The 123,130-nt window shown below is 40.8% G+C and overlaps 7 protein-coding genes across 8 annotated transcripts; 5 read left to right on the top strand and 2 right to left on the bottom strand.

Moving 5' to 3' along the window:
• The first annotated feature begins 12,770 nt into the window (after positions 1–12,770).
• gpn1 (GPN-loop GTPase 1) lies at positions 12,771–24,217 on the top strand. Its single transcript, XM_035432521.1, has 15 exons — positions 12,771–12,820; positions 13,649–13,859; positions 14,499–14,592; positions 14,702–14,741; positions 15,121–15,187; positions 15,537–15,574; positions 16,195–16,273; positions 16,882–16,976; positions 17,498–17,543; positions 18,375–18,521; positions 19,327–19,409; positions 21,627–21,666; positions 22,108–22,198; positions 22,370–22,477; positions 23,675–24,217. Exons 1-15 carry the CDS (start codon positions 12,786–12,788, stop codon positions 23,764–23,766), a joined length of 1,266 nt encoding a protein of 421 aa, XP_035288412.1. The 5' UTR covers positions 12,771–12,785; the 3' UTR covers positions 23,767–24,217.
• An 8,060-nt stretch (positions 24,218–32,277) lies between these two features.
• On the top strand, positions 32,278–40,015 carry stmn4l (stathmin-like 4, like). The gene is made up of 7 exons (XM_035405611.1): positions 32,278–32,401; positions 36,098–36,172; positions 36,524–36,619; positions 36,820–37,025; positions 38,256–38,447; positions 38,900–38,917; positions 39,418–40,015. The coding sequence occupies exons 2-7, from the start codon at positions 36,160–36,162 to the stop codon at positions 39,424–39,426; spliced, it is 534 nt and encodes a 177-aa protein (XP_035261502.1). The 5' UTR covers positions 32,278–32,401; positions 36,098–36,159; the 3' UTR covers positions 39,427–40,015.
• Positions 40,016–40,716: 701 nt separating this feature from the next.
• Positions 40,717–41,967, bottom strand: il17a/f1 (interleukin 17a/f1). The gene is made up of 3 exons (XM_035405626.1): positions 41,879–41,967; positions 41,326–41,540; positions 40,717–41,126 (listed from the first exon to the last, which is right to left on the bottom strand). Exons 1-3 carry the CDS (start codon positions 41,906–41,908, stop codon positions 40,886–40,888), a joined length of 486 nt encoding a protein of 161 aa, XP_035261517.1. The 5' UTR covers positions 41,909–41,967; the 3' UTR covers positions 40,717–40,885.
• A 19,056-nt stretch (positions 41,968–61,023) lies between these two features.
• il17a/f2 (interleukin 17a/f2) lies at positions 61,024–63,265 on the top strand. Its single transcript, XM_035386409.1, has 3 exons — positions 61,024–61,075; positions 62,330–62,499; positions 62,983–63,265. Exons 1-3 carry the CDS (start codon positions 61,049–61,051, stop codon positions 63,218–63,220), a joined length of 435 nt encoding a protein of 144 aa, XP_035242300.1. The 5' UTR covers positions 61,024–61,048; the 3' UTR covers positions 63,221–63,265.
• A 2,780-nt stretch (positions 63,266–66,045) lies between these two features.
• Positions 66,046–75,122, top strand: LOC118210230. Its single transcript, XM_035386283.1, has 6 exons — positions 66,046–66,380; positions 67,824–67,974; positions 70,039–70,102; positions 70,625–70,694; positions 71,105–71,209; positions 71,661–75,122. The coding sequence occupies exons 2-6, from the start codon at positions 67,844–67,846 to the stop codon at positions 72,293–72,295; spliced, it is 1,005 nt and encodes a 334-aa protein (XP_035242174.1). The 5' UTR covers positions 66,046–66,380; positions 67,824–67,843; the 3' UTR covers positions 72,296–75,122.
• Positions 75,123–79,089: 3,967 nt separating this feature from the next.
• Positions 79,090–94,296, top strand: LOC118209476 (zinc finger protein 395-like). The gene is made up of 10 exons (XM_035384796.1): positions 79,090–79,429; positions 86,497–86,603; positions 88,325–88,404; positions 88,547–88,659; positions 89,212–89,420; positions 89,603–89,703; positions 90,008–90,311; positions 90,614–90,694; positions 91,595–91,713; positions 92,086–94,296. Exons 2-10 carry the CDS (start codon positions 86,520–86,522, stop codon positions 92,195–92,197), a joined length of 1,203 nt encoding a protein of 400 aa, XP_035240687.1. The 5' UTR covers positions 79,090–79,429; positions 86,497–86,519; the 3' UTR covers positions 92,198–94,296.
• A 1,793-nt stretch (positions 94,297–96,089) lies between these two features.
• On the bottom strand, positions 96,090–117,384 carry LOC118222255 (proenkephalin-A-like). Of its 2 annotated transcripts, none has more exons than XM_035407689.1 (3): positions 117,278–117,384; positions 100,272–100,432; positions 96,090–97,788 (listed from the first exon to the last, which is right to left on the bottom strand). In XM_035407689.1, exons 2-3 carry the CDS (start codon positions 100,395–100,397, stop codon positions 97,180–97,182), a joined length of 735 nt encoding a protein of 244 aa, XP_035263580.1. In that variant the 5' UTR covers positions 100,398–100,432; positions 117,278–117,384; the 3' UTR covers positions 96,090–97,179. The 2 variants fall into 2 exon arrangements, with proteins under 2 accessions (XP_035263580.1, XP_035263589.1); XM_035407698.1 differs by having other exon boundaries at positions 100,272–100,429; positions 117,278–117,354.
• Positions 117,385–123,130: the final 5,746 nt, after the last annotated feature.

Here is a 123,130-nt window from a genome sequence, read left to right as displayed (position 1 = left end):
TTGCCTGCACATTAGAAAATGAAGTGCTAGGCATGACTCATCTTAAGGAAGCGGCTGGGCTGAAGGGAAGCTTCTGCAAGTATACACTGGCCAAAATGGAACCCAAATGACCTGCCATTGTAAGTCTGTCACCACACCCACCAGGCTAAGACTTGCACCTGGATTCAGTCAATAAGCGTGCTTAATTTTAAGTGTCCTCAAATGCAAGGATTTATTTTTTCTTCACCAACCCAGTTCGGCAATCACCAAAATTTACTTTCCAAACTTTATTTTTGAATAAGAAAAACAAATGCTTGCACTTTTTTTCTGAAAATCAAAGGACACACATTTATTGAATCCAGGCCTTGGGCCCCTTTAATACAACTCAGTAGCTATAAAATATCTATTAGGCTATTATAAGCCAATGAACCCCATGACGATTCCACTAATGTTCTAAAACTATGCCAAAGTCAAGTAATGGATGCTGGGAACACCAGAGATGTGTTCCAAGCATATGGTTCTGTTCATAACATTCCTGATGCAGTCTCAAATGTGACTCTTTTATGACAGTTTGTCCTGTGCTAATTAGCACAAGAATCCTATTCCATTAGTTGCTTACAGCTTTCCTACATAAGAGGTAACAATTCAGAATATGACACCATTATAGATTTTTCATATATGATGCAATATGCATCACAAAATGAAGTACATTGCCAGTGGCTGGATGACACATTAATATGTGTTATATATGTTATGACCAAAGAATGCAATGGGCATACATACTGGTTACGACCATGTGTGTAATTTCTCCAGAATTGATTAAAGATGCCTGCATGATGAGAAGGCCCGGTAATATATAAATGGACACTGAAAATTGGGATTAATGTTTTTTTTTAATCACCAAATGACCATAATATTACATTATTATTGTGCTGGTCTCTTTGAAAGTGCCTCGATAGTTACATTACATTACATTACATTACAGGCATTTGGCAGACGCTCTTATCCAGAGCGTCGATAGTATTACTGGATGTTCTGAAGACATATCCAATGTCTCTCTTGTGGATGGAAGAATCTGCTACATTGTATTCAACAAATTTAACCATCATATTTTAACAGACAGCACAGTGTAAAATATATAGATGAGCCATAAAACCCTCACTATATTTGAACCAACTGTTCGTTTCATGAAAGTTGCGTCAAGCAAGCTGAGTTCTGCTTTATTTTTTATACTATCAGGCAACTGAATTGGTCTGGTCGTTTGAAAGTTTAGCTTGACCTTTCATAATAGTGAATACCCTAAGTGACATCTGATTCCCAATATATCTGACTGTATGTTAGCACCAGCTGCAGAGGACATAGACTTTAAACCTGATCTGTGATTTCAACCTGTTTTTGTTTGTTTTGTTTTTCTTTTGCTTTATTAACAAAATTGTATATTAGTTGAGCAGCTCATGTGCACAGGCAATCAGTGTTACTTTAATCATCAACAGCAACAAAAACAACCTAAAATAATAATAATAAGCTCAAATAATTTTACTGGGTAATGCACAGTAGCCATATTTCACTAGAAAGCTCACAATTGAACACCTAAGAGAAGGATTATTTAGGCATTTTTATTGAATTTTATATAATAGTTCCACCTTTTTTCAATATGAAATCAGAGTTAGTAGCCATACTATAAGATGCCATCTATGGAGAGCAAAGAGTTTTGCCTGCCTACTGATATGGAAAAACAATCTTTGAGTATGAGCACAGTTGCTCATTTCTCCATTGGAGATGTCTTTATAATGTTTGCACAGTAACAGCAGGACCCAGAACTCTCCATGGCTACAAATACATAAACGATGAGGTCAGTGGCTGAAAATTCCCAGGTCTTTGTGCCTCCTCTTATAAATCCTTGAGCCACTGGCTTTCATGAGTAAGCAGTGTGCATTAAATGGGATGAAGGGATGAATCTACGGAGCTGGAAGAAGTATGTAAAGTATATTTCCCTCCATTGCATTAACAGGGCCACTGTTTTCCACCCAGGAATGCGCCCATTGCATATTACAGAAACACAGCCGTGTCTATTTCTCAGACTACTCTAGTTTAGTTATGGGTGGCTTCAAACATCTGCTTCAAAGGTCAAAAAACTTCCATTAATCTCCAAATATGGTTTAATATGTGAGACATCAGATAGAAAATATTTCATATAATACATTTTCAGAAAGAGGTGGTTTTCACCCTGCGTTTCCCAAAGTTAACTGATTGCCCTCTCCTCTGCTGTTTAACCCCATGTTTTTCATAACTTTTTCCAACACTGATCCATTTAGAATATTTCATGGTCTTTTTGGTAATTTCGTATTCAAACTGTTTACAGGAGCTCATGGAAGGTCATGTCCTTAAAATTAATCATCTAAATTCATTGCAACAAACATAGATATACAAGGTGACCCTTGTTTGTGCCTGATTGTGTGTATAGTTATGACTTATCTGCCTGCTCAACGAGGAAGTATTTTAAATGTACTCTTATCCACATTATCCATGTACATTTCATTGTAATGTTCTTGCGAGTATGAGACGAGGCACAATAACTAAGCTAAAATCATCATGTGTTCCAGCCGAGAAGTTGTACTTTCTTTGACATTTGGAAAGTGAATATTGTGTTTCCTCAATTATTTTCCACACTGCCTGAAAGTACTTGTATCAAATTTCTGGTAAAACTCCCATGTGGCTTGATTGGTTGAGGGGCCTTTCTCACCTACGCTTTGATTTGCATTCAAACTCCATTCAGTGTGTTTGTAGCTGTATGCAAAACAAAAACAGTGACATAAACACACTAGGGCATGGATCCCACTAAATGAACTGAAACCTCTGAGGAGAAAGGGTCCATTTGCAAGAAAACTCTAGTGTGTTAGCAATTTGCGCTAAATCTAAGACATTGCATGACCACTTGAATGTAAATGTATAAAGTTGGTGTTTGTGTGCATAGAGTGTGCACGTGCCTGAGTTTGTGCGTGTGAGTGTAAATGTATATGTTGTGTGTGTGTGTGTGGGTGGGTGTGTGGGTGGGTGTGTATGCCTGTCTGTATGTGGACTGGAGTGCGTTCCTCCATTTGACCCTGACCCCCCTCTGTGCCCCCCTATAGAGGATTCTTCAAGCATGGCCAGGACTCCTGGATAAACAGAGCTGCTGCTGCTGGGATTGCTTGTTATAATGGAGCTCAGTCTCTCAAGAGGACTTCTGCAACCGCTGTCTCTTTACTTTTCCCCTCGACAAATAATCACTGCAGTGACCTCAATGTTTTTCAGGTCTAGCATCTCGCAAGGAAGAGACAGATATGCCAAGAAATGGTTATTTTGCAATCGGAACCTTTTGGTGTTGTGGGGGGCATTTTTGACTCTCCACAGAGGTCTTCCGTCCGAGAGGAGATCTTGCCTCCGTATGCCCCACCCTGCCCTGCCCCTTTTATATTCAAGGGCCTGAGGTGGAACATCTGCTCCTTATTATGTTGTCTGTTGTCTGAAGAGGGCAATTTCTCAGCAGTACAGGGTCTTCATCCATCACCTCTGACAAAAGTAATTGGACCTAATATTGTGCATGTCTGCACTTATTGTCCAACATGACTTTGTTTTGGCAGTAAGATAGGGTCACGATTAGACTTCTCAGTATCTGTGGAGACTTCCAGAAAAGCATGGCACCATAAACTCCAAGAAAAACTTTACATGAAGTCTTCTTAGGGGGTGTGAATGCCAAAAATAATCAGTACAGCAATAAAACATAGGCAAAAATAAGACACTCCATGTCTGAAGTTGCCCAAAACTGTAATATTGCTTATATTGAAAATACTATTCATTCAGCTTTCAACTTTCCGAACTTTTTCATTTTAAGAATACAAGTCAGACCATCTGGTTAGTATTAACAGTGAAAGGGACTATATCCAGTTTCCCACACCTTGACCTTTCATGAATATTCATAAAATGCATTATAGTGGGATGTTTCTGCTTCAACAGCCAGAACATTCAATGTTATGAATATGAAGCTGACCATCTGTTTAGTCTGTCAGGCTACCTGGCTCTCCATAAAGTTGTACCTGACTACTCAGATATGGTGAACAACTGGATGTCACTTTCAGAAAATAATCTCACTTTAAGCCATAGCCATCCATTAACCCCTGGCCAATCTATCCCCTAGCCCATTTATCATCAAACCAAGGATGGACAATGACCACTGTTTCCACCTCTCCCCAAGCCTGCCCCAGCCTGGTCTGCCCAAATTCTATCCACATGTGGCCATACTCATCCGTTTTCACATTCTAACCAAATTCTCCTCAAATTTTAGGGCCTAAGATGCAGTTGTGTCGGCCAACATTAGCCAAAATTGAGGTTGTCAGTTTTATTTTCAACTCTGTTTTAGTGCTGCTGTTTATGTGCTAATATAGGATGTCTTTTCTCCATCTTGACATTAATTGACTTGATAAATGTTGTTCAGTCAAAATTATTACATCAATTTATTGCTTGTTTTTTTTTAAAATAATGTGCTGAGATGAGTTGTGTCATTTTCAATCTGCAACAGGAACTCCCTGAAACAGCCATGAGGCAAAAAAAACAGCACGACCAATAAAAAGGGTATTTTGTGTGAAGCTGCAGGCTGCCTCCAGACCTCAATGTCTCCCATTTGTTTGGATAGTGTCAAGTGCTTCCTGCCAGGGGAGCTGGAGAGAGAAGGAGTCATGGTGACAGAGGAGTGGGGAGAAAGAGAATGGGTTTCAGTTTCGATGAATGTGTGTCCAAGAGGATGGGTGGAGGGTCCTCTGCTGATCCACAATTCACCTACCTGATAAGGCCTCAAAATGAGAAAGGGATTACCTTGACCCTATAAGGTGCACGATGACCCCACCATCATATTGGAATGCTAAATCTTTAAAGATCTCAAGATTTTTATTTTTTTAGGGGGTGGGGGATGGGGGTGGTAACCTGATGTGCAGTTTCACTGGCCAGGCAGATGGAAGGAAGGAATGGAAGTGTAGGGAGGTGAATGTTTATTTAGATGGAGTGATGGAGTTGGTGGGGGTTTGGTTGACAGGCATAATCACAAACATAAATTAGAAGAGAAAAAAATTTCATTTTAAAATGCATTGAAATTCCTAGATATCAGAGTCAAGCATCAAAATCCATTTGTTTCACTCATGTACAATACTGTACAACATAATCAAGATGGACATGTAATATGATAGCCACTTCCTCTCAATTCGCATATAGATATTATAAAATTAATTATCCTTAAAATATACATTTAAATTATCTTCAAAGAAGTTGTGACTTAGCTATTAACCAGCAGCCACAGCCATGTCGCTATTCGAATTTAAAAGAACGGTGCATACATTTTTCTGTTGAGGGATATACTCCCAGCTTGGGCCCATTGACTGCTGTTGCTGAATGCCAGTTCTGCCTGCAGAAACAGCCAGACAGGATGTGCACCGGCAGCGTCACGGGGCTCCCTTCCAAACACCAAGGTCAAACAACCTCCAAGTGCCTGGTATATAAAGACAGTGGGCCTGTCATCGGCAGAGCTACGCCATTGTTTGGCTTGGCTTCACTCTGACATTTCCCCTGTCTGCAGACTGCTGGTTACAGACCCAGCCACTCAGCACTTATAGAAAAAATACTATCTGTTCTTAGGCCAGCGTACTTGAAACATGAGTGATGCCAGATTTGTGTTACAGTAGATCGGTTACATGGACAAGGAAGAGGCAATTGTGTCTTATCCTCACACTTATCCTACCGACAACCAGCATCATCTTCTGCTATCAGGATGTAGACTACATTACCCATCTTTTAAGCCAAGAAAGCCCTTAACATTTTTTTGGTGCTGACAGCAAGAAATCTTTCGTAATCAGACAAGGCCTGGGACACATGTCTCACATGCATGTCTTACGTAGGAATGTAACTTTTTTTTTTTTAATCCACCGTACAATTTTATCCACAGTATAATGTCCGAACAACTGTTTGTTTGCATTTGGAATGTGACAGTATCATTTTTGCCAACTAAAAAAATTAAGATATTTTAACCTAATTAAAAAAATAGCCAAATGCAAAATCAACAAAGACATCTTAATCCTCATCAGTCTGCATTAATTCAAACTGTTTGTCATTTTTTTAATTGCAAGCAAATAGAAGTGTTTTAACTGATGGCTAAAGGGAATGTTGGACTAGACTTAAGTCTACATTACGTTAAGAAAAGCAGGGGTTTGTTTTATTAGTTATGGCCTTCTGAGAATCCTCCTACTCTGATACAGATTAATGTCTTTCCAGACAATCTGCATGATGCTATGCAAATATCCACAGGTTTTCTAGTTAAAGAGATTTATGTGAGGGTGCTTTTGCACTGTGAGGAAGGGAGGTTAATGAGGTATCAGAGGTCATTGATTGACCCCATGACTGCTTTCCTATAAAGTGCATTTGTTGTCTCAGCTGTGACATGCCGATTCTGTACTGTGACCTGTGGATACAAGAACGGAACCGGTCTGCAGGACATGCATACATGTTTCGGAAGAAATGGCCTGTGGGGAGGGGGGTCACATTGTGCCCTTGAGGAAGCCCACACCCTAGGGTTTCTGGGATATGGTGCCAACCTATCTGTAGGTCAAGGAGAATTGGTCATTGTTGGAATGAAAGACCTGCAGTATTACAGGAAGTTCTACATCCACATCCAATCACCATTTGTTTGCAGACTTGGGAGTGTGTGGGGGGTGCGCGGGGGAGGGATAGGTCATTATGAATTTTATACTGCCTGTAACTAATCTTTTTCATACAATAATATTCATTTAATCAGAATAAAGTGAACAAAAAGATCTATTTAACTAATTTGTAAAATGGGATTCAACATTTGGCCTTCTTGGCCTGAACTTCAAATCATGTTGTATGAATTTCATTGAAGAGTATGGTGAGCACAGAATTTTTTTTAAAAATTGTGCTTATTAAAAATATATCCCTTGCATTTGTTTAAAGGTCAACGTTAAGAGAAAAAGATGGTTGTATTACTGCACTGCCTAAGGCATACACTGCACTGCCTAATGCAGACATCACCTTTTAAAAATAGTGTTAGTAATGCTTTTGTAATAATTAATTGATACCAGTGTACAATATATGATTTCCTAGGTGAAAGTGCTGTTCATTGGTTCAAAAAACCCTCAGTGCAAATGTACATAGGAAATGGAGACAAAATGTGGCCATTATAACAGTGCATCTCTTGACTCTCCAGAGTACATCATCAGTGCCTGGGATTTTTGTAATCATTTTAATAAGCTAATTAGTTACAGTGGCTGAAGCAAATGACACAGCTACTGAAACTATAGAAACTTTTCTCCCCTAAAAAGTAGCAAACAGGCAGCAAACAAGTACCCACAGTTTAAAAAGCCTTTGCTTCAGCATGAAAAAAAAAAACTGAAAGCCACCACAGAACTGCAGTTTTTCTTTATTTTTAGAACCGGTGTTTATTTCAGCTTTGAAAGCCTGTGTTTTAGGACGACTGCTATCAGTGTCACGCTCTCTGTCAATTTGGGAGACTGTCACTGCCCTCCGAAGCACATGCTGCCAGCCTCAGCTTCTCTTCCCTCTGAGGCCCTCCTGCTAAGCTACACAGCCACTGCTCCTACACCGAGGACTACACTTCCTCTGAAGCCGGCGGAAGCAGGCTGCAAGCACCCGACTGACCAGAGGTGTCGCCATTGCACAGTTAGAAAAACCCTGCCATCTGAAACCTGGGCATCGCCCTGTGGGATCCCCTGGAACAGCTGGCATAGGCACAATGAGGATTTGATTCTGTACCACAGGGCCTGTCACTAGAGGCTAGTGCTTCAACCGGACCGGCTCGGAAGGCCAAAATACGTTTTACCAGGATTAGGAGATTAAACAGATGTGACTTGGTGAAGTTTAAGCCTCAGAAGAAATTCCTTAAGAAATGTCTGCAAAAGTCATTAAAAGGAGAGATTTAGTATTGGCTAAATTTGAAGTGAGGTCAATTTACAGTAAAAGAGGCTTTTACGTAGCAAAACTCACATGACAAACCTCCAATGATGCTTCGGTGTGGAGAATCAATCCATCACTTGAACCACAAAAAAACATTAGAAATGTTAATTCTCAGAGCAAGTAAGGCAACTTTAAAAAAAGCTACTTTAAACATTGGTGCGGCCAAAAACCATTGTCCCAGATATAAAAACTAGCATCAGCAAAGAGTAAGATCAACAGATGCATCCTGTTAGAAAAAACTTCAAAAAGGCTAAACTATTTAATCACCATCCTGTGACATCCACTGTCCAGACCTTCATGACAGACCTGCAAGGGCTTAAATTTGTCATCAAACTCAACCCACACAGCCCAGTCATCTAATTCAAATGGGTTTTGGGTTATTACACCCTAGGATTAGGCCACAAACGAATAACAAAATAACGAGCGCATGCATTCCCACATGCACAAGCTCATTTTACACCACACAACCCACATATTGCTACATAACCTGAGGAACACTGGCTGACCCACACTAACCCTGGTGGGGCAAAGCCAATTGTTTCCTGCTGCTTTGGACTTCCAGCCATAGATAGATAGCAAAATGGACTTGGCTTAAATCTGCGAAATCTAGGCTGTAGGGTCCTGCCTGTAACAAAACAGTCTGCCACCCCCCCCCCCCCCCCCCCCCCAGTTGCACTCAAACCTTAATAACACCAAGATGGATATCTTTGAAGCCACTATATAAAGACCACAGCCTGCTTTTATGTAACCTGAGTTCAATGTAGCCAGAGCTGATGAATCTTGAGACCAGTTAGCAAGTTTCTTTACAATATAGCAATAAGTTAAACAACCAGTTTTGTAAGTCATGTCATCATAATACACTATTTAAAATTCATACGCAATGTCCCAGCTGTACTTCATGATGCTTCAAGTAAGGCTACTCAGCTCCAACTGAAAGAAACACAACTCAGCAGAACTGCTGACACTCAAAATTTGGGGTTGGGAAGCAAAATCTGGGGTTAAAAAGTCAAAAATAGTATGCAATGCTCAATGTGTTTTCAATCTGACTGTGAATCAGAAACATGAGGTTCTACAATTGAATCTAGTTGCTTATTTTTGGCTTCCATTGATTTAAGCATTTTTAATGCACTAGTAGGTTTGGAATCCATATTCTGTCTCTGAAGTTTAGCAGTAGAGGCTGTAAAGTTTGCAGATGTGCTTACGGTCAACTCACTGGGCCTATTCTTTCGGAAAGGTGTTACTGACAGGCTTTTTGGGTTTATGTGCATCTGAATGTGTGAGAATTAAAAAATATAGCTTTAGTAAATATTTTTATGATATTAAAAAACTTCCCTGGCTTGCCTGCCTCCCATGGGGGTTTACTCCACGGGTGCTTGAAAAATATGTGATCTGAAGTTCTGATATTTTAAATATGTATTGTTATTTTTACCACCCTATGACCCTTATGTTATAAATAAGGACATGTGTACAAACTGAACATTTTTCCAAAAAAAATAAAAACTGTTAAAAGACTTAATATATTACAGAAGCTTGGTATTTGCGATTTCTACTGTTACCATTTTGTTTTGCTATCAAAATATTCTGCCTTTGGTTTGCACTCTTTCATACACAGGGAAATGTTCAGTGTTAAATCAACTTTTACAAGTACATGTTTTAAAAATTAAAGGAAATTTGTGCTCAAAATTCACATGAAAATTACAAGAAAAACACTGACTTTCAGTAAGCATAAATCCTTTACTCAGTACAGGCTTCATAACGATGTCAACCCAAAACCTGCAGTCATAATAATAATAATAATAATAATAATAATAATAATAATAATAGTGGCAGGACGATGTGTTTTCGCCCCTGTTTGCCCTGCGGATTGTAACAGGACCCTTTCTGTGTGGTGGGTGGCAATGGTGCAGCGCTGATCAAAACCATATGTCAAGTATGAATAAGTGAGTCCAAAGCAAACATTAGCAATTATTGTTTTCATCCTCCCAGCCATGTTTTACAAAGGCTAAACCACAACAAAAAGAACACAAAGAAATAATTCATGAGAGGAACATGGGGGAAAATATGAGTGTTAAAATCAAACATTAGGACATTAATTTCACCCCACAACCACCCGCCCCCCCCCCCCCCCCCCCCCCCCCACCACCCCAAACTCTTATTCATTACTGTGTCACTATATGTCTCTGCAGAAGATCCAAACAGTCGGCAGAGGCTTTATGATCCCACCTCTCTCGTGTGAGTCATTATTCCAGTTCCTCTTCGATCTGTGATGTCATGCACTGTGTCAGCTTCCCGCTCTGTTGCCCCTCCGCTCATCCTTGGCAATGTGAAATACCCCTGTCCCCGCTGCGGAACCCTAATTCAATTATATCCATACACAGTTTTCTGCACTGTGCAGTGTTTCTGAATGCAGGGTGTTCCTAGCAAACCTCTTTGTTAAGGTGATAAATAGCACAAATAAACAAAGCGCTATGTAAGGTTCAGAGTGAAATTTGAGCACAGGCCACTTTTCCCCACTCTCTCTCCATCGAAAATGCATGACTTGGCAAGAATAGAGGGACTGCCATGTTTAGCACTAACTCAGGGTGACTACTCAAACACAAAATGCTGTACCATTATGTCCCACTCACATGTCCTAATTTACGATAAGAGAGAGCTCTTTCTGGGGAAAAAAAAGACGATGGGGAAAGCCTTGAGCAACAGTTATTCCTTATTGCAGTTATTTATTCATTAGTTGTTAAGATTTAGGAAATGTCAGAGCATACGTGAGGACTAAAGTTTGTCTCTCTGTGCCTTCAGAGTTGTGTTTCTGAAAAAGGTGTGTGTCTGTCACTGCGTCATCTCTCACCACGTCTGTTGTGTTTCTGAGGAAGCAGCTGCGGCTCATGGCAGTGGGTGTATCAGTCAGTGAAGTCATTAAGCAAAAGTGATCATTGTCCAACACAATACAAATGAAAGAAACTTCCTAAAAATTCATAGTTGTACTTTTTCATGGCTCCTTTCTTGTTCACATAAGATTTACTGCCTTCTTCTAAACGTATTTGTGCAAATACATTTCAAACATAGTTTTGCTGATCACCTTAAAGTTGTCTTCAGTAAAATATCAATAAAACCTGTATTGCTAGATTATTCATCTGTTTGTCCAACTAATATATTAATCCTATAAATAGAAATGTAAACATTTAATTGTTCATGTCACTCTTTACAAATTATAAGGCTTCTTATGGTGTAATGAAGTGTTGTCAAGTGGGGTCTAACAAGTAATATGTCTACCTGAAAAGAGAACAGTTGAATGAAGGTACCAAAAATCGTTATGTCATAAAGTTATACAGAAGTTATGCATGCTTATCTGTGGCATTTATTTATTTATTCAATTATTTATTTATTTAATTAAGTTATTTTGTTCTCTTGGATTACAGTCCTGTGAGGAAACAAGGAGTGAACTTAGTGAGGGGTTCAATGTTGGCTCCTACTTGGTAGTTAGTTTTAAGGTTGTATTTACTGTAGTTACAGCTTTGGTTCTGTAGCAGTTCAGAGATGTGAGTAGGCATGTGCACATCAACTACACAAGATGATGTTAAACGCCAGAGCTTCAAAAGGTGTGAGATTAGTTTCCTTGACTTTACCCTTGGTCTTTATCTCAGCAAGCTATATCTTGCTGTGTTGTGAGGATGGCGAGGGCAGAACCTCCTGAAGACCTAAGTTACAACAAACAATATTGGCTATCATAGCTCACACAAATGAAACAAGCTCTATTCCAACACAATGCTACCCAATATTGCCTAAATTATTTAATGTAACTTGGCCCTTACTAAGCTGTAACAAGCTGTTGCCATCCCAATGATTCGCCAACCTGAAATGTGTAAATTTTAGCCCACTCATGGAGCCAATCATGAGAGCAGGGTGTAAAACATATATTTTGTAAACATATATTACTCATGAATGAATTCCCAGCAAGCTTGGTTTTCAAATGCAGGCCCTCGCAATGCTGTTTGCAAAAGGGTTGCCATTTTTGTAAACTCATTAAAAGACATGCTCATGATACATGGACCTGACACTCCTGAAATGGGGTCCAGTGTTGTTGTGGAATGTTGTATGTAAACTCTCTCAGGACATTGAGGTTTGCAGTCTCATATGTCGAACCATGCTTTGCTTTATCCAGTACGAAAAACCCTAAACTGAACGAAAAACAGAAGCTTCTGAAATTTAAACGAAACAATAAATAAGATAATTGTGTTTTGTTTAAAAAAAAGAACACCATCTAAACAAGTTTGATCAACAGTTGTGTGGGTTTCCCCCCTTCAATCTGAGAGGGAAAAAAGCAACCAATGCATCATTGTATGATGATAAAATCAATGTTTCCTTTTTGCAGAGACCCCTCCCTGTGTGTCCGATGTTTTAACTAAAATAAAACACTGAAAGCCTGGAACACTTAGCCAGACATATCCCCTGGGCTCCACCTGGATGGCACAGAGGGTTGGCTGCTGTTGCCAGTGTTTGGTCTGACTGCTTTTAAAACAAATAATGAAAATGGACTTCAGCTTCTGTTGGGGAGCAATAAAATAAAATAACTCCCCTTTAAAAACTGAAAATTTAAATGTGTGCAGCTGAGTTGTAATTCTAACTTTGCTCATTGCTGATAGAGAACAGCTGCTGACTGTGTGAATGTGCAGTAGCTCAATTTGAGGTACACCCGGAGCATATCCCCGCTTAGTCACAAAAGGCAGAATTCCCCAAAGCTGAGTCTGGATAACAGGGAGAATATTCTTGTATTGCTAACCCCCAAGAATGAAGCAATGAAACCAGACCAGGATGAATTTGCTGCTTTGTGGTAAGAGTTGATATTGGGTGTACTCTCTGTTCAGTGGTTTTGGCAGTTTTGCTAAAATGAGGAAAGTATTTTCATAAATTTTTTAGGTCTGTGACCTCACTAGAAGGGTCAAAATGAGAATGAGTTTGAGTTTAAAGCGCAAGGCTTGGCTGGTGTGCGCATGCATGTGTTTTGTTTCCACAAAACATCCAATTGTACAATGCTGCCCAATTATGGAATTACTTAAAATGCTAATAATAAACGTTACAATTTGTTATTTCAATTCTGAAACTCATTGGAAAGTGTTAATGCTTTGTAGCTCTTGAACTAACAGAGCTTTACTAAGGCCAAGTCTAGATCTACATATTTTTTAAACGTGTCGCTTATAAGTGTAGCCTGCCCTCTACTGACAAGCCCCATTGTTGAATGACTGTACTTGGCTCGGAATGCGTCCTTCAAGTGTGATCTGAATTGCAACTACCCATATAAAGTCGCTTTTATAGCTTTCGGATCGGCTGCTCAAGGGCTCAATGAGCTTTGCAGGTTGATCGAAGGGCTGGTAAACGGTGCACATTAAGTTTACGCCATGTCATTAAAATGTCGCCATGTTCACAGAAATCATGACACATTATCTTCAATTGCACTGTGTTGCTCAAAAAGAGCCGATTCTCGCCTTTGTGTTTCCCAGAGCCATTTGAAATCATTCAATAATTAATTTTTCCACATATCGAGCGTTAGGTTTGCTGCCACATGGGTTCGATTCAATGAACTGTATTTCCGTAGCTTTATTAGCTGAATCTGAGCTTGCGGCTAGGGTTAACTTTACGACATCACTTTCCTTTTCGGCAGTGGCTCTAGTTGCAACAAAACAAGCATGGCGGCCGCGCCGGGTAGCTCAAGAGAAGCAGATGTTTTGGGGGGTAATTCTCAAGGCAAGGATGGCGGAGGGGGTGATACGAGTGTAGCGCCAGAGTCCTCGGTGGGAACGAGTTCTGACCAGAAGCCTGTGTGCCTTATCGTCCTTGGTATGGCAGGATCTGGAAAAACGACTTTTGTACAGGTGAGCAACATTAGCTAGCCAGACTTAGCCTGCTGCTGTTTGGTACAAAGCCTATTAGTCTTTTCAATAATCAAGCCGAATTGTCTCACCGGATATGTGTACCTTCATAATAACTACACTGAGAGACCATTTACAGTGTTGAGGTTACCGTCTGATCTTTCGCTCTATGCCAGTCTGCTAGCTGGCTAGCTGAGTTGTCTGTCACTGGACACACTTGACTGTCTAGCTGGCTAAGGTAAGGATAGCTGTTATCCTACCTATCGTACAATAACAGGTGTCAAGTAACGAATACGACTGGCGATGGGCTAGCTTCTTACATCCATTTCGAATAAAATGTGTATTGATGTCAAGTAGACCTAGTTAAAGTATGAAAGTTAATCTATCTTGCTTGTTCTACGTACAACGTGAGTTTTCTGGCGGACCTTTTCCGGTTTAAATGCCAGGTAGTCATTTGATACCAGCAGTATTATTACAGTCAGTTATGTACAACTACGCTCATTTTATGTTTTTTTTAATGTAACTTTTTTGTCCTCTGAGTGGGTAGTTGGCACGCGTCTTTTCCTCCTGTCGACCTGACGTTGTCACTGATGCTGGTACTGATGATAATATGATCTAGTTTAATGTTATGGTTACTTTCAGCGTCTCACGGCTCACCTACACGCAAAGAAAAACCCCCCATATGTGATAAATCTAGATCCTGCAGTTCATGAGGTCCCCTTTCCAGCTAACATCGGTAAGCAAGTATTTGAATGCGACCTTTGCACATTTTATAACTGTTCCCTAAGCTGAATGTATAACAAGTTTTGATTTGACGCGTGATGTTTTCTCTCATTACCTTACAGATATCCGTGACACTGTTAACTACAAAGAAGTAATGAAACAATATCCTTTTGTCACCGAAGTCAATGAACAACAGTTTCAAAACACAAACGTGGTTTTAAAAACGCCAATTTGTTTCCCCTCTTCAGTGTTCCTTTGGAGTAGTTAATTTAGTATAATGACTCCCCATGAGCAATTTCACTACCTTATATCTATTACAGTTAGTAGAACAGATCACTTTTGCTACTGTTAAGGGGCTTTTATTGGAAGCTTTGCCTCAAGCAAATCTATAGGCGATGCTTTAAAATATTGTATGCATTGTAATGTTAAATTATCTTTGATTTAGTTTATCCAAATATGCCATCTTATTTAGAACAACTTGGGGGTGGGGGGTATGTAAATTATATAATGTTCACTGAAACTCTCCTTAACGCAAACTCAGGTATGGCCTCGGTCCAAATGGCGGCATTGTCACCTCACTGAATCTCTTTGCAACCCGGTTTGATCAGGTACAGCCCTTTTCCTGTTAACCAGAAATGACTTGAATGGAGCAATGTATCAAAGTACTTTCCTGCAAGGATATAGTAGTACAATCTCCCTAGTAAATTGTAGGTAATTTTTGCGAACATAGGCTATTATTCTTATATTTAATTGTTTTGAATGTAACCCACTTTCACTTTAAAGGTTTGTATATGTGTGTTTTAGAATAAAAAAAAGCTTTATTTTAGCATTTAATGAACGTGCTGTACATTCTGAATTTACTCATCTTGTCCAACAGATGGCATTGTTGTGAAATGTAGTCTTAGCCATCTACAAATATGTTTGTGGTAGTTAATGTTTTGTTAACCTCTTTTTCAGGTTATGAAGTTTATTGAGAAAAAACAGAATTATCACCAGTAAGTCTATATATATTTGTTGACATAAGATACACCAATATGACTGAAAGTATCTGGCCATCCTTTGGTCTGGGCCTGTTTCTCATGCTTTGCTTTTTAGTTCCAGTGAGGGGCAGAACTTAATGCTACAGCGTACGATCACATTCTAGACAATTCTGTGCTTCCTCAACAGTTTGGGGAAGGCACTTTCCTGTTTCGGCACACAACAAAGTCCATATAGAAATGTTTTTTTCGAAAACGGTGTGGAAGATCTTCATGGAGCCTTGACCTCAAACCCATTCAACACCTTTGGCATCAGTTGGAAAGCCAACTGTGAACCAGGCCTAACTGCCTAATCGGTGCCTGACCTCACTAATGTTCTTCTGGATGAATGGAAGCAAATCCCAGCAGCAATGCTACAACATCTAGTATAAAGCCTTCCACAAAGAGTGGAGGTCGTAATAGCTGCAATGGGTGTACCTGCTCCATATTAATGGCCAAAATATTAGATGAGTTGTTAGATGTCAGGTGTCCACATACTTTTGGCCAAGTGGTGTATGCCAGCTCTTATGTAGCCTATATAACATTGGGTCTTTTTGGGAATCTTCTGGAGTTTTCTCATCCGCAATCTCTGCCAATAGGTATGTTCTCATAGACACTCCAGGACAGATTGAAGTCTTCACTTGGTCGGCTTCTGGAACCATCATCACAGAAGCTCTGGTATGTTGCCGAAATCATGCTGAATTTCATACTCTTTTCTATCACAAATAATTGAAAGGAATCGCAAAAGTACGTATGATCAGTATGAACCCTGCAGTAGGAACCCTCAGTATGTGGCAGGGCTGGAGCATGACGAGGCTTAGTTGTGCTAAATTAGCACAGTTATACTGCATCAGGCTGGTGCAGAATGATAACCGTGTTAATGCAGAGAGGCATCCTGCTGTTACCACAAAGCTTTATGGTGCCAGGCGCCTTGAAGCGATGTTGCACCATTTAAACACGGAGTGATATAATGTGTTATTACAGTCACTTGGTCCCAAGTTTCACAAAAGTAAAAGTAGTACTGTACAATATAATTTTATATTGCACAAAGTGATACAGTTTGATAACTTGTAATGTGAGTACAGAGTGTTGTTATTATAGATTGAGATTGGTAAGTTTAGCTAATACAAAGTGATGTGCTGAGTTAGTATAAATTGACATTTAGAGAAGCTTATATAGAGCCATAGATATATAAAGAGCCATAGAGTGTAACATACTGAATGACTGCATTGCTGTATTGTACTGAGATAGTACTGAGTGACACATGCAGTGTGTTCTCTGCACAGGCCTCCTCTTTCCCCTGTGTGGTGGTGTACGTGATGGATACATCCCGCAGCGTCAACCCCGTGACGTTCATGTCCAACATGCTCTACGCCTGCAGGTTAGCCTCACGTCAATCCCACCGTGCCCTGCTGTCGACCTGCTGGATCCCTCAGTATGTGTGAGGGAGGTGGAGAGGGCTTGGCTAGGGTTTGAAAGCTCTGCGAAAATGAGAATTAATTAGTTACTTTCACTTACTGTAGCTGTCAGCGGTTGACCCCTAAGATTTTGTGCAACAGGTGCTTTTGTTGAGCATTTGTTGAAAGCAGTTCAAGACCTGCAGAGAACAGAAAACTTTTTTAAAGCGCTTAATGTGTGGTCATTGCAAAATTGTACTAATAGAGGAGTTCAGAAGGTTAGCCACATTTTAATTGGTAAATGCAGCTAGCAAAGCTAGGGCTAAGAATTGGGTTCAAAGGAGCCTAGTAGAAACCCCTCTCTTTACATACACGTGAGTACATGTACAGCACTGTAATGTTGTAAGGGTTAAAGCAGTTAACAGGAATACTTGCCTGTAATGATTGACTGAGAAGTTGTTTCAGGTGATAGTGTCAATGCCACTCTCTCCTGTTTTCTCTGCAGCATTCTGTATAAGACCAAGTTGCCCTTCATCGTGGTCATGAATAAGGTACCGTACAGCCGCTGTCCTCACTTGACCCTGTAACCACGGTAACTGGTCCATTGCCACGGCGAGTCATTTCTTAGCGAGCCTCGAAACTGGCTCTGAGTTTTATGGGTTTTGATTCCCCTTGTATAATACAATTTGTCTGGCACCTCCTGCTACATTGTAAAAAAAAATGCACAATAAAGCATTTGATTGATCAGTTAGGCCCTTCTGGCCATTGTCGATTAAAGGTGTGTTATGGGGGAAGTTTATTTCACACTGACCGGCGTCGCTCTTTGGAGACTTCTTTCTCTCTGATGTTTGACCGTGGACTTTCCCTGAAATGTATTTTTTTAATATTCTCACTCATTTCTTGGTAACATTGAACCAAATACATTTTTGAGGGAATTAAAGTTGAATTTTATCCAGTTTTCACCTGAACGTATGTACACTTTGTAGACTTTTTTGTAATGAGATGTTCTAGTATTTTGAAAATGCCACATGAGCTGTATGGCTTTTTAGTAAGATTTGTGATAAGTGCCAGAATTTCACTAAGCCACAGGAAACCAAGCCTTTAATGTTAATGGAGTGTGCACGAAATACTCATTGTAAGGGTGTGAATGCATTTGACCATATATGGTTGTTAATATTTTTTTCATTAGTTAAACAAATTATTTGTAAAATTGTTTATTCCTGTGTGGAAAATGAAGCTATTGAAAGTAGTGTAGTATTTTTTTTAAAGGTGACCTAGGTGAATGGTAAGTTAATCAGGAAGAGAACCCAGGTAGAAATCATTCCAGATTTGATAAAGATACCTGTAAAGGTTTCTCTCCGTCTACTCTTTCTGCACTCCAGACAGACATAATCGATCACAGCTTTGCGGTGGAGTGGATGCAGGACTTTGAGTCTTTCCAGGATGCGCTGAACCAGGAGACCTCCTACGTCAGCAACCTGACCCGGTCCATGAGCCTGGTTCTAGATGAATTCTACAATAACCTGCGGGTAAGATGAATGGAGTCCCACCCCTAGAATAGCATCCCAGCATAGAGCATAGTCCCACCCCCAACCAAATGGCATAGTATTATTGACTGTAACTGCCAACCCATTAATGAATGAATTTGGAAGTGATAAGTATTATCAGAATTCAGGGGCTCTTGTGTGGCTCATCCAGCTAAGACGTTGTCGCAGTGTGCGGACGCACCCTGGTTTGTTGTATTGGATCCTGTCTGTGCCAATGCCCACACTGGCTGGCAGTCCCCTGGGGGGGTATGTATGTAATTGGCTGTAATGCCCCCCAGGGCGGGGGTGTTTTCAATTGATCGAGCACCTGACCTCTGCCTACATCAGCTGCACTTGAAATGCACTCCTCAGACAAGCTGACTACTGCGGAGAGAAGAGAAGCAGCAGCAGCTGTTATCACTCGCTTCAGGCCATGCGTGCTGTTCTCTCACAAACCGGTGGAGAATGCTGGAGCGATGAGAACGGGCAGCAAATTCAATCCTACATTTCACACTGGGAGCAATTTGAAAGAATCCGAGTTGCTACATTTGTTATAAAAAGGAAATGAGCATTGATGCAGCTGATTAGATTTGTGTGTGTTGTTTACTTGTAGTATCTGCAAAAGTGTAAGTGTAAAAAGAGGGTTTTTTAAAAAAATGAAGCGACCAGTCGTTGCATCTGCGTGCAGAGTCGTTCAGTGTGTCGGAGTCGCTCGGTGTGTCAGTGTGTCGGAGTGTCGGTCCACGCTCGGCTGTGCCCCCCTCACAGCGGGCGTTCGGTCACGCGCACCTCGTCTTCTCCCCCGCAGGTAGTGGGCGTGTCTGCGGTCACAGGAACTGGGCTAGATGAGCTGTTTCATCAGGTGTCTGAAGCCGCGAAGGAGTACGAGACGTGAGTGGCCTTTTCACTTTAAAGCCCTTTGAAATGACTACTTTAGCTGAGCCCCCCCTCCCCCCGCATAATGTTAAGTGCCAGGTAGAATTAGGGAAGGTCTCTGCTGTCTGTAGTTGACAGCAGAGATTGAGTGTTTCTCCCAGATTGTTATTATTTTTGGCTGGACTGCGAACAGCGGGGCCAGCCCTACAAACGCGAATGTCTGTGACTGAGTGACTGAGTGACTGAGTGACTGAGTGACTGAGTGACTGAGTGACTGAGTGACTGAGTGACTGAGTGACTGAGTGACTGAGTGATGAAGTTACACCATTGGTCGGCAGAGTTATGAAGTTACACCATAGGTCGGCTGGATCACGTGTGTTAGGTCCAGCCATATACTAGGTTTTAACCTGGTCTTGTTTAAATGTAAGGTCTGTTGTATAAAGCTGCACTCTTAACATTTATCATGGAACTTCAGTGAAAAATCTCAAAACAAAGCATGAAGATTATTTTAAAATGCTAAGGATTGTTTTCTATGAATTGCTTATTTTGTGGTTATGTTTCTCGTAGATTCAGCAGAAATTCCCTGCAAAACGTTTTGCCATTCTTTTTATTTATAAGAAAAAATAACATAATTGTAGTTTAAAAAAAAAAAAAAAAACGGTTATTTACGCATCTGTCCAGAAAGAGGTTTTTTTTTAACAATATCTAAGCAAATATACATTTTCTAAGACAAATGTTATGAGATAAATAAATCAGAATTGCAGGTGGGAACTTACCATAGGTAGTATAGGACAGTGACAGGCTGTACTCTTGATTCCCCTACCACTCTGAATCCCAAATAGATTTTAAATGTTTCCTTTTAGAGGACATGTTTTTGAAACAAGGTGGCCCTTGGAGATCAATGTCTCCAGTGCTAACAGTTGAGTGTGTCGATTTTACCTTACCTGCCTACCTATGAAAGAGAACTTGCCTTATGATGCACGCAAACATCTTCAAACTTATCAGTTTCCGCACTGTTAGCGCTTTAGCTAAGTTGCAAGCTAGTATTACCAGTGACTGGTGATTTAATTAAAGTTGTGGCAATAACACAATAACAGGCTAAATTGTGGAGGTTTGATTTTGTATATAGGTTATTAATAGAGACACACACAGCTACATTTTATCTGTTAAATTATCGTTAATTGCGATGTTGTACTCTAATGACAGGTGAAATTTAGAAAGTTATATTTCCATGATAAAATTGTATTTAAGTGTTGATGGAGTTGCTAACATTTCTGTATTTTGATGTTGTTTCAGAGAACTGTCATTGCTTTCCTGTTGCACTTGTACTTGTTTCAGAGAACAGTCATTGCTTTTCTGTTGTATGGAGTGTGCTCTACAATTATGTGCTGCAGTACTAAAACCCCTCTTATTTTTTTTCTTCTTTTCTTTCACTCCTGAGGAATGATCGTTTATCCCCTGGTCTGGTGTGCCAGTAGTCAAGACTGAGTTTTTTGTGTGTAGTTGCAGTAGTGAGGCCCAGCACCACTTTTCTTGATCAGTAACGTTGTTATATAGATATCAAGAAAAGCAGTTAAAATGAGCTTTCTCCCCCAGGAACAATATCCTCAGTATTACCCAGTTAGAGGCACCAAGAGATTCTGTGAAAACGTTATATTGGGGTGGTTTATGTTGATGTTCCACGAGCAGAGGAAGTGGAGACAGACGTATCGGTACAATGTTTCAAGGAACTCTTCAGAATTTATTTCTTCTCTCTCGCTCTCACATACACACGGACTTACTCAGCAAGCAGAAAGTCTCTATTTTGGCTCTAGAACGTTTCATGGAACTCTTCAAACTTAATGGCTCGAAAATTGATTTAACTTTATTTTTACTGTCTCTCTCCTTTTATTTCTTTCTCTGTTATGCCCCGTAGCAGTATTTATAAAGACTGGTGTAGAGGATCAGATCTCTTGAACTTCCCCTGAACTCCTCTTTTACTCTGGCAAGCATAACGGTCCCTGGTTTCCAAATAAAAAGCTTTATGCATGGAAGCGTTTGAACTCCAGCAATGGGTTTCCTTGTCAGCCAAACTTCTGGAGTTTGGTGTGCCTCGAGACATTTGGGCAGACATGATGCATTTCAGGATCCATATTTTACATTATTAAAAGCTTGGTCATTGTCTCTGCATGCATGCCTGAAATTTGATGTTTGAGCTTCCAGAGAAACCATAACATTATTTTCCCCTTTTAGAGAATACCGGCCAGAATATGAGAGACTTCACAGAGAACTGGTAATTGTTATAATTGTCTTACAGTTGTGATAAAGTTGTGAGTCTGTTTATTGATTTACTAAGCTTTTGCTGTGAGCTTTTGGAGAAAATTAAAGACTTAATTGCTTGCTTGTGCAGTGAACCATCCCACAGTTGTAACCTAATTCACATTAATATCCACATCAGGGCTCCTGTCATAGTGCCCAATAAAAATGCAGTGTTGATGTAGAGCTCAAAATAAGAGTTGATATAGGGCTTTTAAAATTCGGAGATTGAAGCCTTGGTGCAGTGTTCAGCCCTTCTGTTTTGAACATACGTATGTGCCCTATTTAAATCCATACAATGAGCCCCTAATGCACTGAACTATGATCACAAATTTTGTTATATGAACGCATGCCTGTGTGTCTGGTACAGCCTTGAGAGTGTACATAATAGCCTGTCCACCCCTCCCACCCCCCATAGAGTGAAGCTCAGAGCAAGAAACAGAAGGAACAGCTGGATCGCTTACGGAAAGACATGGGCGAGGTTTCCATGGAAACCCCTGCACCCGTAGGTGAGCATGCCCCTGCCCATCGGCAGCAGTCGTTGGGACGGCCAGCTTACGGCTGCCGGGCAACAGCCGTTCACCTCCATTGCGGCTCAGTGTTTTTGGGGCCCGCGTCACCGTTTCCATTTGGTCTCACTGTTTTTGGGTTGACTGTACCGTACTGGTGGCCTTTCGCAGAAGCCTCGGACCTCGCGGGCCCCAGCGACCTCATTTTCACGCGGGGGAACCCCGACGAGGAGGAAGAGGAGACGGTCGACAGCGACACGGACGACATCGACCACAGCGGTGAGCGCAGTCCCCAGCGCTTTACGGCAACCCCGCGGTCGTTACGGGCGTGCCTTTCCGATGCGGTGACATTTTAATGTTCTTCAGCTCCGGAGGAGGTTTTTTTTTTTTCTTTCTTTCATTCAAAAGCCTACAGTTTTTAATTTCCTGGCGCTGCATGAAACTCCGGATCTTTCTGTGTAAATAATGACTCACCGCAGAGACATCTGTGCTCACACTGTCAATGCCTCTCTGGAAAAAGAATTGTATCAATGAATTATTTGAGTGTGTGCAGGGTTCTCAGGCTCTCCTTCAGGAGCTCAAAAATTTTTTTTATTCAAGTGTTGTCAAATACTGGTCCACCGGTCTGATTGCATTGACGGTGCTGGCACAAGTAGCATGTTCCATGTGGTTGTAAATGGCACCCGTATTGCATAGCAGTTTCCTTTACGGAGGTGAGTATATGGGTAGGAGGATTCCATCCAGTGCTCTTGTAGTAAAACCTGGAATGATAAGATATAAGATAAGATAATATAAGATATACTTATATTGAACCCCATGGGGTAATTTTGAATGGCTTGAACTGCTAGGCATTTAGAGTGCTGTTTGCACCCCTGGTGTCTTGTTTCACATTGGGCATCCTCTTCCTGGCTGCTGAATCATCGGTTGGAAATTTCGAAAGCTTTTAGGCAAAACCACCTGCTAATTGATTCCCAAAAGTCTGGACTTGCAGGTCGTTAGATGTCATCCAGAGTTCTCACAGTTCATTAGGTCCTACAGTTAAAGTTGGAGGATGGCTTTGTCCCTGGTTCCTCTTCCTGATTGTTTCTCAGAAGGTTTCCAGAGCTTCAGAACCAGCTGTTTGGCCTGTTGAAACATGTTAAAGTTTTTTGTGCGGCGATGGACTGTGTTCGGGTTGAGACTTCACCAGTATGAAATGGGAATTGCAGAGTGAAAAAGTAGGGGTTTGCCAGTTTCATTTCAGATGATGCGTGTGTTGGTGTGCAGCTCTTGCGAATTAAAAGCGGAAAATGTAGCATGGTGACACGATTTACTGTTGCATTGGGGCCTTCCAACAGTTGGCTTATTTTTCATGCAGGTGGTCATCCATCTGCCTTATATTCGTGAGACTGTGTTGTTGGTATTTCAGGCTACTCTTCTAACTTAGCTCTCTCTCTCTCTCTCTCTCTCTCTCTCTCTCTCTCTCTCTCTCTCCAGTCACGGAGGAGAGCAAGGAGGCAACCGCGTTTGGGAACTTTCTGAAAGAGAGGAAGACGGTGATGGAGGTGCGCAGTAGGAAACAGCAGTGACACCCTGACCCCTGACCCTGGATCGGAGATCGTCAGTCGCGACCCTCTCTGCCTGCACCAGCGGTCCCTGCGGTGGGACGCTGGTCGGCGAAATGAAAGAGGGGCTGGCTGTAAAAGGGGCGTGGTTTCATGTATAGGCCCCTCCCCTTCTCTGTGCATGTTTCACTGATATGACCTCCTGCACACGGACACTGTGACGATAGGGAAACAGCCGTTTTTGTATAATAGTGAGCAACTGAGCTCCTGTGCGTATGGTGATTAGAGGGGAAATGTCACTGTTTCTCTTGATTTGAAGGAGCAATCCTGTTGCTTTTCCGTCAACTTAAATTTCACAAATGTACTGCTCATTGAAAAATAAATAAATAAATAACTTTTTTTAGCAGCATTCCTGGCAAAAATTCATTGCTTGTAGCCAATGCACGTCTCTCTATTCATAAAGACATAATTTTTCCATGGTATTGTTTTCTTTTGAAAAGCATACACATTGTGCTATTGTAACTGTGTACTCGCTTGTGGGAGCCTGTATGTTCACGAGAAAGGAGATTTCATTCTTCCTCGCCTGTCTTCATGATGATTTATATAAAAGCTGTGGTCATGCACAGAAGCCCTGGTTCAGTGTCTCTCTGTGAGCGACTGCGTGGGTGAGAGCAGTGGGCTGCCAGAACTGTTGTGTGCCATATGTCCGTGGCGCGGTCTGGAAATACCAGGTTCTGTGCCCGGCTCCATCTGCCACGCAAGTGCCGCTTCGCTCCCACACATCCAGAACATTCTAAACGGCGATACCGCTGGACCAAGTCCATGTCACGTCTCCTCTTCTCAATGAACGCCCACGCGGTACCTGTGTGCTTCAGTCACAGTGCTGCCGGATAGGCTGCCCTCAGCACCGTACGGTTATCGATGTTCCAGTACTTACGCAGCATGGCCTACAGATCCATTATGCAGCTGGATGTCTGTGGAAGTCGTTGTGATGACATAAGTTTTCTCAGAACTGAATCGCATTTCATTTTGTTGCTAGGGTAGATCTGGTGGTAGCCTGCTACCACATAAAAAAAAAAAAAATTGCATTGTGTCATTGTGGAATGCAAGAGGCTGACCTGTGTTTGTTCTGTGTGTGTGTGTGTGTGCACGTGCGCGTGCATATGTGGGCGTGCGTGTCATTGGGTGCAGTTAGCTGGAGATGTAGTTGTGCATCTGTCAATGCGGGGAAGAATAAGAAAGCATTTGACCGCAATATGAAAAAAAAAGTGTGTAACCCATTTTCAGTGGATACTATACAGAACATTTTTTCTGCTAAACTAATTTCATCTTGGGGGGGGGGGGTGGGGGGATTTTATTCATTAATTTAGACAAATGCCAGCCTAAATATCAGAGTCGTGCTGGCTTTGCCTCCTCATCGCTGAAAGAATTACAACGGCAGTGTAACAGAAACCTGTGAATGATGGGGCTAAACAAAAAAAATGTGCACGCTGTGTCAGCTGGCAGGTCCTTAGGAAGAGCGGCCCAACAGCCGGCGTGCAGCGCTTAGCGCGGGCGAAGCGCCGGAGCAGCCGCGCGAGTGAGTCACGCCGCGGTGGCATTTAACGCCGCGGCGCTCCGCACGCCTTCCCGTGGGCCGCCGACCGCGCCGGCGCCGCGCACACTCATCATCCGAGACAGGGAAATGTCAGAGACGGGGCTGGCGCGGGGAAATGGGCACATTCGCAGCCGAAAATGTCAAAACCGCCCTCGTCAGTTCGCATGTGGTTAAATCGCACTTTCTTAGCTCTTATTTGTGGGTATTTTTGATATATTTAGCTTTCACCTTGTAGAAATTACAACACTTTTTATGCATAGTCCCCTCCATTTCAGGACAACTTAATGTTTAGGACAAATGGCTTTTAAAGGTGTTTCTGATCTGTCTGGTGTGCACAATTGCTTCCTTAGTGCAGGTATGAGAGGGCTTACAGTATCTAAGATAAGATATACTTTTATGGAACCCCGTGGGGTAATTTGCTCTCTGCATTTGACCCATACTAGTTACTTAGGAGCAGTGGGCAGCCACAGTGCAGCGCCCAGGGACCAACTCCAGTTCTGAGGCCAGTGTCGTGATCAAGGGCAACTGCAGGAGCGCACCTAACATGCATGTCTTTGAGTGTGGGAGGAAACCGGAGTACCCGGATTAAACCCAACGAACACAGGAAGAACATGCAAACTCCACGCAGACAGGATCCAGTCGGACCTGGATTCGAACCCAGAACCTCCTTCTTGCGAGTGCTGACCACTATGCCACCGTGCTCGCCCATCTTGATTCTATGCTTTTAATCGCCTTTGGAGTCTGCTATTGGCATTTGTCTACATGAGGACCAGGTTATGCAAGCAAAAGTCAAGGAAGCCATTATGATGCTCAGAAATAAGAAAGAGACTGTTTGAGGCATTAGCCGAACCTTAGGATTACCAAAATGAACTGTTTGGAACATCATTAAGAAGACAGAAAGCACCTGTGAGCTCAGTAACCACTAAGGGCCTGGTAGGCTGAAGAAGACCAGTAAATAACTGAAGAATTCTCTCCATGATGCAGAAAAACCCGTAAACACCTGTCCTATGGATCAGAAACACTCTTCAGGAAGCAGGTGAGATTGTTTCAGTGACCACTGTTCATAGAAGACTTCACTAACAGAACTACAGAAGCTACACTGCAAGATTCCACTGAAAAAGCAGGATGGCCAGGTAACAGTTAGCTAAAAGGTACCTAAAAAATCCTGCAGAGTTCTGGAAAAAGCCTTTTGGACAGATGTGGCCAAGATTGACTTGTATCAGAGTGATTGCAATAAAAACGTGGAGGCCAAAAGGAATTGTCCAAGAAAGCACCCCGTCCTCATCTGGGGTGATGGGGGTGTTATGGTTTGGGGCATGTATGGCTGCCATAGATGTTGTCTTGATTAATGATACAACTGCTGATAGTTTCCCCAGTATGCATTTTTAAGTGTACAGAAGCATCTTGTCTGCTCATGTTCAATCAAATGCCTAGCTAGCTAGTTCATTCTGTCTGTGCGAAATGTGAAGTTGTGCAGAGGAAGTACCTTTCTGTTTCAAATGAAAATCTGTTGGATTTGGAACTAGCTTTGAGCTTGATTCCAAAGATCAATGTTTAACATGCTTGTGCTGCTTGAATATTCATTTAACAAATAATATATTAAGTCGATGGACTACAATCTGGCTACAAATCTGGCAGATTTTCATTTCTATCTTGTCATTTTCTCCACTGTTTCTTGTATGCCTTTTGTCAAATGAGCATCTCTGACCAGATAGCCTCCATTGAAAACCCTTATTTCCAGTGTGCTTTGCTGCTCGTGGAAATCTCCGTAGGGTCCCCTAAAGCAATCAGGATTCATGAGACGCATCTTAATGAGTACACAGCTAACACAATGGCTGCTAAAATAGCATATATAAGGCACCACGTCGGCAATCTCACTGAGCTCAATCTCAATCTCACCCATGTAGGATGGATGTTCAGGAACTGAGCTCATAATGCGGAGATAACCTAATGGGAAGTGAATATTTTGAGCTATGCTGGCCAGAGTCTACAAAGGAAATGAATAATGCAGTATTTACTGCGCATAGCCTGCGATGAGGTAGCCTGTTCTCCTGCACGGAATTCGCTCAGATGCTACTCCCCTTCACGAGGGACAAAACAAATTAAAGTGGCAGACGCTCAGTCTTTTTCAGAAAATGTGGAATTGTTTCATTTGTATTAAAGTGTTGTTCCAATAGTTGTAGTGGATATTTTTTTATCTGAAAATTTTTCTGCATAAAATTGATCCTTAAGACTTATTACACGGGTTCACACACCCCAATGAATTATTCATTGCGCTGTGCTGTTCTGGTGAGTGATCGATTGCTGCTAGGAGTGAGATCACCGTGGTATACAGAGAATTTACGCTGTGCTCCTGCGTTGCGGGTGTGCGACAGAAAGGGTCGCGCTTTGTGATGTTTATGGTCTTGTTTTTCGACTCCTGGTCACACCTCATCAGCGGGGTCATCGTGACCCTGTGCTGCAGTCCGAGCTCAATAATGACCGCTGCGGTGCTTTTGGTCCTCCCCCTAGCTAAGCAACACGCTCCATCAGTGGAGCGAAGCACATGACACCCTGCTAATGACTGGTCACATGGGCCTCGTTATGGAAGCGTTGTTTATCTTTTCACAAACAAAAAGGACTCCATTCCCCTTAGATGTCTATATATCCATTACTTTCACAAATACGGTTATGCTGATGATTATGATGCTGATGATGGTGATGGTATTGAAGATTATTATTATTATTATTATTATTATTATTATTATTATTATTATTATTAATAGAAGCACTTAATAATGCTAGTATTAGTAGAAATGCCTGGTAATTGGAACCTTTCTAGTTTTTGTCATTTGTTTCCCTTTTTAAATGGCCTTATATTCCACCTGATATGATGCGCATTGCACAGTATTTGCTTTGTGTCGCTGTTGCTGGTGCTTTCCCTGCGGATGCAAGGAAGGCAAAAGAAAACCACACTGCTGTATTCGTGCAGCAGCATCTGCAGAGCACGACTAGGCCAGGATAGAGCCGAGGGGGCTGTCCTGATTGGCCAGAAATGACATCATTGGAGTGCTGCTTGGGTGATGAGGCTTACCTTGCAAGCACATTGTTTCCCTGCTCTCTGTCTCCCCCTCTCTCTCCCTCCCTCCGTCTCTTCCTCCCTCCTCCCCTCCCAGGACGGTTTAGGTCATTGTGTTTTGGCAGTTCATCGTGTAGCGGGTCTCCGCGCCACTCCCGCAGGGGCCAGTGCGGCCCCGGAGGTTTCGGGGAGGCCAGAGGAGGCAGCAACCCGGGGGCAGGGGAAGGAGGGGAGGGGCAATCTCTCGACATTACCCTTCTCCCTCTTTCTTTTATCCCCCTCTTGCAGCAATCCTCCCCTCCCTCCTGCCCGTGTTCCACCTCTTTCTCTCGTTCTCTGGAGGCGCGGCGTAGGAGGCTGGCCGGTCTCACGACTCTCCCTCTAGCAGACAGCTGGATGACATCATCTGGGCTGTGTGATCAGAATAGCAGATGAGGAAGGTCATGTGTGCATGAGGGGTGCCCTCCCTCCCTCCCTCCCTCCCTCCCTCCCTCCCTCTGCAGCTCATCTCCAGTGCGGAGCCGATGCTAAAGCGACTGTCCCTGTTCTCTCCTTGGTCTGTCTCCTGTCCCGTTGCCCATGGCGACACCGGCTCTTCCTCCCGCTCTCTCCCAGGCCCGCGCTTTCTGCATTGCGACATCACGATATTTAAGAGCCGGATGAGCAGCGCTTATTTTGACCAGCACTCTCCGTCGCCGCAGCAGTGGCAGCAGGAAAACCTTGATTGTGATCCTTAATCTTAATCTTAGTGTCATTATTGCTTCTCTATATTGATCATGCTGCTCTCATCATTCTGCATCTGGCCGCATTATTAGATTTCCGCTTGTCCACATGTATTTTGACTTATTTATGGACAGTTAGCGCAAACATCGGATTAGTGCTTCATGAGTCACTTTTGCATGATGTCATCCCAGAAGTGCTGGAAGTCATGAGTCCTTGCAGAAATGCTGTATGCTCTTTGGGGGCCAGAAAGAGCACTCAATGTTTCATTCCCGCCAAATGGGTTACTGTTCCGAGTATTGTACCGTGTAATTTTCTGCTCTCGGCTTCTCGCTCGTTTCCCAGCGACAGAATGGGTTTCTGAGTTCACGGATGCCATTGGTTCCTTTTGTAGTCTCACTTGGTAAAGAGACCTTGGAGCTAAAGCAGCAAAGGAACAGACAGAGTTCACCCCCACAAAAGTATTTCACACACACACAAAAAAAATAAAATCAAAAAGGAAAATATTTGTAAGGTAAACCTCAGTGTCAAAGAATTTCCTCAACTATGCCTGCCTTTAGGCAGTGCCTGTTTGTGTGTGGCACATTTGCTCGACAGATTCATCCCCCACAGTGAGTCACCACTGAATGTGACACATACAGAAGATTAATGTGTGGTGACATATCCACCTCTTTCAGTGCATGATGTTCCCCCGTCCCTTCACCTGCAGACTGCAGACCTCCGGAGAGCTTCCCCCAGTCTTCCAGCTTCCAGCTTCCAGCTTAAATTGACGTTATTTATTTTTCAATCATTTTGATCCTTGTAGGAATTATATCCCTTTTCATACGTAGTCCCCCACTTTAGAGGAGCATACAGTGAGTAATAGAACAAATTAACATAATCTGAAATAAAGTAATCATATTTAGTACTTGGTTGCAAATCCTTTGCGTTCGATGATTGCCTGAAGTCTGTGGCCCATTAATATCACTAGGTGCTGGATAGGTTTCCTGTTGATGTTCCGCTCAGCCTGTACTGCAGCCATCTTCAGTTTCTGTTTGTTTCTAGGGTGTTTTGCCTTCGGGCTTATCTTCAGCCAGTGAAACGCGTATTCAGGACAGATGATTGACTTGGCTAGTCAAGAACATTCCACATTTTGGCTCTAAAAAATTCCTTTGTTGCCATACTGTAGCAGTATGTTTGGGTCTTTGATCTGCTGCAAGGTGAAGTGCCTTCCAATGAGTTTTGGGACATTGGTTGGATCAGAGTCGATGTTTATGCACACTTCAGAATTAATCCTGCTGCTGCCCTCTGTAGTTACATCATTAGTGAATACGAGTGAGCCAGTTCCAATGCAGCCGTACATGCTCTAGCCATAACACTACCTCCACCATGTTGCAAAAATGGGGGGGGGGGGGGCATTGATTAGGATCATAAACAGTTCAATTTTTTCTCTAATCTCCATACTTTCCTCATTCCATCACTAAGATATAGGTTAATATTCATTTTAAAAAAGTGCTTAAGACGTTGCTTCAGAACTAATTTTATGTACGTTTTCGCTCTGTATGGCAGTCTTTGACACATCTATGCCAACATCCTGGTGATCTTTATCTGTTTGACAGTTGAGAAAGGGGTTTTCTTCACAACTGAAAGTATTTTTCAGTCATCCACTACAGTGATCTAACTGGTTGTTTGCTATTTCTAGAGCTCACCAGTGCATTCTTGCTTCCACAAAAAAATGTTAACAGTTATTTTTGACATACACATGCATGTTTTAGCTATGTCTCTGATCAATTTATTCAAATTTTTCAGTTTCATGATGGCCTGCTTTACTGGCATTGACACTGTGTACTATAACATGACAGCAAAGGGTTTGTTAACTAGCACAGAGTTTTATTGAGAATTATTGCACATTTCAAGCATTTGTTGCTTTCGTTAATGCATACAACTTGAATTTGGAGTCCTTACACTATTATTACCTGAGCCCGTTAATAGCTGTTTCTGCTATTAGTAGCCTACCATAACTTTCTAAAACAAAAATCACAGCCAATTCAAGTATCTTTCCACTTCTCTGACTCCCCCCCACCCATGCAGAGAAGTGGAAAGATACTTGAAATGTCAGTGATTTGTTTTAGCAAGTTATGGTAATAATAGTAGAAGGAGCCATCTGTGGACTCAGGTAATAATAGCGTAAGGAGCTTTCTGGATATTTCTCTTCAGAATCTTGGAACAGAAATAACTTCTGTTTAAGGCTCCAAATAGTTATTAATGGATGGTGCTCATAATGGATCTGTGTAAATGAGTGAATCCATTGGGGAAAACTGGAAAACTACCAGCGAAACAGATGGGGGAGCTTTGAAGAGCTGTTGACAGACTGTTCAAACATTTCCCGGCTTTGTCGGCTAGACGAGCACACGGGCTGGAGCGAATGTTCCACCCTTATCTTGGCTTCGGTGGGACAGGCCAAGCTGCGAGGATAACAGACAGATCCTTGCATTTTAGATGTTGCTCCAAAAAAAAATTCGAAATTTTAAAAAAATCAGCAGAAAAAAGCTTAATCTGCTTCTGCTTGCTTAATCTGCTTCCACTTGTGCAAAAATAATATTTCACATTGAACGGCTTACTGAGCAAAATTCAGTTCTTCGGTGGTTACATTTTTCCTTGTTTTGAGAAGACATAAAAGCGTATTTGCATAATTGTGCCAGGGTTCTGCTAACGTGAACGGATGAACTTTTACTGTGATAAACCGAAACAATATGTAGGTCAATGTGGATTTCCTGTTCTTTAGTGTCTGACAAAAAGCTATTATTTAACCCTAACCTTTTTTGAAGTACAGCCGATAAATAAACAACACATAGTGCAAGATTACAAGACAATACATCACTAAAATATTTATGCACACACGTTCGTACTGTGAATCTGCACATTCTTACTGAGAGCTCTGAACCAACATTTTCAAATTCTAAAACAACTATAACACTGATATGCTAGGAGAGGAGAGAGTGCATTACCAACACATGTTGGCCCACATTGTCAATCTCCTCCCTTTAGTCTTTACAGTTTTCCCTATTCATCCCTGCAGCTTAAAACAAAGAGTTAACAGGCAACCCTCTCCCCCTCCTCCCACCCATCTCATCAGTGTTCCAAAGCATGCTAGCCCATGAGGAGCCAGCATCCCCCTCGTCCAATGGCAGGGCTTGGAGGTGATGTCATGCTGTAAGGCTGGCAGTGGTGCTGATGCTGCTGAGCAGTGTGTGGAAACAGAAGCACATCGAGAGAAGAGCCCTAACGACGAGCATCAGAGGGGGGTAAGTCAGAGGGATAAAATGTCTGGGGCTTTATTTGCTTTATTTCCTGTTATTCCTGTTTTATGAGTGGTTCCCTCTCCCGTGATTGCAATTCAGCTCTCGTTTGCATGTTGCTGGGTGCTTGCAGCACAAAAAAAGAACACAAATTCTTGTTTTTGCAGACTTTTGCTGAAGTTCTATTGAATGTTTTGGGTACAGCTGTTCTGCTGTTGACTGCTAGTTATTGATGCATGCTCTGCAGACGCAGACGCATTCTCCTTGGGATTCAGGATAGTATTGTTTCAAAAATGGGCTAAAGCACAGTGTGGCATTGTTTCAGAGCCGAGCCGTGTGCACTTAGAACGCATTGTGCTGAAACAGCGCACCTTACAAAATGGTTGCATATTTTTGAGAAGATGCATAGCTTCAGACTGTAGGTTTTCTTCAGGTTGTGAGAAAGTTCACTAAATCAAGTCGCTTGGTGCTCATGGTCAGGTGATGGTAAACACCGCTGAGACAAGGGGGACGCAGCTGTGGAACATGACGACACGCTTGCATTGAGAAGGACAGCACAAAAATAATTCTAATTATATTATCGTATTTATACTGTTATTCTATGAATGTATGCATATTACGTAACGTACATCAAGAGTAAAAAGAGAGCAAAATTTTAAGAGCAGATGAGAGATTATCGATCTGCAAATTTCTGCATGATATGAGTTTATTTGGGGTCTGGGTGTCAGTAGAATTTTATTGGGGTGCAGAGGATGCAACACTGTTTCAGAGAATTGTCCTCTCTCTCTCTCTCTCTCTCTCTCTCTCCCTCTCTCTCTCTCTATCTCTCTCGCTCTCTCTCTCTCTCTATGCACATGCTGTGCTGGGCCAGACTGCCCGAACACTTGTGATTACCCAGTGAGACAGGTGCAGTGAAGACACTGTGTACTTCCATCACGCTGCTCCGCTTCACGGCTGAACTGGCTGTAAATGAGCTTGTCTCCCTGAAGCTGAAGGACGTCCAACCTGCTCGGTGGTCTGTAACCAGGCCTAATTATGGACAGGTCCAATCTTTTTGGGAAAGGTCCAGTCGCATTCCTAGAGTTCACAAACCTTAACCATTTGATCACAGTGGACTATCGAGACCAAAGGCGCTGATGGCGTTTATGAATCTCTCTCACAACCATGGATTTGGCGAGGGGAGATATCTGAATCATTTTGAGACACCTTGGAGGTATCTAAAACGCTGGTGGTCCTGATCCATAGTTGGAGCAGGAATCGATGCAGCAGGCAAGGTGCGCTTTTCAGGAGCGGCCCAGTTGCCTATCTTCCTGCTCGGCCATAGGCAATAAACTCAAACAAAGACACTCACCTATCCCTACCTTCCCAGCTGCTCAATCTCTGCTCTTGGTGGAAACCTGCCTCCCCCTGTGTAGGCCATAGGTCATACTGGGTTATTTTTCCCAGAATTTAAGTTAAGATTTCCCTTGCTAACAAGCAAATCAGTGCTAATTCAAAATATGATATTTTTCAGGACAAGGTTAGCAAAATACTAGCTTTATTGTTTGGCTTCACTAGTAATATGCAGAGAAGTTATCGTGAAAAATAAGAAGCAGTAATCAGACTCTTGCTTCAAAAAATTTACGTGATATGGAACAATATGATATGGATAATGAAACATGTTTTGACCTGTGGTGCTCAGGACCATTCTTATTCTTATTCTTATTCTTATTTATGATAAATTTTGTTCTAGCCTATATTCAGTTCAGTTGCATGTTTCATCATTAATTTCAAATGAAATATTTGAATAGGTGTTTACTTTTTCTGGTTCAAATGCTGGATGAAATATTCAGAATAAAAAAACAGAATATATGCACAAGGTCATTATTGAAATTTAAAGAGAAGACTAATTGTACATTACTTGGACAGGAATATTCATGGACTTTTCAGTCAAAGTACTGACTCATTGTTTTCTGAAAGGAAAGTAAGCCCACTACAGTATGCCAAAACCTGGAACAAACAGTCATTTCAGCATTATGAAATGAGAGCAATGTGAGAGGAAATAAGAGAGACAGAGCATTGATTAGGATTTTTCTTTGTTCTAAAAATACCATCAAAGGCAAACTGAAACCAGCATTTCAGGGAAAAATTGTGATCTTCTGAAAATGATTTCTGTTTTATTCTGTATTTCATTTTCATCTTACAATGTAAAAGCCTACTATAAAATCCTAAAGAGTCCCTACCAAATTTCTTTATTCAAAGAAAATGTTGATTTCACGACCGGTACCAAAATAAGGCCTTGTCTCTTCATTATTTTTTCACTGCCTATGGTATGGTGTAACCTTCACATAATCACCATTTCTTAAGAGAATGGGGACCAGTTTATCTGGTGATCTCATATTGTGGCGCTGTGTGCTTTTCTGCTGGGTCTAATGGGAATGGTTCACTATGAAGTCATTGCTCTGTTGCATTGTTCAGGAGAGACCATCATTACAGACATAGTCTAATTTTATTGCAGAAGACTCCTTCGGGCCCTCCAGGCCCAGAATGTTCTGCATGGGAGGGCCACGGTGAACACAACATGGGTCTTGTCCCACATGCGGGGCAGTGTATGCGGGCGTAACATGCATAGGACAAATGTGGGGGATGTAGGAATGGAAGCTCTTTGTGGGGGCACTGGAATAGGCACTGTCTGTGGAGGTGTGTGCTGCTCGAGGTGTGAGGGTATTGTAAAGGGCGTTATGTATCAGCATGCGTACAGATGTTTTATGTGTGGGTGTTATAAGGGCTGCTAGGTGTCAGTGTGAGGACCAGAGTGCTGTGTGTGGGTATTATTAGCAATATTATGTGCCGTTGTCAGGGCTGTGTGTGGGGGTGGGACGGAGATGGTTCAGAACGTGGGTGGAATCATTTCCATTCACAAGGACTGTGAGTCTCACCAATTCATTTCCCAGTTCTTTAAATGATTTTCGGTATCAATCAAAGCAATAACAACTGTCGATATAAATAATGCTATCAATAGATTACCACATCATGTGCCACCATGCAATGGCCACAGGTGTGAGGATCAAAGTTGCTGACATAGAAGATAATTCAATGTTGCACGACTATGATCAAAGCACTTTTCCCACTGTTCCTTTCCTCCTGAAATTATCACCACCCTGAACATTCATTATTATTCTCATGAGCAGCTGCACAAATAACATTAACAGGAACAAGCTAGCAAATTAGCAGTTGTGCCTGGTTCAAACAGGGCTGCTCCTGAAAGCTTTTCCCCTGTTAACGTCTAGCTCCCTTTCTGTTCTCGCCAGCAGATATTTATGGAACCATTTCTGGCCAGATGGCGGTGGAGAATAATTTATCAAAAGCCCCCAAATCCCGCATCCTAAAATAAACTGAAAGTGCCCTGGGACGATGGATTTCTCATTGAAAAGTCATTTCAGAGGGGTCAAAAGCAATGGCACTTTCTAGAATGTCTTTTCAGTGCCATTTAAGCAACAAAAACTTGCAGTGTGCAGGTTTTAAAAGCAGTAGACTTGAAACACAGTTTAATGTGTCACAAATACTTTCAAAAATTGTGCTTGAAAGATGTGATTGGGCAAGGTGGCTAGGTTAAGTAAGAATATGGCTGATAAACAGTTTAGAGAATTTTCTGGATCTTATAGAGGGCTGGTCAGGGGATTCTAACATCCCTGTGTCTGTCTGTCTCCCTGTTCCCTGCAGGACCAGCACTGTTACAGTCTCTGCAGATTCCCTGGTGTTTGAACTGAAACGCGTGTGGCAGAATGACTCTGGCAGGTAATTGGGTGCCGTTTTACCATTGAATATGCTTATGTGTGCACTTGTGTATGACTGTGTGTGCTTACCCATGTTGTGAGTGTGTGCATTTGCCCACATGTCTGTATATGCATGTGTGTGTGCTTCTGTGTGCATGTTGGTCATAGTGTGTGTGTGTGCATATGTGTGAGTATGTGTATGCACGGGCATGTAGGTCTGTGTGCATGTGCCTGTGATCATATGTGTGTGACCACTTGTGTTTAATTTCACAATGAGTGAAACAGAGATGTGCTGTGAACATGTGGGAATGCAGCTACACAGTGATGAACTGCAAGTTGTTAGCTCAACGGCACCCTCTGCGGTCTCCCACAGCATACAAGGAGAAGATGAAAGAGCTCCCCCTAGTGTCCTTATTCTGTTCCTGCTTGCTGCCTGAGCCTCAGGAAAAACCCACGTACAAAGCAGAAGGTAAAAAAAAATATATAATAAATAAATACTCTCAAAGGATAAAACTGTTTATTCATAAATGACCAATGAATGGGCACAAGGCTCTATGTTTGATTACAGTGTAGCTGTTATGTTTTCTAGAAATGACCAAGCTGCCTTTGTGTGAGAAAGCTTCACACAGAAGATTCATGCACTTGCCTGTTGAACTCCCCTCCACGCAGATGCAGTTGACCTGAATTGGTGCCGTATGAAAGACATGGAGGTGATCGAGCTGAACAAACGGGCGTCGGGCCAGGCGTTCGAGGTGATCCTTCGGCCGCCCTCCTTCGACAGCATGCCCGAGCTGAGCACCGCCATGCCTCGACGCCGGGACCCGTCTCTGGAGGACATCCAGAAGAAGCTGGAGGCGGCAGAGGAACGAAGAAAGGTGAGGAGGATGAGGGTGAAGAAGGTCCACAGCTCGGACTCAACGTGCTGTTATACCCTACTAAAAAATATCATGGATCATGGATGAAAAAAATCAATGGACATTGGTTCTGACTTACATTCAGGCATGTGGGTAGTCACCTGTGGACAAAGGGGTTGGTTTCCTTCCATCTTTAGTCACTGTCACTCTCAAAATTTATTTCAGAATAAACTGAAGAATTCCCATTTTTATTTAAAATGTTACCACAAAAACAAATACACTTACAGTACTACACTGAACATGAATGTACAGTGCACATGCTCATATACTTTATGTCTACATGTAAAAACTCAACAATAAGAATCACTATAGTAATTTAATGTTACAAAGGGCAATGTAAAATGAACAGTTCAAAAACTGAATTACAACAGAATATTATTTCTCTCTCTTTTTCTTTCTCTCTCTCTGTCGTTCTCTGTCTCTCTCTCACACACACGCACTCCCCCTCATTCTCTCTCTTTCTCTCTCTCTGACACTCACAAGTGAATGAGTCATAATTGCTCTTCCCACACAGACACTTTGATCCACCGATTATTCTCCTAACGGCCCTTTCATTTATCACAGTTCAAGGCCTGGTTTCTGCCCACCTTTTAAACAGAAGCACTAATCATTGGCACCTTTCTCAGATATTCAGACAAAAAAATTACATAATATAAAAGGATCTACATTTTTAAATGGCCCTTTTTGCTATTACCTGAAATTATGTCATTACATATTTAATGTGTAGTATATCTTCCATCATTTATCCAAGAAAGAGGACAGGTTGTTCTGTATTCAGTGTGTTCCAAGAGCACCACTTCCCTGTGTGATCTAAGATTTCCTAGCAACACTGCCTGTAGCTGCACACTAGTGATAAATGATTTAGAGGCAAAAGTCAGGCTGACTTAAAAAAAAAACTATTTTCTCGTTGAGCTCTATTTCAGAATTCACCTATAACACCTTTTTGTGCTCAATGGGTGTTGCGCAATATCTTAGCAGCCAATCCAAATCACTACTTGCTCCCGCAGAAATGTAGGACCTGCCATCTTCAGTAACTATTGCAATGGTAACCAGAAACAATCAGGACCTAAAGTGGGTTGAAATTTTCAAATAGTTTGGATCTGAAATATAAGCTAACATAGTGACAGAAGCACTTTCCTTGTGTGTAAGCAGTCAGTATTTCAACTCGGTGCACTCTGTGTCTCTCCATAGTGTCAGGAGGCTGAACTGCTGAAACACCTGGCGGAGAAGAGGGAACACGAGCGTGAGGTCATCCAAAAGGCCATCGAGGAGAACAACAACTTCATCAAGGCGGCGAAGGAGAGGCTACAGCAGAAGCTGCAGGCCAACAAGGAGAACCGGGAGGCGCACATCGCCGCCATGTTGGGGCGCCTGCAAGAGAAGGTACCCTCACCTCCTCTCATCTTTTTCCCTCCATTTCCTCTGCCTCCTCTCATTCCCTCATTTCCTGTCTTTTTTCCATGTGTCTCCTTCCCCTTTCATTTTAAATAACAATGCATTTAGCTTTTATTTTGGCCATTTTGGTAAAAAAAAACAACAAAAAAAAACAACTGTGTAGATCAAAATATTGAATAAAAGATAATCTACACATTAACATTTTTCAGTTAAGATAAGGCGAACATTTCAAAGGTATTGGCGTTCTGCATTATATGCACTACTCATTTCCCTTTTCTGACTATCTTTCTCTCACCCCTTTAATCCATTTCTTTCATGTCGTATGCATATTTGCTAGCACAGTAGCAGAAGAGCCCATTTCATTTTCACTTTTTGGCATTAGCTACTGAAATGAACCTGCATGAATATAACGGATTTCTGTTGTTGTTTTTGTCTTTCAGGACAAGCACACACATGAGGTAAGCAAATCCGGGGGCTGAGAGAGAACGTTCGGAGGGAGGGCATGGAAAGACCAGCCGTTTTTCTTCTGGTTTGGAAACAGAAAGCAAGGCCCAACCAGCCAGGCCAATCCAGGCAGTCACCAAAAAGGTTTCTCAGCCAGTGGTGATGTTTTTTATATTATTCAGACCAACCAAAGTAAGGACTCTGTGTTAAAACAGTGGACTTTATTCAAAAGCTTTGTGGAATTTAATCAAGTATATTTGTTTTGTTTAATTTTTTCGTTTAGTTCTTGTACAACATTATGACTTCAGCAAACACTGAAACTAACAAAGAGTGTTGTGGCTATTTATAGATATATAGATATTTTGTCTCTTCCTGTCTTCTGAAACATCATAAAATGTGTTTCAGTGTTTCAGTGATCCAGCACCCCACTCCTCCCCAACAAGACACATACTGTTATAGCCTGCTATGTAAATGTGTAAATAATGGTTGATCATTTGATCTGTCTCTGTTCCAGGTCTCTTGAGGACTATTCAGAAGACATACTGAATGGACAAGACTCAACAAACGACTGACCATAGAGCTCAGTTTCTTTGTGGGGGAAAAAAGAGAAGACAATGACAATAATTAATATTATTGGAGAGAAAGACATGCTGGGATATACAGTGGCTGGTCATCCTGAGAGTGCCACTTACTGTATCGTCCAATGGGACGTCTGCAACGGGGACAAAAAAAACACACTACTAATTCCAAAAGAAGCTCTCTGTGTGTATTGCTCAAGTGCCAATAGTGCCCATAGTGTGACTGTTTGCATCTTCAGCGGAAGAAGGAAAATTTGACTTTCGGAGTGATTGAATGGGTGTTACGTGGAGTGGGTTTTGCGTACGTGTGCGTTTGAGCTCAGAAAAAGAATGCAGTCATTGCTTCGTTTTGATATCTTCTCTGGCTTTTTTATTTTTATTAAATAAATCAAAGTGCGAATGAGGCAAAGCCATTGTAAATAGTCTCCTGAGATTAATGGTGAGTGTAATCTAGTGCGCCTGTACAGAAATTGTAATATATATTTTAGATGCAAATCAAATAAAAAAAAAAGAGTGCTGTATCACACTGCCACATGCGCTCGGGTCCATTCCATTTTTCACAGAATGTGGGGGGTAAAGGAAATGAGGCCCAATGCGTTAGCCGTGGTCTCATTGCACAGAAATGGTCAGCTTTTCAGCAAAGCCACGTGCTCAACAAGACCACAAACGCAAGCTTCAAAAACATCTGCGGGGCATTTTTAAACCACACACTAGCCCTCCTTGGTGAAGCAATGTGGGACAGTCAAGTTAGCAGTTTGTGAATTGTGGTTCTTCAACCTTTGCTATACAATGAACTATATAGCCTTTTAAATCATTTCTCATTCGGTAATTATATTCTTTGTCTATTTTAGCTTTATTCAGATTTTTTCAAATGTATAAAGCAATTATTTATTGCCCATTTTACACTTGTTGGTTTGGTTTCCAGGAAACCTAGCCTTAAACCTAGCTTATTGTCATCACTGCCATCTTCTGGTTGTCTTTATTTCTGCTTCAAGATTCCACACACAGGAGTACTGGTGTTGCTCCAGTCTATTGGTATAAGTCTAGAAAATGGATGCAAAGAATGTCCTTACCCTGACCACTAGCTCAGTAAAAGCCTGGAGCACTAAAATTGCACCTGCAAGTTCATAGCTTAATTAGTAGAATTGAATAGAAGCACATAATCAGTAGGCACCTTCCTCCATTGGTGTTTTTATTAATCATTCAATAAATACACACAGAGCCAGAACAAATACTTTTTAAATAATTTTTTTAATAAATAGTGCAATAAATAGGTTAATAAATTAGTACAAAATTCTAGAATGAACAAACAAATAATTGAATTTAAAATATCATCAAAAAATCAACCCAAAAGATTATACAACCGCACAACAGACTGAAATGCAGGCAACGCTCCACGTCCGTCTACTTCTGCTGCATTACATTTGGGCGGACGCAAGTGCAGCCCACTGAGATGGTCTCCGTCTCCAGTTTATAGGCGTAGCTCCTCCGGTCTACTTCTACCCTCCTCAGCACCAGGATCTGATGGAAGATGGGCTTGGACTCAAAATCCATGACCTCTCGGCCGCCAGCGTTGAGGCACCCTTTCAACAGGCACGTCACCTTGGCAATGTAAGGAGGGACGCGGTTTCTGTCATGGGTGTAGCTGGATGGAGGGAGAAAAAGTTAATCTATATATACTATTATCTATATGCAATAACAATGCCTCTCCATATTTTAAACCCAGCCCATCAACTTTCAAACAACAAAGGAACTTTCAAGCCTAAGATGACATAATAATTTTCATTGAAATCACGGGTGCCTTTATTGCAAGCTTTAATCCATGAGACTGAGGAGAAGCTTACCTGACCGTCCAGGGAGACAGGGAGTTATTCCCGACCTGATGCAGAGGGACAGAGCTGGCCATGGAGTTGGGATCCAAGATCAGGTCCACCGTGTTCGTCTTGGCTTCTTTCACTCGGGACTGACCGTTAGATCGCCTCTGGATCTTTCTTCCTCGGTTCACTGACGTCCCCTCAGCACCCATCAGCAGGACCACGGCTCCCAGCATGCATAGGACCTGCCGAACAGGAGTGAACCATTACTACCAGTTTCGAAGATCAAACGGATTGAAAGTGTCTGTACGGTACCGAACACACTCAAAAGCAAACAGTCCCGACACCGTTCAAGGTCCGACAGTGTTTTAAGAGAGAATCCTACCACTTTGCTTTTGAATCACAAAACTCAATTGAATCAGTGCTCAGAAGAACACGTGCTCTCCAAATTCTACTTGCATTGTAAAAAAACCATGCATGTCTTCTAGAGAACTAAACTTCACACTTTTCTCTTGACCCAGTTTAGCTGGCAATACCTGACTGAACAGCTCATTCTTCAAAGCGGATGGCAAACAGTACTTACCATCAAAGTCTCAGTGTTGCGCATTGTCATATTTTCTGTGCTCTCCCTTTAGTGGCTAGTGTCTTTGCAACCGAGGTTTTGTGTTTGTGAGTGATTGTTGCACATTTATATAGAGATCGATGGATGCTTGTGGAGGGGGGGACTACTTCCTCTGAAGTTGCATCTCTCTTTGATGACGTGATAACAAAATGGCCTGCTCACAGATACGTAGAGGAAAGCGGGGGTTGCAAATCTTTGCCATTGCTCCGGCATCAATTTATTTGCAATGTTGTTGGCCGATTAGCACAAGCAAGGATAGCAGACTTCCGGTTTATCTTGTTTATTCGCACAAATACAAAGAACTGTCTGGTTTGATAAAATTATAAATAACAATGAAATCACTGCACAAAGATGCCATTCAATAGCTGGGACAAGTTCATCAAACTACCATTTATGACATAAGGACATCATATTTGGGACTGATGTCTCAAAACGACAAATCAAACCTCTTTTCTTTTGTACCTGCATCGACTTTCATGCTTATAATCTTAGAATCACTGAGGAGAGTATAATAAAGAAATAGGCAATTATTTATGAATTATACTATCATAAAAATGGCAGTAAACTCCATGAAGCGTTGTATGGCTTCTGATAATTAATAATGTTTTTGCTTTTACTGTTATCTAGCTTTTTGCATTTGAATAGATACACAGTGCACACCTATTGCATCAGCTCACTGTACCCAGACCAGAGGTGTATTTTTATCATCATCAATTTAAGGCATGCAGCATACCTGCTGATAATAAACCACAAATAGGACCTTTTTATTGTAGTTTCAGTGTTCATTAAGCCACCAGATCAAGATGTATACTTACTTTTTTCAAATTTTGTAAATAAGAAAACAATAAAACTGTGCAAGGTATGTCATTACTAAACAGGGGAGCTGGAGGTCTGACATGGCATGTATATTCTCTGATAAACATTCACTTTAAGTTCACTTCAGATTGTCAGCCCACTGGAAGTTGCATTGATTGCTAGAAATGTAATTTTCTACTTTTAAATAAGCAACATCCTTCTGTATTGACAATAAAAAGGGCTTTGCTGCTTTTGGGATAGAAAGCTCATTCAAAATATCATAGTATTTCTTTTATTTAATTTTTTGAAAATATGTATGCTAATACTATTAAGTCGGTCATTTTATTTACACAGCATCTTTAATCTAGACTTGATTGATTATTATGTCCATACTAAAAGAAACTAATGGACATCACAATTCTATAGATTAAACAGAAACTCAGTTCCAGAACCTTGGCAATGAATGTTTTAGTTCATGATAGCACATAACATGTTTTTGGTTTTATGAAGAACTGTAATTTATCTAGGTGGACTCCAGGGAGAGTAGCTACTGTAGCTACATGAATAGCATGCAGATCCTCAGCCAAGGACAATGAGAATGGCATTCTATGTGAATGATAATTAGATAACTCTTATATAGCAACAGAAACTCCAGTCATCAAATAAAATGCCTAAAATAAGAATGTAGGAAAGATGTAAGGAACGGTGAAGCTGACCATTGGGTAACTATAGAGAATCTATGACTAACAGTAATCATTAATTAAACCAGCAGGCGGGCAGTTCAAACACATCTCATATCCTTTAATTTTTCTTTTGGAAATTTCAAGTCAAGTCAAGTCAAGTCGAACTTTATTTGTCCCCAGTGGGGCAATTGGTTGTGCAGCAGTGAAAACAGTACCAAGGCAATTAAATACAACATATAATAAAATTTCATGCAACAGCCAAACCAAAGACAGAGAGAGTTCAGTTAAATATTACTGGTAATATTGCAGTGATTACATACAACAGTTCAGTAAAGAGGAGTTCAGAGAATTAAACACAATTGGTAGGCCAGGAGATTCAGTCAAGTGGGTCACTCCTTGATCAAGGTTCAATAAACCTTTCATGTTCATGGATATGTCAAATGTCAGCTAAACAACTGATCTTGAGACAGGTTAAGCAAAAAAGGAATAGTAAAATAAAGAAAGTAAAAGAGCATTTCAGCTTCGCATTATAGCAAAATGTAATATGTAAATGGGACAGACAACCTCCCTCGCGTCGGCAAGTTCAAACAGGAGTCACGTAATTGTGGATGAGCAGAGTCTGATTCCATTACAGTTTGAGGGGCTTTAGTGTTTTTTCTGGGGAATCTAAAAAATCCATTCCATCCCGCAATGTGTCATTCCAAGATGTGATTCACTTTCGCAAACAATTTCCCCCATTGGCGGGTTTCTCCGTTTAGACGATGGAACAACGTCAATCGCACTTTTTTAAAGGTGTGGCAAATTTGAAAGCCTCTGACATAATGCACCACCTACATTGTCTTTTCATGTAAATTATGTGTCTCTCATCTGTGTTTTCCCCCCAGGACCTCCCACCCTAACCCCCCCCCCAAAAGTCTTCAAGCATGAGATTTTGCCACAGGTGAGCAAGACAAGCCATGGGAGGGAGTCTCAGAGCATGAGTTCAAGCATTTGTACGCTTTTGAATCCTGTGGAAAGGAGGTCACAAAAATGCTGATGTGTTTCCTGAGCACACAGGCTTGTGGGCATGCAGCCTTCGAGTCATAAACATACCGCAAGAGACCAAGAGTGAAAGAGGCTTCGCAGGACCACATGAAAAGATCAGCAGCGGTGTCTTCAGCCACATTATAGTCAAAAATACTCATTCTATAAAAAAAAGGGTTTCTAACAGCTAGGTTAAAGGAATACCTTGTCACCTTGCTGATTATTATTAAGGTCAAAGACAACTGATCGAGGAAATTCTATAGGTCCACCTGAAGGGAAGTCTGTAAAATGATGACAACGGAAACTTTTGCAAGTGTACCTGCACGCTACGACTAGCAAAAAAGAGCTAATCAGTGCAGTACCGTATATGAGTTTTTATTTATCGGGCAAAGTCTTGTAAAATGAAAAATTCACCACATTCCAATTAATTCCATACACTGTTATTTATTTTTTATTATGGTTGTCATCTAACAAAACATTATTTTCCACTGTTATAAACAGTGATATTTCTGTCATGTATGGCAAACTATTGATTTGGCACTGTTTCATCAACATCTCACAGGTTGTTTAGTGCATGATGGGCAGTGTACAAAAAATATCCTCCACACTATTTTTCAGACACACGTGGACGAGTTGTAAGACGTTCCGCCATGGCGTGGCCATGCCCACGTGTAGCTGCTGTTGTTGTTCTTCAAAGAAAATGTCAGCGAAGCTCTGCCTGTTTTTTAAGAGAAGCTGTGCGTTGTATTTATGGGACCGAAATGCTGAAAAATACGCTCTGAAATATACTGAGCAAAACCCTGTAAATAAGGATATCATCCTCGGATATTAAGTACAATACACTCAGAGAATTTTTTTACAGTGCCATGAAAAAGTATTTGCCCCCTTCTGGATTTCCCCTTTTTCATATTTGTTACACTGAATGTTTTCTGATCTTTATACAGAGTCAACAAGAAACACATTTTTTAAATTATTACTTCATTTATTTCTTGAAACAAGTTATCAAACACCATGTCACCCATGTGAAAAAATAATAAGTTACTCAATCGACCAATTAACCACATTTAATTGAAAATTTGAGTCATCTAATTGAACACAGCCATAGTTTGCAGCCTGTTGAAGCTGAACCTCACCCATATTGAACCTTGCCATCAGAGTGAAGTAGTCACCACATTTGTACAAGCACACTATGCCACGATAAAAGGAAATTGCAGAAGAGATCTGAAAAAAGTTGTTGAAATATATCAGTTTGTGAAGGGTTACAAAGCCTTCTAAGGCTCTGGGACTCCACCAAACCACAGTGAGAGTCATTATCTCCAAATGGAGAACAATTGGAACAGGTGAATCTTCCCAGGGGTGGCCAGCCTGCAAAAATTTCTCCAAGGGCACAGCAACAACTCATCAAGGAAGAAACAAAAGATTCCAAAAGAACATTGAAAGAGCTGCATGCCTCTCTATCCTCAGCTAAGGTCAGTGTTCAAGACTCCACAATAAGAAAGAGACTGGACAAAAATGGGATACATGGGAGAGTAGCAAGGTGGTAACCACTGCTAAACAAATGAAACATCAATGTTCGTCTCAGATTGTCAAAAACCTGAATGCTCCAGGATGTTCCAAACCTTTTGGGATAATGTTCTATGGACAGATGAGTCAAAAGTGGAACTCTTTGGACTGCACAGGTCTCACAAGTCTGGCGTAAAGCAAATACAACATTTCACAGTAAGAACATCACACCAACAGTCAAACATGGTTGCGGCATTGGGATGGTGTGGGGATGCTTTTCTGCCACGAGACCTGGACAACTTTCCATTATTGAAGGAAAAATGAATTCTGTTCCTTCTCTTAAGGAGAATGTCCAGTCATCTGCCTGTGAACTGATGATGAGGTGAAACTGGGTTATGCAGCAAGACAATGATCCCAAACACAAAAGGAGGAAAATACTTTTTCACAGCACTGTAACAACTTTCTCATCCAGTGTACTCAACAAGTATTCTCAAAGGTAGGCAAGTGCACTCATTCCAGCACAGACCTAGACATCAGAGACAAATACTGCAATGAACAATGGGAATTTGAGACAAGGGAATCATGGAAATTGCTGTATTCATTCACTTTCAAGATTGCAGCGCCATTGCTCCATTGGCAGAGGACAGGCACCTGTAAGTGTATAGATAGGTCTGACCATTTCATGGAAATTGGTCCCAAAAAATGTATTGCATCATTGTTGAAGGATTGGATGTTTGATTAATGTTCTTGGCTGGGGGAATGTGCTCAGACGCCAAAACAGCTTAATAGCATGTATTCTAGAGTAAGCGATGATAAATCACAAGACATACAATTTAAATACACATAAATACATTTTCTTACATTTCCACCATACAGCTGACCAGATTCCTGAAAACACACTTTTTGGTACCCATTAACTAATTTCAAAGTTAGTTGAAGAGTAACAATAGTATCCAAGTGGAGCAAAATCCCCGGCACCAATGCTTGATACCAATGCCAAAAGACATGTTTTGGTGTCGTAAATTTTATCCATTCTAAAAATGACTAATTGGACTTTTAACTTTCTCAACAAAATAATTCAGTATAACACATAGTGATTAATGTATGTACTGTAGTCAGTAAGACCCCACTATTCCAAAATATTACCTAATCAAAATTGGTCTGTTTATCAGATTTTCAATTTTTTCCATTGCTTTTCACTGCCCTTTGTTCTTCATTTACAGACAGGATGACCTACAAGCAAGAGGTCTGGCCCTGTTCTCCCTTTATCCTCTGTACATCCTTATTTTGGAAGGACTGTAAGTAACAGGAGCCTCTGTCTCTGTCCGTGCTTTTGCTGGCTGTGATTGCTTGGTCTTCAACCACACCTATCATTCTATTCATAAGGATTCAGTGAATCAGAGCACCTTGCGCCTCAGCAAGAATTGAAACACAATTTTAAATCCTGGGAATACAGACCTTGTTAGTGTAGATATGGCAGACACTCCTACTCAAGGTCATATACATACTGTACCGAGTGAACCCTGTTGAAAATAGGGCATTTGGTAAGGCCCATAAAAAGAAACTTGCAATACAGTAAAAAATACAGAAAAGGGTATATCAGAAGACAAAATCTCCAGAGTTCATGAGACTGCTTTGTAATTTCTTTACAGTGATAAGGAGATAAGGAGAATTCAGGCGCATGGCAGCAGCGAATGTGGGTCGATCTGCATCTCGCAGGCGACAGTGATTCACTGGGTCCGAACAGGTTTAAGGCTGATGCATTGCACTCCCGCCATCAGCGGCAGATCTTTTAAGATTGATTGGCGAGATATGGTTGTACTTACAGTTTCTGATGAATCAAACCTGGCTGGTTGTGCTTAAACCAATTTGGTACGTGCTGTCTCTTTGGTGTTCCACTTCTTCAACGTGTCGCTTCATTGTTGCGTTCACACACAACTTTGCCTGACCTTTCTGGAAATGAGGAGAGATTTCTTGTAAAAATACATATCTCCAGTCTACTTTTGCTCTGCTGTTTTTTATTTGCTCACATTGGGACTACATGCTAATCTATAGGAACTCATTGAAAGTTTGTCTGTGTGTGACAGTAAAAATCGATCACAAGAGAGATAGCATTATTAGGCCTTTAATTTATGTGATTTTTGGTCCTGAACCTAATTTGAACGTGCATATGAATAACTCACTTATTCTTGGTGGGTGTAGGAGGGGGGTACCTGGAGCCTATCCCAGCAGTCATTGGACAAGATGCAGGAATACACCCTGGTCAGGTCGCCAAACCATCACAGGGCACGCACCATTCGCTCACACACTCATACCTACGAGAAATTTAGAGCCTCCAATTAGCCTAACCTGCATATCTTTTCCAGCTGGGATTTAAACTTGAGGCCTTCCTTTGAGGTGACAGTGTTATCAACTGCACCACTGTGCTGCCCCTTGTGCATATGAATGTTGGAGTTGTTGCACTTTCACTCACAGTACACGGGGGAATAGAAGTTATTGAGACATGCTTTATTATTTTTGTATTATTATGAATGTAACAATGCCTGAATTACATTACATTTATTTAATAGATGCTGTTATACAGAGTGACTTGCAAGTTAGGAGAACACAAGCACATTTAACTGGTTTGTATGAGTAGTAGTACCAGACCCAGCTAGCAACTTTCCCAGACCGACTAGTCTATTGGTAACATCACTGAAGCACTTGTGACGGCCCCGGCCGTCTGCCCTCCCTGTTTGTCTAGAACTTCCTGTTTGTAACTCCCTGTTCTGTCTCTTTAAGGTCCTGTGCCGTAGGAGCCAGTTTGAGTGACTGGCTCCGCCCTTGATTGGCTGTACCTATGGGGGAGAAGGCATAAAAGGCCTGCTTATAGCTGATTAGGCCCTCTCCCGATTCTCTGGCCAGCTGGTGCCTGGGCACCTCCATTTTGTTTGGTTTTTCTTTGTTTGTTGCACCCTTCAACACCTACACACACCATACTGTTTTCATTGCATCCACACATGCATACGCTTCCTGATTACTGATTCCACACTCCATTTCTTGATTTTTCATTTAGTTTAATACATTTTGTTAAGAAAACTGTTGCTACCGTGTGGACCTCCCCTTCTTTGTTACGGCCTAACCGAGCTGGGCATAACACACTACTGCAAATAAAGACTGGTAACCAAAGGCTGTCTAGGTAGTGTAGAGGTATACCACCGCAGAGACCCGGGTTCAGTCCCCAGCAGCGGTACTTCCGGCTTGGTCAGACGTTCCTACGAACACAATTGGCAGTGTTCGCGGGTGGGAAGTCGGTGAGGGTATGAGTCCTGATCGTTGCCTTAGCGACTCCTACTGGTTGGTCGGGGCGGGGAGGGGATCTGGGGGAGATAGCGTGAACCTCCGCAGGCATTACGCTCTCCCAGTGAAACTCCTCGTTGTCAGGTGAAAAGAAGCGGCTGGTGTCTCCACATGTATCAGAGAAGGCATGTGGTAGTCTACACCCTCCCCAGACTAACAGAGGATAGTGCATCGACCAGGACTGTGTGATACACATGGGGAATTGGTATAACGACTAAATTGGGGAGACAATGGCAAAAAAAAAAAAAAGATTGGTAACCAAGAACCAAAATTAAAATACAGATTATTTGTATACCTGAATACACACAAAGTATCTCCATACCAGCTCTAATACGAAAAACCTAAAAATCACAAAACATACCACAGCACATGGGGTGGGGATCAGTCTGATGCAATTGGTCTTCACTAGATGCCTCTGAAAAGTGAATGAACATAAAAAAGTGTGGTACCTAGGAAAAGGGGCAAGGCACTCTGTCTCCGGGTGTTTGATTGCAGTGGGTCCTCGGCTTTTGCCTGAAGATGGTCAATGATTATGCTATAACAAGTGGGGGCTCGTCCATTTTTTTAAATCTATTAGTGAGGTTGGTAAAGTTGAATTGGATTGCTTAAATTCCCTAGTCTGTCTGTGGTTTGAATGGTGCACTTGGTTTGTGCAAGCCACAGATGTTGGGAGGTCCATAGTAACTGGTTTTCTTTCTTTTGGTTAGGGTTGCTTTGTATTTGTATTAATTTTGTTGTGTTGCCAACAGGTTGGGGAGTGGAGCACCTAGGCTCTAAGGTTTTCCAGCTATACCAGAGTGTTTTGCCCAGGCTGGCTGGACTGAGGTACAGCAATGAGAGCAGTGAGTGATGGTAATGTGGTGTACAGCTGTAGGGAGGAGTGTAGCTGAATAGCTCTGCAAAATCTGTCTGGCTGGAGCATGAACTGTTTTCCCCATTTAGGCTGTAGCAACAGTTTCTCATAAGGAGGAGTTGTTGAGTTTTTGTTTTGAGGGATTGTTTGTTATTTTTGTGTGTTGTCCGTGCGGGTAGTAGCGGTTGTCTCGTGGGCACCTCCGTAGCACTGGTTGAGGCAGTCAGCCTTCCCCATTGCAATCGGTTTATGGGTGCGTAAGTACCCCCCGCCAGTACGTACACAAAGACTAGGGTGAGTTATCTTAGATTTGGGTTAGGAAGTTTAGGGGGCAGCTCCTTGGTGGCCCATCCTCCCTGGGGTTGTGCATTATGTGATTGGCGCTACCCTTTTTTATGTTCTTGTTGTCTGTTCTGTTTAGTACAGTCCATTTTCAGCGGTTATGGGCACAGAACACAAAAATCCTTTAGTTGCTGAATTTCTAAGCCAGCCTTCTCATAAAACATTGGATAAATTGAAAAATACAGATTTGGTAGAATTAGCAGTTCATTTGGGCTGGACTAGGACTAAACATCTGCCTAGGAAAGATGAAATAAGAGAAACAGTTGAGAGTCTAGCAGAATTAGGTGAACTTTTGGAGGCAGACCAGGGTAAGAGTTCTCCTGTATCCTTTTCCAAGGGTTATGGTGGCAATTTGTCCTTTCAGCAATGTATGGAATTGGAGAAAGAGAGGGCAAAGATTGAAAGGAAGAAGCTACAGTTTGAGGCAGCACGTGAAAAGGAAAGGTTGCAGTTTCAACTGGAGAATGAGAAATTAAAGGCTGAGCAGGCACAGAGTCAGAGAGAAGCTGAGATTGCTTTGGAAAAGGAGACATTAAGAATTCAACATCTTAAATTAGAGCTGATATGAGAAGGAAGGGCTAGTGAGAGTCTCCTTGATTTGGGTACAGTTGGTCAATATGCTGGAGGCAATACCAGTTTTGATGTTGCAGGTAATTTGAGGTTGTTGCCAAAGTACAATGACAGGAACCCAGATACTTTTTTTGCCCTGTTTGAGCGTGTTGCAGAGGCTAGACGGTGGTCTGATGCAGACAGAATATTGATGTTACAGTGTGTTTTCACAGGCAAGGCACAGGAAGCTTACTCTGCCCTTAGTCCTGCTGAAAGTAAGGACTATGCTAAGGTTAAAGCAGCGGTATTAAAGGCATATGAACTAGTTCCTGAGGCATACAGGCAGAGGTTTAGGAACTGGAAGAAAGGGGAGAAACAGAGTCATGTTGAGTTTGCACGAGAGATTTCAGCTCATTTTTCACGTTGGTGTTCTGCTTCTGGGGTGGACACCTATGAGGATCTATGTGATCTTATTGTCCTGGAGCAGTTTAAATATTCAGTGCCTAATCACATAGCTACTTGTGTTTATGAAAGCAAAGTAAAGACAGCATCTGCAGCAGCAGTTTTGGCAGATGAGTATGTGTTAACTCATTCTGGTGGCCCAGCAGTGCGTCGTCATTATAGTGAGGATGTTCAGAGAGGCAACTTAAGGTCTCGCTTTGGAAGGCAGGCCAGTGAGAGGGAGTCAACTCAGGATACTGTGAGGAATGTTCCAGGGACATACGGGAAGTTTGATCCAGCCAGAGTCTGTTATACATGTTGAAACAAGGGTCATTGGAAGGGAGAGTGTCCAATTGGTAAAGCAGGCCAGAAGTTTACCACCTCAACTGTATATGTGAAGTCTGTTGGTTTGGTGGCCCCTGCACCACTGGTACCTAGCCCGTTGGTTACCTCCCCATCAAAGACATTTTTACCTTGTGAGGTTGATAAGAGTTATGCTCCTTTTATCACAGAGGGGTTTGTCTCTCTGGCTGATAATGTAAGGAAACCTGTCAGGATTTTGCGAGATACAGGGGCTTCTCAGAGTTTCATCTTGCTGGTACTTTGCCTTTTTCAGCACATTCAGATATTGGTGAGGAAACTCCAATTGTTGGCATAGGATTGTGGGTTTCCTTACATCGTTTTAACCTGTTCTCTGAAGTGGTCATGGGGGTCCGTACTTCTTTGCCTATGGAGGGGGTAGACATTATCCTTGGTAATGACTTAGCTGGGGGTAAAGTTTGGAAGGAGGTTCCACCACCTTTGTATGTTATCTCGTCTCCACAGTACTCTGAGGAGCCAGACGAGTGTGCCAGGAAACACCCTAAGATTTTCTCTGCCTGTGTGGTGACTCGTTCGAGGAGCAGGGCCTACTTGGAGGGTGGAGAGGAGTCTGCACAATCTGTGTCAGCCCAGCCCTCATCTTCTCAGGTGAGTTATGTGAATATTGTGAGTTATGTGAATGACTTCCGCTGCCGCTTGCATCATGCCTGTGCTGCAGCTCAGAAAACACTTGGCAATGCACAAGGCAAAATGAAGAGTCTTTTTTGATCGCAAGGCCCAGAGCCACCAGTTTGAGCCTGGGGATCAGGTTTTGGTTTTGCTGCCCATTGTAGGTTCCCCTTTTCAAGCAAAGTTCACTGGGCCCTATGTTGTAAAAAGCCGCATGTCTGAGCGTGACTACTTGATTCACATACCTAATAGAAGGAAGAAGGTGCAGTGGTGTCATGTGAACCTGTTAAAGCCTTATCACTCTGTTCAGTTTCAGAGGTCAGAGGTGAGGGGTGAGGGTGGTTCTTCAGGTGAAATATCTAAGCCAAAAGCAGTGATGTCTGCAGTAATATCAGATGTGCCACTGCCTTCTGGAGACTTTGAGGTCCCATCACAAGCCATTCTTACAGGTCGGTTAAAGAACTCTGCGTATCTGAACAGTTTGGAAACCAAGCTAGGTCACCTCCAAGTTGCTCAACGTGCAGATTTGATAAGGTTGATTAACTCTCATCTTTCTCTGTTTTCAGACACACCATCACGTACCCATCTTATTGAACACGACATAGATGTGGGAGGTGTTAAGCCAATTAGACAGCGCTTCTACCATGCCTCAATGGAGAAGTGTGAGCGGATGGAAAAGGAAGTTCAGTACATGTTAGAAAATGGCATCGCTGAGCCAACGTCCTCTGATTGGGCTTCGCCATGTCTACTGGCAGATAAATCAGATGGCACAGATAGATTTTGCACAGACTACAGGAAAGTTAATGCTACCACAAAGGCTGACTGTTGTCCACTACCTCGTATGGAGGACTGTATAGATCAGGTAGGGAGTGCAAAGTTCGTGACAAAATTGGATCTGTTGGAAGGTTATTAGCAGGTACCATTGACACAAAGAGCTAGGGCGATCTCTGCGTTTATTACACCAGGCGGACTGTTCTCTTACTCTGTCATGCCCTTTGGGTTGCGTAACGCTCCTGCAACTTTTCAACGACTAATGAACAAAGTCCTGTCTGGTCTACCGTGATGCGCAACCTATTTAGATGATGTGGTTCCGTACAGTGACACCTGGAAGTCTCATGCCCAGCGTCTTGAGGCCCTATTGGACAGGTTGGTTGAGGCTAGATTGACTGTCAACTTGGCAAAATGCGAGTTTGCCAAGGCGGCAGTGACATACCTTGGCAGAGTTGTAGGTCAGGGGAAAATTTGGCTGGTAAGTGCCAAGGTTCAGTCCGTTGAAAAGTACCCTGCGCTCACGACAAAGAAAGAGCTTAAGCGTTTTTTAGATTTGGTAGGCTATTACCGCAGTTTTTGTCGTAATTTTTCCACCGTGGTTAATCCACTAACAAACCTATTAAGCAAGAAAGCAGTCTTTGTCTGGTCCTCGAGGTGTCAAGCTTCTTTTGATGCTGTAAAATACTTGCTTTGTTATGCTCCTGTCTTGGCAGCTCCTAATTTTGAAAAACCTTTTGAGATCCAGGTGGATGCCAGTGGAGTGGGTGCAGGAGCTGTTTTGCTGCAGGAGGGGGAAGAGGGTATAAACCATCCGGTGTGCTTCTTCTCACATAAGTTCAATCGTCATCAGTTGAACTATTCAGTCTTGGAAAAGGAGACACTGGCGTTGATCTGGGCCCTACAATTTTTGAAGTATATGTGGAGGCAGGGTCAACACCAGTCTGCCGTCTGCCCTCCCTGTTTGTCTAGAACTTCCTGTTTGTAACTCCCTGTTCTGTCTCTTTAAGGTCCTGTGCCATAGGATCCAGTTTGAGTGACTGGCTCTGCCCTTGATTAGCTGTACCTATGGGGGAGAAGGCATAAAAGGCCTTCTTGTAGCTGACTAGGCCCTCTCCCGATTCTCTGGCCAGCTGATACCTGGGCACCTCCATTTTGTTTGGTTTTTCTTTGTTTGTTGCACCCTTCAACACCTACACACACCATACTGTTTTTATTGCATCCACACATGCATATGCTTCCTGATTACTGATTCCACACTCTATTTTCTTGATTTAGTTTAATACACTTTTGTTAAGAAAACTGTTGCTACCATGTGGACCTCCCTTTCTTTGTTATGGCCTAACCGAGCTGGGCATAACACACTACTGCAAATAAAGATTTGTAACCAAAGGCCGTCTAGGTATTGTAGAGGTATACCACTGCAGAGACCCGGGTAGTGGCAGTGGCAGTGTTCGTGGGTGGGAAGCCGATGAGGGTATGAGTCCTGATCGTTGCCTTAGCGACTCCTACTGGTTGGTCGGGGCGGGGAGGGGATCTGGGGGTGATAGCGTGAACCTTATTTGAATGTTGTTTTGGATGTTGTTTACAAAGAATCTGCACACCCAATTCATCACCGCTATATTTGAGGAGAAGGAGAGTCAGTTATTTGAACCCTTGACTCCTTATGGAAGAGGTGGTCTGTGAAAGTTTTACTATAGCATCAAAACTGAGGGTTCTAGATCTGTTTGACAGTTAAAAATTTTTGTTTTTTTTGTCACAAGTGACAGTATTCTTCAGTCATCCACTACGGTGGTCTTCTGTGGTATATGCGGTTGCCTGCTATTGCTGAGCTCACAAGTGCGTTCTTGTTTCCCAACAGTGTCCAGCAGTTGATTTTGACGTACCCAATGCTTTGGCTTTGTCTCTGACCGATGTTTTTAGCTATTTCAGTGAAGTCTACTTCCCTGTGCATTTTGAAGTGAAGAATCACTCCAAGCTTCTCATGATGTAAGAAGGCTGCACAGTATTGAAACCACAACCTTTGTGAGTGCATGCACTGCTTACCGCGTGCTACCAATGAAACTCTACAGTAATTTCCTATTGACATGTATTGCAAACATTTGGCTCTAAGCCACATCATTACTGGCAAAAATCCTCCTCTTCAGCGTATATGGCCAGATGTCAAATGGTGTTTTGGGGGTGGGGAGTATTACAGAGTTATACAGCTCTGGTCCCTGCCTGTGATATTAGTACAGAAATTTAATTTCACTTTAAAAATTATGCACTTTTCAGAGTATCAGTCTTCCACAATAACACCGTATTTCCTTTTTTCTGGTGCAGTAGTGTTGGCTTCTTGGATTGCAAATGCAATTTTAAGGGTTTCAGAGGCATCTCTCAATTGTCTCTACTACTAGTTATTAAGATCTTTTTAGGCACCCCTGTACATTGTTTAACATTTCATTTTATGTTCTTCAGTTACTGTTAATGCAGCATGTATGTTCATGTTCTTCTTTGAACTACTTAAATTAATTATATGTATTATGTCCTGAAAGTCCACAGCACTTTGTAAACACTGCTTAATAAACTTCAGTAGGTCAGGCAGTTTAATGTCTTCTCCTTAACTGCTTGACCTATGGATATATAACTTATTTATACTTTAGAACATCCTCTTTAAAGTGAATCTTGAATTTTCAACCAATTGTAACATGGTTGTAAAAAGCTAATTTATTCTCATAATTAGTCGATTTATAATGACTGTGAGATAAGTCCAAACACCCACTGTACCATTGATTTGACCATATTTGCCTATATCATGTTGCCATTCATAATACCTTATATAATTGACATTGTTATAATTTATCAATTAGAATTTTAATGACAAAATTCTGTTAAAGTTGGTACACATATGTATGTCCTCATGACAAATGATGTCATTTAGTTCCATCATTATGGTTTCCTGACATTGTACTCCTGTGAGAGAATTAAATTGACATGCATCTTGCAACATTTTTTTCTTTTAACTCTTATTCAAAAGTTAACAAATTTTGTTGCCTTTAATAAACAGTTTGCAGTTTTTATCATTTTTTCCCTAAACTGCATGTAATATGAGAGGAAATGAAAATAAACACATTATATGCTATTTATATTTTGCATGACCACGTTCAGAAAAAAGTACAGATTGTTACAAATGCTTGTCACTGGAATGGTACCATACAGGCACATAATTTTACTGCAAGCTAGCAATACATAATTCCTTTGTACATTTTTGCTTGTTAAAAGCACTTATTAGAAGGCTTGAAAATGATAACAGAAACAAAAATGAAAACCAGAAATGAAAGGCATTTTTGCGGGAACAAAAGCAAAACCAAAAACAAAATCAACATCGATCCTGAGCTCCTGAGGAAAAACGTTAAGTGAAAATTTAGGTATCCATGACATTATTTCTTTTCTACCGTGAAATTCAACAATGCTTTGCTTACACTTCCGCTGGCCCTAGTACTGTAGATCCATGCAGATCGACAGCACTGGTAAACAACAAAAAAAAACAAAAAAAACAAGTAGGCTAGTCATTATTAAATATGAAAATAATACTTAATTACTACTTTATATAGGTGTTTGTTTTATGTGACAAATGAATTATCAAGCCATCATGAAAAAATAACGGACGATCAAGCTTTAGCATTGGTTACTGATAAGCAACTGTCAATACAGAAACGATCAAGTTATAGCGTAGTTTTAGAGATGGTAGAAACATCCTTTTCACTTTGAAATAAGTCTGATAGGACCCTAAATAAGTCTGATAGGGCTTATTTAGAGTAGACCAGTCTATATCACGTTCCGTGCGATGGCCTAAAATTGTGGTGGCAGCAGGCATTCAGTGTAGGCAGTGGTGATTAATATAGCAGTCAAAAGCCACTTGCATCTCATAAAATGACTTCTGCACTACTAAAAATAACTTCACTTTACCCGTGTTCATTATTATTTTCAGAAACCTGGTCGCAAATAGACAGGCTAGTAGGCTGGTCTCAATGTTTGTGAAGTGGGAGAAAGGGAGCAAAATTAACCAGTTTTTCTTTCCTTCTAGACAATTCAGGAACATTATATTGTGGGCAGAACAAAAGAACAGAATTTTTTTAAATTTCGATTCTGCTCAGAGCTAACAGATAGAAAAAAATAATAATTTTCATGTTCTGCTTATTAGTATGCAAATAGAGCATTATTGTACTTTCAGGATAGGTAAAACATCTAAATGTACCTCCTCTGTACCTTTATTTCTGAGAGTGTATATAGTGGTCTACTCTACCTTGAATTTATGTCCTGTGTTGTTACTAGGTTGCAATGCAGACGACCTGCAAAGGTTCCAGGTTTCAGTCCAGCAAAGGCTCATGCATGCCGCCTCAATGCATAGACTTCGTAAGTATGTCAAAGGTGGCAGACAATGATTAAAAACAGTTGCATTTCCACAATGTTTTGATGTGTATGTTTCCACACTGGTCTCAAAATGTATTTACATTGGCATTTGTTAGCATTCCTCAATGCTAAAAACCTGGCTTGTTGTAGGTCTACTTATGTGCACAGCTCTGTGGTAGCAGTGGTTAAGTGACAAAACTTTAATTCTGAGGCTGATGTTTCCCACTCACTTGTATGTTTTAGCTTTTTTTCCCAACTGTCAAATGAAAACATTCTTTTATTATTATTATTTCCCAATCTACAACTTTTAAGTGCCAAGTATATTTTCCTCCTCAAGCACAGCTTCCTCATCTGATTCACTGGCTGTGGACGCCACAGTCCATTCTCGTTTACAGAACAGCATATTAAGCTAACCTGCTGCCCTCTACTGTACATCGGGAGTAGCATCAAAGAACGTGATATAATTTAAGGGAGTGCATACCCACTGGCAGAAACCACTTAGTACAGTTAGCATCCCGCAACTGAAAGGCACATCCGGGATAAGTATAGCCGCGTTTCCACCGCAGGAACTATACCCCGGAACTAGGAACCTTTTGAGGAACTCAGTGCGTTTCCACCGCAGGAACTAGGGTCTAAATTTAGTTCTGGGGGCTTTGTTTTACCCCCCAAAACGTTCCTGCTCGGGGGGTAGTACTTTCCGAAAGTACAGGAACCTTTTGGGTGGAGCTTGCAGCGCTGAACATTTCTGATTGGTCGAGTACTCGTAGCATTTGTGTTGTATTTATTTTCCGCCATTACCCGCCATGTTTGAAAATATGCAGCGGAAAACCAATTTATTTTCATAATAACTTCAAATCAAACTTGTATGTTATGCGGCGCAGTAGCCTACTTTTGGTTATAGCCTGCCAACGTCTTGGAATTATAACGTGTGCTCTTCTGTTCTTTTCTTGCTTTAGTATTCGTTTTATAAAATGCTAAGCATTCGTGCTGGGACAGCATATTACGTAGGCTACCAAAACATTCAAACGGATTAATTCGGTTGCTGAATATTTTCTTCCGGATTTTCTTTGTTAGCCCGTTGTTGACTCAAAACGTTTGATACAGTTATGTGAGGTATGCGGTAGTTCTGCATAATTAACATTGGTGATACAGTACAAGCAAACTGGAAATCACCTTCCGCACTTTTTATCCGGGTAAAATAACAGGTTAATTCTAGTAATCTTCCCTTTAGCTTTTTCAGACTGCCGTAATTTTACTCAATTTTACTGCCATTTTTCAATTCCACGAAAAGACCAGGAAGACTATGGACTCATTTATGGTGCATGGTTCGCATCTGGAGGGCACACTTCGCTGCTCGGCTAGCAGTAACTTCGAAGGAAAGCAAACGGTGGCTGTACCACTACTAATTTACATTTTCACGCAAGTCCGAGTTTTCGTTCTATTCTTGTCATTTTGCGATTAGCCTATATGGAATTGACGACGAGAAAGTAATAAAACAGCAAATTGTTTACAACGTGTGCATGTTTTCTGCTGTTAATGAATGTGTTTGAGAGGATATATGAAAATCAATAAATACAAAAGTAACCATATATAGTCATTGTTGGTAACCCGTTGTATATAAGTGGAATAAACCCCTCCGGGCTGTCCCGGTTATTAGAAAATAATGTAGGCTACTTCGGTGGTAGTATGGGGTTACAGAAGAAATCATATGACAGATGGACCGACGACAACGTCAGTGAGCTAATTTGCCTAATCTTCGCGGTACTTTAGACCCCGGTGGAAACGCAGACAACCATTGGCTGAAGGAACCTTTTAGTTCCTGGTAAAGTAGTTCCTGGGACTGAAAGTTCCGGGTAATTTTGGTGGAAACGCGGCTTTTGTGTCATCAATCATAATCATGGGTGGTGTACTATGCCTATTACCATTACAACAAGCATGTGAGTTCACCTGGATTTGGGCTGTGAACATATCTCCTATCGCATAGCTGTATTAAACAAGAAAAAGTAAAGTTTAGGGTGAAAATCTGGATACAGATGACAGCATTATTCCATATTATTTCACCATTCACAATGCATATCATTAAGCAACAAACATTATTTAACATTTTGGTTGATTTCCCCTCATTGGGTTGGTTTAAACTCTTTAAGAGCACTGATCCATAAAATGCTTTGTACATTTCTTCACAATGAAAAATGTACTAGTGTTCATACTGTAGCACCTTTAAACAAGGATACTGTGAATACTTTTCAGTAACAAAAACAACTTATAATTCCATTGAACAAAATCAGCGATCAAATGAAATATATGGTAAAAAGAGGGTTAATTGCAACGTCAAGAGAAATAAGAAGTTACTTCAACAAAAAAATATTATATTAGAAGGAATTTTCAAAATCATTTTGAAAGTCAAAATTCAGAAAAATATAAATGTTGCATTATATTGCTATTGCCATTGTATTGTTATCATTTTACCTGCAAAAATATGACGAAAAGCTTGGCCTAAAAACAATGAAAACAAGATCACTCTTAGAAACTGACACTACAGCACATCACTTTGGTATTATATCTGTGTCACCACATTGTTTCTGAGGCAAAATCCAATGGTTCCTGCTGTATTCAAAAGTAATAAAAAAGGAACAAATAAAGCGTTTATAAAGTTCTGAGCACATTACGCTGGTGTTCCATTTGCATTACTAATAAAGTCTTAAATGGACAGCCGAAAATAGGTTAGGGACAGTTTCACGAAGAAGTTCAATTTGGGTGGTTTTTTGACATGCTTAAAACAACTGTTTGCTCAGAAGCAGAGGATGTGACCAAAATCCTTTACCGATTGAGGAATTGTGTTTTCTGGCCTGTCCATCAGACAACAAAGGGAAGGGAAGCATATGTTGATAAACTGGCTGTTTGGAGATTTTTAAAAGCCAAAAGTGAATATGAAAATAAACGTTGTACAATGCTAACAATTTTTTAATATGATTTCAGAACATATATGCCACACTGGTTCGTAGATGCATCCTTGATACACTTTCTTACATGGAAATCATGTGTGCTCGAGACCTATTGTAGTTTGTGTGGTATAAAATAATTTTTTTAAAAATCTCATATAAAGTTGAAATGTGCACTATCATATAAAACAATATTAAAGTGTTGTAGAAAGTTGCAGTAATATTTTACGCTGGTCAGGACTCCCCCATGCTATCAGCCCTCTTGAAGTCACCTGACCTCGTTTCAAACTTTTAATCTGACAGGAATCTCCCTGCAATGATTTCCGCTGATCAAACACTATCATGTTCAGATAAGCGCTAACTGATTTTTAATTTTTAGCAGCTTATCATCACTTTGGTTTTTTGTCACCTCGATCAATCAGATAAACCACGGATCAAATCAGGGGTTATAAGAGAGCGAGTGACACAGCATGACTCTGAACCGAATAGAGAAGAAGAACAGAGGAAAAAGATGGTTCTCTTAAGAAAAGCATGTATGGTAAGTACAGACCTTTTTACATTTCTATATCCAATTCACCATGATACTCATGCACTCATTTGGCATCATTAATATGAATTAGGAAGAATTAGCTTACTGCAGTGGTTTGGATCTAATTTATTTTTCGTGTAGAGAAAAAACTTTCCCCAGCTGTTGTTGGACAGAGGCTGTTGACCAGGCGTGCCATTATATTCATTACAATCACCTAGTGGACACCCTTATTCTGAACATATAGAAAAGTGGAGAATGTCACTGTTAGTCTCAGGAATAAGTGACAGACGAACCGTATATGGACAGCGTAGACGTACACAGATAAACCATGGAAAGTAAAATATTGTATTGCTCTTTCCATATCAGTTTGATTATCTAAAGACTCGGGTAGACGTTTTCTGTAGCCCTTACTTAATTAGCCCTTCCAGGCAAGTTTTTGTACAATTTTATCTATTTATTTTTAGGTATTTCATTCTAAATTTTCTGATGTTAACTAGTTTTGTGTCATAAAACTATTTCTTGTGATAACTGCAGAGACTTAATGTGCTCTTGTGGCCAAAACTTATATCATGAGCCCACATTTCAAGATCTCAATGTCCAGTAACATAGCATTCTAACGTGTCATCTTGTGCCACTTGTTAGGAGAGGAAAGGAAAATCTCTGTTGTTCCTTATCAATCTATGTAGTTGCATCAATCAGATATTTCCGTTATTATAAATCTAACGTTTTATGTGGTGGAAAATATATAAGTTAACTTGCAGGGTTGTGGTATCTTTATTCAGTGTTACAGTAGCTTTACTCTTTATCCAGTATTATTATTCTTCTGAAACAACCCCGAAAATTGTGAAAATGTAACTAATTTCACAGCATTGGCACTGGATGAGTCAGCCTTTCTCATTGCAGTCTGGCTGAAACTCTTGTATATGGAGACCAATTGAGGGCAGCTGCTGTAACTGAATCTTATTGATTGTCTGACCACTTCTGAACAATTCAATCTGTGGCTTTTGAGTCGTTAATTCTAAACTGTGTGTGGGGAGCCACTTACAGACCAAGACATATTTAAGTGCGTCTCAAGGTTCATGTGAAATATGTTTTTCATTAAAGAATTAACAAAAATTCTCCTATAAATGCTGCACCACCTACTGTCAATATGGTAATTCTGAGATATATTCAGAAATACTAATTTTACAATGCCCATTTTCAATAAAATATGTATAAACTCAATTAGGAAGAGATTGACAGCATCTGTCCTTGAACCCTCAGGTGGCCTGCTGCCTGGCCGTCCTCTTGATGACCACACAGGCGAACCGCGAGGGCAAAAGCGTCTGCAACGCCAAGCTGAAGGTGACGCATAATTACCAGGCAGTGACCCCTGGTGTTCTGGTGGGGAACAGCAACATTCACACCAGGTCCCTGTCTCCCTGGACATGGAGGTGAGCCACACTGTAATGGTGTTGATGCTGAATCAGAGATTAGCCCTCAGAGGCTAATTTAGCTGTATGTTTGCATGAGGGTGATACGGAGGAAGAGGGTCTCAGAATTCAAACCGTCAGCTTCTTGTTTTTATCAAACCACCAATACACCTGTTGCCTGAGCTGGGCAGATTCTGCCACAGTATTGTTGTGGGGGAAAAGAAAGCTTATAAATTATCCCAGCTACACAACAAAGTACACTGTATGGGTATTTTAGTTTAATATCTGCATCGCAAGCATCAAATCTATCAGTGGATATTTGATAAAAGTTAATGGTCAATTGGATGAAAGTGATATGTAGATTAAAAAAACAATTGAGCTGTACAGAAGTTGACAAAAACATTCATTCAGAGGTGGATGCATTTATCAGAGTAGATTTGTATATTTTACAAAACCCTGACAGCAACCCGTATAAAATATCACTCTGTGCGCCTCCTTTCCTAGGATAAACTTTGAGGAGAAGAGGATCCCCAAGACTATCTCCGAGGCAGTCTGCAGCTCCAACTATTGCATAGACCCCAACAGCAGGCCTGACTGGGCCCAGCATGAAGTTAAGCTGAACTCTGTGCCTATAGCACAGAACCAGCTGGTGCTGCACTTCAACAAGACGCTTGACTGCTACAAGGCCTCCTTCATCTCCGTCACTGTGGGCTGCACCTGCGTCCGGGCCAGAATGGAATAAACAACCAATCAAAATGAGAAATTAATCATAGTTACCTGTGTTTTTTTCTGGCATTTGTAATTTGACAATGTCATTTTTTTTTTACTTTAAGGGCTTGCATTTCCCATAACAAATGGTAGCAGCTTGCCTCATTATTGAAACTGTAATTATTGTAGATTTAAAGAAAAACTGAACAGTTTTGAATGTAAACTCATAGCAAGTGATTTCACTAAACATTAATGGTCTGGCATAGATTTTAAAAGTAAATGCCTGGGATTCAACCAACATTTGTCATTAACTTTGATGAACAATAAAAAGCTAGAATTATTTTTTCTTTAGAAACACAGTTTTGTGAGTTTTACTCACAATTACTAAACTTCATTTGTGACAAAAATGTGAGAAGCTTGCACTTATGTGTAGGAAAACGTTGAGAAAGATTTTTTTTAGCAAAGTTAAATCCATTGTTACTCTTGCCTTAATAATAATTTGAAAAATATCTTTCCATCTCATTTTTTTTTACCAACTTTTGGAATCACCAGTTGATACTTCTGCTACTCACACACGCACGCACGCACGCACGCACGCACGCACGCACGCACGCACACACACAAAACAGCCCTGCAGATAAAGATCAACTTACCCTGCAGTTCAAGCAGTCTTGAAGGCAAAGCGGTTAATCACTTGAGGAGTGACACATTCTTCAATGACAAAACTAGATATAGAAAAATGCTGCAAATGTTATTGATGAAACGTAAAAGGAAATCAGTCTCTGGGGGAACAAACCCAGTTGAGTCCCACTGTTGAGGCCAAGATCCAAATCTGGGAGTACTGTATAGAGACCAGCCTGCATTCATTCATTTAGAAGTGGCTTTACCAGCTGAGCTACTCAGTGAGTCACCAGCTTAATGCTCTTTCCTGAATTCATCTGAATGACTGCTGAACTCACCTGACGTGTCAGCGAGGTGGAAAAGTAATGCGTGAAATTATTCGCAAGTTAAAGTGTAGGACGAAGGCTGATTGAATGGCCCTACGTTAATTTGGCAGCACAACAACAACTCTTAGTTTACGCTAATTGGGTACGCACTGGCTACATGACATAATTTTTAATAGGCGATGCGGGGGGGACTAGATTCCCTCTAGTGTGACTTAGAGGAAAAACTAGTCAAGGACCAGGAGGAACAAGTCTCATAATCAAAAGCATTTACAAATATGATATCGCTGGATATCATTACATATAGTTTGAGTTGCACTTGCATAGAAAATGATTTAAGTTACACAGCATTATAACAACTTTATTTGCTATGTAATTCTAATCACATCAATATTGAATGCACATTTACCACCAAACAGTAAAATCTAGTATGTGTTGGAATAGAATGAAAACACAAAGAACAAAAAAGCACAAGGTAATGTTTTATCGTATTATGCAATGTGCTTGTTTAGTTGATGTTCAATGAATGTAAATAAAGTGACTGTTTTACCATTTACAATTTAGAAAATTTATGACTGATGTTACAAAATGACTATTAATTTTCTGGCACTGCTGTGCTTGCTGAAAATGAGAACTTTTCATTTCATTTCTTCTTACATTGTCTGCTCCACAGTAAATGTCCTTTTCTCGCTCCGATACTGTAATTCCACTGAAAAGCGCACTTCACGCCATCTGAGGGACTAAGGGTAAGGTGTATTGTTCTTGTTTAATTGCCCAGTTCCCAACAGTCGTATCATATCACTGCTGTCAATGGATGGATTTAAGTCAACTACGCAAACAAAAGCAGATGGGTATGCAAAACTATTTTGAACATTGTCTCACAAAGGAAAATCAAAATCTTTGAATGAATAGAACGCATGTATTTATATGCCTCACACCCATGGTTGACTCGGGAAATGCAGTTATGAAACATAATCTTGAAACAAAGAAATTAACCGGGATGTCAAAATGTTCACACTGAAAGATGTTGCAGACTTTTACTAAGTTTTATAGCAAGGAAGCAAGTCTCTTTCTAACCTCAAAAGCAAAGGCAATAATAAAGCAACGCAAATTTGGACTGGCCAAGTTTCACTTACATTACATTTTAGGCATTTAATGGAAAATCTCATCCACAGTGACTTACACATCTTACATTGCTAACACACAATCTATCTACACAGCTGGACATTTGCTGAAGCTTTCAAGGTTAAGCATCTTGGTCAAGGGTGCGTTGGCAGTGTTTCTATTTCGTTACCTTCTTTAACCTGCATCATTTACCCAAGCAGAAGAATTGAAATTCAACATTCAATGTGATTACATTTTTCCCGCCTAAAATCTGTTGCTAGGCACTCTTCAGCCCAGCTTTTGTAAAGAGGAATACATTGTGTAATCATATACATATGGAACCATATACAAAATGTCAAACCCAAATAATGTTGCCCTGTTAAATATTCCATAAGCTTGAGGGTTTGAAGTTACTTGATTTTCTTGTTCTGCCAGGATGTAACCTTGGCAGTAATTCTTGAGCAAACAAAAATGTCTTCCCTAAATACTTTCTCTCTAGCACTTCCTCTGGTCGGTCAGGCACCTGCAATCTGCCTGTGAATGATGCAGCATTTCAATTTGAATTGGTATTGATTGGGCATTCCCAAATTCATAGAGAAAATACTATTTAATTGCACACATTATTCATTAGAATACATTAAAAAGAGTGTGTGTGTATGTGTGTGTGTGTGTGTCTTAACTTACACTATTCCCAGCCCAGATCAAGTTATAAAAGAAAGATTAAATAAGAGAGCTTAGGAAAATATGACATACAATATGTACTCATTTATTCAAAGAGAGAGAGGTGAGCGAGCAAGCGAGAGAATGAGGAAGTATGTCTGGACAGTTTTTCTTTTTTCCTTCTCCACAGTGTGATCAAAAGTGACTCACTAGCGAATGAAAGTCAACGGCATGAGAGAGGTGGCAACTAGGAGGCAACTGAGAGGAGGATTTTATAGGAAGAGAGAGAGACAGGGAGAGATGTAGTAAGTCAGAGAAAGAGGAAGAGAGTAAGAAAGAGAGAGAGAGAAGGAAGAGAGAGAAAAAAGTGAAAGAGAGGCATGCAGACGCAGGAGGGTGTGGAGGTGATATTGTGCCAGTACTGTCCGTGACCGTGCTGTGTGGTCACCACGACCATCGCTCAGTGCCGACAGCCCTCGAAAGACTGTAAGTATTGGCGTTCTTCACTGTCCTAAACCCTCCCAACGACAGCTGCAGACTGAACTCTCCGTCTCGGTGTTCTTTTCCTACTTTACTGTTTCCTAATTGCACACGGCTGGGGGGTACAGTCCACCCCATGCACTGGCTGAACAGACAACTGAACTGCTGAGGTTACACTCGCAGATGATAGTGAAATGTGGCAGCACCTCTAATTGCACAGGCTGGGTATTATTTTGTAAGTTTCTCTTAAGAGAACAAAAACACGTGTTCTAATTATTCTTTCTTGTGGTGAACGTTTGCCCTTTACTTATCCCAGCCTATCAATGTGTAACCAGTGTTGTAAATAGAGATCTCTGTGTTGAATCAACCTAGTATGTGGGTGCTCAAGTCATAACGGTGATTTTTTCTGAAATATTGCCCAGTAATATGACTCGAAATTCAAGAGTTTGTAAAGACATAGTTGTTTTTCAGGCAGGCTTAGGTGTTAGTTCGTGTTCAGGCATTGTTGTTGAATCAATCCCTCCTCAGTCACACACACAGTAAGGGCGTGTAGCACACTCCGTTGGATTAGATTGTTTGTCATATAAGAACAATCAACATTGCAGCAGTTTCTCTTTCTTTGTAAATGGCCTGACATAGGAGGTGTGTGTGTATGTGTGTGAGAGTGCACGCTGTCAGCTTTAATTTGAGGGTATTTACATCCACATTGGGTGATCCGTGTAGGAATTACTGCTCTTTTTATAAATATTCCCCCCGTTTTGGGGGAGCAAAAGTAATAGAATCCATGTCCCTCAGTTGTGGTGTTCCGGTGTGAATAGTCAAGCAAGCACATCTGCCTAACCTTAAAAGCAAAAGCAAATATGAAAAATAAAACAATACAAACTTGGGCTGCCAAAGTTTCACTTGCATTGCATTATGCATACACTACTAACACCCAATCTATCTATACAGCTGGATATTTACTGAAGCAATCGAAGTTAAGCCTTGCTCAAGGGCACAATGCCACTGTTTCTGTTTTGTTTCCTCCTTTAGTGTGCATAATTTCCCCATCTGGGAAATTAAAATGTAACCATCAAAATAATTGTTTTTTTTCCCACAAAAGTGTGTCTCGGTACTCTGGCCCAACTTTTTTTTAAAGAGGAACTGTGGAATCACGCACATATATAATTATATACAAAAAGACAAACCATAATAATGCTTTAATGTTAAATGTGCCGAAAGCTTATGAGTTTAAGGTGACCAAAAGCAATTGGACAAAATACATAATCTGAAATAAAGTCATCAAATTTAGTACTTAGTTGCACATCCTTTGCTGATTGGCTCAAGGAAATAAAAACATTTTTCATGAATGCACCTTGGCACCAAACTTAAGCCTATGTGATCCTTTCTGTCACGCTGTACAGTTGTGATGTCTTTTTTCCCAGTGCCATCTTTGTTTTTCTCCTCCAGAGAGGACGTTACGTAGCAGCATGGCCCCAGTCGCGATGCTGGCATTGGGCTGGACAGCCGCGAGGTCACTGTCCCCGGAGTTAATCCTCGCTGCCCTGCTCTGTCTCATCGCACTCATAAAATTCCTCGCCATCTGCTCCCAGTGCAACAGGTCAGTCCTCGGTTTGTCCTTCCTCACGTGGCCTCCTCTGGATTAAGCCTGTCTGCTGGCCCAGTAGTTGCCTTTGGGCAGTGTCATGCAAATATTCTCAAAAAAATGAAACTGAAAAAAAAAATTCATTTAAAAAATATTAACTTGTGGGCAGGACCGTTCTGGTGCTGACAAATCACTGGTAGGACATCCAGAGGCTGTAACCAATCAGATGTCGAAAGTGATTAGGCAGCCAGGTGTAGAAGGCCAGTTTCATGGTGCCTGGGCACTGGATTTTAAATTTTGTTTGGAGAGAAAAGTGCCCTCTAGTCCACTAACACCTCTTCCACCAGCAACTTAGTTTTCCCAAGAGGTCTCTCAACTAAGCCCATGCAACCCCTCATCTGCTTTGCTTCAGCAGTGTGATGGGGTGGCATTACAGTATTACAGCTGGAGACTTTCACAGTGAACACTCTAAAACAACATATTAACCTCATGGCCACTGTTCAGTGTCTAATCATTTAGCAAACTTGGCTCTGTGTACTGTTGATCACATGGTTCCAGCCACAGAGTACAGTGGGAACATTGAACGTGGTAAGCGTGGAAGTCTTTAGGCTAGGATTGGGTGTATAAAACAAACTGAAGGAGCTCTGGGCTCAGTCATTTGTGGTTAAGCAAACAGTACAAAGGGGTTCTGCCTAGAGTATTGTGGGAATCTTGGTCCTTGATACTAAGATATTGATACTAATGTGTCCCTTTCAAACAGGAACAATACCAACTTCGACCATTTTATTTGCCTTAAAATTGAGTTATGTATACCTTAGATAAGTTTAATAATAGTTTAATAAATGTAATGTAAATGTAATGTAGACCTTTAATACTGAGTGAAGTTCTGTGAGAGAATATCTTGTCCGAAACTAGAGCTGAACTTCTGGACCTTGTGCTCAGTGCATCATGGGTAGTCAGGCATAGCAGCCACTCCCCTTTGGATTCCAGGAACAGACCCGGCGATTTTGTCGGCTCCAGGAATCTCTGCGATGCAGGAGTGGCCTTGTCTCAATGTGCGGTCAGAACAGGTTCAGAAAGATGACAACTTGCTTTAGTCCCTCAAATTCTGTTCCTGTTGTTTAAGAAAAAATTTGGTCAGGGTCTAAAATGAAAATGCTGCAAGCAAGTGTTGAATGCCGTGAATCGTTTGGCCTTGCTTCGCTGTGGCGGTAGGCTGGCATGATGGCATGATGTTGATAGACTCTGTAAATCATTCTCTGTGTTTGATTGTACACATTTGTGCCCACATGGGAGGTGTTTAGAATTTAAGAGCCGTTAAACTTGTTATCTCTACTTTATCTACCCTGGGATCTTGACAAAAAAACTGAACAGCTGCTGTTGCCTTTTAATGTCTCTTTCACTGCTTAGCTGTCAGATATATTCATCTTGGGTTTTACCTTGGGGAACCTGCTTAGTTGTGAGTGTGTGTTTGTTTATGCGTGTGTGTGTGTGTGTGTGTGAGAGAGAGAGAGAGAGAGAGAGAGTCTTTGATGCCTTTTTCCCCACACCAACACATGCACATGGAAACGTCTAAAACATGATATTAGTACGTTATGGATCATGGAATACATGAGAACCTCAGTCTGATGGATGGGTCTTACTACTTATTTGTCAATCAGTCCCACTTATAACCAGAAGAGGGTAGCAGACTCCTCAGAAACTCCCATGGCACTGAATTATTGCCTTGCATTAATATATGAGCTTTTTCCAGCCCAGTGAAGTCACAGAGATAAGTAAAATGAATGCCAGAAATGTCAATATTGTGGATATTCTGTTTTATGTTTCCTGACAGTTGCGTGTAGTGGGCATAGTTCACATGACAATTCTCAGATACGACGTGGGCAAAGAATTGGGTTGTTAACAGTCCTATATTACCAGATACATCCTGAGTTTCAGTCAAGAATGGCTTGTTCTATGCAAGATGTGGTCCATACCCTTTGTAGAGCTTTTTGAATAACCTAACAAATTAGAGGTGTGATGTACAGTAGTTACCATGTATCGCTAATGTATTCACAATGTCACAAATCTCTTTTGCAGAGAGACATTTGAACCGAGAGAGCCCTCTCAGACAGAGAAATCCCCATCGTCTCTGATACAGGTGGTGAGTAAGGAGAATGATAAATATTCAAAGCCTACCAAACACTATCCTCAGAGCAGCTCTGTTGTTTGGCTGGCCAAACACAAGGGCTTTTATTCATGTTTGCATAATGTGCATTATCTAGGCCTGACACACCAAACAGGTATCGCTTAGTTTATACCTATTTCATAATTCTTTCCCTCTCTTGGCTTCACTTTCTCTATTATTTTCCCTCCATCTATTCCATCCTTTTTTCTAATTCTGTCTGATTCTTGGACAGCAATGAGACAACAACAGGCACCTCCTTTGTTTAAATGCCTGCATAGTATAGCTTATTCATGCACAGTATTTTAAATAGCCCACGGAAACTGTTTGGCTGATATGCACCATTTTAAAAAAAGAATCAGTTTTCAGGACCTTGACGCAGACTTTGTTAGCAGTGTCACATTAGCACCGTCGTCTCTGTAACTGCATTTTACTGGTAACTCCTTGGAATATTCACCCACCTGTTCTTGTGGTTGTTTCATGTGGTTTTGTGTCCTACAGGTTAACCTGGAGGACACTGCCATGTCCAGAGAGAATCCCTGTTTTGAATATGTCGCAAAAGATGAACAAGGTAAACTTTTTATCTGTAGCATTAAAAGATTTGCCCCAGACACCCAGTGTAATCTGTCACATTTTGTAGATGGCTGCTGATTTTATGCCATTTTGTCACTCTCGTATCAGTATCAAACAGGTCTGCAGATGCAAAGGCTAATGTTGATTTGTAGCAATGCTGCCGTGCATTGTTTGTTTTTAAAATGGCATTGGTGATGCTTCAGGTAACACAAGCATTTCAATTTAAAAAACGAATTAATTTCTGACAGCTGTGGTTTCGAAATGCACTATTTTCTAATGGCAGCCACCAGCACTGTACAAACATGATGATCTTGTACAATTAACATGAGTGCTTTTTCACACCTGAGTAAGCTTCAGCTATTAGCTGTTATTGGCTGTTACCGTCAATGAAATTTCTCCTCACTATAGTTCCGAGACCCACGTCACAGAGAGAATCCACTCAGGTGTCTATGGAATCTGGGCAAGTGTGGTACACACCATGGAGAAGCCACACCAATTCACTGAACCACCAAGGCAAGACAAAATTACCTTCGCTACTGATATCAACTCCATGCAGTAAAATGTTTACTGTCAAATCGATTCTTATAGAGTACATGTAGTCCCTATTGGACATTGTCAGAGTTGCATTAACATCGGACATTAACTGTGCAGTTAACATCAACAATGCAGTTTCAAAGGCTAGTACCATTATTCTTGCTTTATTATTAGTAATATTATTGTTGTTGTTAATCATTTGTTTGTTGGCTGGACCGCAACAGCGGGGCCAGCCCTACAAACGCGAATGTCTGTGACTGACTGAGTGAGTGACTGAGTGAGTGATGAAGTTACGCCATTGGTCGGCCGAGTTATGAAGTCACATCATTGGTCGGCCGGATCACGTGTGTTAGGTCCAGCCATATACTAGATTTTAACCTGGTCTTGTTTTTTCTTTTGTTTTGCTCTCTTCTTCTGCATTTCCCTGCAGATCACATGGGCAACTCACTCAATCATGAACCGAACCCAGCCGAGTCTCCGGCCCGCGCTTTTGCCAGAGTTCCAACACCCTCTGGAGTAGCAGCTACCCCACTGCAGGAGGGAGCGAGCATGTGGCTCCCATCAGCCCATTCTGAGATTTCAAGTCGCCCGAGAGACGCCCCAATAGAGCGGGTTCGGCCCCTCTGGCAGTCGGAGACACGGGAAGACAACGGTGGCGTTCCGGAAAGTTCCACCGGCTCCGTGCCTCAGCATTGGATCAGAGCGCAGCATACCTATGAGAGCCTAGAAGACTTGCGGCCAGCCACCTCTGAGGAGAGAGAAAGCAACGGCTACCAGACTGTGGAAGAGTTCAATGCCTCAGTGCCTTACCTGTCCGACAGCATGCGAAGGGCTGGATCAGACCTGCTGTCTCCTCCCACTGCGGATGAGGGGGTGGAGGAATGGATGATGGGCATGGGACCGAAAGCTATGTATGCCCAGGTGAGCAAGAAATGCAAGAACCCTGCCCAGCCGTCACATACACTGCCAGAGGGGGAGGAGCCTGTTCCATTGCCCAACCTACTTCTGGAGGAAGAGGAGGAGCCTGCTCCACCACCTGTCCCAGACAGGAACTTTGAGATGTAGGCATTCATTCCAACAGCTCAGCATGTAAGGGCACTGGAAGTTATATACAAAAGCCAAACCTGCATGTGTATTTATTATTATTATTATTATTATTATTATTATTATTAATATTATTATTATTTTATTACAGGATGGTATAGCTGGTAGTAACATATGCATACACACACAATCATTTATCTGAAAACTTTTCAAAAAGGTGTTAAACATTGCCTTTCTACATGTTTAGGAATAGATACATCCAGAGATTGCAGGTGAAAGAGAAATCATCAAGTAGAGTTCTGATAAGAACTGGAAGGAACCCCAATATTTTGTGGAACAGCCCACATCTGATCTCATCCCAGTTAAATGTAAATGACAGCAATCGCATCCCAAACTCAGTTCAGTTTACACATAAATTAATGTGCGTGTATGCCAAAAGGACAGTTATAGTTTATAGTCATAATGAAACATGCCACTTGAAAACCCATCACACGGTACATTTTAAAAATCTGTTCTCAGGCAATTTCCAGTTGCATGTAGACCATACATCATTGCTAAACTACTTCTTCAAGGTGGGGGGGACTTTATATTCCCGTAAAATAGCTTCATTGTCTATGTTTTATCCAACTATTGCGTTCTTTCTGTTTTTCTTGTCGCTTTTGTTTGTTACATACAGTATATCCTGGTGTTGACGCAACAAGTATTGATTTCCCAACCTAAACATGGATTATCGGATCATTAAAATAGGGTAGGATATGATCCATTTGCTCTGTCAACAATGTCCTATCTTGGTTTGATGCGAAAGTGTGCCAAATCCATGACCCCAGCCAATCAGGACAGCCCAGTCCCTTTAAATGAGCATTGTTCCCATCACCAGGGTGTATCTTTATTTACCGCCACGGTATTTGCTCTCTGTCCCCAGCACAGGCAGTTTGGCACTGTCCCAGGCCCGCATTGCATCACACTATACGATCTGTCAAATGTCTGAGATTCATTTGAGCATTCCAGACCTTTAGACATTCGGCGACACAGCGCCCCACCTACAGCCAACAACTGAAACCGCTCCCAGTCTTGAGTCACGGTTGGAACGACAAGCCATTAGAACCTGTGGCTTGTCATGTCATAGTACAGAAATGTATATTTTTATAATATATAACAGGAATATCATGATATTTCCTTTCACACTAAAAATTTTCACAATTATATGCCTGTATTATATTTGTTAAAATACGTATTTGAAATGCATGCTACTAACCAGATCTACAAACATATGAGAGAAGGATATTGTTCTCTGATTAATTTATTTTTTGTCAGTAATCTGCAGAACTTTTACTGTGGTACTGTGAATGGGCCAATCAGCAAGCAGGACTGGAACTCCATTTTATAGTGTGCAATATCAAGAGCTATGTCTCTCTAATGGCAGACAGTCCTGTTCATCTGGTCAGCCTGCTGAAAGGTGGTAGAGACGTAAGAAATGGCCAGGATGAAGGCGATGCGGGCAGTCCCTGATAATTGGCGAACGCATCAGAGACAACATAAGGAACATATGAGCTGACCATATGGTTGCTATACAGAATATGTGCTGTTACTCTCGTGGTAACAGGCACACAGGAAGTATAGAAGCAGAAAATTGGTTCTGCAATAGATCACTGAAAACTGATCACTTACTGTACGTCACAATTTGTTCCTGTATTAGGTCTCTGTTAGGTTTAAATAGGACTATATCTGAAAATAGTATTTGCATACAGACCTTGGACCTCAGATGTATTCTCTGACGTCTTTGATGCAAATTCCAAGCAACTGTTAAAAGAATTAGGTTTTGTTAGTAAAGCTAACACACTTGCACATTTTGGGTCGCTATGTACAGAAAACATTGAATTCAAATTCTTCTGAACTTGTATTGATATCTCCATATAGTTGTGGATTGTGACCCCCTCTCGAAGGCTGTGATTCGTCCTTGAAACACCTGTGTATAATTTGTCTGATGATTGTAACTGCACAACTACAGTCATGTAAATTAATAATTTATCTCTGTGGGATGGTACATTAATTTGTGAATGACACACCAGGCTTTTGATTACAAATCTTTCCTTGTTTTCAAAGCACTCTGTTTGAAATTGTTTAATTAATGATACCGATTTAGGTTTTATCCATTGTCTTAAATAAACAATTAATTACACATTAGAACAGTTCTATAAAGTATTGTGATTATTTCTCTATAGCATTCACATATGGCATTGTTACCTTACTAGTATCTACTTTATGTATAGACACATTCATCAGTAAACGTTTATTTTTCAAAATGATCCTATTGTCAAGTTCTCTGGTATTATTGGCTCACAGTGCTGACTGTTAAAACCACCTTATAAATGCTGGATTTTTATGAAACAAAAAATGCCACCCTTAACACAGTCTCAGCCCACAAACATATTATTCACTCCAAGTCACTCACACCTAGAAACCAGCATGCTTGAAACAACAGCAAATTTTCATTGTCTGCCGAGTCCAAAAAAGAAAATAGTATTTCACTTTTGCAACAACTTTTTGTGTCTTAGTACCCAGACCTAGTACATCTGATGAATATGTACTAATATGTTCTTATTCATTAATTAGTATAACACTCAACACTTAGGTCTGATACCAGCTGTGTTCATATGGATTTCTTGTGTTTTCATGCCAGAATTGATTTCTCCATGGTGAAAATACATTTTGCATGCCTATGAAAGAATAAAAAATGTTTGTTTAACACTAATGTTTTGGTAAAAAGGACTTTAATCCAAGCTCTGGGACAAGTTTTTCATTAAAACATTATGTTGAGCAAACAACATGAGTGTTATTTGTATTTTTTTTTAAAAACAAAAAATGTTTTTCTTTTTTAAAGGCAGCTTGCATAGCTACTGAATAGGCCACTGTGTTTATAAGTTACTGTATGAAGTTGGGTGTATGAAACTAATCACAGATAAAGCAATTGGCTGTGCAGTCAGGCCAAAGTCCAGGTTCCAACTTTTTGTCCAGCTTTACAGAAGTTGTGCAATAACTTTTGTAAATCATTTTTGATTCTAAAAATGGCTATTCTAATGGTGTTTCTCTCAACTTGTTGGCAGACTTCAGAAGAATTTAGCTGCGATATAGCTGAGTCAGGTAGTGAAACGGCAGAACAAAGCACTTCTGAAAGGTAGAAATGTATAAACTTGCAGGCAGTGCTCGGTTGTGCATTCAACATAAAGTTAACTGTGTCATGGAACTGAATTTATCGCTTTTTATTTGCATATATGCAAATGTTTACTGTGGTCATGGAAAATAGATTATTTGGTTTATGGGCTGAACAGTGGAATTCACTAGCAGTATAAGTGTTCACAACAATCTGTTTCAGTTGTTTGAAGACATGCTTAAAAATTAAATTAATAAATAATCAGCAACACTGTTACGTCCCCAGCCTCTGGGGACGTAACAGTGTTGCTGATTATTTATTAATTTAATTTTTTTTTGCCTGGGTAGTGCAGGTGGAGGTAATACCTAATTGCTTGATTGCCTCCACCTGCCTGTGGCCCAATATAAGCCCTGCACTATGAGGCTGGGGAGATTCTTCTTTGGGGATTTTTTGGGGACGTAACAAACACAAAGCTAAATTAAGGAAAAAATAATTAGAGACCTAGGGTGAAACATACATATAGGAGTGCAAAAAAATCCATGGTTCAATTTGGTTCATGGGTTTGGTGTCACAATTCCAGTTTGGTTTGGTTCTATGCTTTCTTGGTAAAGTATAAAAAAGTACCATTGCCAATGCCAATCTAATTTTAATTTATTTGACAAAATGTTTTATTAAAATGCTTATTAAAATGTAATCAAAACATTATTAAAAGCTTGAAAACAGACAGATTTTCACTTGTTTGTGGCACTTTTCCATTTGAACGAAGACCTGTGCAAATCTGTTTGTTCTGGTGTTAGTATACAGACGGCTGAGAAATTCAAAGAAAAACCTAAATAAATAAGTAGGAGAAACATAACAAATGCAGATGCTTCCATGCAGGTGTACTGCATGATACAATCAAGCAAATAAAATCCTATCATGCTCTGTGACATGTATACAAATGCTGAGCAGGCCCAGTTGGCCTCGATTTTGGATCAAGATGGCAAGAGGAAAAGACCTAAGTGACTTTGAAAGAGGGTTCATTATTGGAGCACGGATGGCAGGAGCTTCCGTCACAACGACTGCTCAACTGGCTACAGTTACAATAGGAGTAGTGACTAAAGTGAAATCTGCATTAAGATCTATGGGAATTGTGGTTGAAAGCACACATTTGATGACTGTAATGCTTGTGCATTCGTGCCATATGTAAGGAAAAAACAGAAGTGCATGCGTGGCGTACACCAAGAGAACAGGGATCAAGCATTCAGGTACAGGCTTGAATGCTTGACCCCTACAGTGAGGGGCTCCAGTGGCTCTGTTATGCTGTGGGGGACATTTTCCTGCCATGGTTTGGGTCCACTTGTCCCCGGAGATGGAAGGGTCAGTGCAAATCGATACAAAGTTATTCTGAGTTATCACCTTTATCCTATGATTAAACATTTCTATCCTGATGGGAGTGGCCTCTTCCAAGATGACACTGCCACAAGGTACGAGGGGTCACTGAATGGTTGAATGAGTATGAAAATGATGTGAATAATATGCTATGGCCTTTGCAGGCACCAGATCACAACCCAATTAAATGCCTATGGAAGATTTTGGACCGACATGTCAGACAGCCACCACCATCAAAACACCAAATGAGGGGATATCGTTTGGAAGAATGGTGTTCCATCCCTCCAGTATAGTTCCAGAGACTTGTAGAACCTATGCTAAGGCAAATTGAAGATGTTCTGGTCGCTTGTGGTGGCCCAACACCCTACTAAGACACTTTATGTTGGTTTTTCTTTTGATTTGTCTCCCATCTGTACCTATATATAGCATGTGTAGGAATTTATTAAGGTTGCTTGAATTGTCATCTGTTATTAGAAGAGTTAAATATTTGGCAATTGTTCATGTCATTTTCATGATTTGTTATTGTGGAAAAGTAGGAAATTGGAACAGTTAAGGAAGACTGAGCCTCAACCAACAAAAATACAGAAAGAGTAAAGAATAATGCTCAATGTGAAGAAAAATAATGTGAAGGGGGCTTTTTCTTGGCTTGAGCCCCTGCCCCTCAAAATGTCTGTGCATGCCCCTGAAGAACACCATCAGCTCAGTGCACCCGACGGCTTTATGATCCTCATCCACCATTCCCACACATCTTTAACTATACGTTTGACACTTCAAAAGTGTGTCTGAAGCCTGAACATGCAATGGGAGGCTATTCCATAGGACAGGAGCTCTGCAGGAGTAGCCTAGGTTTGCCGCCCATTGTAATTTTATATATTCCTGGAACTTTCAAATAGCCAACACCTTGTAAATGAAGTAGGCCTAATCGTGGTGGAAATTAAAGGATCCACAAAAATATTTTTGAGAAAAACCATTTAAATGCCTATAGCCTACATTAGGAGTACCTTGTGGAACATCTGATGAAGGACTGAAGGACTACAAAGGAAATAATCTATTGAGCTTTGTTGTGTTTTGCTGACACCCCTTAGAAATGTCAAATAAATCCATTCAAACAAATTCAAGCAGAACGGTGTTCACATTTCTTCTTTTTTTATATATATATAAGTACCACAGCAGCTTCATTCTCTACCGGTTGGTTCAGAATACAGAATTTAAATTGTGCTTTTCAACTAGTAGGCGAAAAATTAGTCTTATTTATTTTGTTATTGTTGCTTTTTTTACGACTGGAATTGCATCAGAATAGCTGCGGTTTTCAAGACCAACGCCTGCTGTTCCAGCAAAAGGGGAAAATACAGTAACCTACATTACGCGGCCGTAAAAAGCTACAGACTACATTCGTGAGCCATTGCGGAACTGATTTGTCGCCTTTGCAGTCTCTCTACGTGTGGTACGCGCCCCGTGAATCCGTCACGTACTGTATCAGATAACCATGTGTCGCTGCACGTACACTGCTGAAACGTTTCAGGGTGGTGGGGGAGGAGAGTGAACGTCACGGTTTTCTGCAACAACAGTTTAACTACGTAGCCTATAGCATACTGGGCTGTCTGCTCTGACATCTGTGTTATATAATCTCATAGGCTACGTAGTCTCCTCCCTTTTTTGTGAAAATGTAGCCTGTCTAAACTACACGCGAATCATTGTTCGTTTTTTTAAATTGGAGGAAACGTCAAGCTGCACGAAGACGAAATCAGAAGTTGAGCATGCAGAACAGTCACATTACTAAGACGCACTTCAGATAGAATAATAATATGAAGCGTGTCTCACAACTCACATAGTCAGAGGAATGAATGAGTGCAAATTATCTGATGTGGTTAGCAAAGAGACTCAATCTAATAATAGCCTGTGCTGCGACAAAATAACACAGGCTGCTTAATTTACAAGATAAAACATATTCAGTACGAGTTTATAGATAAATTAAGATTAATCGATTATATATATAATCGATTAATCTTAATTTATATTTATATATAATTTATACATAGTGATTTACATCATAACGTGAATCAGCAAAGAAATATATGGTAATTATCGTAGGAAATGCTCCACTCCGTTCCCCTAACAGTGTGCAGTTAGCACTTCGCCACTGCTCTGCACGCCCCTCTACCTCTGAAACTCCTTGTAAACAAGTTGGAATTGTAGGGCGTGTGTCTTGGAAAACATGGCAGAGCCAATGAGCGCCGACATCCTTCCCACATGGTTCAGTTGTTTACTACAAGAAGTGAAAACCCACTGAAAGGGGAGGAAGGAAAACCTGGCGTTAGCTCCATTTCCTCCTGTTATTTTGTATTCGACAGTTGGAAATTACTATCATTTTCGAGGGAATGTGCCATCGCTGATCTGACAACTGCCTAAGCGCTGTGCGAGCGGTTGACATGTTTTGTCTTTTTTGCCAGGAAGGTTGGCACAGCGCGGTAGAAGTTGCAGTTAAATTCCGATCCCGTTAGGCTCCACCCCGCATTTGCGTTGATGCATCATTACAACCCATTCCAAGCGTAGAAAAGAGCGTTTTCAAGTTACAGCCGGTCATAGCAAGCTTTTCGGAAGGGGGTGTGTGAAATTGTTGAATCCTGGTGAAGGTACGTGTGCACTATCCATTGAAACTTTTGTATTGTTTTCAAGAGTAATTGTCAATAACTGTTCGTGCTCTCTCTCTCTCTCTCTCTCTCTCTCTCTATATATATATATATATCTATATATATATATATATATGCGTGTGTGTGTGGAAAGTAGTCCACTGTATTGCATCTCGCTCTGTTAGGTTGCATATTGTTGATTTTAAAATAATTCTAAACTGAAACCTGTATACACTCACCTGGCTAACTACAGTACCTTCTGAGGCAAATCATTCTGGTTTGGAAAACTATTATAATTCTGCGTTTAAAATGTTATACAGATGTAGCTAATTGCTCAGAGTTTAAAAAACATTTCAGCGTTTCCTTTTCTAATACTTCTGCTGCACACGAGCAGTAGGAGCTGCGCACTGTATGCGAAGGCAGGACTTGTTTTGCATTGCTGTCGAGTGGGAATCGACCCTTTTGTTGCTAGCTGACAGGACTCCCCCCTCCCCATCCCTGTAACTCAACTTCTTATTATGTAAACACTATATATATTGAGAGACTAATAAAAATATTTTACTTTTTTTCCAATATAAGAAATACAGATATGTACACAGAAGTAGCAAATGAACAATGGCATTTGGTGCAACATAGCTATAATTTGTGCATTTCTGTTTATTTATGTTGTAGTTTTCTGTAGCCTATATGAAAATGGTGGTAATAATGACTTGTGCACAGTCTGTAAAAGATATCTGCTACTTAATGTACGCAAGCGTGTTTCATTTATGTGTACAGAGATCAGTGCTCCCAGTACGCGTGTCTTGCGGGAGGGCGGGGCGCCCAAACGTTCGGTTCGTGCAGCATGCCGCTTGAAAGTACAGATTGTTTTGGTGGTGCTCGTGAGCTAGTACACTGTGTCCTCTGTCGTAGTATACACTTTGAAAGTAAAAAAGGTAGTCGGTGGCCTTTTAAGCATGTTTATTTTCAAATGGAATAACCGATTTGACAGGATAATAGACGTTTTCTAAAAATCGAATAGCCTGTCCATTTAGCGATCCATTTAGCAAAAACACAGTGGTACATCTTAAAAAATCGGTTCCCAGTTGACTGGAGACCGTTTATGGCTGTTGGTCGCAGGCATTGGCTCAACAAAGATTAAGAGCATTTTATAGAGAGCAATAACAAAAGACAGTGCTTACGCTCATTTTACATTGCATATTAAACGAATAAAATGCTTCGTTTACTGCATTATTCGTCCAACAATTGTTTTATTTTAGCGCCAAATGTATAGCTCTCCTTTTTCGGATTTGAGGTGATTGGACAGCTGGATTCCTATATCAGGTGCAGTCCATAAAAAGCCGTGGAAACAAATGCATGGTGTATAGGTCTTCAATATTTCTGTTTGAGAATCATAATGGTAGTGCCATTCAAGCATAATGGCATTCCTTTTTGTGTGTAATATAGATGAATGTATATTAGGCTGTACATTCTCAAATGTTATTAGGAATGATGAAAATATGCATTATGAAATGTATATTGTGGGGCAGTAGTCAGAAAGTTAGAAAATATCACTACCCTCAAATGGTAATTAAGTATGAGAGAGCTGTTTCTCTATGGGGGAAGCGATCTCCAAAACCCAGTTAGGCTGCTAACCTGATTAGCTGAAGACCAACTGTTAGATATATCGGGTATGTGAGCGAATGTGACCATTGTTGCCAGGCCCTGGATGGTCAGATTCAACTGTTGTAAACATATTTTGTGCATAAAGCAAGGAGCTAACTTGATCATAGGCTGAGAAGTTTCCACAATTTCTGCCCCGTTAAATGTCCAATCGTTAAGTACACCCTACTGTCAGGAATGCCAGTCTTGCATGGCCATTTCCCCTGTCCAGCTCCTTTAATGCTGAATACCAAGCAAATAAGTAACGGGGTGCAATTTTAAAATACAATTAGCACATGTTGTAAAGTGACACTTGTTTTGCCCCCACATATGTTGGCACCCAAAGGGCTCAGCTGGTGGAAACAAATGGCAAATATGTGGCATTCAGCAAAAGCAGCTTTTGTGTCCTGATCCCCCATCACATTGGTGGGTAAACCTTTGCTTAAACTCTTTTGCTCCAGCATTGATCATATCCATATTTACTCCAAATGACTCTCTGTTAAACCAGACTTTTCACTTCTCTCCAAGAGTATTAGGCTACTTTAAAAAAATCTTCGCTTATTTTTGTCTTTTCAATCTGTCCCTAAGCCTTTTCTGATTCGTTCTACCCAGTGTGGTACCATTTCTTAAATTTCTCTCTGTTTACCCAATCAATACCCATTTTCTGCTTTTAGTTTGCATTTTGGTCTTTTCTAGATTCTGGTTTTTTCCTGCTGATCCTTGTTTCTGATTGTGATTCATCAGTGCACCCAGGATCATTCATGGGCATGAGTCACCCTTTACTGGAAGACTAAAAAACTCAGACTTGCACAGCTGCCTTCATTCTCCCCCTTTACCCCATTCAATCTTCACGTGTGTGTGTATATATGTGTGCATTTCCCATCTAGAAAAATTAGTCATATCCTGTTACCATTGCTTTTTACAATTTGCGTCATTAATTGCAATTTCTTAATGTTGCAGCACTATGTGATGTCAGGTGGAAAGTGGAGTGTGTGTGTGTGTGTGTGTGTGTGTGTGAATATTTTCTTAAATTAAAAAAAAATGTTTTAAAAGGTGTAAATATATATTTTTACACTTAAAGAGAAGTACTATGAGCCATTAAAATGCAACATATGATTATGCATCCAGTTTTTCCTAATTAAGAACAAATTGATTACTGGATTTAGGCTATAAAATGAATTTTACATAATTCTTTGGCATTTAGCCTATGTCATTCATGACCAAACCTATGATTAACCAAAGGAGATAAACCATTAGTCTTGGAAAGCGTCAGAGCCAGAATCAATTTTTTTTAAGCAAACTGATTGACAACTAAACTAATAAAGTTTTATGGGATTAAAAAGAACAATTACTTTCTCAGGGAACAGGGAATTCAAAAGTGATCTGAGGTCAGTAGTCTCAAATCTATATCAGAACACATTTGTAAGAGAAAGTGTGTGTGTGCTTTCACACTTTCTCATCTGTATAACCTAGTCATATCCTGTTGCCTTTTCTTTTCACAATTTGCATCATTAATTCCTATTTCTTAATGTTGCAGCTATATGTGAAGTCAGGTGACAAGTGTGTGTACTCTTTGTGCAAGCATGATTGTGTGTGCGTGTGTGTGTTTGTGTGAACATCTGTAGTTCTTCTGATAAGGTTTTAAAAGGTGTAAAAATGCAGTCTAAAGCCACACTGAGCATGTCACCTATTTTTGACAGACAGTTGTGTTTGTTAAATGTTGACCGGGTTCAATGTCGTGTTTCATGTTCATTGTCCAGTCTGAATAAAAATCATTTTTGCAGTAACCCAGATCTGAAAGATGTTAGTCAGCTGCCTAGCTAGGCTGTCTAATGTCTAGCTAGTGAGTAACAACCAACAACAAAAACATTGTCTGGCTAATTAGCCAGCTAATGCCTTCAAAGTTATATCTGGTTAGCTAGCTAGGTGGCTGGTAGAAACGATCACGAATAACTAGCAACTGATACATTAGGAAGAAAATGTTTTTGTTGTTATTGTTGGTTGTTACTCACTAGCTAGCTAGACATTAGACAGCCTAGCTAGGCAGCTGATTAACATTTTTCAGAGCTAGGTTACTGCAAAAATGATTTTTATTCAGACTGGACAATGAACATGAAACACAACATTAAACCCGGTCAATTTCAGAGACTTTTCTCCATGCTGCGTTCTTCTTATTGGTATCTCTGCAGGAGATTGTATAAAGTTGGGAAACCTGACACAGCAATTACAAGTTAGGTCCTCCATTGTGGAACTATACAATGTGGAACTAAAATTTGAAAAAATTAGGGACAATTTACTTGACGGATCATTAGATCGAATCTGATTGGTTACTGCGACGCGGTGGTGCCCAGCCTGGGGGTCAAAGTTGAACTTTGGCCATATCCCCTGGTGCCTCGCCGCCTCTCGCCACGCCGCCTGCAGTCCCAACATGCCTTGCGGGGGTCTGGCCACCACCTCTCATTCAAAATGAATGGAGGCGGTGTCGCCCCGCGGCGGCGCCGCGTACAGTGTGGCTTCACCGTTATACTTAAAGAAGCATACTAAGAGGCATAAAAATGCAATGTATGATTTTGGCTCCAGTTCTTAGTAAACAAGAACAAATTGGTGACTGATTTATAAAATTAATTGTACATAATGGTTTGGTACTTATGAAATTAATGATAAAACCTTGAACAAATAAAAGGAGATAGACCATCAAGTGTCCAATGAATGAGTTCAGATATTGTTGACTAATGCTCTCCAAAGTGTTTGGCAGTCCTTTACATTGGCACTCTTCCTTCATCATCATAATGGCTTCTTGCACATATGCACATGTGCAAACAATTGCAAATAGTGCTTTGAAAATATGTGAAAGTTCAAGATAAGTTTTTCAAGTTTGGTTAACTAATGGGAGAATGAGGTTAATTAAATTACTTTTATTGATCATTTGTGAGTCTATCTGTCTAGGGAAATATTGGAACCAGATAGAATCTTTGCATTTTTAATATTTGTCAATATTTAAGTGCGCAAACAAACAAATAAAGTAATAAAGTTTTATGGGTTTGAAGAAAAACTATTCCTTTGCCAGGGAACAGGGAATTCAAAAGTGATCTGAGGTCAGTAGTCTCAGATCTGTAGCAGAACACTTTTGTAAACAAGAAAGGCCTTGAGCCTTGAGCTCCGTGCTTCACATAGCTTATAAACGTACTCAGAGCACAAAGATACAGATGCAAAACAAAGTAGCCATGATTGCACTTGAGCGCGTGCAGTGTATTCCAGCTTTAGATTTCTTCTTCTGGCAGAACTAAGGGATATACTCTATCACAAGGTACCTCAAATTGTTCTGCTAGCTTAAGTTTGTAGTAAAGTAGGCTGTACATCTCACAAGCAGTGCTGACTAAGAAAACATATACAGTGTTATAGCGTCATGTCCATCTTGTAGTCTCAATTTAAATTTCAATAGTGATTATAAATTTGATACGGTACCAGTTATTCAAATAGCTTGTTCGTAAACAGTAATACTCCGTGTACAAACCCGTTACTTATTAAATAAAATGATCAAATTAATAATACTGTGTGATCAGTTGTTTCTATACTTTGTAACCGTTTTATAATAGTAATATGGCACTCTAGACCGTGCTGTGTCCTGAATTCAGTCATGGCTAAAAGGGGTTGTCTGTGCTTCGCTTCACGTTGTGCCTGTAGACATGAATGTGTTCAAAATACGGCACTGCCTCTCGTGCTGTATTGCTTAAATATTGAACCTTACCTTATTAAAGCACATAACAGCTACAATATTCATGGTTGAGATATTAACGGGTGTGTTGTTCTGCAACATCTGCAATATCTGAGTCATGAATTTCGAAGCTGGTATGTGCTTTAATAAAGTAAGTTTCTAACAAGTTATTATATTGAAACTACTGTATAACAAGCAGTCGCTTCCCGCAAATATCACGTCACCACCGTACATGTTTCATACGAGTCCACCTGCCCAAGAATTTGCTTGGATATACACAGTTGGAATACTGTGTACTGAGTACACAGGTGGAAGAAGTAATTCTCGATGAAACTGCATAAATTAAGCTCTGTGGATGTTCCTGAGTAACTGTAGCATTATATTTGGAAAGAGATGTTGCTGTTGAGTTTTTCAAATGGAAATTATTAGCGCATTGAGTGCTACAAAAATAGGGGTCAATAGAGGTCCCTTGTATCAAGATTAACTGCATCTAGAAAACTAGAAATCTAGAAAACTCATCAAATCACAGCATAACTGTCTGGAGGAATAGGTAGTACTCTGGTTAGGTGGAAGCGTATTTTAATCTAGTTTTTGGGTGAACTGCCAATTTAAGCTCTGTGGATGTCTATGAGTAGGCTAACTGTGGCTTTATATTTGGATTGAGATGTGGCTGTTGAGTTATTCAAATGTGAATTTTCAGTGCATTGAGTGGCACAAAAATATGGGTCAAAAGAGGTGTATCAAGGCGAACTGAATTAGGAAAACTTGTAAAATCTCAGTGAAACTATCTGGATGGATCTAGTACTCTAGATAAGTGGAAACATACTTTAAATTTCATTTTTGGGTGAACTGCTGTTTTAAGCAATGGTACATGCCCGGACATTATGAAAGATTTGTGTTAAAATGCTTTTGGTAATGAACACATCCTTTGAATGTTCTAATGTAGAAAGGTCTTATCTGTGCATATTTATAACCGGAAAGTGTTTTGGGGTGATGAGAAAAAGAACCAGGTAGCTCATGCATATTCTAATTCTGCCCATGAAAATGCAGACTCCAGCACAATATCAGTTTCTAAACTGATACTGATACTCTCATACATTTTACCTTTCACCCTCTAAAATCACCATTTTATGACTGACTGAGCTGGGAGAAGTGACATCAGAGAGCAGAAAAGTTGTTTAGATGATGTCATTACATTCGGAAAGTTTTATGACAAGTTGTGACAATTCCTAAGAGGGCTAAAGTTGTGACAATTCCTAAGAGGGCTACACAGTGTGCGTGTTTCCACTGAAACTAAATAATCTGCAAACGCAGTGCTTTAAATGGTTCAGTAGTGTCTCCACTGAAACTAAATAATCTGTGAACACTTGTGCTTTAACTGTTTCAGTATTGTTCTCATTAGCAAATACTCTTTGAACACAGCTTTTTACTACCCTCTGAGTGCAGTATGTTAAATACTTTTTGCGTGTAAGGCAGCTTGGTAAGCCAACAGCAGAAGTGTACTATGATGGTTAGGGAACTGGGCTTGTGACTCAGTGGGTGCAGCTAAGCTTCTCGGGCCTTGCTGTTGCAATCTTGAGCAAGATAAGTGATCTGAATTGCTTCGGTAAAGTAAAAAAAAAAATGGCTAAGAAGTGGCCAAGTGTCTAAATGTAAATACAGAGTTAGCACTGTGTGTAGAATACTCTGTTAACTCCAGCTCCCTACCTTCCAGGTTGTAAGAAACAGAAAACGAAAATGACGACACCGCTGCCCAAAACTCGTCTGGGGAAGCGTTCGCCTATGGGGGCGCTGGTGATTGCCCCCTGCCACATGACGGAGGTAAGACAGGGTAAAAAGAGGGTGGAGGTGGGTAGGGGGCAGGTTTCTCCTGTCTTAGGGTGAGGTCACACATCCTTCGACAAGAAGCAACTTCGTAATCGCCTCCATTCATTTCAATGGGAGCCGAGTTTTCGCATCCGCTAGGCATGCTGGGATAGCTGGCGATGCTAGGAATGTGGGCGGAGCAACCAGAAAGACAGGGAACACGGTGCGATAACCAATTAGATTAAAGATCTGACGTGTAAATTGTCTTCGATTTCAAGTTTTATTTCCCCATTCCACATAGTTCTGTTAGGAGGACTCGTTAACTGGTGCTTTGTTGGGCTTTCCAAAATATGCGATCGATTTAACAAACACCATTTTAAAAATAGAAAACACACCCACAAGCAGCTGATTGTGGGAGGGGAAAGTGATGCCTGGCGAACTCGTCGGAGGATATGTGACTTTAGGGTCAGTCCTGGGGATTGCTCTTTTTTGTGCATTTCTGTAATGTAATGGGTAGAGAGCCAGCCTCGTAATAACAAGGTTGGGGTTCTGAATCCCTGGCGTTACTGCCGTTGTACCCTTGAGAAAGGCACATAAACCAAACTACTTGCATGAATTACAAAACTTTCAATGACTCCAAGGAATTATACACAGTCGTCTCTGTCAAAACCCTGAAGTGTAATTGGGAATTCCAACCAGTGACTCTCCCAAAGCTGGCTCTGTATTCTTCCATTTTTGTTACAGCTTAAATATCTGTGTCAGGCATCTAATGAGCTGATAATTGATTTGTAGTCTATAAAGGGGGTTAAATGTGCCTGATCGATTGATTGGTGTCCTAATTACTGAAAGTGCAGAGACAGAGTTAAAGATGTGTCCGCGTATAACTGTATAACCTTGTGTGTGTGTGAGTTTGTGTATGTGCGTACATGTGCGTGCATGTGTGTGTGTGTGTGTGTGTGTGTGTGGATTCTGAAGTGTGCTTCTCTCTGTCTCTAAAGCATGGGTGGGAAATTGCATTCCTGCAGGGCCGGTGCGCATGCAAGTGTTCGTTTTCTTCAGTTACACTAGTCAAATGAGCTAATTGGCTAAATACACTCACTGGTTTTACTGTATATTAGACCATAATAAGATTTCATGTTGGGACACAAGGGCACAGGACATCATTCATTCATGAACCTATCAATGCTGAAACATCAATTGCTAAACGATTGGGCTAATTAGAAAAGTAAGAACGCAAGTTGGCAGGAAATCCAGAAACAGGTACGGCCCTCTTTGCTCACCCCTCTTCTAAGGGTAAAGCCACAAATCCTTTGATGAGAAGCTTCGTAATCGCCTCCATTAATTTCAAAGGGAACCAATTTTTTTTTGCGTCCCCAAGGCATGCTGGGATGGCTGGCGATGCAAGGGAAGTCAGTGGAGTGATCGGAATGACGGACCGTAAACCGTCTCCGATTTCAAATTTTATTTCCCCATTCCACATAGTTCTGTTAAGGAGGACTCGTTAATTGTTGCTGTGTGGGAATTTCCAAAATATGTGATCGATATACATTTAACTAACTCTGTTTTAAAAATAGAGAACATGCCCACAAGCAGCTGATTGTGGAAGGTAAGAACAATGGCAGGCAAACTCGCCAGAGGACATGTGGCTTTACCCTTAGGCACGTGTGAACTGTTGCAAGAGTGCAGTGGAGCAGCGTAAACATGTGATTAACAAGGCGTTTGTCTGCCTAACACAGCTATTGGCCATGTCCACTGCTCCGCCCCACATCATGCCCGAGCCCCGCCCAGTCTCCTGCTGCATTGATGTGCCCAAGAGGTGAGGCCTGAAGAACCCGTCACTTCTTTTCCGTTCCTCACCTTTAGTGCCGTTTGTCACCGTACCCTTGCAGTTCACCAGCTGCCGCTGTTCTTAGCTACACTGCTGCGTCTGTGTCTCAACGCCATCGCCCTCCTTGTAGCTACAGGAGCCCTGAGTCAGTGGACATGGATGAGATGATGGCTGCCATGGTCCTGACCAGCCTGTCCTGCAGCCCGATAGTCCAGAGCCCCCCTCAACGGGACCCCGCAACAGGTGGGAACTGACATTGAAAAGGTTGACCCTTCCAGTCCCTTTTCACCATGACGGAAGTGTAGTCCAGCCAAAGAAATTAAGTATATCGTAAACATTAGCACACCGGGCACTTCCATAATTGAATTGGATATCATGTATTACCCTCCAAACAGTCAAATGAATTCCCAATGAAACTTGGTAAGAGTGTTGCTGATTTGATTAACAAAACAATGCAAGTGCAAAATCATTGAAAGAGATTTATTGTATCACATCACACTCATGCAAAGTCTTCCCTTTGGTGAATAGTACTTTATTATTCAAAGAAACTTAACTTAACTTAATTGTAGCCAGTCTTCAAGCAATTATCTTGTCCATTTTAATGTAGAAGTTGTTGGACTGGTTTAAAGGTTCAAAAACAACGCTGGCCTATCAAACTCCATTCACACCCATTGGCTTCATCAGATATGATATTTTAGAATGTGGCACGGCACTAGAGTTGCAATTCACTGAATTCATATTTTTTAGCCCGGTTTCATAGCGTGCTAACAGACCGACTGTGCCCTGTTCACGTAGCGCCGGCTTGTAGGATGGAGTGCAGTGGCGGAGAGCTGTCGGACAGCGGGAGCAGCGGCTACTGGAGCTGGGACCGTGGCAGTGGGAGCCCCGTCCCGTCCCCGCCCATCGCCGAGACTGACAGCCTCCTGGCCCCTCCCCCCGACGAAGGCCTGGACATGGAGATGGAGCAGGTTCTGTTCGACGAGCCGGCACCACGGAAACGCAAGGTAAGGGTCCCCCAACATGATGCCTTTTTGTCAAATGGCTAAGGAAAATACAACAAGGACATGAACATACTGTATATTATAAAGAAATGAATGGATGAATTAGAATGAATTCTGTAAATAAACAGTAACTTGGCAGTCTGGATCCTGACAGGTTAACCGTTTTTGTCTCCCTCTCATCTCAGAACTCAGTGAAGGTGGCTTACAGGTGTCTGTGGCCGAATTGTGGAAAGATTCTGACGTCTGTGGTGGGGATCAAGCGACACATCCGTACCTTACACCTGGGGTGAGCGTTCCATTCCCTACACCTGCAATGAGTGGTTCATACTCAACATCCGGAGTAATATACCATACTCTGCACATCTAGGGTAGAATTCCATACTCTGCACATCTAGGATAGAATTCCATACTCTGCACATCTAGGGTAGTATTTCATACTCTGCATATCTAGGGTAGTATTCCATACTCTATAACCACTGCTGGTAATTGAAAGCGATGGAGTTCTAGAACACTGAATTATAATTTGGAAAACATTGCAAAATACCTACTCTTCAGAGGGTTAATGTTACACTGTTCCCCCATTCCAACAGACACAGCAGTGAGCCAGAGCAGTCTCGGAGAGAAGAGGATTTCTACTACACTGAGATCCTCCTGGAGATGGACGCAACTGCTCCGCCCGCTGCACTGCCAGCCGTGCCTTCAGCTGCTCTTCCCGCCAACCCCGGCGCCCGCTGGGCCTCCTGCACCTCCCCGCCCAGCCCCGCCCAGCAGGCCGCAGCGGGCCCTGGGCCTCGCACACCCGAGCCAGCTGCCCCTGGGGTCCCGCAGCCCAGCCTGCTCAGCCAGTCCGCCCCCAGCTGCTTCTGGCAGGTCCGCTCTGAACACTCCTACCAGGTACGATAGAAGCAGAAACGCACACGCATGCGCGCGTGCTCAAGCTTACCCTAGTGCACATATGGTACACATACGTACATGAATGCATAAATACAGTATAGGTATACACATGCATTTACAACACACATAAGCACACAAACACAGGGCTAACTGGGGGAATTTCCACAGTGTAAACAGACAAGTTTGCATCTGTGTGTGTGTTGGGGGGGGGGGGGGGGGGGGGGGGGGCAGAGTGAAATTGAAATTAAAGTCTTGTGATGTGCTACTGCCGGAAAGGGTCATGTGATCTTTCCTGTCCACAGGCGTGCCCCCCTGTCCAGGTGTTAGCGTCCCCGGTCTCCTGCCCATGGACCCCACCTGCTGCCGTCCTGAACACCACACAGGTGGGCCCTCATTTACACTAATAGTTCATGTTTAAACAACTTAATCAACACAGCTATATAATTTGTTATATATATATATATATATATGTATTTTAATTCCAGGTGAAATAGTGGTGGTACTTTTGTGGAATTATGTATGCTGACTGCTAACTCTGTATTGCTGGCTATTGTCAGCCTTTTAAATAAAAAAATGTTTACCCATTTAGCAGTGGCAGCATGTGGTTAGGTAGTTAGTTTTTTTAAAAAAGTCTTTTTTTGTAAACCTGGTCATAGGTTACATGGAATACGGAATACCTTTGACAAAGTTTGTTTCCCTAGCACAAGGGACAATTTAGGCTTGTTTTAGCAATGGAAATACTGACTTGCATAATTAAATGACATGTTGCAGTCAGATTTGCTGCCAGTTTGGAAAGTCCCTGTTCAAGAAAGCCTGCCCAACAATGCCCCGTGGAGGCTGCTAGGTCGTCTGTTGTTTTTACAACACCGCCATCTGTAGACCAGCTGCGTAAACTGCAGGACCATTTTTTTGCTAAAAAAATTCAGTTGTGGGCCTGGCTGTGCAGCTCACCCTGGAAAGACTGCTGTTGCCTGGGATTCAGTGGCTATTTAACACACAGTGATAGAGTGCTACAACTAGGAGAGCTTACAACAGTTGGTAGCCTGTAGGCACCTGATACATTATTGTAATAAGCGTCTCCTAGGCTTGTGTGTAAAATAAAGATTGTTGTATTTTGTGAAAATTGATAATAGTTGACTTTGGGAAGTGTGCTATGGTATGCTGTACTGTGTTACACTAGCTGGACAGTGTACCTGCTGAACACCTATGTCTGAATGGTGCCCGTCCCCTCCTCATCCTCACCTTCACCTTCCTTCTCTTCTCTCGTTCTCCTCCTCCTCCAGGTGGCCCCGTTCCGTAGTCGCTCCATCAGTGTGGGTGAGCAGTGGCTCCAGCAGCAGAACACCCCCAGCAGGCACCACCCTGCTGCCGCATCCCCGCCCCGAAGCCACTGCGCCTCCAGGTCAGCGCTCGACCGCTCTCTCGCTCTCTCGCTCTCTCTCTCTCTCTCTCTCTCTCTCTCTGTCTCTCTCTCTCTCTATCTCTCTCTCTCTCTCTCTGTCTCTCGCAAGTGTTCGTTTTTTGTCTTTACCACGAGTCTCTGAAATTAAATTGGCGAGATGTTTTGTGGTGAAAACAAAAATACTTTTATGTTTAATTTGATTGAATACTGGTGTAAGAGCCTGAAATACACTGCTGCATCTTGAGAAAGTAAAGGAACTATCTATCACACGGTCAAACATGGAGGTGTGACATGTTACTTCATTACGCATACCCATACCAACCACGCGAAGAAAGTGATTATCTGACTCTTGCTCCTTACTGCCCCCTTCAGGAGGGCCAGAGGCGAGGCAAAGAAGTGCCGGAAGGTGTACGGCATCGAACACCGGGACCAGTGGTGCACAGCCTGCCGCTGGAAGAAAGCCTGCCAGCGATTTTTGGACTGAAGGAGTGTGGAGGGAGGGAGAGACAGAGAAGAAGAAGCCCACCTCTTTAATAAAGACTGAATCTTGGTACGACCACGTGAACACCATGGTTTTTTTTGTAACTTTTCTAACTTTTTTCCTTTTTTTACTAAGGTGATTCATGTTTTGATGTCTGTTCTCCTAGAGAACTGTTTTTTACTGAGCATACAGTGGGGGGTGGGTGGAGCATAGTTTGGCTACAAGTCTATATGTGCCTGCTCCCTTTGGCTGACAGAAATGCTACAGTCTTCCTGCCTTGTGGGGGAAAAGAGGCGTGTTCCACTTAAACTCAGCAAGCCACACCCAGGTCCCATCGCCTGCATCACGTGGTTGGCCCCACTTAGCAGGGGTTGCAACTGACAGCGGGCTCAGCCGTAGTCATGACGTTGGATAGTGTTGCCCCAGCAACCTACGCCAGTACATCCAACTCTGACCTCTGACGGCTGTGCGGGTGTCTTTTGGCTGTGCCGTCCGTAAACGAGTAGCAAGGCTTTCAAATTCTCGGCAGCTGACAGTCAGCTGGAGACTGTGGGGTCCGCAGGGTCTGGACAGGCCTAGGAATGTACAAAGAAAACAATGGACTTACATGGCGAGAACATACACGGTGATCTGGTGGTCACGGTTACCTGCACTCTTGACATGTCAGAGAGAGAGGCTACAGGAACCCCAAAATGGGTGGAGCCATCTGTACCAACGGTTCACTTATTTGTACAAATCAGTGTTTCCCTGGGCAACAAAGCCACTTTATTGGTACAGTAGCCCCACCCATCGTGTTATTTGTGAAATCTCACTTTTTCTGCAGCTCAAATGGTGCTCACTCTGACTGAGCTTCTGTGTGTAAGCCATTTATACCTAGAGATGTGGAATTTTTACTAAATTGGTATTGAGAAAAAAAAGATGTTTGTACTTTGTGAGCAATTTATAGGCTCATTTATTTGTATTGTTTGTTACATGTTTTAGGCAGCGTATTTTTTACCATGAAAAAACAAGTATTTCTAAGATGTAAACATTGTTATTGAAGTAAAATGTTTTCCATTTATTGTCAATGACGGAGCTTTAATTTAACTTGAAAAAAAGTGGGGGAATTTATTTTTAAGCTTGTGACTTTTCTGATGTAAGTATCCAAACAAATAATTGTATGTAGCTGAGGGGAATTATGTCCAATATGGCGGATTTAGAACAGATGTAGGAAAAGGGTTCAAAAATTATTTTGTCATCCTATCAAACATTTCACAACCTGTTTTATGAAAAAAAAAAAAAGTTTACAAATGTATGCTGTTCATGCTGAAATATTTCATAATTTCTTTTATGGTCTAAGTCGATTCTAGCAGCGATGCAGATGGGTCTCAAGGTCACTTAATTGAGTCTGCTGAATTGAACAGTCTTGGTCTTTCAGGAATGAACTATCATGCAGCTTTGAATTGATGTAGAGGGAACAGAGAAAATTCTCAAGGTTCGAGCTCTACCGTTTGCCTCCATTGCAGAGAGACCAATTAATCAAATGCAACAAATGCAGCTGCTGCACCAAATCCAAGTCCAAATCAAAAAATGCACTTGAGGTAGCAGGGGTTCTCGGGTCCTGTCCAAATGCAAGCTGCAGAGTAAGGAACTTATCCACTGTTTAAACCCTGTCTTCCTGTGACCTTTCCCTCACTGCCAGTGTCTATGTTAACAGTCACAAGCTTGCTGGCAGGTGAGGAGGTATGCTCTGTTTTTTTAAAAATTTAGTGTTCTTTGAAGCTTCGTCAGATTTTATAAAATGCCTTTTTTTATATATTTGCTTATAATGTGACTGACATCATTTTCTGTTCAGACCCAAAAAAAATGTAGTTATTCACATTTATAATCACAGAAACATTTAACCCAATAAAGCAAAAAAAGAAGAAAAAAAAAAGAAATCTAATATCATTTTTGTTAATGTATCGTACTATGTATGTATATGTATTTGGATGTTTTTTTTGTAAAACAGAAAAGATTAAAGTAACGGGGCTACTTTTGTGAAATGTCCTTTTTGTATGTTAGCCTGTAAAACAGATGCTTCTTGTCATTTTGATGTTTAAATATATTTTATAAGGTTGAAATGAATGAGTCCTGTTGTTCATGATTCGTTATGGCCTGTGTTTATCTCCAGGAGCGTTCTCATGTTTCATATAAAATCAAGTATGCTTTCTTTTTGGGCATGTTCTTTCAGAAATGGTCCAGGAGTAAGAGAACTCCAGTTTAAAGCTGGTCAAAGAATAACCTTTCTACATTCCGAATTTATCATGAGTTGGGGTGTGGTCTATTTCTAAGGCCCAGACTTTTTTAACACTAAAGTGCAGAAATTATATCACAATAAGGTCCAGACGTGATCTACTGTAATACTAAGGTCCAGACGTGATCTACTGTAATACTAAGGTCCAGATATGATCTACTTCAAAACTAAGGTCCCGAAGTGATTACTGTAAAACTAAGATTCAGGTGTGATCTACTGTAATACTAAGGTCCAGAAGTGATTACTGTAAAACTAAGATTCAGGTGTGATCTACTGTAATACTAAGGCCCATGTGTGATTGACTATAATGCTAAGGTCCAGATGTGATCAGTTGTAATGCTAAGATCCAGATATGATCTTCCATAATACTAGAATCCAGACATGATCTACTGTAATACTGGGGTCCAGATGTGATCTACTGTAATTCTAAGGTCTAGATACGATCTACTGTAATGCTGAGGTCCGGATGTAATCTACTGTAATACTAAGGTCCGGATATGATCTATTGTATTACTAAGATCTGGATGTGATCTACTGTAGTGATAAGGTCCGAATGTGATCTACTGCATTGCTAAGGTCCAGATATGGTCTACTGTAATAATAAGGTCCACACATGATCTACTGTAATACTAAGGTCCACGTGATCTACTGTAATACTAAGATTCATATATGATCTACTATAATAATAAGATCTAGATATGATCTACTGTAATAATAGGATCCAGACATGATCTACTGTAATACTAAGGTCCAGAAGTGATCTACTGTAAAACTAAGATTCAGGTGTGCTCTACTGTAATACTAAGGCCTAAGGGATATAAGTGTCAACTTCTAGTTTTTATATTTGGAAGCCTTGGCCATGTCCACAGGCTTATGGTCAGAGGTCTTAGGATAATGGGGTTGGCAAAATGGAGAGCAAAGCATCTAACAAAATATTGCTCAGTTTCCTCCATTATAGGCAGTCGCGGTATATGGAGGAGATGATGTTTCTTGTACCCATAATGTTTCCTGTCAGTGCAATTGAGATGCAAATATCTAACCTGCATTTTGTTTGCTTTATCCCTACTGGTATGCTTTCTGCTACTCAAGTGAAGGACATCACACAGCAACTGAAATATATTTGGGCCCTTATGATGTATTTTATAAATGTGGACCTCAATAAAGAATTAAATGTAGATATTGTGACTGAGATTGTGGACTGAGACTAAGGGGGAGGGAGATGATTGCTATTGCGGACCAGGGGGGATGGGGAAGATTGTGTTCTCAGACCAGGGGATGGGGGGCTATTGTATTTCATAAGTAGGGGCCATGTAGCCATTTTGCATGAGGCAGAGCCCACCCGCACTGCATATCATGCATACAGGACACGGCGGCACTGTTGCCCTCTTCGGCCCAATCCAGTGATAGGCACCCTAATGATTTAAAATGTGGGGGTGCACTGTTTTACTTCAATAGTATTCCTTTGGACCACTCACTTGAGTAGTCAGTGATTCATGAATCCAACTGATTGCTGCTTATTTTTGCTGTGCCAGTTTTGAACCCACCCTTCAGCAGACCTTCTGTCCTGAGCCCTCAAATGCATGAATCAGAAAAAGAATCACTTCGAGACAGAATCATTTGTTGCATGACAATCCACAAAAGAAATATTAAACTAATTTATTTATCGTTTTTATGTTCATTTTTCTCTGTACATGTTTATATAGAGTACTCAAATAGTTGCACACAAAAATAAATAAGGAAACAAATTTGAAAGAATACGTACACAAACAGGTCAAATACTAAATAGTCTACTCAGCAGTGAAGAAATGTTCCCAGTGATAGCAGGCTAACAGAGTATGTCACATGTGGAAACAGTCCCTTGTTTACCTTATTACAGAATATTCATTTGGCATTTTTTGAGTTATTTAACTGTGTCTGAAAACTGCAAATCGTGGTACCCTCCTTTAAATAGATTTTTTTATATTTACAAACAAACATGGTGAGATTTACAACATGCAAGTCCAATCTGTCTTCTCTACTTGACAATTTAGCTAATATAAAGTTTTGATCATAAACAGGTTTCTTTACCAATATTTTAATAATATTTATGGATTTGGTTACCCCCTTGATGCCAAGTTCAAAATTGGAAAAAGTTTATATTTTCTTTATGACCACAAGGGGGTAGCATTATCAAAGGGATGAGAATATCCTCATTCAAGGTACGATGCAGAGTTGAAGTAACAACCCTGCCAAGGTTTAGCAAATACACTCTAACTTGAACATATAAAGTGCTCTTTTGGTGAAGTGTTTAAAATATATGAGTTGAGACCACGGGATTCAGATTCAGTCTATTTTTAATCAGAAGTTTGCCTAATTGAAATGTTTCAACGGTATGAAACATTCAACAATTAAATAAGCAATAATATCAGCTGGTATTTATTTGTAAGCTGCTTCTGTAACAAACAAAGATGAGCTATCTAAGACTGTAAACATTTCTGTTAGAAATTTTAACAGGTAGCCATGTGACCATTTCCAGTATGGTTAAACTTGTAATGTAGCATATACATTCACTTCAGTTCAGAACTTTATTTCGTGAATTAACCATGTCATTCATTGAAATGTGGGCCTTTATTTACAGAAAGAATGGTCGAAACACACTCTGCGTTCAGTATTTCACGTCATAGTGGCTGTAAGTTATCAATTTTTCATCCCGGGCGTGGGGGGGGCGGAGCTACACCTCGTTCTGTTCCCTGATGTCCGCGGAGACGCTGTCGAACTCGCTGGCGCGGGTGGTCAGGCTCAGGTACTGCTTGAGGAACTCGCTGAAGCGTTTCTGATTGTTCCACTTGCGGGCAGATTTGCGGACGCCTATGAATCCCCCGTAGCGCTTCTGCAGGTACCGGCCTGGGTCCATTAGCTTCCTGTACCCGTGCTTGCCTTTCAGGAAGCCCCCGAAGCGCTTGGTCAGACTGAGGGCTGCCCCATGCCGCTGCCCTTCCCCCGCGCCGTCCTCCTCTTCCTGTCGTTCTTCTTCTTCTTCCTCAGACCCGCGCGGCTCGGAGCGGTAGGCAGTGCTGAGCTGAGCTGTCCGGCCCTCCCTGTCCAGCTCGTCCAATCCCAGCGCCCGCGCCACCTGCCTGAAGTGTTGCAGAGCCTCAGAGTACAGGAGTCCACTGTTTTCCTGATTAGCGGGCAGCAGGGCAGCCAATTCCTCTTTGTCTCTTTTCAGCATGGAGCTCCCTAGTGGTAGGGAGGGGAACTGCGCTTGATCAATGACCTGGCGGCACAACTCCCAGGTAGTGGTCGGAGCAGTACCACCCTCGCACTCCACCAGACAGGCCTGAGGAGATGGAGACACACATGCTCCGTAAGGGAACGTCCTCATTTTACAAGCCTAGTTAATCAGAGTAATGATGTGTAACACAACATCTGTATGTCATTATGCTCAGTGACATGGCAAAAAGAGGGCCAAGAATTTCTCATTAAGTCCAGATACCTCAGCCGTCACCACCAGACAGACAGGCCATGGTCCTGAGGTGTTACATTTGTACATGGTAGGCACCATCTGTCGTTCTGGAGGAATGTTCTAGAACGTATTTGCACTCTGATCCTTCTTGGATTAGAGCCTGCTTATGCACAAAACAGTGTTCCCAATTCTAGAACATATCAAAGTTAAAGATGGTATTGCGGTTTTTACAATTGATTATCTCAGTACTTTCAGAGTTCGCTTTTTCAAAACTCTTCACACAGCACAACAGCACTCTGTGTGGATGAAACTTTGATAGATTTTTCATTGCTTTGAAAACCTTTCACAATTCTTTCATTATTTTCTCACTCAAACACAACCACCAATATACTATATATCTACAGGCCACTCTTTTCAAAACTCTTACATTTAAGTTAAAAAAAAAACAAAATTCAAGTGCACAGCAATTTCCTACATCGCAAATACCACATTGAAACATTGTTGCAGATCCTGAAACGGTAGATAATAATGGTTATGGAGATAATGGTGAAAAAACTGTTGATTGATTTTATGTAAATGAGACCAGCCACAGCTGATTCCGATCTCAGTTTTCCTGGTATTTTCATTTTAATGACGATATATACAGTAAATGGGGACATCTTCAGAATGATTTTTTATGCAAAGATGGGCCCAGCAAGAGATAGAGAAGTGCCTGACAGAGGAAGAATATTGTCCTGAAGAGGGAGAGGGAGAAGGGGATCCATGAGTTTTGGGGAACAACAAAGAGGGAGACCAAGGGTTGCAGTCTCAGATGAGATTTGGACTACTTTAATTAATCATGTGGTACATCATGGTTATTAATGAGAGAGGTTGGTTTGAGAGTGCTGCCACAATCGGGACTGCTCAACAGTAGCATCGGGTGTTAGAATTTTCTAGCAAACCAACAAGTAAGATACGCATCCCCACAATTCATTCAGCAACAACAAGAGATGAAAACTACAGAGCATAACTAGAGAGCTTACTACTTCAAAGACTAACAAAAAATGATGCATCTATTTTAATGCTACCTGTTGTGTTTTTTAGGCAATTGTGTTATGATTGTGTTATGATCAATCTCCCATGTTGGGAGAACGATTGGATTTTGAGACATAGTAGTAGTTCTAGTGCATTTTGGCGGTGAAAAATAATTGCAAAAAACCATTCGTAAAAAAACAATAAATATGTCGTCCCATCAATATGTGCCATCATTCATTTGCTTGCCACGTGACCTTATTAATTTACCCATTTATTTAGCTGTCTTTGCTGAAGTGATCCAGGTTAAATGTCTTGCCCTGGGGTATACCAGAAGAGTTCCATCTTCTAACTACTACCACCCACAATTGGACCAGGTAAGCTTATAGTAAACTTACAAAAGATCTGTGTGAAAGAGGAGGCCGCTGAAAAGAAAGGGGAATTAAAAATGTTCATGGAAAATCAATTGAGAATCAATTAGGCGCCGCAAATGAAAGGCAGGACCCAGGGGCCTCTGTGAGTCAGCTGGTACGGAGGGGTGGAGGGGTGGAGGGGTGGAGGGGGGGGGGGCGGGTGGGCCTGCCCTCGCTGGTCATCCTTGTTTTAGAGCGACTGAACACCCTGGGGAGGTCTGGATCCGAAGGGAACCCTTCCCTGTTGTGCCAATTACCACCGTTCCCACCGCCAGCTGATAGCGCTCCACAGTGTAATTACGCAGAGATAATCAAATCACTGCAGCTGCTTGTGTCTGAATAGACTGCGAGTAAATTACATCCACCATCGCTCGCCGACTCACCCAGCCTGAGAAGCCTTTCTGTCGGAAAAACACCAAACCGTATATCTTTGGCTTTCATTGTCGTTATATGCACTCGGGCAGGTGTGTGTGCATGTGTGCGTGTGTGTGTGTGTGCGTGTGTGCGTGTGTGTGTGTGTGCGTGTGTGTGCACGCAAGCGTGTGGCCATGACTTTTGTATTTTGAAGGTTTCGGTTGCGTGAGAGGAGCCTGTGGTGTTGTGTGATACAAATGTATGCGTTAAGACATTTCAGTGGGCTGAGTGGGAGTAAGATTATCTGGCTCGCTGTATGAACTATAGCCGTCAGCGACGGTAAATTGAGATTTACGTTCCTTCGCGGGGGGACCTTTGCGTTATGCTAAACGGAGCGGTGAATTATGTAACGCGGGCCTGCGCGCCACGCGATAGGGATGCGTGGAAGCTCTCTGGGGACGTGATGGGAATATGTGTCATCATGAGGACAGGATCAGAGACTCTGTGATGAAGACCCACGGGTCGTGCGGCGGGGACACGTGATCTTGTGGGGACGGGATCAGAGGCACCGGGTCTCACCAGCATGTTGAAGGCCTGCTCTTTAGGAAGGCTCTGGCTGCAGGCGAGACAGTCCCTCTGGCACTCGCAGCGTCCTGGGACACAGAGACACAGCAGCAGCAGCAGGGTCCACAAGGGGGTCTTCATGACGCAGAGGGCAAACAATCAGTCGGCAGGGCCTGCTGAACAGTGAAAAAAGAACACAAAGCTGATGGCAATATGCGTTTCATCATAGAAGTACTAGAGGCCTAGAAATAATTTGGCACATATAGCCTCTGCTTTAGCACTGCAGAAAATAATAATGGAGAGCACCATTTTTACACTATGTAAGTTTCACTGATCCACAAAATCTGTGGCTAAGAGTCACTGATCCAAGATTCAGTGTTCTGCAGACACCTCCCCATTACTACAGGTACTGTTCGTACATAATGATTCTACTCTTTTACGATGGGCATTTATCTTAAGATAAGATCATTTGTACTTTACTGAACCCCATGGAGTGATTTGGCCTTTGCATTTAACCCATCCTAGCTACTTTGGAGCATTGGGCAACCACAGTGCAGCGCCTGGGGCTCAACTCCAGTTCTAAGGTCAGTGCTTTAAGTTAAGGACAATGGCAGGAGTATACCTAGCCTCACTTATCATAAGAAATCCACTAAAACACATGGAGAACATGCAAAGTCCACACAGAGTGGATCAGACGAGCCAGGACTCGAACTCAGAACTTCCTTCTTGCAATGCAACAGTGCCAATATGTAAATTATGGTATGGTTTTATACACTGGCACTCATTTCAACTGTGCAACAGTCAATGCTTGTATTTATATATATGGATATATACAGTATACACTACATTTCCAAAAGTATGTGGACACCCCTTCTAATTAGTGGTTTTGGCTGTTTCAGCCACACCATTGCTAACAGGTGCATAAAATCAAGCATGCAAAACATTAGCAGTAGAATGGGTCGTACAGATGAGCTCAGTAACTTTCAACGTGTCACTGTCATAGGATGCCACCTTTCCAACAAGTCAGTTCATCAAATTTCTGCACTGCTAGAGATTCCTCAGTCAACTGTAAGTGCTGTTGTTGTGAAGTGTAAATGTATAGGAGTAACAACAGCTCAGCCACAAAGCAGTAGGCCACACAAGGTCACAGAACAAGACCACCAAGTGCTGAAGCGTGTAAAAAACCTTGTCCTTGATTATACTCACTACAGAGCTCCAAACTACCTTTGGAAACAATGTCAGCACAAGAACTGTTTGTCAACAGCTTCATGAAATTGGTTTCCATGGTCGAGCAGCCGTACACAAGCCTAAGATCACCATGGGCAATGCCAAGCGTCGACTGGAGTGGTCTAATTGGTGGTGTAATTGGACTCTGGAGCAGTGGAAATGCGCTCTCTGGAGTGATGAATCACTCTTCACTTTCTGGCAGTCTTATGGATGAATCTGGGTTTGGAGAAATGCATTGTGCCAAGGATACTGGCCCGAATACTGCCAACTGTAAAGTTTGGTGGAGGAGGCATAATGGTCTGGGTTGGTTTTTCATGGTTTGGCTAGGCCCCTTAGTTCCAGCGAAACGAAAACTTAATGCTACAGCATACAGTGACATTCTAGAGAATTGTATGCTTTCAACTTTGTGGCAACAGTTTTGGGAAGGTCCTATCCTGTTACAGCATGACAATGCCTCATGCACAAAACAAGGTCCATAAAGAAATGATTTGCTGAGTTTGGTGGGGAAAAACTTTACAGGTCTACACAGAGCCCTGACCTCTTCCCCATCAAACACCTTTGGGATGAATTGGAATGCTGACTGCGAGCCAGGCCTTATGCCCAACATCAGTGCACCTCACTAATGCTCTTTTGGCTGAATAGAAGCAAATCCCTGCAGCCATGTTCCAAAATCTAGTGGAAAGGCTTCCCAGAACAGCAGCAAAGTGGGGTGGGGGGGGTGGGGGGGGGTCCAACTCCACATTAATACCAATGGCTTTGGAATGAGAAGTTCAACAAGCACATATGGGTGTGATGTTCAGGTGTCCTCGGTTTTCCCCGTGTTCTAAGTCACTCTGGAAAAGTGCATTAAATAAATACACATAGATGTAAATGTTCTGGTGCACAGCACACTAAAACTTCTCAAAAAACACAAGCGTCGCCTTAAAACCAACAGGTCTCTTGTCATTCCTTAGTAGCCTGTCTCCTCTGAAAGTTTTACTTAGTTATCTCTCATCATCTAGGAAACGGCAGGAGACTAATAAAAAATCATTTTTGAAATGATGTTGTGAGCGATGTGGGATTGGTACAGCTCGGCTCATGAATCTAAAACGTGTCATAAAACATAATTCTGCTGGAAAACCAGCAGGTCTCTGCTTAATATGCTCACTTTTAAGTTAATACTTTGTTGAGAGTTAACTGTATTACATTAAAACAGAGTACCCCAAGCTCATCGGTCAACATTTATTACATTTAAGGGACAGGAGAATGAATGAGTATACTCAAGGTGTAAGTAAATAGGGGCAATGGCTATGATATTAAAGCATAAATTATACAGACATTGACATTTGCATTTATTAACAAGAGTTTTTTTTACCCCTGCACACTATTTTAATTTCCAACCTTTTTTTCCTGATCTTGATTGTTAACTCCCTAGTTAAGTGGCAACCTCAGTTCCATGGTTTTGGTTTTCGCAAGCTGATGGATGTTGTTTAGGAATTAATATTTAATCTAACAACTCCTGGTCTGACGTTCAAAACTTTTTTTTGGAGAGATTTCTAAAAACCACCTGATTTTTAATTGCCTGAAAGGGTACCTGACTTGAAGTCTGGCCCCATAAGGTTCTGTGATAAGCTTATTAATTTTATTTACTTAGGGTGTGAATAACTAGATGTAAGTTTGGCAGAGCTAGCTGTGAATCATTACTCAGTGTGAAATAGCATGTTGCTAAATGTTTTCATTTTTACAGTTCTTTGACTCTACCCCATTGGTAACAGTCCACACATACCCTTGGTAATGTTACCTTACACATTAATTGTGTACAGCTCATCTTCTGAGGCACAATTTCGGAGTCTACATTAAACAGTAGGCAATTAGGGGAGCTCACCACCCCCTTTTCTGCAGTGTGCAAGAGTGCGTGAGGTATAATGAGAACAGGGAAGAAGAGTGAGCAGCAAATTAGGTAAATCTATTATGATAAGACACATAGATACATATCAAATAAGTTACAGTAACAACAAGAATGGAATAACATAACATATATGCATATGACTAGGGTTGGGTAGGGTTGATTATGTGATATCGAAGACTGCTCAATTGACTCCGTGGGAATAGATAGGCCCCTCCCACTGTAATCACTCATGCAAAAAAACTATGGTCTTGATTCAATCAATTTGTCCAAATTTGTCCATCATTTTGTCTTGGAGAAATGCAAAGAAGACATCTAAGATCACAGACCATGAAAGAACTGGCAGGGTAAAATCAGCCAATCAGAGCCATACACCTCACTGGAAGTCATAGTGAGGTTTTTTTTTCCCCATACAGAATGTTTTTCGATTATTAGTAAAGGAAATGTATAATTTGCCAGAGCAGTGTGGTACCCCTCTGAGGGCAAACAAAACAGTGGGAGCATATTAGGTTTGATAACAAAAGGCACAGATCATACAGAACGGCAAGGCGTGATGCAGAATGGGTGAGTAGCAGTGTTCATTTTGTAGAATATAGTTATGAAACGTTTCCCAAACAACCTGTTTTTTTGATTACAATGACAAAAATTAGGGGACAACAATAACTAATTTACTTAAGAAAATGTTACAAAACAAAAATGTCCTGTAAAATCTGTGCTTGCAATTTTGAAAAAAATTAATAAATAAAATGATTTTGCCAAAATGAGCTTTCCGTAGAGATTTGGTGTTTCGCTGTCTGTGATGCATGCATGCCTGTGACTGGCAGAACACCACGCGAGAGACAAGCTCCAGTCTTCCTCTGTAACCAAATATGTGATTTCCCTATTACTCGAATCTGGTTACCAGCCTTTGTCCTCTTGTCTCACACATTGCTCATTGTTATTTAATTTGTCATCGAATAACTATCCAACTCAAATACATGCCCATCGTGGTTTATGGGAGGAAGGAAACACAAGTTTGGCAGCATTTTAACTATAATGTCAACACAAAGAAGACAAATTGTCTGCACAGTTAGGTCAGGGATGATGCCGATACATGCGACTATACACTGTTGGAGACAAAAACCACATATACGAAGTTAAACTAAAATGTTTTTACTCAAAACAATGTGACTGTGACTAAATCAGAAAATGGAGGCAAAATTAACACTGGCGAGTAGTGCTCCACGCAGCCAGACAACAAGCGATCACTGAGCCATATGCCAGCATGTCTGCCTGAGTTTAGACATCTTGCATGTTGATTACCAGGCAGTGTGACCAATGGCAAAATCTCACAGAGGACCCAGCACAACAGCCCAATGAAGCAACACAAATGTATAGAATCAAAAACAACACATTTTCAAATTCGTGTCAGGATTTTACAGTGGCAGAAATAAAAGTCTACTGAAAGGTATTTTCTTGCAGTATGAACATTTTCCTACCCTAGTCTAGATAAATATTTAAGGCCTTATGCCAAGCGATTGGATGCTAAGCTATTTGGCATCAGGGGACCAATAAGGGATATGTCTGTTTGTTATGGTTCGAAATAGAGTACATGTGATTTCTGGTCTAGTGTGATGTCAGCCATGTCCACATTCAAAATGCAACCAGGATGGTCCAGTGTGATAGAGAAGCCAAAGGAGAGCAATTTTTGCTTTTTGTGTGCTACTGACATAGTTCAACTTTTGCATTTCCAGCAGCACACTTTCCCAGAGGTTCATTTTTAAATGCTTGGCTTTTCCCATGGAAAGTTTAAATTAATGTACAGCTCCACTGCTAAAGCTACTTTTCCAGTTGACCCCTTTGGATGACGTTTAAATTTGACTTAGAAGAGAAGACTTTCTCTGCCTGGGAATCAAGAGCAAGCTTCTGTCTAGTGGTGACACATTCAAGAAAACAGGAGAAACTACAACTATGAGAGTGAATTACGATATGTAATTTAAGAAGAAGCAGTTACTTTGATGGTGCGCTTTGAGAATTGTCAAATGTTCCATAGATTTTTCTAAAAGTCAGTGCAGATGGCACAAGCGCAGTGAGAGGCCTTATAGGAGACAATCAGACAATCTGTCATTATTTTTAAGTATCAATCAGCTTCTGGAAGGCGTGTCTCAACCCCACGGGAGCTGTTGTCTCCAGGACGACCAGGTGTGGACAGCACTGCTGGGCACACTCTTTATTGATTCAGCAGAAGCCCTGGTCCAGAGCAACTGCTAGATTATATAGCCTACACTCATTTCAAATGTAATCAAGTTCAAGTCAACAGAAATAGACTTCAAGTCCCCTAATTGTGGTTCAGATGAGTGGGTGATTTACAGCCATAACTTCACCTATTACAAACTCTTAAGGCTTCTCTATTCCCTTTCTAAGTGACATCGTTGTCCAAAGTGGACTAGCGTGCAAAGATAGGAGAGTTTTGTATTTGCTTTGCTCCTTGGTGCCAATGAATTGTGTGCAATTTATTCTAAATACTAGCTGTTATCTTAATGTTCTTTAAAGACGTTTTTTCTTCTTTAACTACGGAATTTCTTCAGAGGTTAGACATTTTAAATCACTTTATAACTTGAGAAATGACTTAGAAATAAATGGGATTATAGCGTGCACATCTGGCAGGATTTCCTGTGAGAGCCAAGCAGATTGTATCTCCTCTTTCTATTAAAAAAGACAGAAGGGGCCCATTTCACTTTTAGTTGTGGCCAATGTACCACGTAGTTATGCATTTGAAGGGCAATGGCATAGTAGCTATCTGAGTAGGAAAAGCACTGAAGTATCAGTACACAAATCCCCTCTTTTCTATATCTTCATATTTGTGTGTGTGTGTATGTGTGTGTGTGCATGCACAGTTGTTTGTTTGTGTGTCTGTGTGTGTGTGTGTGTATGTGCCTGCACAGGTGTTTGTTTGTGTGTATGTGTGTGTGTGTGTGTGTGTGTGTGTCTGTGTCTGCTTGTGTGCGTGTGTGTGTGCATGCACAGGTCTTTGTTTGTGTGTCTGTGAGTGCTTGTGTGTGTGTGTGTGTGTGTGTGTGTGTGTTCACAAGCACTGTAATCCCTCTCATCTCCCTGTTACTCCTGCCACCCACATGCTGCCTCTATTATTCAGTAGCTCTTTCCTCCTCTGATCTAATAACTCACACAGGCACACAGTGGGCACACACAGCATAAATCCGTATTGTTTTGGATTTGGATTTGTCAAGCTTAAATATTATTCGCCCCCCTCCCCCACCTGCCCGCATTCATGTCTGATCTCTGCCATCATTCTGGGTGCCTCTTAGCCCGAGACGGAAAAACCCGGCGATGCCTTGCGTGGCTGGCTGGAAATAAACAATGCATCAAAGGCACGGGGGCCCATCTGGGTCTTTATTGCGCACGGCTCATTTCATCACCCTCTCCTTCAAGATCAATATGTCATACACAGACTCCGCGCACAGGCGGAGCCCCGCTGGATCGCAGTGCCCACACAGGCATCCGTTTTTCAGTCGGGGGGGGCCGCGAACGTACGGACGATCGATCTCACTCATGATATATTTGCGCGTCGGTCGATCGGGACCCGCGGTCGCAGTCCTTTTGACAACTTCACCGTTCACACTCTAGCTAAATGGCGCGCGTCAAAATAATGAGATTTCACTCAATCGGAAGTCAGGCGTACACCAGAATCGTGTGTGTCTGTGAACATACAGGCAAGGGATTTTGAAAAATTGAATGTTATTTGGCAAAATATCACCTTGATTTGTGTGTAAAGAAGCAGGCAAGATGATAAATTATTTAAACTATGCACAAATAATTAAGGAAATGTGAGTCTGAATGTTACACAGTTGTTTTAATTGATTTAATTGATTGAAGAGCTATAGCATATACAAACTCAGTTACTGAATTAACGTTTCTTTTGTGTTGGATTTTTTTGTCACGAGTACAATTTGACAAGTTCATCTTGGTGTTTTCTAAACTCGCAAAAGTGCGTTTGTGAAGAAAAAGAAACTATAAAAATTAAATTTACCGGAATCAAAATGATGGATGATAACTGAATCTGGGCCATTGCCTGAACTATTCACTACGGTTTAAACTGTTCACGTAAAGAAATGTGTGGCGACTATTGAGAAGAACTGACAGTCTACATTAGACAGAGGGACAAGGCAGGGCAATGAGACTCCCTGGCTCTGCCAAAGCAGTTGTGAACAACAACTTTCCTAGTATCCACAGTCCATATCAGTCGTCATATGTATAGACCTTTATTGAGTTTATTACACAGCTGCCACTTTAAGATTTATTGTCAGGACGTTTGCTTTGAGCAATATTGACAACAGAAATGGAAAAATCAATGAATAGACATATTATAAGAATGAGTTCCATGATGTCTAATAGCATTTTGCATTTAAACACACTTCATTTTAAATCATGCCTACATGTAGAGTTTAACGAATGTGTACTGCAGTCTGATTCTGTGCTCAGATTACTTTCATTTAATGTGTAAGAGAGAAAGCCTGCCAGTACTCAAAACTCTTGACTCAAAAATTCAATAAAATCTTTTATCTCCAAACGTATGACAAGATAAGTCTGACACCGGATTTTCACCAGGCAGACCGGAATGCCCTGTTAATAATCAACGCGTGATTAAAAGATTGACGGGATTCAAGTTAATTTCTTGAGTAGCAGACAAAAACAGCTACACATTTGCCCTGAACGATGGGCATTGACCCCACACATCATATTCCAAATACCAAATTAGAAGGAAGACTCTGAGGAAGATGGAGACTGGCACTCAGGCACGCTTATTACCCCAGACAATATCGATGTGTATGTTTTTTGCGATAATTCCTGTGATAATATTTGAAAATTACATTTTTTACAATGCTTTTTATAGCTGTAAGGTTTTGCAGATCTTTTTTTTAATTGCTATTTGTTCCTGAATGTGAAGCCTATCAAATGTGTAAATGCCAAATACCACCATACTTTACAGAAATATACTCCCTTTTAGTAGATAAAAAGAGAAACCACAATAACATTTTGGTTCTGAAATGCATAAACTTTAAACTGCATTATCTACTGACTTCAGCAATCAGGTGACAAAAAGTAATTTCTAATACTGTGGGTGGAAAGAAATGACTAGAATTTTTAAACGAGATGAGATTCAGCCTGACACCCATGGCGCATTAGAAGACACGCTAATTCAAAAAGGCATTAGGCTACAATTTCACACCGGTAATGTATATTGCCTGAACAAATTTATTTTTATTTATTTTCACATATGACATAAATGTATGTTTGGAATAGCACACAGCCAGCCAAATGTGAAGCCATTGTAGCATACACAGTACTGTCTAAGGCTGCTGCAAGAATACCGATTCTTTACTATGTGTGATGCACAGTTAAAATGAAACTGGTGTGTATTGTTTCATTCCAGTCAGTTAGCTATCCCATGGCTATATTGGCCTAATGATACTGGTCTAATTGTGTTTTGCTGGATATAGTTTCCATCTATTATTTTATGGATGATAAACTTATCATTGATGCCTCAATAATAGAATTAACATGCCTCCTTATGTTTACAATATTGCAGGCATAATTTTACTTTAATTATTCAGTTCATAATACTACATTCTTAGGCTTTCCTACCAAGAAATTGAAGGCTCTGTCCTACACTGCAAAATATCCACTATTAATTCAACTCTTAACAAAGATTATATGAGCCCAATAGGGACCACATATATACTGTATGAGTTAACACTGAACATTTAACACTGGAAATGTTACTGTTTAACAACTGATCCAGTTTAAAGCTACATCCAACTATTTGCTTTGTGTGGACTCAAGTAATTGTAAAATAGAAATGTTGCCCATTTGTAAATGAACAAAATGTTCTCACTGAATGATCTTTATTGGCATATTACTATATAATATAATTACCATATGTTTTGGGTAAAAATAATGCAAGACCCTATTGTTGCACCCCAAAGTAGTCTGCTGATTGGCTCCTGCCTAATTTCCCCATTACATCAAAAAAAAAAAAAAAAAAAAAAAAAAAAAAACCAAGACCCACTTCAGCCTCACAAGATGATGGGCCCTTGTTGGAAAATGCTAGCCAAAAATCAAGTGCTTAACTAATATAGTTTGCAAAAATAGGACACCTAGGGCATGATAAATAGAAAACTAAGGAAAACATTGGTACCAGCATTTTACCAGACTTAGCTCAAAGCATAATTTTCACCTAGTCCCTGGGCAAGCTAAAACAACGCTTTAGAAATGCTTATATCGTAAAATAGATTGAACCCTACATTGAAATACAACTTCAATACAAATACCATGGAAAGGAATGTTTTGCTCCAGACAGCAAACTGTACAACATCACTGTCTCTTACAGTATGTATTTATTTAGTCAGCCTCAATGGAGATTGAGGCTTGTTGTTTAGAGGGTGACATGGCTATTTACTTTGAAAAGAGGGAAAATTATAATCTATCTAGGGGGAAAAAAAGACTCACTCTGACAGGGAGAAATTAGCATAAGCGTAGATGGGCCGCAGTGACGGTACATCACTGTCACAGCTGCCTAGTCTTTCAAACTCTTCTGGATTTTGGAACCAGTCTCATCTGAGAGTTAGCCTGATGATAAAATGAATGCATAGTTTCTAAGTGAATTTCCCAGCAGGTCTGTACACATACATTCAAATAAGGAAAGAAAAAAGAATCACATATATCACACATGCTTGAAAGCATAGCATTTCAATTCAAATCAATAAATGACAACTAGTGAATGATGAGGAAAATGATAATAATTCATTTCTGTATAAGTATACAATACAGAATTATATTTCTATACACTTTGTTTTCTTTTGCCTTTTGTACATAAGGTTAACGTGACAAATACTGGCTATCAGGCATACATGCGAATGAGGCATATGTCATGTGACTAGTGTGATTAAAAATGTATCATGTGATCAGTGGTGGACAAAGTACACAATTCCATTACTTGAGTCAAAGTATAGATACCCCTGGTAAAATATTACTCCACTACAAGTGGAAGTTCAGTCAAATTTTTACTTGAGTTAAAGTACTGGAGTACTTGCTTTTAAAAATACTTAAGTATTCAAAAGTACATTTCATTTTTAATGTCAGCGCACTGTTGTATTGTTTCTACGATGCATTTACAGAAGCTCATTTACAGATGCATGTTTACTGTTATTAGATAGCAACACATGATAGGCAGGGGTTAAATTGGGATATGGGAGGTGGGTGGACCCTGAGATCTGGTGGGAGGTGGGTGAAAAAAGGTACAAACCAATGAATGTCTCAGCTCAAAATAGTTGTATCTTTAATGTATTGTGCACACAATTGTAGTTTAAGGAAAACAATGTTTTAAAAAGAATGTATACTATTGATGCAAGTTTTACATAATATAAGTTTATTGAGTGTCATTAATGCTGAGAATTTTCCTTTAAAAAAACTTTCCTTTAAACTAATCATTGACCTCAAACTGTTTTAATTAATTTTCAGTGGTTAACAAACATGCAAACAACTGACTAATCAAATGGGAAGGGACACCGCTTCTTCGCATTGTGATTAAATGATACATGCAATTTAGAAAAATCCGTTTTAAACGTTAAGCAGTGGCGGAATCTTCCCCTGATTTTTCTTGAGTATCAATACAATTAATCCACAAAATAGGCTACTCAATACTATCATATAGTATAGCCAGCTCTCCCCAAATAGGCAGTTTTAGCGAGTAGCCTAGCCTAGGCCGTATAGCCTACATTTATTTTCATTTGCAGTACAAATTTGTGCACATTTTTAATCAACATTATTTGCGGATACACTTCTTTCTCCGCACTCGTATTCATGGCAAATATCTGCAATGCGTAGGCTAGACTGTAAACACAATTGAAGTGCAGGTTTTGTTTTTGCTGGTTATTCTGAGAGCTAGCATAGTAGTTAACAGACTGGTGTAACTTATTTGTTAAGTGTAGCCTAGGCCGTATAGCCTACATTTATTTTCATTTGCAGTACAAATTTGTGCATATTTTTAATCAACATTATTTGCGGATACACTTCTTTCTCCGCACTCGTATTCATGGCAAATATCTGCAATGCGTAGGCTAGACTGTAAACACAATTGAAGTGCAGGTTTTGTTTTTGCTGGTTATTCTGAGAGCTAGCATAGTAGATAACAGACTGGTGTAATTTATTTGTTAAGAGTAGACTACTTAGTGATTCAAACGGATTTTTAACGGATAAATTGAATTTATGATTTAATCCCCCTAACAGGGAATGAAGACGCTGTGTGTTAAGCTACTTGTCATTTGATTAATCCGATCGTTGGCACGCTTGATTATAAAGGAAAATTACTAATGAAAATAGGTTGAGATCAATGACTAAAGTAAAGTTTTGCGCCGCTGAATAAAACGTTATGTATGTGCGAAATATTCAATCCTATCTTAGCTGCTGACCACCAACCTGCTGATTTTGCTCAAGCAATCAAAGTTGCCGTTAATAATAGCCGTGGGGGCTGTTTATTCACCTCTCTTTAAAATGTTGCATAGATGAAATTACATGTTAATGAAACTACCTACCGCCTCCGCCTCCAATCAATCAATCAAGACAATCAACGATATTTTTCTTTCTGTGACTGTCTATATAAAAGACTGTTCCTCCTGAGTTTTTTTTTTTTTCTTTTTCCGTCGGATTTTCGATTGGTTGAGCGAGTAAATGGCTAGAGGAGACACGTGGACTGGAGCCTAAATGGACTGGATTGTCATAGTTATTTGTAAAACTGCCGGTCAAAATTATTTATTTATTTACGCCGTCCACCCCCAATTTAACCCCTGTTGATAGATAGCATTGCTGAAATGTGAAACAGTTGGATGACCCTTCATTTAAATTCCACAAAATTTCATCTGACCAATCCTAGCATAAAAACTGCAACCACTACAAGCTCAGACAACTTCATAATCAGCAAACCGGCTACCGTTAGCTAACGTTTAGTACATACCTCGGCATGCTTTTTCGGGTTGGACGGCGAGTTTTTGAATGCAGCGATGTAGTTCGTGCGCGGTAAGCAGAGCAAACATTTAAAACAATATGAATCTTTTTGAATTTCACAAATCTCAAACCTGGACTTGAGATACGGCCATGGGTGCTCTGGTGGAGAAGAATCATCCTTGTCTTCTGCCGTCGCCGTAATTACAGCCGCGGCGCCACCAAGTTCAAAATTGAACTGTTCGACCACTGGTGCAACAAGCAAGCACTTTGAACTTGACCGACAGCGTATTAGGAGTAGGCAGGCTACTGTGGTTGGTTTTTCTCCTGTGAGGAACACAGCGTGTGGCCAATCGCATTTTAGAAAACAAAAACATATTCAACTGTTGACTTCAAAGCTATGCTTCAAAGTAACGAGTAACGACAACCTTCATAGAAATGTAGTGGAGTCAAAAGTACAATATTTATCTTTCAAATGTAGTAAAAGTCATACGTTTCCAAAAAAAGAAATAGTCAAGTAAAGTACAGATACTCGAAAAATGTACTTAAGTACTGTACTCAAGAAAATGTACTTCGTTACTGTCCACCCCTGCATGTGATGGCCATCAAAAATGACAGCCCTCTGAAAGGAACTGTTTATTATTGGGAAAGGTATTAACAGAGACGTATTTTGGGGTTAGCAGCTGATGCTTTTGTAACGCTGTATCAAATATGAAAATGAGAATTGACAGAAAAATTCAGTTGTAAACCTTTCACATATTATGTTTCCCCCCAAAATCATAAGTTCCTTAGAAAATGGGAAAGGATGTCACAGAGCCCAATATATGACATGATATACAATTGAATGGAAAGTTTACATTATGTCGCAAAAGGTGAACAGATTCACACTCCTGCAATGGTTGCGTCTGGCTTTAATACACTGTGTTCATCTTCTGTGCCTCAAGCAGGGGAAGCTGTGTTAAGATCCACAAGGATCTGCCCAGCAATCATTCACACACCTGTGAAAATCCCGTTCAGAAGATTTGCACTGCCAGTCCATGAGAATCACTGAGGCCCAGCTCTTCCGCTTCTCCAAGTGAGCAAAATTCAGCAGCCCAGTTGATAGGTCATTTAAAAAGGGACGATAAAAACGTTTGTGGCATGAAATGAGAGAGCCAATGAACTAATTCGTTTATAAAATCTGCCTGAAATATCAGCTCTAAACAATCAATTCCAGTTCACAGTTTCTAGGCCACGGGTATAGGAAAAAGACAATGAAAAATCTTTGGAAAGCAAAAAGGTGGATGCCTGTTTCCTGATATATTTATCTGGTAAGTATTTCCCTTGAAAACAACTAATCAGCAGTCGTTAATTATCTAATTATAGTGTCTGGGCAATATGCAATTTATATATAAATATAATATAACGATGTATTTTTAATTGTACTAATACTCCTAATAATTAGTATGCATTGACTCACTTTGGTGCTCAAGACTAATAGTAGTGGTTTTATCCTGCATTAGTTATTATAATGTAATAACAAGGTAATAAGTCATTGATGGTTAGAAGTGACAGAATATGATACCAATTATTGGTGTCTTTGCTTTTAAAACTACTACTACTGCTACTACTACTAATAATAATAATAATAACAACAACATTCTAATCAGTTCAAAATCAGAATTCTATAGCAATCATGCTGTCAGATCATTCTCATTATTTCTTCAATGTTTCAACTGCAAATTTCTTGACATCCTCTAAATTATTCATGGAATCATGCCTGAACAATACAAAGAAAGCAGGCAAACCATAAGCATTGTTAGCAAGGAGAAAAAATCTGTTGGCAAACAAAATGTTCAGTTCATTATATTTGGCTAATTCACAGTAAAATGTTCAGTGTTAAATCAACTGATGCAGTACATTCAATACTTCTTGAACTTATATAAACTCTTTTAGAGTTAAATAGACACAAAATCTTTTTTTACTGAGTAGGATCAAAGAATGAAACATGTTCCTGGTCATTTTTTGTGTCCATCGTTAAACAGTGGACTACACATTTTAAATGGTTTTGTGAAGCATTGTCATTCTCTAATCTAATCCATTCAGTCGGTGTGAAAATTAATTTTACTGCATGAAAGAGTATGATTTGTCCCTCTTTACCTCATTAATTGATATTAATCACCAGCAGTGCATTTATTGTGCTCACAGCTACAGAGACACATAGCAGATTTAAGATTAAATACTGGTTACAAAATGAAGTAAATGAAAAAAAAGAAGAAGAAAAAAAACCAGGGAATTAATTATTAGGCAGGATGCAGCATTTGGAAATGAATAATTTTCAATAACTAGTCATCTAAAACAAAGGTACTTAATTCTGTGGTGAATTCTGAAGTGCAAAGCTGTATACGTTACATCCTGTAGATAAAGATTTCCCTCAGACAGCAAAGTACAGCGATGAAAGCATTCATTTGTCTCATTTAATTAGTGTTTATGCTGTAATCTGAATTTCAGCAAGAATACACTGTAAACTACATTGTGACTTAGGCTGACATAATGCATTTAAATATTCTGACACAGAATCCTGTTTGTACAAACAATGGGATTTAAACCCAGTTATTACTGAATTAACAACAGCTGCTACTGCTCATCATGGCTCTCCCATTTAACTAATTTTAGCAGGTCTGTAAAATGCATTGGACATTAGGGAGCGTGTGTGTTCTCTAGACGGACCTTTCCTTTTCATCTTGCCACTTTTGAACATTATGCCAGGGTCCACAAAATAAATTAACTGAATTCAGTCTGAATTCAAAATAAGCTGGGGTCCACCCCACTGACACCCCACCCTAAAGATTGTAATTTTAATAAGGCCATTATATTTTATTATCAAGACTAACATAATTATAAATATCCGCAGTGGCAATCAGTATAAAGACATTCAATAATCTGGACATTTGATGGCAGACATTTGGATGTAATCCATGTGTCTCATGTAATTTATAATTGCTTTTGCAGGTCAAACCATGATGTCAAACAATCTGGTGGGTTCATATTACTGTATATGAACATATACTTCACTCAAATAGACAAATCCATCAGCATACATGTGGTAGTCATCAATCGGCTCTTAAAATAAAAATAAAAAAAGATCCTAAACCCAAATTGGAAAAGCTTACACAATACATAAAAATGCCCTAGGAAATAATGTCAGGGAAATACTGTATGGCAACTTATCATCGGAATCTCTTGTAACAGGAGGTCATGGGGGAAAGGCCTAGGTATTAGTCTCTCACTGGAATTAAGTGCCAGACTTTCTCTGAAATTAAATCCTCAGTTATTGATTTTGTCATTTATGAATGTACTTACACAAAGCCACAAATCCAGAAAATAAGCTATTTCTCACTCTTTGAATACGGACAGATCACAGGCTCCTCGCCATGTTGATATGGGGACATCAATGATAGAGTGAGTGTTTAAGACATCAGGATTTTGAGATTCCATCACCCCGCGCCAGACACTAAAGCAGTATACCTGTCAGTATCCTTATCAGGAAATGTCATTTTATGTGATGATAAACAGGATCACCATTACCGCTGCGAAAAATAAAAGAATAAAAAATAATACTAAATAGGTCGGCTCTTCTTCAGTTCCATCTAAAGCCAAAATCGATGAGGACAGTTTCTTCTAACGATCCTGAAATTACTCATTTTCAATTTTAATTATAGTTATAGCAAAGGAGGCAAGGAAGAGACAAAGTCAATTATGTGGATCATGGGAGATGTCTATTTCTCTACAGAAGAAAGATTAATTGACAATATTCTATTGATATGACATTAATATAGCAAATTATTCACTGTGGATCCATACCCATATTGATTGAATTGGGCTTAAAGCATAAGGTAGGGGAAGTGATTTAAGAATCCATTTTTGTAAACACACATAAAATGTGTGGCGGCACTAGCAGTAAATAACCAAGACACAACTCTGTCTCTGAGTATTAAATTTGTCACTGCTATAAAGAAAATTCAATCTTACACAAACCTAGCCCTCTACATCGCTTCTAAGTAGCACAAAGAGAAGCTCACCATTCAGAGCAAAAAATCTTAATATTTAAGCTAGGACTGAACTCACTGACCCCAGACCGACTCTTAGAGACAACAGTAGAGTATTATTATGGTCTGTATACATATGAAAGTTTGTACAAGCAGCCATATATGAAGCTTTGGTTCAATTGGGATTTTTAACAGCACCCTTCAGCTACTAAAAACACTTGAACAGAAAGCAGGCTTCTGATAGAAACAGAGGAAGCAGGGAAGAGATAACATCCAGAGGATGTGGATTCGGTACTGTGTGTGGTGATAATCCAGCACGCAGTAAGCATGTAGTGTGAGGATCCATAAGTTAGCTCAGAGCTGTGTTTGCAGCCTCAGAGGTGTGTTTCAGAGATATGCTGGCATATTCACAAGCATACACAGTAAAATGTCCAGTGTTAATTCAACTTTAACAGAGTCCTGTTGGAACCATATTTATGCTGTAAGAGTTGGTTTAACACAGAACATTTTACAGTGCATGCTTGGGAATATACCAACACCTTGTGCTGATCATTTTTGGAAATACAACATTCATCTGATGGAAGCTTTTCTTGAAAGCATCAAGGAAAAATACTAAAAATATACTTGTTTTTTTTCCCTTTAATTGTATAAGGATAGCTAAAGTATTACATAGATAACATCGCTATAAACAAAAGGGGTCACTGACAATTTAGAAGTATAAGCAGGGACTCTGCATGAAAACCAATTAACTGTTTAGCCAATCCCAGTACAATGCGAGTCCGGCACAATTCAGTTCCAATTTCATAATCCTGAGCAAAAGGAAAGTTAAAAAGGCCAGGAAGCACACGTGCTCTCCTCAGCTTCATCAAACAATCCAGGCTTACCTGTCTTTGCGGTTGGGATAAGTGTCCTGGTGTTTTGGAAAGGTTGCCTGGCAGTAGATTCCTGTCTTCAGCCTCTGTTTGTTACAACTAAGTACATGCTGTCAGGCTGGCTTTTTATAGTGACACACCCCTCCCCTTAGCCCAGCCTCCCTCCCCCTATCCTCCACCCCCTTTTACAACTCATCTCTCGCACAGAGACAGTAACCACAGTCAGGGAAGAGTCTATTACGCATGAAGTTGGACAGAAGCACATCACGGAGTCGGTACTAACGTACGAACCATCACCTACGTCACGATTACGCTTTTTTGGGAACAAACAAGGGGGAGCTAAAAATATACATTTCAGTCTGTGCATGTCATGTACTGCATTCCGAAGGACCTCCCCTGCCTCCCCCACCTCTTCCATCCCGTCCATTCTCGCAATCTTTATGCACTGACGCGCCAGGTTTCCCGAAAATTCCGAAAGCAAGACTTCTTTTTTTTTTTGGTGCAGTCTGCGCACTCAATACAATTTACGAGTAATCAATTTAAAAAGAGATTATCTTCTGTTAACAGAAGTTCTAAGAAGATGGCATCCATAGACAAATGAATATTTGCTCAAGTTTATTTGAAAAAAAGTTCCACAATGATGAGTCAGGAAGCGTGCAGTTGAAAAAAAACAAGGAGAAAATAATTCATTGCTCTTTCAAAAATGGGAGCTAAAATGCAAAAACAGCAAAAGGGCTAAGAAAATGTTGGGCTATACCATGATTAGAAGGAGTCTCATTTTGTACAGTTAATGTCTGCAGTGTTCAGTTTGTCTGAAAACCTCCTCAGTATGTACAGCATGTTCAGAAAGGTTCTGAAAATTGATAACCAAATTTCTTCTAAGATGGTGAAGCTCCCTTCCAAAAATAACTGTTACTCCATTCTCAAAATTAAAATAAAGTTATTGGTGGACAAAGTAGATTACCGTGTATATAATGTATATAGATATCATATCTTAGATATTACATCCACAATATGTGACATCCAAGCATAAGTACTGAAGACCCCAGGTTCAGTACTGAATTGACTGAAAACAGATCGATTGAGATTTTCAGATTGAGACACACTGAAAATCCTATTTGCCTTGTGATTGCTCCATCACAGACTTAAATTTCCTGTTAAACAGGCTCTTTGCATACAATTTGACTATGGTCACTGCTCAAATATAGCTGCTGAAGATAATGTTGGTACATCTTACAAGATGACTTTCCCAAAAATGTAGACCTTGTCCCCAAGGGGAGAGAGTGAAGTGCGGGAAAAGAGGAGGAACCTGTGGTGGAAGGGAAATTTACTAGGACAAAGTAATTATGGGAGATGGAGTCCATAGTTACGAGCAGGCGAGAGACATGGGTTTGTGTGATTGTTCTAAATTCTGCAAAAGGTTAACTTACGGACGAATGAAAACGAGAAATCAATCTTAGTAGAAGTAGAAGTTGTAAATAATAATTTTGATTTGATAACATTTTAAATTGCTTCACAATGGTGGTCCATTTTGTAGGGAAAAGGACAAGCAACCAAATAACATTTTTTAAAAATTGCAAATATTCAGAAAGCTATTTTTTAGACCTAGGTGTGTTAGAGGAAAACCTGGGCAGAATTCCACCATGATTGAAGAAGAGCGTGGCTCCGCAAGTGCCTCTCAACTTTAAGCAACACAAAAGCCATGATCAAAGGATTCATTTCTGTCATTCAAATAACACAAGGATGTACAATTTAGATCAATGTCTATTCACATTTAAACATTTGTAGATGGGGGCATGGGTAAAGAGATAATAAATACTGTATATAATGACATACTTCAAAAATATATATGCTTCTTTCAGTTTCAAATACCCAGCAGTAATAATGATTGACAGACACAGAATTAGAAGTTCAAGTCCAGCAGCAAACGCAGGTACCCTTTATCAAGAGAGAAAGAATAAAATAAAGAGAAATCATGGCTTTTGCCACAGGGTTAGATAAATTCAGATTGACTTCATAACAAAATTTTGAGTTTGTAAAGAATGAAATGTTTCAGTTAAGTGCTATAAAAAGGCTCCTTATAAGAAAAAACTTCAGTTCAGCTATAGTTTACAGTACTGCTTTAATATATTACAAAGCTGGGGAGGTAAGAATAATAATGGTGGGTTAAATACTTCACTTAATTGAGTATTTCTAGAAGGAATTTTTTTAAGTCATTGCACAGCTTGCTGACTCATTTTTGGTGAGCCATTGATCCAATTAAAAATGCATTTGTGACAAAACCTTTTTCTTTTTGGTCAAGGCTAAGCTGCTCTGTGGGAAGCTAAGTGTGTTTCCTGTCATCCCTAGAATAATGAACCATGGATCTTTGAGTATTCCACCCTTGGAAATGTGCTTTAATTTAGTTCTTACAGAATTCTTACATTCTGTCTTTTTCATTTCTACATTTCATTTGTACAGACACATTGTTCAAAACTGTGGATTAATTGTAGTACATATCAAATGGGTGCTAATGAATCTACTGCGTAACTGTTTGGTGAATCTACATGCTCTGTTGGTTACTGGTCATTTGAAGATATTACCAAGAAAATCTAACCAATGTAACAAGAAAACCCCATGATTAAACATGGATATTGCCAGCTGTGTCACAGAGGGGTGGGAGTTATGCAGTCAGCATACTGTTTTCCCCGAAGCTTGGGAGACATCCAGGGGCGTATACAACAACAGCCTTACAGAAAGGCACACACAGCTGAGACTGACTGGCAATCAGCACAGGTGTTGCTTGCTGCCTCATTTGAGCCTTTAATAAAACTGTTGTTTTTTGTAGAGGAGCAGAACTGCATATTGTGAAGGGGGACTCTTTACCTTCTTTTCAAACCTTCATTGTTTTAGTATTTCTGGAAATCTATCGTAAAGTTTTCAAGTTTGGTTTACCTTGGTTCTGTTCCTCAACCATTAAAAGAGGAGTAAACAAACCATCTGTGCCTACAATCTGTTTATGCATATCTTTTTTTGTGCGTCTCTTGTCTGTTTTCTTGTCTGTTTTCCACTTGACATTTTGACCAATGCTCGCACTGCCTAAGGCCCTCCTCCAAGCATGAAACAACCCTTATATCATGCCTGTCAATCTTTATTGCTGCCTTGAAAATGGAATAACCTCTCTCTCATAAATGTATTCATTTCCGTGCCATTTCCTGTTATCCCTTCCATAAAACCGTCATTCTGAATTGTATGTTTCTGTCCAGTTAAAAATACATGTAAAAAAGGCTATTATGTTGGTTTTAAAATGTTTTAAAATACAAGTGGCCAGGGACACTTAAATTATCCTGATTAATATACTTGTTGTGAGTGGGGGGCGGCAAGCAGAACTGGAAAGCTGTGATCAGTCATGGTCCCTGTCCAAGCTTTCTCCTGACAACAATCTCATCCTGACTTTCCTCACATTTTTTCAATCAGACGAGAGTCAAATGGCCCCAAAAATAAGCCCAGAATTCTCACACTGGCTTTTCTCTCTCAAATTACTGAACAGGCAAGGTAGTCTACACTGTACACGTTATATGCAGATCATTAGGTGAACAGCCATGTCAACTCACAGAAAGGTTTAGAAAAATTATAAAACTGTACAGTATGTGTGCAAAGCATGTCGACACAAGAGGAAATCATTTATATACTCCTTCATTTTTTTAAACTATCTGTCTATAAATAAACCGTTGACATTTCAGACAACCTTAAAGAACCAAATAATATTTCTGTGATCTACGTATTATGACATTCTAACATAACTCATGCAAGCTCCGTCAACCTTACTCACTGGTTTCTAGCCTATGCTATTTGAGAAATTTTCCATGTCACATTCCCTTACCATTCTCTGCATTAATTGAATTACTGAACAATATTATTTGTGCAAACCATAAAGAGGTCAAGCAATATGGATCGTGCCTCACAGATTCAATGTCACAGATTCGAGCAAGCTCAGAAAAATCAAGAACGCACAGCAATGATGGCCATGACTTGTTCAGACAGGCAGTCTGGACGGACACCTTGCACAGATTCCAACCCATGTCTGCACCTTTGTTATGTTAGGAGGGAAGAGCAGCAGAATGTGTGGGGAAATAGATTGGCAGCAGAATGGGCTGGGTCTGGAACAGAGTGCATTTAGAATTGGTCACTTGGGCCGAGCAAGAGAGAATAAAAAAGGAGGTACTGTCAGTCAATCTGCTGGATATGGAGAGTTGCCTTGCGTGGGGCTAGTTTTTTAATGTAGCCAGCTGTGTTTCTACAGTTCGCAGTTTTTGGTTGGTTTTGGCCTTTTTTCCTGAGGGTGTTTACTGTTGTTGAGGTACTATGACAAGGCTCACTGGGAGCTGAGCCTACAGACATGCAGAGAGTTTGATCTAGGACAGGGCTGCCCAACCCTGTGTCTGGAGATCTATCGTCTTGCAGGTTTTCATTTCAACCCTAATTTGGTATACCTGATTCTACTAGTTTGCCACTCAATGAGATCACTTGCTGTTGAATGAGGTGTGCATTGTTAGAGTTGGAATGAAAACCTACAGGATGGTAGATCTCCAGGAACAGGAGTGACCAACCCTGGGCAACCCTGATCTAGGAGAAAAAGAAACCAAGTCAGTGGGGAGGAACTGTAGAAGGGCTACAGATCCTCCCCACTGACTTGGTTTCTTGGTTGGTGGTTTGGGATCAAATTCCAAAAGTGCTTGTTGCTGGTTAGCTGCTGCAATGATGGATGCTAAAAAGCCTAGATACAGCGAAGCAAAAAGACAAGCTGACAGGGTTCGTTCAATAACTTGAGTCAATCTCGGAATTGCTTTTCCTCAGTGGCGTCAGCTGAAGTTCGCCAAGGGGATGAAAAGCGACACAGAGTTGGCCTGTTTTCTGTTGGACCTGTAAGTTACTTCACTTTTAGTTACAGTAGCTGGTAGCTAGTTATGTTAGGCAGCTAGATGCCAGAGGTTGGGGAACCTTTGTATTGAATTCTGTTCTCCCATCAAGATTCTTTCCAATTGGTACTGCTGTTACTGTTTATAGTTGCAACTTCGCTAGCTTGGTAATTCACCAGCATTTTTTTCAATCGGGAACTGAATCACATGCTATCTAGCTATGTGTACCCAACTTCACTAACAAAATTAATAAAGTTGCAAACACAGACTCTCCATCCTCTTCAGTATTTACTGATTATAAAACTCAGAATATATAAATAATAATAAATAACAAACATTTTCTTACTATAAAGAGTCCCTCACTTGTTTTCTTTTCACATTCTGGATGGATGTTACTCCAAGCAAATCAAACTGTGTTATCTCTGCGACACTTTAAACACAAGCAATGCCATCACTGTGCCATTTTCCAACTCCCCTTCACCTGAATGTGTAGGTCAACCTATAGACTATGTTATGAACAATGCCAGCTTTTCTTCTCCAATTAAAATTAAAATGATAATGGTGTGGATTGTGGTAGGGGCTCATAAACCATGAATTGTAGATTGTTCTATTGATTTTGGTAGGCCATAATAATTGCGAAAATCAAGATGCTCTAATAATTTCATCTTTAGTCAAGTGGTCAGCACAGCCACCTCTCCAAATGGAGACTCAGTATCCCTGCCACAGCAACACACTGTCAGTATTTACAAACTTGTATGACTAATACTGACAGCTAGGGGAGGATATGAGGGGAAACTCAAATTTTGGTAGATGCAATATGGAGGTTGTCAAAAGCAGACTCTCCGCCCATAGTAAATATGCAAAGTCTAACAATCACCAAACTCACATTGTATAGTCATAGCCCCTCCCCCTTTTCACCAAAATGTTATTTTCAAGACTATTTCAAGACTATTCCTTTTTTATTTCA

This window comes from Anguilla anguilla, chromosome 1 (assembly GCF_013347855.1).
Source record: "Anguilla anguilla isolate fAngAng1 chromosome 1, fAngAng1.pri, whole genome shotgun sequence".
Taxonomy (NCBI): domain Eukaryota; kingdom Metazoa; phylum Chordata; class Actinopteri; order Anguilliformes; family Anguillidae; genus Anguilla; species Anguilla anguilla.
The sequence above is the reverse complement of the archived record's forward strand: the minus strand, read 5'-3'. Positions and strand labels throughout refer to the sequence as shown.

Excerpts from the sequence above, each read along its gene's own strand:
- il17a/f2 (XM_035386409.1), top strand. The coding sequence starts at position 61,049 with ATGGTTCTCTTAAGAAAAGCATGTATG. Across the intron at positions 61,076-62,329 it reads TCTTAAGAAAAGCATGTATG|GTGGCCTGCTGCCTGGCCGT; the intron begins GTAAGTACAGAC and ends TTGAACCCTCAG. Across the intron at positions 62,500-62,982 it reads CTGTCTCCCTGGACATGGAG|GATAAACTTTGAGGAGAAGA; the intron begins GTGAGCCACACT and ends CTCCTTTCCTAG.
- gpn1 (XM_035432521.1), top strand. The coding sequence starts at position 12,786 with ATGAAACCAGACCAGGATGAATTTGCTGCTTTGTG. Across the intron at positions 13,860-14,498 it reads GAAAAACGACTTTTGTACAG|CGTCTCACGGCTCACCTACA; the intron begins GTGAGCAACATT and ends GGTTACTTTCAG. Across the intron at positions 16,977-17,497 it reads AACATGCTCTACGCCTGCAG|CATTCTGTATAAGACCAAGT; the intron begins GTTAGCCTCACG and ends TTTTCTCTGCAG.
- LOC118222255 (XM_035407689.1), bottom strand. The coding sequence starts at position 100,397 with ATGAAGACCCCCTTGTGGACCCTGCTGCTGCTGCTGTGTCTCTGTGTC. Across the intron at positions 97,789-100,271 it reads AGCAGGCCTTCAACATGCTG|GCCTGTCTGGTGGAGTGCGA; the intron begins GTGAGACCCGGT and ends CCATCTCCTCAG.
- LOC118209476 (XM_035384796.1), top strand. The coding sequence starts at position 86,520 with ATGACGACACCGCTGCCCAAAACTCGTCTGGGGAAGCGTTCGCCTATG. Across the intron at positions 88,660-89,211 it reads TCAACGGGACCCCGCAACAG|CGCCGGCTTGTAGGATGGAG; the intron begins GTGGGAACTGAC and ends CTGTTCACGTAG. Across the intron at positions 89,704-90,007 it reads ATCCGTACCTTACACCTGGG|ACACAGCAGTGAGCCAGAGC; the intron begins GTGAGCGTTCCA and ends CCATTCCAACAG.
- LOC118210230 (XM_035386283.1), top strand. The coding sequence starts at position 67,844 with ATGGCCCCAGTCGCGATGCTGGCATTGGGCTGGACAGCCGCGAGGTCA. Across the intron at positions 67,975-70,038 it reads ATCTGCTCCCAGTGCAACAG|AGAGACATTTGAACCGAGAG; the intron begins GTCAGTCCTCGG and ends TCTCTTTTGCAG. Across the intron at positions 70,695-71,104 it reads TGTCGCAAAAGATGAACAAG|TTCCGAGACCCACGTCACAG; the intron begins GTAAACTTTTTA and ends TCCTCACTATAG.
- stmn4l (XM_035405611.1), top strand. Across the intron at positions 36,620-36,819 it reads ACCCACGTACAAAGCAGAAG|ATGCAGTTGACCTGAATTGG; the intron begins GTAAAAAAAAAT and ends CCCTCCACGCAG. Across the intron at positions 37,026-38,255 it reads CGGCAGAGGAACGAAGAAAG|TGTCAGGAGGCTGAACTGCT; the intron begins GTGAGGAGGATG and ends GTCTCTCCATAG.
- il17a/f1 (XM_035405626.1), bottom strand. The coding sequence starts at position 41,908 with ATGACAATGCGCAACACTGAGACTTTGATG. Across the intron at positions 41,541-41,878 it reads GCAACACTGAGACTTTGATG|GTCCTATGCATGCTGGGAGC; the intron begins GTAAGTACTGTT and ends CCTGTTCGGCAG. Across the intron at positions 41,127-41,325 it reads CTGTCTCCCTGGACGGTCAG|CTACACCCATGACAGAAACC; the intron begins GTAAGCTTCTCC and ends CCCTCCATCCAG.